We start from the raw sequence: 144,179 nt of genomic DNA, 5'->3' as shown, positions 1-144,179 counted from the left end.
GTACCACCCTTCATGTTGGAGCCTGCGAAGGACTGGAATGAGGCAACCCTCTGCCTTTCCCTGGGAGGGGCGGAGTGTGACCACAGGAGTCTACAGAGTTTGGCACACATGTGACCTTTTAGCTCCCAGGCTGGAGATCAGGGTGCTATTTTAATTTTAACCCTCTAAAGAGGTACAGAAAACCTTCAGGGAACAAAAGTCACACAGAGCAACCAGCTTACACTGAGCCCGACCCTCTGGCAAGGGGTAGTGCAACTCCACTCAGGCAAAGACATCTGAGAATCAGCGCAGCAGGCCCCACCTCCAGAAGACCAGCTGGAACAATAGGTAGACAGCAAGTTATGGACCAAACAGGACCGCAAAACTCCAGAGCTAGGAGAAACTGGTATATAGAACTCGAGGTTTTTTCTTATGATTCACTTATCTTTCAGTTTAAAATTTTCCATTTCATTTTTTTTCCTTTTCAACTGGTTTCTTATTTTATCAACTTTTTGTTTTTGTCTTTTTTTTAGCTTTCATAATTTTATATATACATTTTATAGATACATGCTTCATTTTTGGCTTCCTTTCACTGTATTCAATTTTATCTTTATATATATATATATATATATATATATAAAGATATGTATTGTTTTCTTTACAATTTTGGGGTTCAGTGACTTCTCACACAGACGAAAAGACACTTGAGACCATGTGCATCACCCTGTTTTGTTCAACCTGTGAGCTTGTATTCTCTTTACCCCTTCCATTCTTTGCTGAGTGAAATGACTAGAAGGAGGAATTAATAAAAAAAGAAAGAACCAGATGTAATAATCTGCCACAGATGTAATCGATATGGATATAAGTAAGATGTTCAGGATAGCAATTATAAACTTACTAGCTGGCTTGAAAAAAAAGCATTAAAGAGACTAGAGAATCTCTTAGTGCAGAAATGAAATCTCATCAGACAGAAATAAAAAATGCTCTGAGATACAGTCTAAATTGGATGATCTAACAGCAAGGGTAAATGAGGCAAAAGAGAGAATCAGTAACTTAGAAGACAAGTTGTTGGGAAGGAAACATGCTAAGGAAAAGAGAAAGACAACTAACAGACCATTAGGGGAGGCTTCAAGAAATCAGTGATGCCCTAAAACAAAACAATATTACAATTATTGGGACCCCAAGGAAGAAGAAAGAGAAAGGGCCAGAAGATATATTTGTACAAATCATAGCCAATAACTTCCCTAATCTGAAAACAGGCACTCAAGCCCAAGAGGTAGAAAAAGACCCCTCCCAAACTCAATAAAAATAGATCAACACTGGCATATAAGAGTGAAGCCTGAAGATTTCAGAGATAAAGAGAAAATCCTGAAAGCAGCTCGAGACAAGAGGTTCTTAACATATAGGGGTAAGAATATTAGACTAGCAACAGACCTATCAACAAGGAAACAAGGTCTTTGATTGACACACTGGACCAGATGGATGTCACAGATAGATTTGGAGCATTCCATCCTAACACAACAGAATACACGTTCTTCTCATGTGCACATGGAACATTCTCCAGAACGGATCACATACTGGGTCACAAATCAGGTCTCAACTGATACCAAAAGGGTATTAAAAGGGATTATTCTCTGCATATTTTCAGACCACAATGCTTTGAAATGGGAACTCAACCACATGAGGAAAGTTGGAAGGAACACAAACACTTGGAGAAATCCTTTCTTGAGTAAAACTCTCCACAGTGCAGGGATAGAGGGAACATTCCTCAATATCATAAAAGCCATATATGAAAAGCCCATAGTGAATATCATTCTCTAAAGAATGAATGGGTCAACCAGGAAATTATCAAAAATTTAAAATTCATGGTAATGAATAAAAATGAAAGTACAACTGTTCAAAACCTTTGGGATATTGCAGTACAAGCCTTTCTCAAAAATTTTTTTTTTAGAAATCTCAAATACACAAGCTAACCTTACACCTAAAGGAGCTGGAGAAAGAACAGCAAATAAAGCCCAAACCAAGCAGGAGAAGATAAATAATAAGGATTAGAGCAGAACTCAATGAAATGAAACCAGAAGAACAGAAGAACAGATCAACAAAACTAGAAGCTGGTTCTCTGAAAGAATTAATAAGATTGATAAACTCCTAGCCAGACTTATCAAAAAAGAAAAGAGAATGTTCCAAATTAATAAAATCATGAATGAAAGAAGAGAGATCACGACCAACACCAAGAAAATACAAATAATTTTAAGAACAAATTATGACTAACTATATGCTAACAAATTAGGTAATCTGGAAGAAATAGATGCATTCCTGGAAACATATAAGCTACCAACATGGAAACAGGAAGAAATAGAAAGTTCGAACAGACCCATAACCAGCAAGGAAATTGAAGCAGTAATCAAAAACTTGCCCCCCCCCCCCCCCACCAAAAAAAAGAGTCCAGGGCCAGATGGCTTCCTAGGATAATTCTATCAAACATTTAAAGAAGAAGTAATACCTATTCTTGTGAAACTGTTTAAAAAAATAGAAATGGAAAGAAAATTTCCAAACTCATTCTATGAAGCCAACATTACCATGATCCCAAAACCAGACAAAGACCCTATGAGAAAGAAGAGTTACAAATCAATATCCCTGATGAACACAGATGCCAAAATATTCATCAATAAACTAGCCAGTAGGATCCAACAGTATATTAAAAGGGTTATTCACCATGACCAAGTGGGATTTATTCTTGGGCTGCAAAGGTGGTTCAACATTCACAAATCAATCAGCGTCATACATCACATTAATAAAAGAAAGGACAAGAACCTTTTGATCCTTTCAGTTGATGCAGAGAAAGCATTTGACAAAATATGGAATCCTTTTTGAGTAGAACACTCCACAGTGTAGGGATAGAGGGAACATTCCTCAATATCATATAAGCCATATATGAAAAGCCCATAGTGAATATCATTCTCAATGAGAAAAAACAGAGCTTTTCCCCTAAGATCAGGAACACGACAGGGATGTCCACATTCACTGTTATTCAACTTAGTACTAGAAGTCCTAGTCTCAGCTATCAGACAACAAAAAGAAACAAAAGGCATTCAAATTGGCAAAGAAGTCAAACTCTCATTCTCCACAGGCAACATGATACTTTATGTGGAAAACCCAAAGACACCACCCCAAATTTCTAGAACTCACACAACAATTCAGCAACATCGTAGGATGTAAAATCAATGCACAGAAATCAGTTGTATTTCCATATACTAATGAGACAGAAAAAAGAAATTAAGGAATTGATCCCATTCACAATTATACCGAAAACGATTTTTTTAAAGAAAAAAAAACTAGGAAAAAAACCTAGGAATAAGCTTAACCAAGAGGTAAAGGATCTATACTCTAAAAACTACAGAACACTTCTGAAATTGAGGAAGACACAAAGCAATGGAAAAACATTCCATGCTCATGGATTGTAAGAATAAGTATGGTTAAAATGTCTATGCTTCCCAGAGCAATTTGTCCATTCAGTGCAAACTGTACCAAAATACCATCAACTTTTTTCAGCTAAGCAAATAATCCTTATATTTGTATGGAACCAGAAAAGACCCCAAATAGCCAGAGGAATGTTGAAAAAAACAAACAAACAAACAAACAAACAAACCTGGTGCATCACAATTCCAGACTTCAAGCTATATTACAAAGCTATAATCCAGACAGCATGGTACTGGCACAAAAACAGACACACAGATTAATGGAACAGAATAGGGAACCTAGAAATGGGCCCTCAACTCTATGGTCAACTAATCTTCCACAAAGCAGGAGAGAATATCCACTGGATAAAAGAATCTCTTCAATAAATGGTGCTGGGAAAATTGGACAGCCACATGTAGAAGAATGAAACTAGACCATTTCCCTACATCATACACAAAAATAGACTCAAAATGGATGAAAGACCTAAATCAAAATCCTAGAGGAGAACACAGGCAGCAACCTCTTTGACCTCAGCCGCAGCAACTTCTTGCTAGACATGCCTCCAAAGGCAAGAGAAACAAAAGCCAAAATGAACTACTGGGATTTTATCAAGATAAAAAGCTTCTGCACAGCAAAAGAAACAGTCAGCAAAACTAAAAGGAAACCTACAGAATGGGAGAAGATTTTTACAAATGACATATCAGATAAAGGGCTAGTATCCAAGATCTATAAAGAACTTGTCAAACTGAACACCCAAAAAACAAACAATCCAGTCAAAAAATGGACAGAAGACATGAGCAGACATTTTCCAAAGAAGACATACAAATGTCTACACACACATGAAAAAATGCTCCACATCACTTGGCATCAGGGAAATGCAAATCAAAACCAATATGAGATCCCACCTCACACCAGTGAGACTGGATACAATTAACAACTCCGGAAACAACAGAGGTAGGCGAGGATGTGGAGAAAGAACCTTCTTACACTGTTGGTGGGAATGAAAGCTGGTGCAGCCACTCTGGAAGATGATAGGGAGGTTCCTCAAGAATTTAATAATAGAGCTTCCCTACAACCCACCAATTGCACGAGGTATTTACTCCAAAATATAAATGTAGTGATCTGAAGGAGTACCTGCACCCCAATGTTTATAGCAGCAATGTTCACAACAGCCAAACTGTGGAAAGAGCTGAGATGTCCATATGTCCATCGACAGATAAATGGATAAAGAAGATGTGGTCTATATACACAATGGAATATTACTCAGCCATCAGAAGGATAGATATTTATCATTTACATTGACCTGCTTGGAACCAAAGGATATTATGCTGAGTGAAATAAGTCAGTCATGGTTTCACTCATATGTGAAATATAAGAAATGGTGCAGAGGATCATAGGGTAAGGGAGAGAAAACGGAATGAGAAGTCATCAGAGAGGGAGAAAAACCATGAGAGACTCTTAACTATAGGAAAGAAACTGAGGGTTGCTTGGAGGGAAGGTGGGTGGGGAGGATCGGGTATTTGGGTGATGGGACTTAAGAAGGGCATGTGATATGGTAAGTACTGGGTGTTATATGCAACTGATAAATTATTGAACACTACACCTGCAACAAAGTATGTACTATATGCTAGCTAATTGAATTTAAAGAAAAAAAAGAATGTGAAAAAAAATTAAGGATGACACCATAAGTAAATCAGGTGTATTCAATTAAGAATATTATTACTATCTTAGGATATTCCTTTTTTTCTATTCCCTTCATTTGGTTCCATATATATGTATCGATAGCTCACCCTGTCAGTGTTAGTTTTGGTCAATGTTTCAGGGGGGAAAAAAAGAAAACACCTGCTCAGTCTCAATATAGGTATTTCCGACTAAAATGACTAAAGTATTTACAGTCTAGGTTAAGGCCAAAATAGGAAGGAAGTGCACTTTGTTTTCCTGTAAGTAAATGATCTCCCTCTACCTCCTTGATCTTCATGCTCAGCTCACTTATTAATTAGATTGCCCAGGTCTCTTGGTTTGCCGCTTTAGTTCACCCATCTTTAGATACTAATCACAAAAACCTTTGTATAAGCCACAAAACCAAATAAATATGACATACATCAGCCACCTCTGCTGAAAGAGCAAAGGAGCATTTCCCAATAGATATATTGCAATACAGATGACACACTGTTGTATACCTGTGCCCTTAAACATTTGAGGGTAATCTTGTGGGTTAGGGTGCTTTGATTTTACCTTTTTCTGTGCTTTAAATTACTCTTAGCTTTTGGATTGGAGAGGCTTCAGCTAACAAGGAGTAGATATCAAAAAACGACTCCGGAGGCTCCGGGTGACTCAGTTGGTTAAGCTTCTGACTCTTGATTTCAGCTCAGGTCATGATCTCAGGGTTGTGGGATTGAGCCTTGGGTGGGGCTCCACACTAAGTAGGGTCTGCTTGTCTCTTTCCCTCTCCCCCCCTGCGTTCTCTCTCTCTCTCCATCTCTAAAATAAATAAATAAAATCTCCTCTAGACCATAAATTCTTCAAGAGCAATGGGGAGGCCTTGATAATTTCTATGATCACTGGATAAACATATAAGCTTGATATTTCCTTATGGGGACTGCTCAGCCTTAAGGATTAAGGATTTCCTTCTATCAGAAAATTATTACAGAATATGCAATAACAATAAATATCTAATCAATTAATAAAAATCAAGGCCATCCATCATATCATATTTATATCTTCTCTCCCAGGGAGTGTCTGAACATCAGATATTCATAAATATATATATATATATATATATATATATATATATATATATATATTTAAATATATATATAAATTTTCCAATCCAAGCTTGGGGACTCTCTCTTGAATTCTGGGTTTAGTGAAGTTACTGGATTCATATGCCAAGTTGATTTATGCCACCATATGTAGATGCTAATGGACATTTGTGTTAAATGCCCCAGGTTATATTCACTTGATAAAAGGATTTTTAATATATTAACTGAGAAGAATGAATGATCCAGAACTTTCAGATACTTTTCAAAAAAAAAGAGAGCATGTTGTGGATGAAGGAGGATTTTAGTCTTTCAAAACACAGAATAGAGATTATAAGAAAATATAACTATCATTAAAGGGATTTACAGAGAATAGAGATTATAAGGGAATATAATATAACTAAATTAAAGGGATTCATGGATTAATAAATTGAAATAAGGATTAACATTTATATGTTTAGAATATTAAAACCCAGAAAATTCAAAGAGAAGGAAAGAAAGAAAGAAAGAAAGAAAGAAAGAAAGAAAGAAGAAAGAAAGAAAGAAAGAAAGAAAGAAAGAAAGAAAGAGGAAGGAAGGAAGGAAGGAAGGAAGGAAGGAAGGAAGGAAGAAAGAAAGAAAGAAAGAAAGAAAGAAAGAAAGAAAGAAAGAAAGGAGAAACAAACCCAGAAATACAGAGAACAAACTGAGGGTGCCAGAGGGGAGGTGGTTGGGAGATGAGCAAGTGGGTAAAGGGGTTAGGGAGATAAAGGTTTCCAGTTATAGAATGAATAAGTCACAGAGGATGAAAGATACAGGATAGGAAATATATTCAATGTTATCGTAATAGCTTCGTCTGGTGACAGATGGTAGCTACACTTGGGGTAAACACAGAACAGACTTGTAGAATCACTATGTCGTACAACTGAAACTAATGTAACATTTATGTCAACTATACTTCAATAAAAAAAGAATTGGACATTGTCAAAGAACAAAAAATATTAAAGCTAAAAGAATTGCTAAAGACTCCCTATGAAATCACCTATCCGTTCATTAATTAATTCATCTTCACATTCAATAAACTTTGTTTTGTGGTGGGTAAATGCAAGAAATATAGCTGCAGAGATTAACTATAAACAAATAAAATTAATTCTTAAAAACAACGAAGTAGTACTCTATAGAAAGTCTTCTGGAAGCCTAGAGAAGGGAAGTGTTCACACACAGGAATACCTGAATATTCACAAGGAAATGTTTACACCTTGCCAATACTTGAACGAGATCAAGGTTATTTAAGATCGTTAGGAATATTTGTGTCTGGAATTTAGAGATGAGGTCTGAATGGTAGGGGATGAGACCGTAAAACCTGCCTGCTACTAGATAATGAACTAGACAAGAGGCAATATGTAGCCACTGTCGGTTTGTAAAAATGGCATAGTGGCATCCTCTAAGGTGGCTCCCAGGATCCTCATCTCCTGATATTCACCCTCACCCCCCGCCGCCCCGTGTATGATCCCCTCCCTTGGAGTGTGGGAGGAGCTGGTGACTTGCTTCTAAATAGAAAATGGAGAGGGTGACAGGATGTCAGTAATGTCCCATAAGGTTACAATGCCTGTCTTGCCAGGAGATTCTTCCTCAGGGGACTGAAGATGCAAGGTGCCATGCAGCTAGCCGCCTGGAGAACAGGACCGCCTGGCAAAGGGCTGAGGGCACCTGCAGCTTCCAGCCAACGAGAAACTCGAGCATTCAGTCCAACAAGCCACAAAGAACTGAATATAGCCAACAACCATGTTGCTGAACTTGGAAGCAAAACCACCCCCCCAGGTGAGCCGTTAGATAAGAAGTCAGCTCTAGCCAACACCTTGATTGATGCCTTGCAGGGAACAAAACTAAGCTGTGATTCCTCACCCACAGACATTGTCAGATACTAAAGTATGTTGGTTTAAGCCCTTAGGTTTGTGGTAATTTGTTACACAGTCATAGGTAACTGTGCAAGGATATCAGTCTATTTAGATTTATTATAAAATATTTATTTAATATTTTAAATAAACATTTATTTATTAAAATATTAAATTATTCATTATATATTATAATAATATATAATAAATATTATAATATATAATAAATACATAATAAATGCATACTATGTTATAATTATATATTTATTTATTATAAAATAATTAATTATTTATAAAATATAAAAAAATATATGATTTATTATTTAGATTTATTATACATGGTAGCAGTAAAGAAGATGTCCTAGTGTTCTCAAATTTGAACCCATCAGTTCCCCTTTCATAGCTGGTGTCTGTTCTTGAGTTCAGACTGAAATATCCTCCAGTGAACTATGTATAATTCAGATCAAATAAAGTCAAATAACATTTTAATTGTTAGCCATACAACTGAGAAATATCACTAAGTAATTTAATGGGAAATAATATATTGGTGAGATAATATTTCTACTAAATGTCAGTGACTTCTGAAAAATATGAAGCATATTGGCCGTTAGCGATCATAAATAATATTATCATGTGCCATTGTACTCTCTATTTACGGGGACTTCTAGTATAACATTCAAAGCAAAAAGCTTTTTGTTTACACCTGAGCATTTATTCAATTAGTCTTTCTTTCTCAGAAAATGTTTGATTTATGCTTAACACTGTTCTGAGATGCTGGCAAGAAAAGCAGATATTTGTGACAATGTATTGTGAACAAAACGTGTTTGACAGCAGGCATCATGCATCATCTGAAAGGAAAGTTATTAGATTCCTGTAGTCAGTTATCAAAGTTCAATCGCGTTTTCCATAGTAAAAAGTTCCAGTAATAATAACAATTGTTTAGAAATAAATATATCAAAGAAATAAATGCACTATTTAAACCTATTTCTTCAATGCCATCCACACAATGATAACACTATTAAATTCTGAAGTTTAGGCACTCCGTGTCCATGCTGATAACCTTCCCTCTTGGAATTATATTGATCTATATCTATATCTATATCTATCTTTCCACCTTAGGAAAATGATATTTAAAAAAACACAGCAAAGGAAACAAGGACATTTTCTAGAATAATACATGTTTTGAATGAAGCCAATTTTAATCGTCTCCATAATTGTCATAGAAAACAGTTCTCTCACCTTCCACGCGGGAGGCTTAATTCCAAAGGTTCTATTTGATCCTCCTCCTTAAAAGAATTCTATGTGCCAATCCTCAGCAACACAAAGATATTCCTTACTGAAATAATGTTTAATGCTGAATAAACGTGCTATAGGTCTTTAATGATATAATTTTAAATACTTAATCCTCAAAATTAAATACTTGCGATTCTGAATATGTTGTTGTAATGAAAGCATTATAATGATCCTAGGTCATGCATTTTTAGAAAAATTGGACAATTTAAAAGCTTTCTTTCTTTTTTTTTCAATTTAAAAGCTTTCTTATCAAATGAATAAATAGTCTTGGAAAACTTATTTCATGAACTTATTTCATAACAACTGAGGTGTGCTGTTAGCTGAATTGGGTTTTTCCTCCCTTTGTTACTCATAACTTTCATCCCCTCCCTTTTCACTCCAGATTCCATTGCTTCTAAAACCCTGTTCTTAGGAAAGGATCTGAATTGCTTTCCCTTTCTTGGAGAAAACCTCTAAGTATTTTCCTGCCTTTTCCAAACTGCTCTTTTCTAGCTGTGGTAATTATTCTCCAGGGCAAACTTGGTTTTAGGGCATTGAAACAGAAATTTATCTCACTCCATTTAAGAGCAAATGACAACTCCTCAAAGCAAACCATAACATATGAGAAGCTTAAGGCTTTCTCTTCACTTTAATTTCTTGAGTAACACTCGTTTTAGTAAAAGGCATTTTATGTGTATATATGTATATGTATATATTCAATATATATGTTCACCATATGCATATGTATTTTTTTGGTGAAGAAGATAACCGATTGTCTTTAGTTTTAGTAAATTTTTCTGCAAATCTTCGGTCTCTTTATTCACACCTTTAAATATGTGATAATTTATGTACAAAATTCTTCCCTAACCCTAACCCTCCCCCCCTTTTTTAAATTAGGCTCCATGCTCAGTATGGAGCCCAGTGCAGGGCTTGAACTCATGACCTTGAGATCAAGACCTGAGCTGAAATCAAGAGTTGGACACTCAACTGACTGAGCTACCAGGCACTTCCCCAACTCTTTTTCCATAGGTATAGAGAAGTAATTTTATAGACTGTATTCTAAATATATAAATATGTCAGCTAGTGGCATCAGACTTGTAATAAAAATGTTCACACAAAATGTAAAAGGATGAGAGGAATCTCACAAACAAAAAATTATTCTCTTAATATAATCTGTGGAAAATCAAATATAAATAAAAGAAAAAAAGTCTTTTTTGTTTTGTTTTATTTTGTTTTGTTTTTACCACCTAAAACTAAATACCATATTCTGGTTCCCCCCACCACGTTCCTTTTCCACATGAAGAATAAGCTACATGTAAATGTGTGATAGTTGGAAGTTTCCACTTCTAAAACTCTAATTTTCTTGACAGAGATGTCCTATAGTCAGAAATTTGCTTGCAATACATTTAATAAATTGAAATAGCAATTGGTTTTTCTTGAGTTCTGCCTGAAGCTCAACATGTAGGTATACATAATTCACTCCTAGCAGGAGCTAAATTTTGGAACTATAAAAACAAGATGAGCAAACCTCAAATTTCTAACTGTAGTGAATAGGAAGATTGTTTTGGAAGAAAATATTGTAAAGAGAAATGAAAATCACACAGGTACACTGAAGAAAATACATACATACTGACAAAGTTTTGATGAATTGCTTTTTCACTATAGAGATTTTATCCTCCCTCCTCACCACCAAATAAGGCAATAGTTTAAAATATTTAAATTTCCTTATTTACTGAGAAATGACTTTTTCTTTTCATCTTTTCTTTGCCTCTTAATGTCCTTGAAATAGCTTCACTTTTCATATACACTTATCACCCAAGAAACCTCATATGTCTCCTCTTTATCCATGTTAAACTTTAAACTTTTTTGGTTATTTCTCTCTTCTCATACAGGCACATGCATATGTACAGAAACACATGTATATATATTCATAGTTTAAAGGAAGAGCGTTATCAATATAACGTCTGTTGAATGTGTTCATAAGGGAGGATAAAGATCTTCGAATTCTTCAAGGATCTATGATCCTCCAGAATTGTTGTAATAAGAATAATAATGCACTTCCCAGAATTTTTAGACAGTTTCTAGTCTTGTCCTATTAACCCTTATGACAAGACCTACCGAGATGATTGAGTACTCAAATGACCACAGACAAGGCTACAAACTAATATAAGGGGTCATACCAGAAACCTTTTCTATTTTTTTACTTAAAGTTAAAAAAATATAAAAGCAAGGTGTTAGAAAGGAAGCCTAGACTAAAATCATAATGGGAAAAATAGGAAATAGGAAAATGTATTTCCCAGGTTTTGTTCTTTTTTTATCATATTATTACATAAGCTTCCTCTAAGTTGTAAACCTTGCTCATGTCAGGTAATTAAACATACAAATCTATAAATGGCCCATCAGAAGCTGGGAAGCAAGTTTAAGCTTACAGCTATGGGATCATACTAAAGCTTTCATAGCTTTGTTATCAATACCACGGGCCACATGTAGTTACTTAAATCTAAATTTAATCAAATGAACAAAAATTCATTTCTTCAATCACACAAGCCAAATTTCAAGGGCTTAATAATAGTCCATGTGGCTACTGGCTATTCTATTGGAAGATGCAGATACAGAAATTTTCATCCATGCATGAATCCTATTAATCAATATTGCTTTATAGACATAATCTGTGTATAACTGGATGCAAACAGTGGTGATTTATAAATGCATGCAGGGAAACCAAGCTATCGCCTTACGGATTGTAGGTAGTACAGTAGAAACTGCTAGCTGTTCCTGATATCTATTTTTCCTTTTCCCACAATTTTTAGCTAGGCATATAATTGTCCAGAAAAAAAGCTACACCCTCCAACCTCATTGACAGCTAGGTCAAACATATATAGAAATGGAAGAGTTATGTGTCAAATTCCTGGAGTTTTCCATTAAAGACAATGGGCTCTAATTTTTGTTCCATTTTCCTGGGCCCTTTCTTCTAATCAGCAACCTGAAAGTGAATATGTGTTCCAAACCCTAATAGCCATATTCAACCATTAGAACAATACTACCTGGGTTGTTGAAACAATTAAGTGGAGAAAAGCCTGTATTCTTGGGGCCTCATGGAGCAAAGCCATCAATACCAACCTAGAACTGCCTATATCCTTTAATATAAAAAAAGAAATACATTTCGTTTGATTTAAGCCTTTGTACTTGTAAGTCTCTACCAGTGAAATATAAATCTAAAATTAACTAATTGTACTGCCTAATAACCACTTTTGTTTTGGGGATTTTTTGTTTGTTTGTTTTCGTATTTTTGGCAAGATGGGAAATATATTTTGCTTTGGTCTTATTGCAAAGTTAATAGAAATAGACAAAACTACCGGATTTCTATCTTACATATATCAGCCTTTGTGGATACGCTTAAATAATTCCCTCTTGTATACTGGAAGAACTACAGCAAATGCGTGTGGGCTGCCTTTTTTCTATCACTGTGCTTTTGATTTTAACGTCTGTTTTCCCTTAACGGTTTATAAGCTCCAAAAGGATAGGTCTAATATTGATTTGTCTTGTCTTCTACCATAAGGTAGCCACTTGTTGCACACAGTTGGGCAAAAAGGGAGGAGGGAATAAAAGAAGGAAGGAATGACTAGATGTGAGAGAGTGGGCATGATCTCCACAAGGTGATATGGTTATAAATGAATAGGAAGATTATGAGGTCTGAAATGAAGTAGAAATCAGAACTAACCAGATAGTTTCTTAGATAGAAACTACACAAGGGATCCTAAAAATAGGCTGATCCTTCAGAATCACAGTTTGATAAAGTCACATAGGAGAACTATTTCCTTTGGCTTACGCACACAGCTTCCAGGAAGAAAACAGTCTTAGAGCTGAGGGTTTTAAATAACATAATGAAAACGCTTGGCCCTTTGCATTCGTGCATATACCTCTTTGAATACCAGTCTACATGAGTTCAAAGGAAGCACAAGTCATGTAATTGAAAGCTCAGAGAGCTCCCAGGAGGACTTGGAACAAATACAGGAATAATGAAGTAATTTAAATATATATGCATATGTATATTTATGGATATATATATGTATGGAGGATTTATGGGTATTTAAAATTATCCATAAATTTTAAATTAGCCATTATTTATGGATCTTTAAAATTATTTATTTTATATTTTGGAGGTCTAATTATTTCTATTTACATACTGTTTTGTTCATATTTTTCCAGGTTTGGACATTGAAGCCCTTTCAGTTGGCTCCTATGGCTCTTCAACATACCACCATCATTGTGGCTTTTCCTTTTCTTTCTGAGCGCTCCCTTAGCTTCTGGCATGACAAGGGGCCTGTCTTATATGCGTGCTATATATTTTCTGTCCCAGTCCCAGAAGTAGGCATGTTTTAGTGTTCTTTTTTTTTTAAGTAGAAACCAAGGTATGAGTGCTAAGCGTAACCATTGCTACCATGGTAGACTTGTTTCTAGGCCCTCCCTGCTGACAGAGCAAGGCGATATATGCACATATATTAACCTGCGTATGTATACACATAACTATGACTATTGCCATAGGTAAACCTTTCTATGCATATTGCATCAAACATGAGTTGGAGACTCATGTCTTCATCTTGAATCCATGGTTATCATAGCCTGTTCCTCTTGCTCATCTCTATCCGCCCCCACTACCTGCCATCCAGTCTCTTAACTGTTTAATTCCTGTGTTTTCCTGTTTAAGACTATGCACAGCAGTATCAAAACTGTTAATATATTCTGTATTGGGAAACAATTTTGCCAACTAAAGTAAGGTGCTTCTGTACAATTCTTTTTGCCTTTAGTCTTCTAGACTCCATTCATTTCCAGCAGTACTTTTGTCACCAGCTTTTCCTCTACATCACATCAGTGAGGATAGCCCATATATTTTTAAAACACTTTAATTATTTGTCACATTCTTCATTCCATCCTGGGATTCCCCAATCTCCTAAATATTTTTAAATTTGCATACGTTAAGCTTCTCTATTGTGTCATAACATTCTATGGGTTTTGATAAGACAGTGTCATGTGTACACAATTACAGTATCAAATAGATTAGTTCCACTGTCCTAAAAACGGCCCCGTGTTTCAATGTACTCAACCCTCACCCTCCTTCTGAACCCCTGGCAGCCACTAATTTACTGTAGGTATAGCAATACCTTTTCCAAATGTCCAATAATTGGAATTCTACAATATGTGGTCTTTTCACTCACATTTCTTTCAGTTAGTAATATGCATACAGTATTCATCAGTATCTTTCCCCGGCTTAATAGTCCATCTTCTTTCAACATTGAATAGTATTCTGTTCATTTGTTCACCCATCGAAGGACTACTCATTACTTCCATTTTTTTTATACATAATGAATAAAGCTACTTTAAAACATCTGAGTGAAAACTTTAATGTCCACATCCTTTTCAGATCAGTTGGGTAAATACTTAGAATCGTAATTGCTGGATCTTATGGTAACACTGCTGTTAGCTTGCTAGTAAATTCCCAACCTGTGTTCCCAAATGGCTATGCTCTTTTGCCTTCCCACCAGTCGTGAATGAGAGCTCATATTGCGCTTCACCTTCATCAAGAGTTGGTACTGTTATGTTGTTATTTTTAAAAATTTAGCCATTCTAATTGGTGTGTAGTGGTATTTAATTGTGATTTTAATTTATAATTCACTAGTGAAGAGTAATTTTAAGCATCAGCATTTATTTTCTATCTGTAATATAACATCTTTGGTGAAGTATATAGTTTTTTTGCTCATTTTTAAATTGAACTGTTTGGTTTTTTTTATTATTCAGCTTTAAGAATTAAATATTTTGAACATTAACTCCATTAGTAGATACATGTTTACAAATATTTTCTTCTAGCCTGTGCTAGTTCTTTCACTCCATTAATTTTTTTTTTTCCCAGAGCAAATTCAGTAAGTTCAATTTGTCAATATTTTCTTCCTTGGATTGTGTTTTTGAGTCTGTATCTGAAAACTCATCACAAAACTCCAAATCAAATATATATTCTCCTAGAAATCAAATTCTAGAAACTTTAGAGTTTTGCATTTATCATTTAGGCCTGTAATCACATTAATTTTTGTAGGTAGGAAGGTATCTCATATACTTATTATTCATTGCCTAGGAATGCCCAATTCCATTACCATTTTTAAGAAAGACTATTTTTTCTCCATTGAATTATCTTTGCTCCTTTATCAAAGATTACTTGAATATATTTGTGTTGGTCTATTTCTGGGGTGCCTGCCATATTCCATTGAACTGTGTGTCTAATCTTTTTATCAATAACACACTGTCAGTATAACTATACCTTTATAGCAAATCTTAGGGTATTATCTTTTTTGTAAATTTTATACATGTAGAATTCATTTGCTAATATTTGAGAATTTTTGCATCTATGTTCACAGGCCTTATTTGTCTGTGTTTTTCCTTCCTTCTAATGGTCTCCTTCTGTTTTTCATGGTAGGGAAATGCTTGCCTCAAAGAATGAAATGCTATTATTTTAAGCAGGACATTTGATAAGCATTATCTTCTCATAAGAACTTTTGGGTCATCTCTCAGATATGTTCTTCTCAAATTGCTTTTTAGACCTGTTGCTCTTCATTCAAGATACAAATACCCCAAGGGAAAATCTGATTGGACTTCTTTCGGTTATGTTTACACTCCTTTAATGAGGTAATCGAGTTGCTCTGGTCCCTGCTGCACAAGAAGTGGACTAAACATTAAAAACTAGGCAAAAATAAGAGACGATCCCCTCAACATTTATTTAAATATTCATTTGAATAAGTCAATGGACTACCAGGTTCAAAGGCACAGATTCATAAAACTAAATTCATATATTCTGAACTATAAATGATTCACTATGATTGGAAAGAAAGATAAAAGAGAAAAATTACTGGATATAAAAGAGCAGAGGTAGACAGGAACCAGATCTCAATGACCTATTAGCCCACATTAGTAATAGATTTAATTCTAAAACACTAGGAAATCACTGAAGCATTTAAAGCAGAAGGGACATGAACTAATGTGTGCTTTAGTCAAGAAAGAGTATGCTGGTGTCCGTGACAAGTATAAATATAAGAAAAAGGAACCTCAAGCACAGAGATTAGTTGTAATAATCCAGGTGAGAAATGAAGCGGACCTGAATTAATTGGTAATGGAATGAAGGGAAAGGGATAGATTTAATTGCAATTTATATAAGGTAACTTTCATAAGGCTTAGTATCTAGCTGATTACATAGAAGTAAGGGCGGATGAAGAATCAAGGCTGAAGTGTGACGGACTGGAGGGTGAGTGTAATTACAACAGAGGGGATATAAGAGAAGAATGGGTAAATGGGAAAAGGTTAAGATAATGAATCCATTCAATCTACTTTAAGTTACCTATTGGTCAGTGCACAGAAGATGTTCAATAGGCATCTGGATATACAGATCTGTTTTGACTTCAGTTATGAACTATCAGAAAGTGGCAAACAACTATTTAAAGTGTTATTTAGTTTGGGACTTCTTTACCTAATCTTTTCCCACTTGAATACATTTATTTTTTTTCTTAAATAATAGGTTTAAGAATCACTTCTGAGAAGCTTCACCTGTCATAACTCCCCACACCATAAGAAACATGAAGGGTTTCTTTCTATTCTTTTCTATTGTGCTTTTTTTGGTATATCAGAGCTGTCCATATTTGACTCTAACAAGGAACTTAGCACAATGATTTATATTCATCCAAAGTTCAAACTCTATAAGGCCAAGAATTTGGTACATCTTCTCTAGACTTTATTTTTAAGGCCTAGTACTCTTCTTCTTAGTTGATGGGATATGATAAATTCTTGGTGAAACAAATAATGAAACAATGAGTGAATACATCTGTGAGCATAAACAGAAACTCATAGCAGCCCATTATCCTTAGGACTTCTAGCACCTGACACATAATAGATATACAACAACTAATTTTAATTATGAAAGGCCAAATAACTATAAAATTCCTTACTTTCCATAAAAAATTCATAAATATATGTGAACTGCATGCATGTTCCTTTATTATAATTCCCAACATTGTCTCTCTTTTGCTAGAAACACTACATATATTTATATTGTAGCTGGAGTAATGTACTGAGCTTTATGCATATTTTAATAATATACATCATATCAGGAATGTGCTTTATAGTCTTCCTGCCCTTAGGTGTCATTTGCCCATCATTTCAGGGCACTAGATTTTTGCAACATTCTTTTGTACTCTCTCGCAATCCCGGCCACTAATAGATGCTCTACTCTTTTCTTCATTATTTTACACTTTAGCTATCAATAATTTTGAGAAATAATGACAAGTAAAAAGCTAAATGGCATTCTAATTCACTCTGGAAGTGGCTCTTTAAACACTCATCGTCTGGCTAATGCACCATAAGGGGAAGTGTACAGCAGGTGCTTCATTTCCTAGATATTGGCTAGCCATTTAATCTTGCTACATTTACATTACAATTCTGATTTTATCTTTCTACATTCAACTTGTGGAGGGAGACTGCTCATATATGGGATTATATGAGAGAATGGGTGTATTTGCAGGTTTAACATTCCTGGAGAAAAATATACTGAACATAATGAACTTTCCAAGAAAAATGTGGCTTAGTTCTATTAGTGTTACTTTTGAAATGGGAACTCATAGTGATCCTTATCAAATGCATTATAAATATAATGGACTTTAACAGCAAAAAAACACTACCTTCACATTTTTTTTCATGTCTCAGCTTCTAATTTTGAAGATCATGTTTGTACCACATGTTTATGAAATTTTATTTCTTAAATTCATCTCATGTTCTTTGTGTCAAACATTGAAAATGCAACGGTAATGATGCTTTTTTCAAATAGCCTTTATATCTTTTCTGTTGCTTTTAATCTCTTGGTGGCTAGTAAAATATATATCAAAGCTTCTTCTGAGTTATATTTTATATAAGAATCAATATAGCTCAAAATGAAGCCATATGAGTTGAATTCAAGGCTTTAGTTGAGAAGCTTTGAAATAAAGATTTTTATTCCTAAACCTTTTTTTTTCTTTATATATATATAGAATCATATCATTTGTTCTGTGGGCCTGAATTTGCAGGAATCACATCACTGAAAGTGTGGTGTTTCTCTATTAAAAAAAGAAAAAAAAAAGATTGTCAGGGGAGTAATTATTTCCAAATTTTTCTGTGGCTGAAATTGTTATTTTTTCTTAAATAGAAGGTAGAACTATCTTGTGAAATTAGTACCTGCTCTATAATCAAAAATATGAATTTATAAGACAGAACCGATGATTAATTAATTATGTTAACTAATGGAAGTTAATTAATCTTTGAACCTCAATTACTTACCTATAAAATGGCACAGTTATATCACATTGTAAAAATTAAGTGAAATGTCATTAAAAAATTCTACCATAGTGCCAGTTATGTTCCAGGGTAGGTTCTAAAATCTTTATATATACTAATTTATGTAAATCATGTATATTTTATACTTATATAATTTTTAGGTTAGGGTCTGGAATACATAAGCAAAACCAAGTAGCTGATAGGAAAGTTTATGACATTTTGAGCCTACAAATCACATGAGAAGAAAATAATATGATCAATGCTGTTTGGAGAATGAAATACCAAACTTAATTTTTTTTCAATATTACATAGATATAAACACATCGTTCTTGTTATTCATGAGTGATCCTTAGGATTGATGAAAATTGACAATTATTGATTCTTTGGAGCCTAAAAACCCCAGAGTGGCTCAGAATGCCCAAGACTGAAGAACAAAATGAACAGCAGGATGAAGCCCGCGAGTCATTTTAACACAAATTTCCTGAAAACCTCTAAAACTCACTCTGCATAGCTGTGAGGACCAGAACTGGGCTGCAAGCAAACAAAAGGCCTCAGCCTGATTAGTAGATGTGTGAATAACACCTAGAAAGAGCAAGGCTCTAGTCAGCATTCCTGAATGGGACTAGCAAAGATATAGATTGAAATGTGAAAAGTTCAGAACTTTTCTTTGTTTTGTTTTGTTTTTGTCTTTTTGGTTGCTTGTTTTTTTGTTTTTTTTTTGAAATGGACCCAGAGAATATACATGAAACTTTTAAGATATCACACCCAATTATTTTAAAACAAGATTCGGTTATCAAAATGTCGGAATTATAAGGATTAGAAATCACCTTTCTCTCTTCTATTCCTGAGGAATTCCAAAAACATCCAAAGCAATAAGAATTGCTCTAATATCGTTTTTATACAGCCTGTACCTTATTATTCATTATTAGGGATTTATATCTACCCTTGGCTCCTGTCTGAGAATTTCTTTGGTTACTTGCTGAGGAATTATCTTCTTTAGCAATAAAAAAGGAATGATAAGGATGAGAAGTGTAACTCAAGTATTTTTCTTTTTCACTAATGTAAACACTTTCAGCAACTTCTGTGGCTAATTTACCCACTTGATTGTATGCACTTCAAATGCACAGTAATCTCTTTGCAAAATGTCTTATTACAGCCAACACAAAAGAGACCATGAGTTGATAGGATAAAAGCAATAATCTTAGGAAGCAATGAGAAAAAAAAAATAATCCTAGGTTGAATCAGAACCGAATTGTGGTCAAGAACTTTAACTAGAGAAATGTGATACAAAGGAAAACAAACGAACAAAGCTATAGCTGTGGGTCATCTGATGCACCAAGTTTCTGCCTTTTGGTAGGAAGGTGTCAACTCTCTAAGTATCTGTAAATAAGAATGAAGCATAATGTGTAGGTGACAGAAAGTAAGAGAAAATCTGCCACAATTCCAAGGGGAGAGAACGTCCCTAAAATTGTGAGGTAGGTGAATGTTTAAGGAGTACAGAGATAGCACCCCTGAATAAACTGGATAATTTGGGTAGACATTATTTGTCTGGTCCATACATTCTAAATTTCTTTTTAAAGATTTTACTTATTCATTCATGAGACACACACACACACACACACACACACACAGAGAGAGAGAGAGAGAGAGGCAGAGGCACAGGCAGAGGGAGAAGCAGGCTCCATGCAGGGAGCCAGACGTGGGACTCGATCCCGGGTCTCCAGGATCACACCCTGGGCCGAAGGCGACGCTAAACCACTGGGCCACCAGGGCTGCCCCCATACATTCTAATTTTTTGAACCTCAATTTATTCATCTGCAGAGTAGTATAGATAACAACATATATTCTCTTAAAATTATTGTGTGATGGGCAACTGAGATAATGCGTAAGAAACAGCACCAAAAAAATAGAAGGCAGTAATTATGGATGCAGATGTATCATGTCTATGTTTTAGTGAGGATGATGCGATGTAGAATACAATTGAGTCCCAATACAACTAAATCTGTAATAAAATATTATTCCCTAAATTTTGTTTTTAATTGACCAGGATCATAAACAAAATCTGATAATTAAATCTGTACTATTTTATTGGTGTGTAAGTAAATATGTTTTCATATCTCAAATTTTTACTGAAATATGGAACTACTATGACTTTTTTTATTTTTTCCTTTTCTTTAAAAAAAAGCAATAAGTGGTAAAGTCAGGACTACCATTATTTAAAGACATCACATTAATTTCAAAAAGGAACAAATATGGATAAATGAACAACTTTGAAATAAACTGCCCATTAAATATCTAAAATCACCACATAATCAGGAATTTCACAATCCTCTTTTGTATTGAACAGTCTAGTGTGTGTGAGAGAGAGAGACAGAGACAGGGAGAGAAAGGGGCAGAGAGACAGAAGGGAAAAGCAGGTTTGGCTTCCTTATTCAGTTGCAACGGATCGCTTTCCATCTGTCATGCCGCACATTTTTTTTTTTATCAGCTGAATCAATTAGTTCATACAACAGAATTTATTGCCTAACTTAGTTTTATTTCTTTACACACCCTCTTGAAAGGAATACTGTTTTACATGAATAAACCCCTTTCCTGAGCAAAAACCAAAGCGTATACTTCTGTTTTTTTTTGTTTGTTTTTGTTTTGTTTTTTTTTTTTTTTTTTTGCATTGAGAGGAAAAGCCCATACACAGCACACCATTATTTATTTGTGTTTGGTGTTTTGTTTGCCACAAAGCAACAATCATAAATAACAGCCAGTAGAGGACAGAGACTCAGCCTTTAATAATATTGTTTTGGGAATACATCACCTAGCATTGAAAATGTCATAGAAAATTCATATCCATAGCTGTTTACGGAGGGAAAAAAAGAACAGTTGCTCTTTGCAATGCTAGCACAATCCCCCAAAACACTGAGAAAGATGCCGCATGCTCTGTCTTTTTTTCACACTTATTTTTGGTATCCGGAGCTATGTTTCAGGGTTCTATTGATTTTCATTCTGGCTGTGGTTGATTAATGTTTCAGGAAGGAGTCTGGTGCATTAGTACAGAGCTGAATAGAAATATCCGTGCATTTTCTCAAGTCAGAGTGGGGTAGGGGTTCAACAAAATGAACCCTCCTACTGGTTTTATCTGGTAATGTGTTCACACAATAAAATGAATCTTTAAAATTGACAACCACATGGACTGGTTAACAGGAAGCTTAACATTCTTTTCAACACTTGCTATTGTTATTAACGACCTGTCAGCAACTTCTGGCAACCAATAATATGTTAGTGTTTTGTGAGAACCTCAGTGATCTTTTTTTTTTTAAAAAGATTTAATCTCTAGGTTAAGTGTGTTCACCTTATAAATTTGCTTCCCAGAAGGTACATTCTTCAGTAATTGCTTTTCCTTGATAAGGATTTCTCACTCATTACAGGAAAACTGCAAATGTAATAGTTAGGGGACTATTCCATTGTAGTAACATTTTTCATCCTGACCCTATTCCCAAGGTTGAGAAATTGCTCGTCAGTTTAATGTTTTCTATTTGCTTCTTTGCCAGCTGCGTTTTTCTATTTTAATAGCTCATTTTCTACCATTCACAACTCCCTTCCTCATATCAGCTTGGCTTTTTCATTCTATGACTATTACATGATGCTCACAGATTTCTCTAAACCTATTAAAATGTCCAACATATTGTCATCCAGATAAACAATCACACCTAATTGATGTGACTTGCAAATTCCCATTCATGTCTTAGAAGGAAATGCATTCTGTAGAAATCACAGATAACCATTTTGGCCCACTAGTTATTACCGGGTTCGAAATATTACATTTTACTTAAAGAAATGTTAATAATTATAGTGAATAAAAATACTTTTAATAAAAATCACTAATTCAGTTCAGACACAATCAAAGATTATTTTAATCAGAACTCTGAAAGAAATAAACACTTTATCTTTGTTCCCACATTTACTAAAAGTATACAGCTTACGGGGAACATGATTAAAAATTCAACTTAAAGATGTTTTTAATACTGTCAAAGACTAATAAACTTCAGAAAGTCTAGCAGCTTTAAAATGAAAAACTGATTTGGAATGAACTCTCCATAGAATAGATATAAAATGTCCCTAGAACAAGGCCAAATGCAGGTGTTTACTAGACCCTACAGTTCTGTGAAATAATGCCACATGCTAGTTTGCTTCAAATGTAAACCAAGGTTTTTGTCTTACTGAAATTACCAAAAAGCTTTCATTTCTTAATGCTGACACCCAAAACCACAAGTAAGGTAACTTCTTTATTCAACTCATGCTTATCTAGCCTTAAAACCAGATTTCCTATTGAATGAGGTCCATTCACTGTCTCAGATCTCTTCTGGAGACCTGAAGTTTTGATCTGGACTAATTCCTTTCTAGACATGTTCCAAAATTCTTCATATGAGTATCTTTTGGCTTTACTGGAACCTCAATCATCCTTTTTTTTTGGGGGGGGGGCATGGTTTTCTTGTGTTTTATTGTCAGCTATCTTCAAAAGGGATATAAGAAAAAAATCTGTATGTTTTATACATGTCTGAAAATATATTTATTTTGACTTCACACTTTATTAAACTTTAGTGAGACTAAATAAGTAACATTACTAAAAAGTCATTTAATCTAAGAGATTTGAGTGGCACTCTTCTTTTCCATTGGTGTGTTTTCTTAGGGGTTCTGAATTTTCTGTTACTATTTTTTTTTTTGAGATACTTGTAGATTCACATGAGGTTGTAAGAAATAATTCGGAAATACCCTTTACCTAGTTTCCACAATTGTAACATTTTCCAAAACTATGCTGTAATATCACAACCATAATATGGATATTGATATAATCCACCAGTCATATTCAGATTTCTCCTGTTTCACTCATACTCCTTGCATTAAATTCTGTACAATTTTATCACCTGTGTAGGTTCCTGCTTCCACTCCCACAGTCAAGACACTGAACAGTCCCAATGCTACAAGTATCCTTCCTGCAGTGATTCTATAACCACAACCAAATACTTTTAATAAAAATCACTAATTCAGTAGTAGTAGTAGGAATCCTACCTCGTGTTCCTCCTAGCACCATGACTTCCCCAACATTCCCGGAAAAAGCCTTCCACTGGTGAGGAAGATCGCTGCCGAGTACTACGACAACCTCCCCCACTACAACTCATGGATCAGAGTACTGCATGACTTTGTGACAGATGACACCATAAGTCCCTACTCAAGAATGAAGCGCCATCAAAAAGGCAAGGTGGTCCTGGAGTGAAGGTCCTTAGAGTTGAAACCATTCCTCTGTGGCGCTTCACGGTGGCTGGAAAGTGGGATTGGAGCATGATTGATCTCAGCCTGGTGAAACAGAGAAGCTCCTCTCATGGTTCCGGAGCGTGAGCTCGGAGGCCCCCAAGCTTCCCTGGCTTCCCACGGTCAGCCTGCCTAGCCCGCCTTCAGCTTTGCTCACGGGGAGCGTGTGCATTGTGTCATCACTGTTGAGGACAGTCTCCCTGGCGTCTGACATTTTGTAAGCGTATCATAAAGAAAGCTATTTCTAGTACATTATTTTCACTATAAAGTTGTACTTTAGTAAAACAGCTAATAAACTGAGCTATTAATCACAGTAAAAAAAAAAAAAAATTTCCAGACACCGCTAATCTGTCCTCCATCTATAAAACTTTATCATTACAAAAATGTTATATAAATAGAATCATACACTATGTAATCATTTAGGATTGACTTTTTTGTCAAGCATAATTGACTGAAAATTCACCCAGCTTAGATGTATCAATAGGTTGTTCCTTTATGTTGTTGTGATTAACCATTCATTTGCCCAATAATATCGGGACTAATTCCTTTTTTAACTATTGCAAATAAACCTGCTTTTAACATTTGCATATAGATATTTTGTGTAAGCACAAGTTTTTATTTCTCTGGGATAAATGCCCCTGGATACAAGTGCTGGGTCACTTGGTAGCAACGTGTTTAGTTTTTTTGTTTTGTTTTGTTTTGTTTTTTAAGAATCTATTAAAATGAGCTCAAGATTGGTTGGTTGTACCACCTTACCTTGCCACCGGCAATGTAAGAACAATCCAGTATCCACATCATCATTCAGTGGTGTCATTATTTTCTTACTTTAGTTATCTCAGTAGATACACCATGTCTCATCATGGTTTTAAATTTCCATTTCCATAATAAACTTTTGAATTAGAACACTTCTTCACATGCTATTTGTTCTGTATATTGTCCTCAATGATAAGTGTGTTCATTTCTTTTATCCATCTTCATACTAGAGTTTTTATGTTGAGTTTTGTGGTTTTTATATATTCTAGATACTAGTGCTGTGTTGGATACATGGTTTGCAGATATTCTTCCCCAGTCTGCAGCTTTTCTTTTCATTCTCTTCCCATGGGCACTCAGAGCAATTTTTGTTTTAATTTTAATCAGCTTCAAATTTTTATTAAACTTTTCCTGTTATGAATTATCCTATTATTATAAACTCAAGAACTCTTTGCCAAGCCCAAATCACAAAGATAATTCCATTATTTTTAAGTCTCTATTTTTATGTTTTACAATTAATTATGCATTCCATTTTGAGAAGCTTTTTTGTATAAGATATGGGGTTTAAGTCGAGGTTTATTCTTTTGTTTGAATAATATCGAGCCGGATGTCAAATTGCTCCAGGAACATTTGTTGAAAAAGCTATCTTTCCTCAATTAAATTGCCTTTCACTTTTGTTAAAAAATGAACTGAGTATATTATGTGGATATAATTCTGCTCCACTGATCTATGTGACCATCCCTCTATCAATAATATACTCTTAATTATTACTGCTATATATTAAACTTTATTATTATGGCAAGTAATCCTTCCAACTTTCTTCTTCATCACAAGATGTTAGGCTATTCTGGAGCCTATGACTTTTTTATTTAAATTTAAGAATGAAATCATCTGTATCCACAAAACTCTTGCTAGCATTTTGATAGGATTCACATGACACCAAAATCCTGTAAGGAAAGAATTGACATCTTTAATGTGTTGAGTTTTTCAATTCATGAACACCACTTTTTGTTCATTGGATCTTCTTTGATTTCATTTTTCAGATTTTGTAATTTTCTGCACGTGTATCTTGTAATGTTTGTTTTCTTAAGTGTGAATCTAAGTATTAAATTTTCTTTAGAGTGGTTATAAATGGCATAGTGTTTTCAATTTGTTTCCACAAATTCATTGTGAGTATATAGAATTGCCATTGATATTTGTATGTTTATCTTACTTTCTACAGCCTTATTAAACTGACTTCTCGGTGTATGAATTATTTATAGACTCCTTAGGATCTTCCATGTAGATTATCATGTCATTCACAAATAGAGATAGATTTCTTCCTTAATTTAAGTCTGTTTTCTCTTCTATAACTAAAAATTCCAGTACTGTATTGAATAAGAGTGGTTAGAGAGGATATTCTCGCCTTGGCTTCAAATTTTGGGGAAAACATTTAGCCTTTCACCATTAAGTATGACAATAAATGTGAAATTTTGTACATGCTTTTTTTCTTTCCAATTGAGTTAAGTCCCTTGTATTTTTCTCATCAGCTGAGAATTTGTCAAATTGCTGCTATAAAATATCTATAAACTTTTTTGCTTAAAGCAACACACATTTATTACCTTATAGTTCTAAAATTCAGGGGTGCTAGACAATTTGTTGGCAGGGCTGTGCTCATTTCAGAGACATTAAAAAACAACAACAAAAAAGAAGATGTTGCCTTGCATTTCTAGTTTTAGAGATCTCTTGTATTTCTTAGCTCATGACCTCTTCCTCTATCTTCAAGATCAACAGAACAACATATTCAAATCTTTTTTTAAAGATTTTATTTATTCATGAGAGACATAGAGAGAGAGAGGCAGAGACATAGGCCGAGGGGGAAGTAGGCTCCCTGCAGTGAGCCTGATGTGGGACTTGATCCCAAGACCCCAGGATCATGACCGGAGCCTAAGGCAGATGCTCAACCACTGAACCACCTGGAGCTCTTAAATCTCTCTTTCAACCTCTCCCTGTCTCTGTCTCTGCTTTTCCTACTTTGCTTCCATTACCACATCTCATTCTCCAACTCTCATCTTCCTGCTTCCATTTCATAAAGACTTATGTGATTCCATTGGGTCTACTCAATAATACAGAATAATTTCCCCACCAAAATCCTTACCTTAATCACACCTTCAAAGCTCCTTTTAACATATAAATTAATATATTCATAAGTTTGGGAATTAGGACATAAGATACATCTTTGGGAAAGAGGCATTATTTTGTCTACTATAGATCATATGATTTCTCACCCTTAGTATGTTAATGGATTATGCTGATTAATTTTCAAATGTTGAGCCAGCCTTGAATATCTGGAATAAATATCACTTAGTCATTTTCTATAATTATTTTCATATAGATTAGATTATATTTGCTAATATTTTGTTGAGGTTTTTTTTAAGTCTAAGTTCACAAGACATGTGGGTGTATGTGTGTGTGTTTTGTCTTGGTCTGGTTTTGATATTAGGATAATAATACCTTGTAAAATGTAGGGAAATGATACCTCCTTTTCTATATTTTTAAACTATTGTGTAAAATTGGTATTAATTCTTTTAAAGTTTGGTAGAATGCTCCTGTGATACCAAACTCAAATTAGAAATTCAATTTTTTTTTTTTATGGGTACAGGCTACTCAGAGTTCTAATGTATCTTTCTTGAGGCTTGTGGTTTTTGAGGAACTGGTCTATTTTGGGGAGAAAGGTTTTAAATTATGAATTCAATTTAGTTCATAGTTTTAGGGTAATCTATACTATCTATCAGTATTAGGAGAGTTGTGGTAGTTTGTGGGTTTTTTAAGGAATCGGTCAATTCATCTATGTTTCCAAATATATTTAAAGCTATTTTCATTATTTCCTTACCATCCTTTTGATGATTGCAGGTTCTCTAGAGATAGCCCTTATTTCATTCCTAATATTTGTAATTTGTATCTTCCCCTATTTCTTTGTTTTGTAAGAGGTTTGCCAATTTCACTGATCTTTTCAAAGAATCTACCTTTGTTCCACTGATTTTACTATTTTAATGTTTTCATGTCATTTATTTTTGCTTCTCATTATTTGTTTCTTTCTCCTTCCAATCCCTCCCAAACTCTTCCAAACACTGGAGAGGATATTCCAAATTCATCTTACAAGGTCAGCATTATCCTGATACCAAAAAGGATACTATAAGAAAAATTACAGGCCAATATCCTTGGCAAATATAGATGCAACAATCCTCAACGAAATACTAGCAAACTGAATTCAACAGCACATAAAAAGGATCACACATCATGATCAAGTGGGATTTATCCCTGGTATGCAAATGTACTTCAACATACACAAATCAATAAATATAATATACCATATATTTTTTTAAGATTTTTATTTATTTATTCATGAGAGACACAAAGAGAGAGCGTGCGGCAGAGACATAGGCAGAAGGAGAAGCAGGCTCCATGTAGGGAGCCCGACATGGGACTCAGTCCTGGTACTCCAGGATCACACCCTGGGCCAAATGCAGGCACTCAACCGCTGAACTACCCAGGCTTCCCTGATATACCATATTAACAGAATGAGAGAAAAAGTCATAAGATCATCTCAATAGATGCGGAAACCACTTTTGACAAATTCAACATTGTTTCATGATAAAAACTCCCAAACATGGGAGGATTGTATCTTAACATAATAAAGATCTTATATGACAAGTGCCCAGCTATCATCATACTCAGTGATAAAAAGCTAACAGTTTTTCCTCTAAGATCAGTAACAAGACAAAGATGTTCACTCTCACCACTTCTATTCACCATAGTATTGGAAGTCTGAGCCAGACAAATAAGGTAAGAAAAGATAATTTGATAGCATCCAGATTGGAAAGGAAGTAGCACTATCTTGAGGCTTAGTCTATTTCTGTGGGTTGTGGTTCCAATGAAAATTTGATTTTCAGTTATTTTGGATTACTTTATTTATCTGGTGCTACTGGACTACCCACTGGTCCTTACTGGTAATGCCTGAGAGGAAAGAACGGTTTACCCCAGACCAAGCTTCCAGATATCTCTTCAGTAGGGAGGAACATGAGATCCTCTTTCCATTCTCTCCCACAACCCCTGCCACCACCCCATATCTGTCTTGTAGTCTCTGGGCAGGAGAAGAGAATTTCTGGCTCAAGGAGACAAAGACATTCATGGTCATTGGTAGATCCACCGATGTAGAATTTCTCTCGTGTGGGCTTTGCCCACCTTCCTTGATATCTCTTAGTAGAAAAGGGCAGTCTCAAGCCTGGTAGAGGAGAGTATCTCCCTTGGTTGGTTATTTCTGCTGGAGCTCTCAACTTATCCCCTTTACAGTTGGTATCAGGAGAACACTCATTCCACCAAAGGGAAGAGTGAGTCTACCTGGACGGTTTTCTGTTGCTAGGTAGAGGGTAGGAAAATATCAGGTCTGGGTGGTATTCTGTTGAGTGGGAGCATGCAAGATTTCCAGCTGCTGTGCTGTCCTACCAGTTCAAAGGTCCCAAACCAGCCTTTCAGAATTCTCCATTGGTTGTCTTTTGTGCCTTTTCCAGAGATTACATAGTTGTGCTTAGTGAAGAAGTTTAGGGAACAAGTCTATACCCTCTTGTCCAAGTTGAAATTCTTCAAGTTTCTTTTAATTTTTTTAAAGATTTTATTTATTTACTCATTAGAGACACACACAGAGAGAGGCAGAGATACAAGCAGAGGAGAAGAGGCTCCACGCAGAGAGCCCGATGCGGGACTCCATCCCAGGTCTCCAAGATCATGCCTTGGGCTGAAGGCAGGCGCTAAACCACTGAGCCACCCAGGGATCCCAGTTTCTTTTACTTTTTCTTCTCGTTACTTTGAAATTTTACTAGGGCATATCTAAGCGTCAATTTCAAAATTTCTCTTCATCTATAATGAATAGATACTCAAAATTAAGACTTATGTTTTTGTCTCTTGTTTTGTTTTGTTTTTCAGCAGTGGAAATTTTCCTTCCATCACTTGTTAACTTTGTCCCATACATTTTACCTATTCTTTCAGTCCAGAATTGTTATTATTTGAATATAGGCCCATCTGCATTAATTATTTGTAGCATTTTAATCTTTTTTCCTGAGGCTTACTATATCTTTATCACTTTATTGTATGTTCTAGGAATGTTACCATTCTATTCATAAAATACTCGTATACCTTTTTTTCAATTCATAACCAAATTTTTTTATCTCTAAGAATACTTTCCCTCATTTTTTGTAACATCATTATATTGTTTCTATAAATCATTGGCTTTGAAAAGCTCTATAAACCAATTATAGGTTTTGTTTTTAAGTTCTTTTCTGTTCCCTGAATTATCTCTTATTCCTCCATGATTTAATTTTTTGTTCATTTTCCTTTGTATTTTATTTTTATTGCTGTTTTGAGTCTCTTCTGCTAAATGGATAATACATGACTATTTTCCATGAAGCTTGCTGATTGTTAACTTGATATATGAGAGGGACATTTTCTTCCATTTACAGTGAGTTAGGTTTGCTGTCTATTGCTGTGGTTTTTCAAATGCTGTAATGATGAGAACAATAGCAACTCCTCACAGGTTTACCCAATTCTTCAGAGACTACATCTACCATTTTAAATCCTGGGGCTGAATGCTGGGCTGAATGATATATTTCACTTATATAGTGTCCGAAAAGATACACTTGTTTTCTTTATTAAACTTCAATCGATTTCCCTGTTTTCAGCACTCCTTCACACTGTGGCACTACAACAAACCGCCAAGGAGAAGCTCAGAGCCTTTTCTGGATTTGGCCAGGAAATCTGCATTCATGGCATACCAACATCTTATTCTTTGCTTCATCCATTAACATTCTCCAGAGTTCAGCTTCAGAAAAATTAAAAAACTCGCATATACTTATGAAGATGAGATGTTTCTCTTTGCTGTTGTTGCTCTATTCTTTTTCTATTATTTCTATGGAGCACTGGGGGTGCAGTTGAGGGATAACGGGATGTAAATGCTTGGGTTCAGTCCTCCATCTTAAATTGCAAGCCTATATATAATGTTTAAGTGCTAAAAAACATTTATTATAAAGACACATTTGCCAGCAGAGAAAAATCTCTTGAGTATGATATTTACCAATAAATCCTAGAAAAGAGAACAAAAAGGCTGTCATATTATTCTTTCCATGACAACTGAATTACAGCAACAATTTCCCCAAAGGGTTAAAAGGGAAAGTACATAGTGGATTATCCTAAGGTTCTATCAGATATTATATCTTTAAAAATCTATTTTTGAAAAAAATAAAAAAGAATCTACTTTTGCTCTACCTTGCATCCATACAGAATAAAATATTCTTTAATTTATAAATATTGCTTTTTTTCCGACTTTAATATGCTACTTACATATTTGTTATTTAAAAAACATGTAAAAGAGTGCTACATTAAATAATTTAAATAATATTTGCTTGAAAACCATGCCAATCCATATGTGCAACATTATGCATAAGAAAATTATATCATCTTCTATATTTACATACACACATGTATGTATATATAATGTATGTGTGTGTATATATATATGTGTGTGTGTGTGTATATTTTTTTAATTTGATTCAGAATGTTTCTACTATTTGATTTGTCATTGACTTAGAAGTGTGACTACAGAAAGTCATTTTATCTTCCTGGGTTCAATTTTCTACCCAAGAAAAGAATGGGCTATTCTAGGTAAGTATGCATTTTCTTAGGATTTTACATTTCATAAAGTTTTAGTTTTGGTCTGTATGTGCAATCTACATTCAGAACATAAGCAGTTAAAGCGAGGAATTTTTAGTTTCAGTGTTCTACTTCATTTGCTAACAATTACAGAAAGAAAATATTTTGGACATTCTGGAATTTTTTTTTAAATGTTACTCAAATATTTAATTAACTTCAATAAATGTTATTGAATCTTTACATTTACCAAGCCACTGAACTTATTTTACCAACAATGCCAAAGGCAGATTAGAGTTCAACACAATATATAGATCAAATATACACTGGGAAATTCATATATTGAGAAAGTACATGAATGTGCTGAAATCATTTTGAAATTTATACACAAAGAAATATTAAAATCAGTGTATTTATTTTATAAGACTATATATGATAGATACTTCAAGGCACCTATTACATACCCATTCTCATTTTTTCCCCAATTGAACTCCAATATTTTTCAGGATGATAATCCAACAAGAAAAAATTATTCAATCTTCTAGATTCCCATGCTGGTAAATTTATATAAATGACCCATACCTGACCAAATAGATGTAAACTCAGTCTACTGGGTAGCACTTCCAAAAAGCTGTTTATATCTACAAAAAATATCCAACTTGGTACTTTTTTTTTTTTTTTTTTTGCCTTTTATGTCCTCCCTCTTTCCTTCCTTCTTAAAAATAGATACAGCAATTATCTTCCAAGCATAAGGCAACAAGCAACAGAGTAAGGATACTGGAAAACAAAGACAAGACCACCATTGGAAACTGACTATATCATATCAGCTTTGTTCTCCTTTTTGTCTGAGGCTTCCTGATACATGAGAAAAATAGATCTCCATTTAGTTACATCTTAGCTATATCTCTGTCATGTGAAGCTGAGCATTTTAATTATGCAGTTTTTTCATTTTCCAATTAAACACATGCTGATTAAATGACATATAAGTATTATAATATTAAAGTGATCTGTTTCTATTATGAATAAGGACAGTCAGATGACTGTCCACATATGGTACGCAAATTCAAGTAACACCATATTTTAAACCTTCTCAGAGAAGTGGCATATGCTTGCTAGGAGGTGTCGTTTCTAAATATAGGTAGCAGTATTACCAAATCAGTGTAAATCACAGCTTTAGAAAAAAATAGAACTAGATATCTAATCACTATACAACTTGACCCTAAAGATAAAGAGCAGTTCTTAGATCGTCCAAATGTGGAAGGGCACTTACAGTAGGAAGAACAACATGTTCAAACATACAGACATAGAATTGTACCAATATGTTTAAAGAATGGCAAATCATTTAATAATTGTCCTTACTAGTAATATATAAACTCTGAGCACAGTGGATATCTAGTAAATTGAGTTCTCTTAGCACCTAGTACTGTGCCTGGTATATAGTAAGTGACCAAAATATTGGTCACTTACTCAATATGAGGTGAGTGGATAAATGCATTTATGAAAAATTCCATACAGTTTGGAGGTGGTAGGGGAGAGAAAGACAGGGAAAATATTAATTCTTGTTTAATTATTAATTTTTTTCTTTTTTTTTTATTTATTTATGATAGTCACGGAGAGAGAGAGAAAGGCAGAGACACAGGCGGAGGAAGAAGCAGGCTCCATGCACCGGGAGCCTGATGTGGGATTTGATCCCGGGTCTCCAGGATCACGCCCTGGGCCAAAGGCAGGCGCCAAACCGCTGCGCCACCCAGGGATCCCTAATTATTAATTTTTTTCTTGATTGTGTCTCTCACAACCAGGTTCTTATTCAACATGATGAGAATAATCATCTTAGGAAGGCTATCTTTCTGTGAAAGATAAAGCTATATGCATAAATGCATCCAACATTAATGAATAAATGTAAATCATTGGGGTTTACTAAACATAGTATCAACCACATTAGACATCACAGAATTAAAATAACAAATGTCAGGTAATAGCTACTTAATTCACTGAATTACATCACTAAGATTACAGTGTTTCATGCAATTTTTTAATAGTTTGATAATAGAAATAAGAGATATAAATTCAAAATGTTTCAAAAAGAGGTTGCTTAATAAAGTCATATTTAAGAAATATATGTGAATAGCACTAGGTCAGATAAATTATTTAAACTAAATAACTTAGAGATTTGACTTTCTTAATTTATATAAATATTTCTTGCAAGATAACATATATTTAAAAAAATTAAATCTGTCTGTCTAGCCAATCTCCATTTCATCCTGAATTATAGCTTACTTTTACATAAAGTCATAAAAATTGTGTTCTTCCAATTTCTATTGGTAATCAACTGTGACATTAAATGGCATAAATCTTTGTTCAATTCATTTCCTGCTTCTTCAAAGAAATGAAAATAAAATACATCTAAAAATGGTGATTATAGCAAGCACAAGAGATTCTAACTTTTTTGCTAAGTTCTTAGAAGTTTTGATTTAAATTTAAACCTTCCCTGCCATTCATCTGTAGCAATAAAAGAAAAATTGCTTCATTCTTGAACTAAAAATGACAGTTTAAGACTTAAACTTTTTTATTATTTCAGATTAGTTTGAAAAGCATCATTCATAGTCCCGTATTTTCTAGTTCAAAGCTCACACAATACAAATGAATACAGTAACCTAATCTAAGGGTACTGGGCAGCCAGAGAAAATGAGTCCAGACCAATAACTCTCTTGAGACTAATTCATTATTTGCATTGAGTGCATTTCTAGCACAATCATACCTAAAGTTTTTCTTACTTATAAAAATTAAATTATGCATAATATCTATAATAGGGGAGATAATTTGTATATTTGTGACTTACTGTGTAGAGTACTCTAGAATCTGAAAGATGTTTATGAGAAATTATGGAGTATTTTTTTAAAGCAAAATTTTAAAACATTAAAATTCTTAAAGAAGTATAATTAAATCTTCAACACATCAAATGTCCAAAATTATTAAAATTTCTTTTTCTACATTGTTATTAAAATTTATTAACTACAGTTTTACGGGAAATCTCAGAACTTATGTACCTTCCCTCTTACATGTTTCAATTAGTATTTTTTTAAAGGCAACTTGTTACAAAACCACTCTGCTCATATGACATAGATCCAACAAAAAAATCTTTGGAATCATTAAATATTCAGTCCTCTAAGACAGTCACTAAAAAATTTTTTAAAAAATAACAGATGTGTTAATGAAATTATTATTCTAAAAACTGAATAATAAAAAATGCTCAAATAAAACCAAACAGTCACAAGAATGGAAGACAAAATAAGAACCAATAAAAAAGATAACAAATAGAAAAGAGCAACACGTATTTCAGATATTAACCCAATTGTGTCAATAAACACTTTGAATATGAAAAATCTAAATGCACCAATTGAAGGGGAGATTGTGAGTGGACCAAAACAAAAACAAAACAAAACACAACTATGTGTTGTCTATAAGTGTCTCAATTTAAATCAAGACACATATAGATTTGAAGTGAAATAGCTGGAGAAAAAATATACTATACTGACACTAACCAAAAGAAAGCAGGAGTAGCTATATTAATTTCAGACAAAACAAACTTCAAACCATGGATAGTGATCAAAGAAGATAAAAGGCATTACACAATGGTAAAGTCAATTCGCTAAGACATATAAATCTGAACATGGATGAGCCTAATACTGGAGCATCAAAATATGTGAAGCAAAAACCGACAGAATTCCAAGGAGAAAGAAATAGGTCCACTAACATAACCAAAACTTCAACACCTTTTCTCAGAAATGAACAAGTCCACCGTCAGTCAACTGGATATATTTGACATCTAAGGACTATTTTATCCAACAATAGCAGAGTTCACATTCTTCTCAAGCTCACATGGAACGTTCACCAAGACAGACCACATTCTGGGCCATAAAAGTATTGTGACAAATCTAAAGGAATAGAAGTCATACAATGTGTTCTCTCCATGTATTTTTGTATTTCCCAAAATACATGGAGAATAAACAACACACTTCTAAATAACACATGATTCAAAGAAGAAATTTCAATAGACATTTTTAAATATTTTGAACTAGATATAAATGAAAACAAAAATTATCAAAATTTGTGAGGTGCATGGAAACAGTGCTTAAAGAGAAGTTTATAGCACTGAATACACATATTAAGAAAGAAAAAAAACCCTAAAATCAATAATGTATGCTTCTCTCTTGAGAAACTGTTAAGAGCAAATTAAATCCAAAGTAAGAAGAAGAAAATAAATAAGAATCAGAGTAGAAATCAATGGAATTGAAATAAGTCAATAAGGAAAATCAACAAAGCCAAAAGGCAATTCTTTGAAAAGAACAATAAAGTCAATAAGTTTTAGGGTATCTGGCTGGCTCAGTTGGTTAAGCCTCCAACTCTTGACTTCAGCTCAGGTCATGATCTCAGAGTCCTGGGATTGAACCCCACCTTGGGCTCTGTGCTCAGCAGGAAGTCTGCTTGAGGATTCTCTCCCTCTCCTTCTGCCCTCCTCCACCCCCACTTTCACTCTCTCTCTCTCAAATAGATAAATAGATAAACCTTATAGATAGACCTTTAAACCTTATAGATAAACCTTAAAAAAATCAGTAAGTCTTTATTTATAAGCTCCCTGAAGAAAAAAAGAAAGGACACAAATTACTAATATTTGAAATGAAAGAAAGGACATAACTACAGGTCGTATGGACACCAAAAGGATAATAAAGAATGTTATGAACAGCTATATCATCACAACTTTGATAACTTAGGTTAAACAGATTAATTCCTTGGAGAATACAATCAGCCTAAATCTACACAAGAATAAATAGACAATCTGAATAGGCCTATATCAATCAGAGAAATCAAACCAATAATTAATAACTTTACATAACAGAAAGTACTAGGCCCAGATGTGCTAACTGGTGAATTTACCATATATTTAATGAAAAAATTATGCCAATTCTCTACAATCTCTTTCAGAGGATAGAGACAGAAGGAATCCTTCCTAACTCATTCTATAAAGTCAGTATTACACTAGCATCAAAACTAGAAAAAAGGCATAAGAATAAATATTAGAGACCAATATGTCTTATAAACATAGATGTAAAAATCCTCCACAAAATATTAGCAAGTCGAATCCAATACATCATGAACAAATGGAATTTATCCCAGGTATGCAATGTTGGTTCAACATCCAAAAATCAATTAATGTAATCCATCATATTAACAGGCAAAAGAAGAAAATCACATGATCATATCAATAGATGCAGAAAAAGCATTTCACAAAATTCAAAAACTATCCATGACAAAAACTCTTAACAAACTAGTATTAGAGGGCAACTTTCTCAACTTGATAAAAAAATTTAGAAAAACCTACAGCTAACATTTGCTCCATCCTAGTCTATTTCCTCATTTCCTATGCCCTTATATTAGTTCCCTCTTCCCCAAAAATGAAAGAAAGAAGAGAAACTTTCCTTCCCTCATCTTAAAAAGCTCCCATTTATAAAATATCTTAGGGATCACTGGCTCCTCACTTTAGATATCAGATTTTGTTTGGGCTCAGCTACAATATCCTAGTAATGAACACTAGGTGGTATTGATGAAAAAAAAAGGACCATATTATATTATATAATAAATATTATATATAATAAAATAAACAACATAACAAAAATATATTCATAATTTGGATTGGCTAAAATGATATTTCAAATCAATGGAAAAATAAGTATGGGAAAAACTTGGTAGTCATATGTTTAAAAAATAATGACAGGTATAAACTTTGCTCTTTACATTAGAATTAATTTCAAGTGCAAGAAAAATTTGGTTCTAAGAATGAAACCATATATTTTGCATTACAATAAAATATTGATAAATTCTGATCCATAACAAAAGTTATAAAAGACCGAACATACATGCCACTCATTCCACATACAGAGTCTTTTTTCTAATATGTAAAGGATTTCTAAATATTAATAGGAGAAAAATCAATAATAGAAGAATGACCACATGCTATAATGAGATTTCTCAGAGAAGAAAATACAAAGGAATTTTCAAGGATGAGAAATGTTCATTCTCAATCATAATAAATATACATTAAAATTATACTGACACCATTTTTTCTCTCTCAATATTGGTAAAGATTAAAAAGCTTGAGAACACGTTGTATTGACAAAGTTTAGGTAAAACAGACTCTCTTTTAGCTTATTGTGGGATGAGAAATAACAAAAAAAATACAAAACAATCTATCAGTAACAGAATGATTACATAAATTGTGGTGCTTAATGCAATAAAATTTTACGTACTTGTTTAAAAATATATAAGGAAGTTTTGAGCATAATGAAATAAAACAATTTCTAAACCATAATGTAAAGTAGTTAAGCTGTAGAATAGTGTTATAGTATGGTCAGTTGTGTGAAAGAAAAGGAGGAACATATATATATATATATATATGTATATATACACATTTGGTTCTATAAACATAAAATATGTGTGGAAAGTAGCTATCAAAAATAATAGTACAGTTTGTATTCAAGGAAAGAAAGTACATAATTGGAGATCAGTTATGTCAAATGGAATTTTACACTGTTATTTTATATATTTAAAATTTGAACATGTATGTATTACATCAATAAAAATACTAGTTATATATTTACATGTTTCAAGGTTGATATTTGGAAAATGCAATATACTAGCAGTCATAAATGCCTACATTTATTCAAACTGGTATATTCATTTGCTTTTCTGTCTTCCTCTTCTGCATTTAAAGGATCTTTGTTATTATATCAAGTTCACCCACAAAATCCAGGATAATCTCCTGATTTTATGTTAGCTGATTAGCACTCTTAATTCCATTTACAACCATAATTCTCCTTTACCGTGTAACATAACATTTTCACAGGTTCTGTGAATTAAGATGTAGACATCTTGGTAGGGCCAACATTCTGCCTCCCACGATAGGCAACTTCTGGGAAATATCTATTCTTTGCTAATGTGTAAAATGGACATACCACAACCTCAAGAACAACTTGGCCTTGAGCTCCTTCTGCTCTTTGAAATTATGAATTACGCTATATTAAACATTACAGGATTAGGAATCAGAGAGGTGCTGCTACCAATCACAGGTAGGTCTGTCACCTTTCTGAGATGTGACCTTGAGATATTTCCTTCAATTTTCTTAGCTTTAATTACTTACACTCTAATATGGAAATAAAAATATACACCTCATGGAGCTATTATGAGAATTGAGTGAAATAATGTATATAAAGCTAGACACACAGTAATGAAACTATTTCAATTTAATAACATGAATAAATCTTAAAACTTCATGTCAGATGAAAAATTATGGAATACATAAATTGCATAGAAGAACAATTCTTGGAAAAGCATATAAACACTTTCCTGTTACTGGAAATATTCTAAACCTTTTCTTTTTCAAGATTTATTTATTCATTTGAAAGAGGCAGAGAGAATGAGGGATGGAGTGGGGGGAGGGACAGAGGGAGAGAATCTTCAAACAGACTCCACTGAGCATTGAGCCCATGCTGGGCTTGATCCCAAGACCCATGAGATCACAACCTGAGCCAAAGCCAAGTGTCAGACCCTTCACCAATTGAGCCACTCAGGTGCCCCAAAAATATTCTAATTTTTAAGTCAGGGAATGAACTCACAAATGATTAATTTATAGTTTTATTATGATACATCTAAACTTATAGACTATCAACATCTATCTATCCTTCTGTGTTTACCAAATGCTATATAAGATTTTTTAGAAGATTTTTATTTTTTTTTTTGAAGATTTTATTTATTTTTCCATGAGAGACACACATAGAATGGCAGAGACACAGGCAGAGGGAGCAGCAGGCTCCCTGCAGGGAGTCTGATTCAGGACTCAATCTCAGGACCCCGGGATCACGCCCTGAGCCGAAGGCAGATGCTTAACCACTGAGCCACCCAGGTATTCCAGAAATTTTAATTTACTAGACTATCAACACCTATGTATCCTTCTATGTTTACCAAATGCTATATAAAAAAAAAATTAGTAAAAGTTTTTAAAAATTCAAGTACAATTATTCGAATGAATAATTATAAAGTGGTAGTGGAAAAATGTTCATTTATTATGCAAAAATAATCACTATACCATCTTCTTAATGCATACATTATCCTATTATTTAAATATAATGAAAAGAAGATTCCTCTGATATAATAGTAATAGGAAATTGGAAAAAGGCAAATAGTCTCAGAGAAATGTTGATTCCATTTATTTAAATCTTTTCAATTAAAGCATTCTTCATTAAATTATCAATACTTCTCTGGATCCTAATTTCCTCTTTTGGATTAGATCCTACAGTCCAGTTCACTCTGGTAAATTTTATTGAGTTTACCCTATAGTAAATCCTTGTGAGTGAACTCAGCATACACTTCAAATGAGGAAAAGAAAAATGAACCCGAAGAAAATTGACCTGCATCCTTCAGTTGACTTTGAAACAACCACAGAGCATTTTAAAAATCAAGTTTAGAACTATTTATCCCAGTGAGAAACCTAGAAAGAAAATGCTCTTTACACTAAAAGAAAAAAAAAAGCTGGCTCCAAAAAAACATACAGATTAAAAGCTTTTTATCAATAAAAAAGATCTAATTACTATTGTCAGGATCATCTTTTATTGTAGCACCTCAACACTCAAGAGAGGATACCATCTGGGCGGATTTCAGTCAGATGGTGAAGGTAACCTACCAGAAATGTCAGCAATAAAAACTGCTTTCTCAAATGTTTCTGATTAAATACTCTAGCATAAATTCACTCAGAGTTGTTAGGGAAACCACTGAAGTTCATTTGTTAATCCTTAAAAAATTTCATCTGGAAATCCACAAATTGTTTGAAGTCTTCTATAATCTGATTCATGTTATACACCCTTAATTGAACTATAATTTTCTTTTTCAGTGATGTAATTAAATCAGAGTGACTCAATTCTCTCTGATCATTGAAAGAGCATGTGGCGTTAGTTCCTCCTCCCTTTTTATAAGGTGGATTGTCAATGAACTGAAATCTATGGGACTGGGTTAAGACGCCTAAATAGATGCACCTTCCAAATAAAAATATTTTGTGGGATAAATCGATTGTCCTTGATAAATCTTTCAATAATATTAAAATACTCTAAGATAGTTCTATCATCTGAAGTTTACTGCTATTATTACCAATATCAAAATTACATCTCCTTTTCTTCCGGAATCAGAGTTTGATTTGAAAGTATGTCAGTGATGGGCACTTGGGTGGTTCAGCTGGTTAAGCATCCAACGTTTGATTTTGACTCAGGTCATGATCTCCGGGTCATGAGGTTGAGCCTTGTGTCAGGCCCTGTGCTGGCCATGGAGCTTACTTAATATTCTCTCTCTCTCTCTCCCCCTCTATCCCTTTCCATTCTCTCTCTCATTCTCTCTGTCTAAAAAAAAAAAAAAAAAAAAAAAAAAAAAAAAGAAAGAAAGAAAGAAGGAAAGAAAGAAAAGAAAAGAAGAAAGAAGAAAGAAAAACAAAAACAAAAAGAAAAACAAAAACAAAACAAAAGAAACTATGCCAGTGAAGATTTGTAAACTCACATTGGGATTCAAATAAGATTTGTGAACATGCAGAAATGCCTACCAGATATCTTTAGCAATAATGTTCTAACTTAACTCATGTGCCCTGAAAAGATGACAGATTTTCCCCTTTTCAGTCCATTTGGGAAAGACCATTTTTCAAATTTTGGCTTCTTATTTTCTATTGAAAAAAAGTTCCATACCTATCTATATTAATACATTGTTGTTTGAAAAGATGAACTTTTCCTAAATTTAATTATCTTCCCATTGAGCAGGCTGCCATTGAACTTGATTGTGGTCCTTAAGGTGTGTTCATCAAGAGAAATAACCTAAACACAGATTCTAAAAATTATCTCTATACGAAATTATTTATTACCTTTCTTAAACAAAAATTGCAACAGTCAGTCTGACTCTTTTAGCTTCTTTTTTGTTGTTATTATTATTATTATTATTAATAGTAGGGGAGAGAGAGGGGAATGAAGGAGAGTGGCAGAGAGAAACGGAAAGAGAGAATCTCAAGCAGACTCCATGAGCATGGAGTGGTTCCCAATGCAGGGCTCAAGCTCACAACCCTGAGATCATGACCTGAGCCAAAATCAAGAGTCAGATGCTCAACTGAGTCACTCAGGTGCCCCTCCTTTACTCTTATTCAGCCATTTCCTCTTCCTTTTGCCTTCGTGTGGAGTTTCATCATGTCTTTGGATCAACTGTGTTCTTAGTACATGTAAGGAGATCTTTTTTATATTGACCAGGCCTAAGATATAAAAATTAACATATGTCATCTCTTAATACCAGGAAGCAGACTTTTGCCTTGCCCTTGCCTTGTACAAACCTGGGAAACAGGGTCCTCACCTTACCAGTCCTGCCCTAAAACTCCATCTGTAGCCAGGGGCCCATTCCTTGTCCCATTTCTTTCTAGAATTAGATGCTCTTGGCACTGCGTGTACCTCCTGCTCATAAGCTGTTTTGTCTTTGTTGTGCTTTTTTTGCCTTCTGGGACATATACCTGTTCCTCCTTATTAAAAACCCTAACATTCAACTGTTGGTATGAATCACCAAGTCATCGGTCATATCCCTCTGGATATCAGTAGCTAACTTGGACTTCATACCTGGCTCACCCTAGTAAACATCACCACTTTCTTAATACCTGACTCCACTTACCTGACCTCTCCCAGCCCTTACAGAGCTTTAAAACACATTTCTAAAAAACACTGAATCAAGTATTTTTATTGAACTCTCCAGATAATGACTAATTTTTCCATTTTAATATTCAAATTTACCAATGACAACATGGATGTTATGAACAACCTGTAGAATGTACATTAAGGGATGGGTTTCATCCAATATTTATTTAGAAATACTTAATGAATATCACCATGTACTAGCTATGAGAGTTAGACAAGAGATGTGACAATGTCCCTGCTTTTAGGGAAATTTGTATAGTAATACAGATAATATGCTATCAAAGTAAATGAACATATGTGGAATTTAAGAAACAAAGCAAATGAATATAGTGGGGAAAGAGAGAAGCAAACCATAAAACATAACTGACTATAGAGAATAAACTAAGCTTTGCTGGAGGGGAAGTAGGTGGGGAATGTGCTGAATGGGTGATGGATATTAAGGAGGGCATTTGATGTGATGAGCACTGGGTGTGTGATATAAGTGATGAATCACTAAATTCTACTCCTAAAACTAATATTATGCTATATGTTAACTAACTGGAATTTAAATAAAAACTTCAAACTGCAAAAAAAAAAAAAAAAACTTTAAGTGCACAATGATTCTTAAGAAAAAATAAATTAACATGATGTTCTTTGATGTTCTCTAAAATAAATATTTTTCTATTACTTCATTTATTTTTATGAAAATAAAAATTTTTATGATTATTATGAAACAATAAATCAGAGAAATATGAGAGCAACCATTAAATATTAGCAAGCAACAAAGGCCTGAATGATGAGAAGTCACTAGCTCCAGGACAATTTAGGAAGAGTGTTCTAAGAGAAAGAATAGCAGATGCAACATTTTAGAAGGAAAATTTAAAAAGTTAGGTCACAGGGTGCCTGGGTGGCATAGTCAGTTGAGCATCTGACTCTTGGTTTCAGCTCAGGTTGGTCTCAGGGTCCTGAGATCAAGCCCTTTGTTGGGCTCCATGCTAGTGTGGAGTCTGCTTGAGTTTCTCTCTCCTTCTCCTTCTGTTTCCACCCCACCCCCCAAATAAATAAATCCATCGTTAAAAAAGTTAGATCCCATGTTACACGAAAAAGTTATATTTTAGAATGAGGATATTGACATTAAAATAGATTCTTTGATAGAGCATAAACCTGGAAAATAGCATAAGGTTACATCAATATGAAATATCATTAATAACATTAAATATACTTTCTTCTAATAACAGCAAAGAAATGTAGAAATTTATAGACTCAATCAGAATAATTATTGTTCTCCAGATTACATTCAGACTTCTAAAGGTCCTTGGAAAAAGTTTATTGCTGTTATTGTTTTTCATTTATGTTTTCTCTTCTTTTTACTCTATAATTAATTCTTTCCAGAAAAGTGTGCACCTCCTCCAAAGCATAGGCTGGGATAGTATAGTATAGATGGAATAGGCTTCCATTTCAACGATTCCACATTGCAGTTTCTTGCATAAAGGTAAACACGACTAAAGAGAAAGCATCTGATCCAAACTATAGAGGCCTTCTGTTTTCTTTGATCCGAATAACCACAAAAGTGTGGAAAGAAATGACTTAAGTTTGTAGTGATGAAACACGGTCTACATCTGTCAACTCTCACTTACTACCTTGAAGCTATCATACACTTATACCAATGAACAAGATATTCCAATATGGACTTGAAAGGTCCCTGAGAAAAACGTTTAAATCTAAATTGAACACTAGGTAATGGGGAAAAGAGTTGTAAACTGTGGTGGCAGCTAGAATGTTTTAAAATACGGACTGCAAACAACAAATTGTTCTTTGTCTTTGATCATGGTTAACTTAAATTTAGGAATAGCATTAAAAGGCGTTATACTAGTTTTTAGCACAATGGGTTAGGTGCACAAATTGAAGTTCAATTTCAGTGGTGGGACGCCTGGGTGGCTCAGCAGTTGAGCATCTGCCTTTGGCTCAGGGCGTGATCCTGGAGTCCTGGGATCAAGTCCCACATGAGGTTCCTTGCAGGGAGCCTGCTTCCCCCTCTGCTGGTGTCTCTGCCTCTCTCTCTGTGTCTCTCATAAATAAATTAATGAAATCTTTTAAAAATTTTTCAACCTTTGCCACTTCTTTCTAACCATCTATCATATTTCATTCTACTGTAAATGTTCAATGCTGATCATGATCAAGAAAATCAAATTTAAACCTTTTATTTCACAAATGAGAAGAATCCAATGACTGGACCAAGGTCACAGACCTAGTATAAAGATGGCAATCCATAACTGTATTTGCCCTGTCCAAGTCTATCAAACAAAATGATGCCTGCCCCCATTAATCCATCAAGAACATGCTAGGAAATAAATATTTTTCTATTACTTCATTTCTTTTTTGATACCACTTTTAAAAGATCTGCCTTATTAATGATGACTGATTATAAAACAAGAGTCCTCTTTTTAATATTATCACTATTCTCTGGGAATTGGGAGAACTGTTGTTATTTCATCAACTTTAAAATGAGTTGTTCCTTAGCAACCTCCAAAGACAAAACTGAGGTTTGGGCTAGATATGTATAGATTGTATGTATTTGCTTTTTTGTTATAATTATGAACTTATGGCTTAAAACTATTTTATTCATTTTAGCTCTTGGGTTATTTTCAGGAGTTCACAAATTGCTATCATAGTTTACTCCTCATTGGCACGTGAGTTCTTTTGTCGTAATTTAGTAATTTAAGAGTTTTCCTGCTTCATTGTATGACAAGATATTCTAAGTTCTCTCTCAGTATGTCTGGCCCCAGACACTTAATCAACCTTTTCTTCAGAGTGTCCTATTTTTGTTTAGTGAAAAATACTATTTAAAGCCCACAATTTATTTGCCATAATGTGCTCATTGCTACTGTGGTCATTGTTTCCAGGCTTTTTAGTAATGAAAGCTAGGAAATATGTGCTTTTGTTAAAATATAGTTTGGGACGCCTGGGTGGCTCAGTGGTTGAGCATCTGCCTTCAGCTCAGGTTGTGATCCTGGGGTCCCAGGATCGAGTCCCACATCGGGCTCCCCACAGGGAGCCTGCTTCTCCCTCTGCCTGTGTCTCTGCCTCTCTCTGTGTGTCTCTCATGAATAAATAAATAAAATCTTTAAAAATATATAAAAATATATATAGTTTGAGTTAACAACCATTCAAATTTTATAACAGGACTTCAGTATTTTGACATAGTGTGTATATTTTTTAAATTATACTTGATATCATAGTTTTCAACCATTTAAATATCCCTTTGACAGTTTTCTAAAAACTGTTTAGTGTTTACTTATCCTGCCTCGTTATAGAACTTAAAACTACTACCCACTTTGGAAGTTAAATTCTTCCTACCACTGCATGTACTTAAAAATCCCATGTGCTCACTTCTTATTAGGGAATAGCTGAAAATTCCCTAAGGTATGCCTAAGAGTGCTTATTGTAACAAATTCTAGTAAATCTTAATAGTTAAATCAGAGCTTGGATCTAGTCCAGCAGAATGCTTTCACTGAGGATTTTACTAAGTCTTCTTGGAATATCCTGGGTTAAAAATACTATGATTCCAAGACAGATGGAGTATTACCCAGAATATCTTAGTTGTACCTTGTATCCCAGTTACTTCATTTCCAATATGAAACAGCTTTTTCTGATATGGTTTACCTGAGGTTGTAGCCATGGAGCCATATGCATATGAAGAAATTTATTTATGAAACTTGTTGCTAAAATAATATCTTTTTATTTTTTATTCTTTGCTCTATAGAACACTTACACAGAGAGAGAAAGAGGATGGGAAAACTGAAGGAGAGGGAGCTCTCCTAGAAAGTATGGAAAATTAAATGTGTAAGAGACTCAAGTGATTATACAGTTGAGGGTTTCTATTGCCTTATTATACATAGAAGCACCCAAGGAGCTTACTAAATAAAAATCTATGCCTGGATTATACTTCATAGACTATCTGATTTATTTTATTTGGAGTAAGGTAGGGTATTTTTTTTTTAATTTTTTATTTATTTATGATAGTCACAGAGAGAGAGAGAGAGAGGCAGAGACACAGGCGGAGGGAGAAGCAGGCTCCATGCACCGGGAGCCCGATGTGGGATTCGATCCCGGGTCTCCAGGATCGTGCCCTGGGCCAAAGGCAGGTGCCAAACCGCTGCGCCACCCAGGGATCCCGGTAGGGTATTTTTTAATGTTCTTCAGATAAATCTAATGTGCATCCAGAGCTGAGAACCAATATGCTCTCACTCCAAGCTCCTCATAAGATAATTTAAGCCAAAAGAAGTATAATGTGAAGAAATACATCTGGTTAATAAGAGCCAGCTTTATGCACAGACCCATAAATATCATATATTTTGGGCCTGTGTAGCATGTCACCTTTTACTGTTATTTCAGTTTCTTTGCTGGTTAGGCTACTTTTTTTTTTTTTGTTCCTTTTGTATTATTGCTCATGTACAGTCATCATGTGTGCTAAATATCCATGCAAAAAGTAAGCAAACATTTCCAGTAGGAAACAATGGACTGAACTTGGTGACAGTTTTTTGGCTGATTTCCACTGGCAGCACTTCCTACCAGGCTCTGTGTTGGCAAGGTTGAGCATGGAGCAGCTTCAGAGATAACCAGCTTCTACTAAGCGGGCTGCTCCCTACAATTTACAGTGTAGGTGCATCACATTGATAAGAGGCTTTATACTTCTCAGTCTTCTTTGGATCTCCTAGAAATATATTAGCTTCTGTTAACTTACTGCAAGTAGTAATAACCAAAGTAAATGACAATCTGCAAGAAATTATGGCATTTTCTGGAGGGATTTTCACAGCTTACAAGAGCAAAAAATAGCCTAAATGTGCTCATTTCTTATGAGCTTTTTTGGTCTTTTTTATTCTTTCTTGCTCTACTTAAATACTTGAATACTGGATGTTATAAAGCACAAGGCATATATTTGTCATCTTGCTAAACTGAAATATATATGCTACAATCTACTGAAATACTTTTTACTCAGAAGTTATTTAATTTCACCAAACCTTTATCCTGATTGTTTTCCAGAATTATCCAGAGAATTATTAAACATATTATGTCTAACTGAATCGCCATAGCTTAAGTCCATGGCTATGATTTTCATTTAATTGGAATAAAGAGCTGGGAAGTCTCTTTTTTAAAACCAGAAGTGGTGTTTTCATTAAATGTTATGGTCTGGGAACAACAAAATTTCAATTTTATGGATAATTACATTAAAAATGATTATGACTTGAGATCAGTTTGTATAATAAGCAAGATAAACCATTTACTAAAACCAAGGTTATAATTTCTACCAAACTGAAGATTTATCTCAATCTTTTCTAGAAATCCCTGTGCTCTAGTGCAATAGTTCTTATAAAGTATAATTACCTCTAAATCTCCTGAGGATTGTAAAGTCTTCTAATTTAGTACTTAAGATTTACTCTCTAATCAACTTTCAAATATACAATACAGTTTTGTTAACCATAGTCACCACACTGTACATTACACTTCCAGGACTTACTTATTTTATAACTAAAGTTTGTACTTTTTGACCGCCTTCATCCATTTCACTTAACACCTACCCCCATCTGGCAACTACAAATCTGCTCTTTGTATCTTTGAAATTTTTGGTTTGTTTTTCAGATTCCACATACAAGTGAAATCTTAGAGTATTTGTATTTGTCTTTTTCTGTCTGAGATGGATCTTTCTCTGCCATGGTTTTTTAAAAGATAGGAAATAGCCTGCAGTAACTTTTCCTCCTTCACTTTTATAATTAGAATATTTTCTATGTTATAATAATCTACAAATTTGCTAACTGAAATCAAAGGGTTTATGTCAATATTTTACATGCATTTACAGTACATTAGAAAAGTTCAGGCCACATCTATCTATCTATCTATCTATCTATCTATCTAATTCAGGTACAAAAGATTAATCTACACTACTTTTCCTGTTAAGAAAGTGAAAATATTTGAAACCATTTTTTCATGACTATAAACCAGTATCTCTCCAAAACCATATCTATTTTCCCAAATCAGTACTGTTTCAGTGCATCTTAACCTCTCAAGATGTTTCTAGAAACAGATTATGTGCCAGAGAGTAGAATAATAAGAGATTTAAGTTTCTTTTCTCTAACATCCACCTTCCTATCTTCATCTTTCCCTCCTCCTCCTCCTCCTCCTACACACACACACACACACACACACACACACACTTTGAACATACATGGCTTGCTTCCTAGCTAAAGTTTCTGTTTACTTTAACTTCGTCTTTTCCTAAATAACTCTTCAATGTTTTAAAAGATGGGTATTTGGAAATGATTGAAATTTCCCTGGGGAAAGAAAGTTGTGCCAAATCTATTGTGGATGATGCTCTAGCTAATTATAAAGTATATCCAGTGAGGAAACTAGTAACAGCAAACATGTTCCAATTGTCTCATGAAAACATGTGATTATAAATTTAAGTCAAAAAAAGAAAACAACTCAATCCATATGCCAGTCCTTTATATAACACATAAATTCTAGAGAAGTAATTAGATTCTATGTTTTCTAATAAATAAAAAGAACATTAAACTTGAGATTATGCTCCAACTACATTTAGTTGGATCTAATTAGAGTAATGATCATCTATCAATGTGAAACTAAGAACTTTTTTATTAGATTAACAGGTTTATTTTCCAAACAAATAATACTGTGAGATTTCCTACAAACCAATATTATCTGTACCAATAAACCCCAAAGAAATTGATTTCCTAAAATAATGTTAAGTATCTTCTAGTTTACTTGAAAAAATAAATTATGAATGTATTTGCTATATTGGGAAAATCAAAAGAAAGAGAGAGAACAAAGAAAGTTATTCACATGTTTAATCTCTGAAAATATCTGCCAAATTTTTATAATGTGACATACTCTGCTTGACTGAAATACAAAATTTCAGGCTTCAGGTCTTAGGCTCCTCTATAGTGCAAAGTGTTAGGATTTATAATCTGCTAATGATAATCATGAATTTAAAAATAATCAATATATCTCAATAACTGTTCTTTGGCCTATCTTAATAAGTGAAGATATAATCCTTGTTTTAAAAAATAGATTTTTTTTCAGACCCATGGAAGTTTCTTGTCCAAATATATTAAAATGAAGAGATCTTTTTTTGTTTTGTTTTGTTTTTCCTCAATGGCAGAATGGTGGCTCCATTCTGCACTCTCATAGCATGAGATACATACTGATTTGCAGTGAATGGGAACTTGAAAGACTAAACACAAGGTAAATGAAAGAGATATACTTGTTTTACTAAAAATCTTCATTTTGAATAATTATCAAGAGTTTCACATTTAAGAACAGAATATATATGGAATGAGATTGCTTAAAACATTTAATATTTGAAAGTCATTATCTTTTATCACAAAAAAATGAATGCAAATAATATGATACAAAATAAAATCATAAGCAGACAAAAGACTTTTGTATCTTGATCATCATTGTACTTTTTTCAGTATTCCTTATTTTTTATTATTTTGTGACAAGGAAAACTGTCACAAAATATGCTAACAGTACAAATGCAGGACAGAAAAGAACACTATATTCCAAGTAAATAACTATGAACAAAAGAAGGTATTTACTTGGCTTTTTAAAGCTTCTGACTCACAATGGTAAGAATTATAGAGCCATAAACAAAAATTGAGAAGTATTTTGTTAAAACACACACACACACACACACACACACACACCCCATAACAACAAAATCTAGTGTAGTTATCCATGATACTAACTTCAATAATATATTTTTATTGGAATATACCTTTGAGCTAATACAATTTAATATTTGAAATAGGTTCTGATATGCCTGGATGGCTCAGTTGCTTAAGTGTTTGCCTTCAGCTCAGGTCATGCTCCCAGGGCTCCCTGTTCAGTAGGAAGCTTGCCTCTCCTTCCTCCGGCTCCTTTCTCCCTGATTCTCATGTTCTCTCTCTCTCTTTCTCTCTCTCAGGTAAATGAATAAAATCTTTAAAAAAATAGGTTCCATTCTTAATAATAAAGCATTGTAAAAGTACTGTGGAGTTTAAAACAAAATAACTATCTGATCTCTACTTTTTATTTGATATATAAAATGAAATAGAAAGGATGAACTGGATATGTTATTGTGTTCATGGATATTCAACTCATGTTTGCTACCCACAGGGGAATTGAAACTATAAGGTAAGGAGAATAATTCTTAAGCTACAGCGCTATAGCATTACGCATCTAAATTAGTGTTTCCTCTTTCAAAATAGTCATCTTGCTTTTCCAAAATATTTTTAATTATTCTATTAAAATTGTCTTCTGTGCCATAAAAACATTCTATGAATAGACTGAAAAACAGAAAACCTTTGAGCCTGAACTGAATTTTATGATAATAGTTGAACATAATGAAGATAATGCTAAGCTCAAGCACAGCATTATCAATGAGGGCCAAAGATTAGATGTAATGAAAGCCTAAGAAATTTTTATTTTCATTTTAAGATTTATTTATTTATTTTAGAGCAAGAGGGGAAGTACAAGTTGGTGTATGGGCAGAAAGAGATGGAAAAAGAGAATCTCCAACAGACTCCTACTGAGTGGGAAGGCTGAGGTAGGGCTCTATCCCCTGACCTTGAGATCATGACCTGAGCCAAAACCAAGAGTGGAGGCTTAACCAAGTGAGCCACTCAGGTGCTCCAAGGCTGAGGGATTTTTAAATGTGGAGAAGAAACTAGTTTTAAAGGTACTTTCAAAAGTGTTAGGAAACTTTCATCAGAGGAAGCACTACAAGAATATAAAATTGCTTCCCAAATATCTTCCCTAGTGGATATTACCAATGGAGATATAAATGTTTGGGACATCATATTTTAAAAGTGGGGACCATTGTATCGTTAAGAATCCCATAGAAGTATATGCATTTAGAATAACTAACACTTTAATTTCTCTTGGAGAGGCCAGAACTAACTTTCAATGCAAAATATTAAAGATGGCAAAAATGGAGTTAGACAATTATGATTAGCCTTACTACCCACCTCCTAATATTTCTTCTCAGGACAATATAAAAGAATGGAATAGAGGAGTAATTCTATGTGGAAAATATATTCTCAGTATGTATTGAAGAAAGAGAATAACACACTTCAAATTAACACTGAGCAAAAAAAGAGAAAAGAACACCAAATCCTGGCCTCAATTTTTTGGTTCACAAATTTGGCATTTCTCCTAAGTAAAATTCAGCACTGGTCCCTGAATAAGGGGGGGGGGGGGCGCAGGGAGAGACAGAAGAAAAAGGCAGGCCACCTCAGATTTGGTAGGTGGCAGGTTTAGTAAGCAAAGAAACTTACAAAGCTTGTCTTGGACAGAAGCAAGATAGTAGATCTCTACTGTCTACACCTACCCACCTGAATCTTAAAAAGTTATATGGAGGCCTTACTGTCATTCAAACACTTATATCCAGACAGTCTCAACATCATCTTGCTCTCTCAAGGCTCCCATCGCCTGAATCCGTTCACGAGTCAAGTGGGGGTCATGTCTTTTCCATGCCTTTTCCAATGCAACCTCATGCTGTCACAAGCTTTTATCCATCAACGGTATAGGGAAAAAAGTAGGGGAGAGAGGCAGATGAGAAATGATATGGAAAGGGCCCAAGTGTGATTAGCCACTGCCACCAGAAAGATTAAGTCCGTTCTAAATCTGAAAATACTAAATATGTATCCATGCACATTAGAATACCGGCTATAAGAAATAAACCTCAAAAAAAAAAAAAAAGAAAAAAAAAAAGAAATAAACCTCAAACTGCTGAATTCAAAGGGGGCAGTTATAGGATTTAAAGAGAAGGGGCATAATTTAAAGAGCCAGATGCAAGTTAAAGGTTAGTCTTCGAGATTCTAGGGAGGAAAAAGACAAAAAGAAAGAGAGAAGCATCCTTTCGAATTGGAATAGGAAAACAACAGGAAGAAATAGGGATAAATTTTAAGATTCTTCAAGATCAAATAAATCCATAAAATAAGATTTACAACCAAAACCATACCACCACCAAAACAAACAAACAAAAAAAAACCACTAAAATATCCGACTTGCTACTCTGACAGAAAGTTACCTGTCATTAAACTAAAAATTTGTGAAATGCTTGGAAATGTTGAAAATGAACATTAGGACAATAAATTCATACAAAGTAATTGCATAAATTTAGCAAACAAAATTTCATACAATTAAGGAATTTCACAGTTTCAATTGAAGAAAATCCACACCCCTCACCAAAAATCAATAAATGAATAAAAATCCAAGAAATAGGAAAATTGTAAGTCAATAGTACAAAGAGAATTAAGTGTACTTGAGCAAGCACTTAATGTCATGAGATCACCTTGCATCAGAAATTTACAAATTACAAAGAAAAATGGACAAAAATCCAGAAGAAAGGAAATGGTTAGAATGAACTCAGCAAAGAATTATAAAAAAGACAAAATTGGCTTAGAAATAAATAATAAATTAGAAGATACCCAAAGTAGAAAAGACACAAATGATATTTTAATAAAGGGCATCACCCCCCCACCCCCAGAAAACCAAGAAAACAAAGTGACATAACTAAGTAAAAATGATCAGAAAAAAAGGAGTGGGAAGAATTATATTTTTTAGTATTATATTTATAGCATTAGAGTCCCTTGAAGAAGTAAAATAAAACAATGGAATATAGTTTTTATATAAACTTATCATCTAAGAAAACTGATAACAGAAAAGACCTGAATCTACCACTAAAGTTTCACTGGGTACCTAAAAAAATGAACCTAAAATGATCAACTCTGAGACTTTCCAGAGTAAAACTTTGATTTCAAACGTAAAGAATAATTCTTCTAAACCTGCAGGAATAGAGTTGAAATCATTAACAAAAGCAAACTATTTTGTAGGCCTTTCAACTCACAAGATTTCTTGCTTCAGTACCAAAATGGAAAGGGCTTAAAATCATCTCTCCAATATTCACAATAAGAAAAAATGCTTAATAAACTTAAAATTAATGGCTGTTCTTAAACCCAACAGAGAACTGAAGTTTCAGGACAAAATATCATGCCCACAAATGGAGAGAGAGGCAAATCTAGAAAGAAACAAGCACAATCTACTTACTTGGAACAAAAGGTGATGGAGTCATAAATTGGTTGGAACACCTACATAGTAATTTCAATAAATCACTAGTGTCTCAGAGTAGATTAGTGTAACAATGAGAGACCTCAATGAGTCACATATGGGAACTTCCATAGTTTTGTGAGTGTTAAGAATCCCCATGAAGTTCTAATGGTAAAGATCATAAAGATCTTCTCCTGGTTCTGACCCCCATGTCAACAGAAATTCAGGATATCAACAGTGGATTATAGCTGAAAGTTTTTAAAATAATGACTTTCTGAGGAAGAATACTTTGTGGAACACAAAGTTGACAGTGAATGCAAATATAAATATACTACAAGAATACAAACCTATAGTATGGCATCCCCAGCTACAGCAAGGATTAAACACAACTCAAATACTATCCAGATAAACAGAGTTCCTATTACCCAATATAACACGTGGTTTTCAACAAAAATCACAAGGCATGCTAAAAGGCAAGGAAAAAAGGTCTGAAGAGAAAAAGCAAGCATCAGTACCAGATTCAGATTTGATACAGACATTGAATTTACTAGAAGGAAATTTCATATCACAATGATTAATATGCTAAGGATTCTAAAGGAAAACTAGGGATGCCTGGGTGGCTCAGTGGCTGAGCATCTGCCTTTGGCTTAGGGCTTAATCTGGGGTCCAGGGTATTAATCCTGTATCAGGCATCCTGCCAGAAGCCTGCTTCTTACTCTGCCTATGTCTCTGCCTCCCTCTCTGTGTCTCTCATGAATAAATAAATAAATAAATAAATAAATAAATAAATAAAATATTTTTTTAAAAAAGGAAAAACTAGACAACTTGAAAAACCAATAGGTAACTTAAGCAGAGACATAAAATCTACTATTCATACTATTATATTCATACTATTAATAGGAATAAAAAAGAACGATCACTCAAATCATGCGAATGCCTGAATATTGAGTCCATATTGCTAAATGAGAGAGCTAATCTGAAAATGCCATATACTGTTTGATTCCAGTTATACGATATTCTAGGAAAAGCAAAAATGTAGAGATGGTAAACAGATCTGATGTTGCCACTAGTATGGGAGAAGAAGAAACTGAACAGGTATGGTTCAGATTTTTTGGTTTTGTTTTTTGTTTTTAGTGTGATGAAACACTTTTTCCTGAAACTGTAGTGGTAGATACATGACACTATACATTGTCAAGACACATAGAAAGTTAAACCACCAAGAATGAACTTTAACTTGCACAAAGTTTTTAAAAGAATAATTTAGGAGCTTATAAGATCCTAGGATAAAATGCAGATTATGACAATGTAACTGTATTACATTTATAATGTGAAACAGCTTCATGTTTGTATGTATTACACTTGTATGTGAAACTGCCTCACTGAGAGATAAGGGGGAAATCTCTAACGTACATAACTTTGTAAGTTAAGAGGAGTCTGTAAGACTAAAGGCAAAATAAACTGTGCATAAGCACTGTTCTCTGCTTGATAAAATTGTTTTCCATATAGATACAGGTTAACAATTTTGTTATTGATCTTTGCAATTAAGTGTATATGGACTATAGTTTATGTTGATAGCCAAGACTGTTACTGTTGGAATGAGAATTTACAGATAAGCAGAGGAAAGATGCTAGAATTATCCTCATTGTAATGGATATAATGGGAAACAATATTATGAACTGATGTTTAGCTTAATATAGATACAGTTAGTTCATACAGAAATGTTTATAGATGTGTGTTTGCATATGAGTTAGTAGTTAGTATAAACACACACACACACACACACACACACACACACACACACGTTTCCTCTATCACTTGAGACAGCCTACAAGCCATGACAATACTTGGGATTGAAGGAGTATACCTAGCAGATCTTGGTTTCTATTACTTCTCTCCAATTAAAGGATACAAGCTACTTTTGGGAAATGACTGATCTAGGACTGGGCAGGAACTATACAGAATAAGTCTGCAGTATCTCATGCTTAAAGCAAGCAAACATACAAAGAAACCTTAAAATGATGGCAATATGTCAAAAGGAGACAAAAAGAGTTAACAAAGAACTAAGTTAGAGTATTTCAATCAACAAAATGAATAAAATAGTATTGGAATACTCCAAATATATACAAATTATATACTCCAAAGTATATAATCCACTCCCACGAATCTTTACAAATATATATAAAAGATTGGCTACATAAATATAGGAAAATAGATGAATCTATGCAGAATGATTACAAATAATTTATGTAGGTAGTCTCCCCATTAAATGGAGCTTTACTCCCCCCTTCTTAAGTATGGGCTGCACATAGTGAGTTCTTCAAAGGATACAGTATGGACGGTAAAAAAAATCCCCCCAAAATAGTTACTTTATGATAGAGAAGCCTGATAAACACCACCTCAGACCACTGATTAAGTTTCATATCACCAGGATACATCATGCTAATAGTAACTGTGATATGATATGCTGAAATCAGTATTTTACCTCTGTGGTGTTCCTCCTAAAAACACCTATAGTCTGAGCATGGAGAAAATATCAGAAAAATCTAAAATCTAGAGCTGTTAAATCACAGAAAACAAAGAAAGTATGAGAAACTTTTAAGAGCCAAGAAAAGCCTTAGTGATAGAACTACTAAGTGTGATGTGATATCTTAAATGGCATTCTGAACAGTAAAAGGACATTAGATAAAAACTAAGAAATGTGAATAATATATGAACTTTAGTTTATAATAATATATCAATATTGGATTATTAATTCGACCATACTAAAGTTAGATATTAATAGTAGAAATTGTATGGAGAACATAGGAACTCTCTGTACTTCAAAATCTTCTGTAAATCTCGTTAGTATCTTATTTGATAGTGAAACACTATATGCATTACAGCTGAGACCAAGAATAAGGAAAGGATGCCCTCTAACCTCACTACTATTCAACAGTGCACTTGAGATATCTGTCATTATAATTAGAAAAAAGTAACCTATTCCATACATAAGAATGTGTAAGATAACCCCCAAAACTATCTGTATTTTCACATACCCTATCTTAAAAACCCTACTGAATCAATGACAAAATAAAATGAGTGATTTCAGTAATACTACAAGCAGCAAATTAGCATTCATACAGAATTAATAGCCTTCACACACACAAAGAGTAAGGAGTTAAAGGACATATAGTAGAGAAAAAATCGCATTTATAATGGCAAAAAAGGATTGAATACTTAGGAATAAACAAAAATGTACAAACTGATATGAAGGAAATTTTACAAAACATCCTTCATTGTGTGTTTTTGGTGGTTTGGGGGGGTTGTTTATTTGAATATAAAAATTTATTTTTAAGTCAAAGTATGCAAAAGTAAATCCTACAGAAAACAGATTTTCCCATCACAACTTGTTGCTTACCAAACAATATTTTGAAAGGACATTCCTCAGTCATTATAAAGTTCTTAAAATACAAAAGAAATAAAATATCTAAGAAAGTCCGGTTGACCAGACGCTGCTGTCAGGACTTTTATGTTGGTGGTTATGCTTTTATATATGCCATGCCATCTACCTCTCCTCATGTCATCTTGCCCATAGTAACCACCACTGCCTTCACCACCATGGCCATAACCACCCAAGCCAGAGTACATATCCTCCAGTATAATTGTTACCCATTCCCATCCTTCCAACAGATCCATAACTTCCCTCATTACCCATTCCATCTCTGCCATAGCCTCCCATTCCAGAACCTCCCATTCCAGAGCCACTTACCATAGTAGAATTCAAGAAGAGCTCAATGTGTCATATTGCATGTTATTCTTATTTTTAGACATGGCAGCTACAGAATCTTTTTTCTTTTTTTACTAAAAAGCACAAGATTAAGTCAAACAAATTGAAAAGAAGTTCCTTGCTTTTGCATAGGATAACTCAGCATTATAGAATTTCAATTCTCCCTAATTTGCAAATACAATGCAATCCTACTAAAAACATCAAGTTTTTAAAGTAACTAGAGATGCTGTTACTAACATCTGCATAGAAAACTAAGAATGATTGTATAGCCAGAAAACCATGAAGAAAATAAACACTCAGTAAAACCAGTTCTTCCAAATATTAAAATGTACTATAAAGTTACCAATTAAGACAATGTGGTATTGACATATGAATAGACAGAAAGATCAGAATCACTGATTAGAAAGCCCAGTAGTAGACCAAAATATATGTGGAAATTCAATATAGGATAAAACTGGCTTATTAAGTCACTGGTCAGAGCCAAATATTTTCTAGGTGGTATGGGAAAACTGGGTGATTACTTGGAAACAAATCAAAGTAGATCTATATATCACACTATACACAAGAATAACCTGGAGATCTAAAGCTTAAAAGCCTACAAGTACTTAGCATAACATACAGACTTACTGAATTACTATGTTGTATACCTGAAACTAATGTCACATGCATCAACTACACTTCAATAAACAACAAAAACACAAATACTAGAAAAAATGAGTGAGTTCTTCTTTAACTTTGGGATTAGGGAAAGATTTTCTACCTATAACAAATATAATTGACAGAAATAATGTGTGTGTGTGTTATTCTGCATGGTTTAAAAAAATCATAAAACATTAAAAAGACAACTATCGACAATAATTAGGGAAAATATTTACTATATATATGTGTGTGTGTGTGTGTATATATGTATATAAAAATATTAGGTACATATATTATAGATAAGAGACCAAGAGTAATATCCTTTATATGTAAAGAACACTAAAAGTTGGGTCACAAAGACCAAAACTGCATCTTAAAAGTGGGAAAAACATAGGCGATTTAAATAAGAAATTAAAATGGTCTTTAGACAAATAAATTCACCCAGAATTAGAGAAATACAAATTAAAATAATATTAATAGTATCATTTCTTATCTATCAAATTGTCACAGATCAAAAAAATTCTGTGGAAACGGTGAAATAGGCACTCTCATACACTAATGTTTGAAATATAAACTGGTAAAACTCTTTTAGACAGGAATTTTTCAAGGCCTAACAAAACCGCATGCGTACTTACTGTTTCACCCAGATTCTCACTTCTAGAAACCTATCTTGAAGACACATCTCTATCTGTATGAAAATAAATGTGTACAAAGTTATTATTTCAGCATGGTCTGTGAGTACAAGGCATTAGAAATATCCTCTGGGATTATTGGGTGGCGCAGCGGTTTAGCGCCTGCCTTTGGCCCAGGGCGCGATCCTGGAGACCCCGGATCGAATCCCACGTCGGGCTCCCGGTGCATGGAGCCTGCTTCTCCCTCTGCCTGTGTCTCTGCCTCTCTCTCTCTCACTGTGTGATTATCATAAATAAATAAAAAAAAAGAAATATCCTGTCTGATCATGCAAAAGAAGGTGGGTGAATCAATATTGTCACACGTACAAAATGGAATTCTAAGAAGCTATTTAAAAAAAAAATAGGAATATTTGTCAATTTAAATATGAAGTGTTTTCCAGGATATACTGTTGTTATGTGCTGAATTCTGTCCCCCAAAATTCATATGTTGAATTCCCACTATTTTAGAATGTGACCATATTTGGAGATATTTTTAATTAATTAATTTATTTATTTATGATAGACACAGAGGAGAGAGAGAGAGAGAGAGAGAGAGAGAGAGAGAGGCAGAGGGAGAAGCAGGCTCCACACCAGGAGCCCGACGCGGGACTCGATCCCAGGTCTCCAGGATCGCACCCTAGGCCAAAGGCAGGCGCCAAACCGCTGAGCCACCCCGGGATCCCCGGAGATAGGGTCTTTAAAGAGTTAAGTTAAAATGAGATCATCAAAGTGGGCCCTAATCCAATATGATTAGTCCTAGTAAGAGGAGATTAGGACTCGAATACACACAGAAAGATGATCATGGGAAGTCACAGAGAAAATACAGTTATCTACAAATTAAGGAGAGAGGCCTCAGAAGAAACCAGCCCTGTCAACACCTTGATCTTGGACTTCTAGCCTCCAGAATTGTGAGAACATAAATTTCTGTTATTTAAGCCACCAGTGTGTGTACTTTGTTATGGCAGCCCCACAAATTAATATAACTGTTAAATGAAAAAGAACATGCCATCCTTCATTTAAGGAAGAAGAGGACATAAGAAAATGCACATTTATCTTCTTATCTTTGCAAGAAAAGTGTAGGAAAATGAGCCAGAAAATAAAAGAGTTGGTTTCCTAGAGGGTTTGAAGGGAAAGAACTGGAAAGAAGAATGAAATGGATGGAGTGGCGAGGATTGAGAAAAAGTGACACTTCTTTTAGTATACAATTTTTGTGTAGCCATGATTGTTAACATTTACAGAACTGTTTCACAAACCCTAAAAAAAAATTAAACAAACAAGTAAGACGAGAAGGCACAAAGTGGAATAACAGTAACAAATAAACTGAATTGTGTTGCAAATGAATAATATCACTACACTAAGAAAGGAACTAATATTTTATTTTGGAAAATACTGTTTTTATGAGATACTGTAAGGCTAAGACAAAAGGAAATGTCCAGAAATACTAAATTCTAGTTAGCAAATTGGTTTTTCACATAGGTACGGTTTAGCGATTCTGAAATGCCTTTATGTATATGTTAGAATTAATAAGATAGGGATATAATGTATATCCTTGTATATAATGAACTTAATTTTTCATGTTTAGAGAAAAATATTACTAAGGAAAGGGAGAAGGCTAGAACAAACTTATGTTATTGCATCAGGAACAAAGATACCAATATAAATTCATGTCTTAAAATATATAGATAAATAAAGAAGTAAATATTGATATACATATTTGGCTGGATTAATATAGGTATATTTCCTAGTTCTGTCCACTGACAGAGTGTAGCTGCAATGCTATTCTGGAAACCATGAATACTCACAGCAACCATACCTTGCTTTCTAAACACCATTCTCCAATAAAAAGAATCAGGGCTCTTAATAGTAGCATGTATCTATAGACCTTATCTGTAGCAATTATTACTATGATATATTCCTAAAGATGATTTTTTTAAATTTCCTTCTTTTATTCTACGTGTATTAATTGGACTTTTTTCTGTAAAAATGCATATCCTCATTCCAACTATAAGAAAGTAACAGACAAATCCAAAATGAGGGACATTTTACCAAATAACTAACCAGTATTCTTCCCAAAGTGCCAGTGTCATAAAAGGTAAGAAAAAATTGAAAAACTTTCACAGATTAAAGGAAGTAAAAGGACAAAACTACTAAATACAATGTGGGATCCTGGATCCAAGAACATAAAAAGAGAATTAGTGGAAAACTGGTGAAATTTGAATAAGGTATATAGTTTAACTAATAATATCGTGCTAATGTTACTTTTACATTTTGATCATTTTTCTATGGTTATGCAAGATGTTAATGTTAGGAGAAGCTAGTAATGGGTATACATGAATTCTCTGTACAGTTTTTGCAAACATTTCTCTAAGTCAAAAAGTATTTCGAAACAAGGAAAACAATTTGATATACAAATTAAGTGCTAAATTGGTCTCTGAGGACAGAGATTTAAGGTAATAGTTCATTTTTCACATGAACCCATTGAGATTCTTCAGTATTAACAAGAAGAGAAAAATTGTACAGTAGTAATTATGATGATTAGACTGTGGTGGAGTTAAAAGGTAGATTATAATTATCTTTAAATATTTGAAGTGCTGACCGGTGATAACTGTTTTGAACTCGTCTATGCAATAATGCCTCCAAGGAAGTGTTGGTAGTTTTAAAGCTCATAATTTCAATAAGAGTCTCACTATTCATTGATGTAGTCAATCGCTTTTATGAAACTTATGGGATGTTCTAGGAACACATGGCTTCCAGTCCTCATTCAATTTATGAGGCAGGCAACAAAATCCTTTACAGAAGCTCTGGAACCTATACTAACTCTAAATCCCTTTTAAAGGAAAAATTTTATAATAAGACTTTTCATCAACAGTGTACTGCTTTGTGAATTTTTTGTTGCCCAAAAATATATAGGGATTCCTGAATTATGGGGGAGATTGGACTCAATGACATTAAATCTCCTTCCAGCCAGATTTACTCACTAATCTCAGTGTATGTACTAAAGGGACAGGGATCTATAGGAAACTTCTCCAAATACAAAGGAGCTGGGCACCATTTCCCTCCTTCCCTCCTTCATCCTTCATCCTTCATCCACAGGGACATGTGTGGGAACCAGCACAGCACCAACACTCTCCACTTAACTCGCTAACATTGCATGATGCCCTGCCCCTGTATTCTCCTGTGGATCTGCACTCTCCAATACTCCCTTGGCTAAGCCATCCAAATGAGTGCCACCAACCTGAAGCATGTAAGGGTCCCAACAAGTCACCCTGTGGAAAGGGAAAGATAACCACACACAAAAATCTGTATCCCCACAGTAGGCTGGGAGCAGACACTGGTCTGACTGCAGGCCCCATCCACCAACAAAAGCTTCTCAGGGAACAAGCATAGGGAGAATGCCCTGCAGTTCAGTACTACTACATCTCTGGCAAAGGCATGGTCAGACTCAACTCAAGCCTAAGGTGGCCCCAGACTGGCCCACTAACAACAAAGGGACCAAATCCTGCTCTCAACAAGCAAAGACAGACATTGACGATGACTGAAATGAAGGCAAAAGTTGCTCAGCCACAACAGTAGGGTGCACACAATACACAATACACACAGGTTCTAGTGAACAGGGGACATTGTACTGCAGGACACTACAGAATATCTTCTTAATAAGGCTACTACTTTCAAGAGCAGGAGATATAGCTGACTCTTTTAACATCTAGAAAGAGACACAGAGAATTAGACAAAATGAGGAGACAGAGGAATACATCCCAATTAAAAGAGGAGGACAGCAAGAGAGCCAGAAGAAATGGAGATAAGTAACATGATGGATAGAGAATTTAGAGTAATAGTCATATAGATACTCACTGACTTCAGAAAAATAAAAAAGTAGATGACATCAGTGAGACCTTCAACAAAGAGACAAAACAAAAAAGACTTCTTGATAAAGAAGTCAATAACTGGATAAAAGAAAATCACTAGATGGAATAAACAATAGACTAGAGGAAGCAGAAGAACAGCCCAGAGACCTGAAGGACAGAATAATGGAAAGCAATTAAGTTGAACAGAAGAGAGGGAAAAAAATGAAAACAGACTCAGGGAACTCACTAACACCATCAAGTCTAATAATATTTACATTATAGAGATCCCAGAAAGAGAAGACAGATAAAAAGAGGCAGAAAATTTAGTGAAGAAATAATAGTTAAAAATTTCCCAAATCTGGGAAATGAAACAAAAATCTAGATTGAGAAGGCACAGAGAGCCCCAAACAAAACATACCCAAAGAAGCCGATACCAAGACATATAATAATTAAAAGAGCAAAAAGTAGTGATGAAGAGAGAGTTAAAAGCAGGAAAAGAAAACAGTTACATACAAGGGAAACACCATAAAGCTATTGGCTGAATTTTCAGCAGAAATGTGGCAGGCCAGAAGTGTTAAAAGAAAATAATTTCCAGGTAAGAATATCCAGCAAAGCTATCATTCAGGATAGAAGGAGAGATAAAGAGTTTCCTGGAAAAACAGAAGTTACAGGAACTCATGATCACTACCAACCCTGCAAGAAATATTAAAAGAGAGTCTTTGGGTGGAAAGGAAAGAACATAAATAGGAGTAAGAAAAGTAGGAAGCATAAAATCAGTAAAATTAAGCATATCTATACAAACCAGTCAAAGGACTCACAAAATAAAAGGATGTAAAGTATGACACCATATACCTAAAATGTGGTGGGGAGAGGAGTAAAGAATTGGTTCAAACTTACGCAACCATCAACTTACTATGGACTGCTATGTGCAGAAGATGTTATATATAAACTTAATGGTAATCACAAATAAAAAGCCAGTAATAGACATGTAAAAAAAATACATAAAATCCAAGTATATCAGTAAAGAAAGCCATAAAGCCATGGGAAAAGAGAGAAAACAAAGAAAGAACAGAGAAGAACTACAAAAGAAAAACATAAAACAAGTAATAAAAGGGCAATAAGTACCTATCTAGTAATAATTACTTTGAATATAAGTGGATTGAATGCTCTAATTAAAACACCCAGGATAATAGAATGGATTTAAAAAGTGAGACTCATCTATATCTTGCCTATAAGAGACTTATTTGAGACCTAAAGGCACATGCAGATTGAACGCAAAGGGATAGAAAAACATTTATCATGCAAATGGAAATGAAAAGAAAGCCAGCATAGCAATACATATAGTGGACAAAATAGACTTTAAAACAAAGATTCTAACAAAAAACAAAGAAGGACACTATGTGGGACACCTGGCTGGCTCAGTTGGATAAGTACTGGATTCTTGATTTCAACTCAAGTCATGGTTTTGGGGTCCTGGGATTGAGCCCTCATTGTGCTCCATGCTCAGCAGGGAGTCTGCTTGAGGGTTCTCTCATCTCTGTGCCCCTCCACCTGCTTGCACATGCATGCACACACTCTCTAAAATACATATACACATACGTACATACATACATAAATCTTTTTATAAAAAGAATATTATATAATCATTAACAGAACAAATCAACAAGAAGATATATCAATGCTATATGTTTATGCACCTAACATGGTGCATATACCAATATATAAATATATATACCAAGTATATGAAGCAGATAATAAAAAACAAAAAATATATACCAAATATATGAAGCAGATAATAAAAAACAAAAAGGAGGTTATCCATTGTAATACAATAATAGTAGGGGATTTAAATACCCCACTTAAATCAGATTATCCAAATAGAAAATAAACAAGGAAACTATAGATTTGAATGACACATCAGATGGAGCTAACAGATATATTAAAAACATTCCATCCTAAAACAGCAGAATACACACTCTGTTCCAGTGCACATGGAACATTCTCCACAATATATCACATTTTAGGCCACAAAACAAGTGTCAATAAGCTTAAAAAGATTGAAATATGCCATGCATCTTTTCTGACCACAGTGCTATGATGCCAGAAATCAACCACAAGAAAAAATCTGGAAAGAACACAAATGCATGGAGGTTAAATAACATTCTACTAAACGATGAATGGATCAACCAAGAAATCAAAGAGGAAATTAAAAAATGAATGGAGATAAATGAAAAAGAAGAAGCAAGAAAAATATTAAATAAATCATCTCACCTTACACTTGAAGGAGCTAGAAAAAGAACAAACAAAATACAAAACCAGTAGAAAGAGGGAAATAGTGAAGACTAGAACAGAAATAAATGAAATAGAAACTAAAAAAATAATAAAACAGAACAATGAAACCAGGAGCTGCTTTTTAAAAAAAAAATCAACAAAATTGATGAACTTTTAGTCAGATTCATCAAAACATAAAAAATAAAAACTCACATGAACAAAATCAGAAATGAAAGAGGAGAAATAACTGATACCCACAGAAATACAAAGAGTTATAAGAGAATATTATGAAGTTTCATGCTAACCTAGGAAAAAAATGGATGAATTACTACAAACATATAATCTACCAAAACTGAATCAGAAAGAGAAAATTTAAACAGACTGACTACCAGCAACAAATTGAAACAGTAATAAAAAAACTCCCAACCAACAAAAGTCCAGGACCAAACGTCTTCACAAGCGAATTCTACCAAAAATTTAAGGAGGAGTTAGTATCTTTCTTCTAAAATTATTCCAAAAAAGAGAAGAGGAAAGAAGGCTTCCAAATTCGCTCTGTGAGGTCAGCATTACTCTAATATCAAAAACAGAAAAAGACATTATAAAAACAAAACAAAACAAAACAAAAAACTATAGGCCAATATTTCTGCTGAACATAGAGGCAAATATCCTCAACAAAATATTAGCAAACTGAATCCAGTGATATATTTAAAAAATTATTCAACACAAACAAGTGGGATTTAATCCTAAAATGCAAGAGCCATTCAATATTTTCAAATCAATCCATGTGATACACAGATCTAGAAGTCCTAGCCACAGTAATCAGACATGAAAATGAAATAAAGGCATCCACAGTGGTAAGAAGAAGCAAAATTTCCACTGTTTCCAGATGATATGTTTTATATATATATATATATATATATATATATATATATATATTCATATATGAAACCTTAAAGACTCCAACAAAACACTATTTGAACTGATAAATTCAGTAAGGTTGCAGGACACCAAATCAATATACAGAATTCTGTTGCATTTCTATGTACTAATAATGAAGTAACAGAAAGAGAAATTGAGAAAAAAAATCCAACTTACAATTGCACCAAAAATATAAAATCCCTAGGAATAAACTTAACCAAGAGGTGAAAGACCTGTACCCTGAAAACAAAACATTCATGAATAAACCTGAAGATACAAACAAATGGAAAGATATTCTATGCACACACATTAGAACAAATATTGTTAAAATGTCCATACTACACAAAGCAATTACAATTCCTATCAAAATACCAAGCACAGAACGAGAACAAAAATCCTAAAATGTGTATGAAACCACACAAGACCCCAAATAGCCAAATTAATCTTGAAAAAAAAAAAAACAAAACAAAACTGGAGTATCAAAATCCCAGAGTTCCAATGGGGAAGCACTGGGAGCCTTTCCCCTAAGATCAGGAACAAGACAGGGATGTCCACTCTCACCACTGTTGTTCAACATAGTTCTGGAAGTCTTCGCCTCAGCAATCAGACAACAAAAAGACATTAAAGGCATTCAAATTGGCAAAGAAGAAGGCAAACTCTCCCTCTTCGCCGATGACATGATACTCTACATAGAAAACCCAAAAGCCTCCACCCCAAGATTGCTAGAACTCATACAGCAATTTGGTAGCGTGGCATGATACAAAATCAATGCCCAGAAATCAATGGCATTTCTATACACTAACAATGAGACTGAAGAAAGAGAAATTAAGGAGTCAATCCCATTTACAATTGCACCCAAAAGCATAAGATACCTAGGAATAAACCTAACCAAAGAGGTAAAGGATCTATACCTTAAAAACTATAGAACACTTCTGAAAGAAATTGAGGAAGACACAAAGAGATGGAAAAATATTCCATGCTCATGGATTGGCAGAATTAATATTGTGAAAATGTCAATGTTACCCAGGGCAATTTACACGTTTAATGCAATCCTTATCAAAATACCATGGACTTTCTTCAGAGAGTTAGAACAAATTATTTTAAGATTTGTGTGGAATCAGAAAAGACCCCGAATAGCCAGGGGAATTTTAAAAAAGAAAACCATAGCTGGGGGCATCACAATGCCAGATTTCAGGTTGTACTACAAAGCTGTGGTCATCAAGACAGTGTGGTACTGGCACAAAAACAGACACATAGATCAATGGAACAGAATAGAGAACCCAGAAGTGGACCCTGAAATGTATGATCATCTAATATCCGATAAAGGAGGAAAGACTATCCATTGGAAGAAAGACAGTCTCTTCAATAAATGGTGCTGGGAAAATTGGACATCACATGCAGAAGAATGAAACTGGACCACTCTCTTTCACCATACACAAAGATAAACTCAAAATGGATGAAAGATCTAAATGTGAGACAAGAGTCCCTCAAAATCATAGAAGAGAACACAGGCAACACCCTCTTTGAACTCGGCCACAGTAACTTCTTGCAAGATACATCCACGAAGGCAAAAGAAACAAAAGCAAAAATGAACTATTGGGACTTCATCAAGATAAGAAGCTTTTGCACAGCAAAGGATACAGTCAACAAAACTAAAAGACAACCTAGAGAATGGGAGAAGATATTTGCAAATGACATATCAGATAAAGGGCTAGTTTCCAAAATCTATAAAGAACTTATTAAACTCAACACCAAAGAAACAAACAATCCAATCATGAAATGGGCCAAAGACATGAAGAGAAATCTCACAGAGGAAGACATGGACATGGCCAACATGCACATGAGAAAATGCTCTGCATCACTTGCCATCAGGGAAATACAAATCAAAACCACAATGAGATACCACCTCACACCAGTGAGAATGGGGAAAATTAACAAGGCAGGAAACAACAAATGTTGGAGAGGATGCGGAGAAAAGGGAACCCTCTTACACTGTTGGTGGGACTGTGAACTGGTGCAGCCACTCTGGAAAACTGTGTGGAGGTTCCTCAAAGAGTTAAAAATAGACCTGCCCTACGACCCAGCAATTGCACTGTTGGGGATTTACCCCAAAGATTCAGATGCAATGAAACGTCGGGACACCTGCACCCCGATGTTTCTATCAGCAATGGCCACAATAGCCAAACTGTGGAAGGAGCCTCGGTGTCCATCGAAAGATGAATGGATAAAGAAGATGTGGTTCATGTATACAATGGAATATTACTCAGCAATTAGAAACGACAAATACCCACCATTTGCTTCAACGTGGATGGAACTGGAGGGTATTATGCTGAGTGAAATAAGTCAATCGGAGAAGGACAAACAGTGTATGTTCTCATTCATTTGGGGAATATGAATAAGAGTGAAAGGGAATATAAAGGAAGGGAAAAGAAATGTTGGGATATCAGGAAGGGAGACAGAACATAAAGACTCCTAACTCGGGGAAACGAACTAGGGGTGGTGGAAGGGGAGGAGGGCGGGTGTTGGAGGGGAATGGGTGACGGGCACTGAGGTGGACACTTGACGGGATGAGCACTGGGTGTTTTTCTGTATGTTGGTAAATTGAACACCAATAAAAATTAATTTAAAAAAATAAAAATAATAAAAATAAAAAAAAAATCCCAGAGTTCAAGATACACTACACAGCTATAGTAATCAAAACAATATGGTACTGGCACAAATACAGATATATAGATCAATGGAACAGAAGAGAGCCCAGAAATAAACCCATAACTATACAATCAATTAATCTTCAACAGGGGAGGCAAGAATATGCAGTGGGAAAGTGGAAATCTCTTCAACAAATGGTGTTTGGAAAACTGGACAGTTACTTGCAAAAGAATGAAACTGGGTCACTTATTTTACATCATCTAAAAAAATAAACTCAAAATGGGTTAAAGGCCAAAAAGTAAGGCCTGAAACCATAATAATCCTAGAAGAGAGGACAGACCGTAATTTCTCCAACATCAGCCATTGCCATATTTTTTCTAGATATGACTCCTGAGGTAAGGGAAACAAAAGCAAAAATAAATTATTGGAATTACACCAAAATCAAATGCTCCTGCACGGCCAGGGAAAGTACCAACAGAACTAAAAGTTACCCTACTGAATGGGATATGATATTTGCAAAATGACCTATCTGATAAAGAGTTAATATATAAAATAGGAAGAATTTCTCCAACTCAACACCCAAAAACCAATACAATAAAAAATGGACAGAACACATGAATAGATATTTCTCCAAAGAAGACATCCAGATGGCCAAAAGACACATGAAAAGATGCTCATTATCACTCATCATCAGGGAAATGCAAGTCAAAACCACAATGTGTTATCTTTTCACACCTGTCAGAATGGCTAAAATAAAAAACACAAAAGACAACAAGTGTTGGAAGGATGTGGAGAGTAAGGAACCCTTATGCACTGTTGGTGGGAATGCAAGCTGGTGAAGCACTGTGGAAAACAGTATGGAGGTTCTTCAAAAAATTAAAAATAGAATTACTATACGATCCAGTAATTCCACGGTGGGATTTTACCCACAAAATGCAAAAAACAATTTGAGGGGATACATACACCCCCATGTTCATTGCAGCATTATTACAATAGCTAAATTATGGAAGTAGCCCAAATGTCTATTGATAGGTGAGTGGATAAAGAAGTGGAGTGTATGTAGGTATGTGTATGCATATATACATGTAAATACATAGATGTGTAGATTGTATATACATATATATATATTTTTTTCTCACACAGAAAGCTATATTACTTGGCCATAAGAGTGAAATCTTGCCATTTGCAACAACGCGGATGAATCTAAAAAGTATAATGCTAAGGAAAGTAAATCCATCACAGAAAGACAAATACAACTATGATTTCACTTTTATGTGGAATTTAAGATAAAAAAAAAAAAACAAAGAAAAAGAAGACAAATAAAAAAAAACGGACTCTTAACTATAGAAAACAAACTGGCGGTTACCTTAGGTGAGGTGGGGGTGGGGGATGAGTGAAATGGGTGAAGGCGCCTGAGTACAGTTATCAAGATGAGCAATGAACAATGTACACAATTTTGAATCACTATATTGTATTTCTGGAAGTAATATAACCCTCTACGTCAACCATACTGGAATTTTAAAAACTAATAATAAATTAAAAATAAAATAAAAAAGTAGAAAAAATTCTAGGCTACATTTTGAAATTGTGTTTTTTTTTTTTTTTTGCACTTTAAGTGCAACTATAATGATGTAAAGAAACATACTGTTCAATAGAAAGGAGAACTTAGAATACACAGTTTTCCTAAATTTTATGTAAGAACTCTTTGTTTTAAATAATGAGAATTTATAACTCAAGTCTATCCAAGAGTTATGATTCAGTGATGATATATAATCAGGGAATATTCTTGACAACAGAAAATAATACGTTTTTATTATTACATAATATTACTTTTGGTTGAAGACATTTGAAGATTTGTAAAACCATTGGCATTAGTAATCTACATAAGGCATACTTTATAAATATTTATTTTTGACAGCATTTTTGACAATATAAACTATATTTCATCTTTAACAATAGTAGTAAATAGAGTGTTTTGCTTTTTTCACTTACTTGTAGTGAAAGAATTAGACCCCGGATGCTTCAAGAAGCCACTCTGGTCAGGTGCTCTACTATAATGTACCTTCTACTTCTCTGGTTCAAGACTGTCATACCTGGATTTGATCAATAGCATCTTTTTTCCTTTCCCACCCTAACATTTTACACTCAAATTCCACTAGTCTTTCATTATCCCTGTCTCTAGCATACCATTCCAAAATTTCTAGGGAAATAAAATAGAGCTATGCTCACAAAACTTTGAGAGATTAAGTTACAATTGTCAGCAATATAAATTAAACTCCAACATCTGAAGGAACAATATATATTTTTGTAGGTTATCCAATTATTTTATTTAGTTTTTCAAACTCCACTTCCATTCTCCAAAATATGAATGGGTCTTGGGTCAAGCAGAGACAGGCAGGTATACATAAAAGAAGCTTACCTCCCTGTTAGGATTCATGAGAGTTTAAGAGACATAGGCACTGGTTTCATGTCCCATGAGTAGACTCATTTTTGGTGTCTATTTTCAGATTTTGCATTGGACCCATAGTATGCTATAATGTTCAAATTATGTTTGAGTTATTAGTTGCTTTTGCCATTCAGGGTTCTTCTTGGCTAAATCTCAACAGGCAACCTAAACTGTGGTAAGATTTACTATGGCACCAGGAATATTAAATAAGGCTATGCTACACAAAGCAGAACGTAATTAGTGCCCAAGCCTAGTTCCGCATGCACATTTATAGTTTATTTGAACTCCTGAAAAGTGCTAGACTGGTTCAAATAATAAAGTCCCGCTTGAAATTTCAGTGACCTAATTTCATGGAACAGAATCGTGCTCCAACTGCAATCAGCAAAATGTCTTCAGCTGATTTACAAAATATTGATAGAGCAAATGTTATAACTGTTACCGGGAATGCTCTGGGACATTTTTCGGAATTTATCCATTCTTCATCTTGTCATTTGTATTCAGTGAGGACAGAAATAGACACAGTTTCAGGGATGCTATGGAGAAGCATATGATTTCCATGGCTTAGCCAACTTTGAAGCATTTAATTTAAACGAAGTTTGAATTTCTTTAGGATGGTTAACAATGATTCAAAATGCTGTTAAAAATTATAAGAAAATATATAATTATTTTGTGCCAACTGGTTTTCATTATTTTAAATTTTGCACAACTAATACAGGCTTATTTTATACAAATTCAGCAAATACAGATAGCAAAAAAGGAAAAATTCATTATTTCCTGAACCCTATGAAATAAAAAGTATGACTTTGATATATATCCAATCAGAATTTTCTAAAAATATATTGCTTAAAAATACTTATCATAGTTTTTTCATGGGCTACACATTGTTCTGATATTCATTTTTTCACTAAAATTGGCTTCCTTAAATATACTAAGCTCCCTTACATATACTTATATATGCTTCCTACATATGCTTATATACTTATTTGATTATTACCTTAGATTTATAAATTCAGAAAACTTATAACACAAGGAAAATATGTTTCTAAAATATGTTTTATTGTTGCAAACTAGTCAAACTTCTTAAAAAAGTATTTAATGTGAATTTTGCTATTCTCAAATATTCTTTATAAATATCTAAAAATCTTTTTGTTAATAAAATAGTTTGATAAGATTCTCCTCATTATTTAGCTGGGGAAAATGTTTTTTAGATATAGTTTAAAATAAACCAGTAAATTCCTAAATATACAATTTTTATAAATAGGAAAACATAAAAAATATATTTCATATATGGAGAAAATAAGGAAATAGCATTGATTGAATGACTTCTGGGAGATATGAATAAAAACACTGTTTTTATAAATATTATCCTATTTTATTTAATTACTGCATGAGTAATTTTTTTTTCTCTTCCAGAACATGGAACAGTGATTTTAAATAATGGCCGTTGTAGACTTAACAAGCTAGTAATAGAACAAAAATGCAAACTCATATTTCCAGTGCCCCCAATTTCCTGTTCCTTTATATTATTCCACAAATGTAATTTTAAGATGCTTTTCTTTTCTTTCACTATAATACTGAAGGATTTAAAAATCTTTTCATACAAACAAATTGGATTTGAAGCCTGGAGAAAAGAATATCTAACAAGAATAATAAAATTCCTTCCAAACATCTGAAGGGCTATTCTAAGTAAAGCTGAATAATTAAGACAGCCTTTCTCAAAGTGTGTTATGTAAGATGTGAAATCATATCCTACTACCAGTAAAAAAGAAATAAATGAATATGTGATTAAATATTTTTGGGAAGGTCTGAATTACACATCATAATCAGATTTGTTTGCAGTGGGAGATGGCAGAGACTTGATATTTCCAGTACGCTTTGAAGATTTCAAAGTGAGGGAAATAATATACAGAATTTCACGAATGAGCATTCATAAGGAAAGTTGTAGGTCTGGTGCTCCAATGGACATATGTTGCTAAAAGCTTTGGTTGTTTGGGTGAGTGGGGCTCTCCTAATATTATCAGGTCAATCTTGTAATCCAGAATGAAGGGAGACAGTGCAGAAGACTATGCAATGATAAGCACCAGACTAAAAGCAAATGAAAAGTACAGACCCACTCCAGCTCCTGCTAAGAACTCTTACAGAGTGCCCTTGCAGTTCTACTTATCTCCCTCTGCATCCATGAAGAGTAATTTGCCTTTACTCAGGTTGTATCTGCTGCTACTCGAAATGTCCTTTTTTTGCTCTATCCGTTAATTTGTATTAAGCTTGATATATCTGATAACATTTTGCTTACTCTGTTTATTCTTTTATTTCTGTCTCCCTCTGTCTCTGCTAAGATCCTGCCTTATAGAATAATCTATCTCTGAACCATAGGTAAGCTTACTGGTCCTTCTTAACTCTCCTATTGTCCTGAATTACTTCAGAATCATATACTCTCTCTTCCTGCTTTGGTAGACAATTCTTTAAAATTATGCCAAGAGCCCTGTGTGTTTTCATCTTCACAAATTAACAACATATTTACAGCCTTCTAGTTCCATTTTTAAGATATCCCAAATAGCATATAAAAGACTAAATCAGATCATATTAAATTCATCTAAAATGAGATTAAAATCATTAAATGTTAAAATAATTCTATCCTTTAAAATATAACACTACTTTTGTGAAAGTGAAAAGTGAAAGACTACTTTTGTCTTCTTTATCTTTAAGATGAAGACATCAGGCAAAAATATTGCACAAGATTGGCTATTGATACCTTGAAAATGTAAGACATGTTTCATTGCATTTTGCTTTAATTTAGATAAAATTGTTTATTTTTTAGGAAAAAAATGGAAAACAATGTTTTTTACCTAGAAAGATGTGTGTTCAGAAAAATTATATAGTGTCTCTTATTCATGAATCAGAAAGAGCTACAGTACACTATACTCTGAACACAGGAGTTAGGGACACCCACTTTCACACAGTGGAAAATCCACATATAACTTTTGGGTCCCCCAAAACTTAACTATTAATTAGCTTACTGTTGTCCAGAAGCCTTACCAACAACATAGTTGATTAACCTATTTTTTATGTTATATGTATTATATACTGTATTCTTACAATAAAGTAATCTAGAGAAAATAAAATGTTATTAAGAAAATCATAAGGAGAGAAGATACATTTACAATATTGTAGTGTATTTATATAAAAAAAAACTGCATATAAGTAGACCCAAGCAGTTCAAATCTGTTTTTCCAGGGTCAGCTGTATATAATTTAGCCATAAGGCTAAGTACTTTTCCACCCAATTAAGAAATCAACACACTATTGGAATATCAATGCTAGATACTTCAAAGTAGGAAGTGGTAAATTGTATGGATAATCTATGCTTATAAAGCTAAATTTCTTAAGAAAATAAACCATTTATACTCAGGAAAATAGTATATTACATTTTAAAAACTGCAATAGGAGCTATAGGCAACAAATCCTAATTTAGTGACCTAAGTAACTGTTACTAAAGTTAAATAAATGAATATACAGTGAGGAGGTAAAGCAATTAGCTTAATACCACATTCTCAACAGATCTCTAAGGGATTTTCAGCCTTGGACTACTCCAATTTTTATAACAATCAAACTTTCCAGTGAATAAAATAATGTTATGGCTTGAGACATGAGTACAGTCTTCATATAAAATATACAAAAATGTTAGATAATGGTAATAATCATATTATAAATAAATGCTTCCACTTTTTTTAATAGTTGGCAGATACATTCTCCAAAGTAATTTCACCAAGGGTTTCAAGAAAATTAGTGGAAAAAGAAGGTTTCAAATATGTAGATCCTGATGTTACACTATTGTTTACTGAGAAAATAATCTCTAAATGTTAAAGAAAATCATATTCATAATATATACCACTATGGAATGAAAAATGATTTCCCAAAATTATAAGTGTTTTAAAAGCCTATAACATTATATTAAAAAGTCCAATTTTCAACAATAAAAATAGGAGACATGTAAAAGTTTTAGTAAATATTATCCAAATGGAAAAAAATCAGTCAATAGAAACTGTCCCTGAAGAAGTTCAAAAGTTAAATTCACCAAAGACTTTAATCCAACTATTACAAATATGTTAAAGGAACTAAAAGAATGTATGAGAACAATGTCTCAGCAGATACAGAATATTAATAAAGATATAGATATTTTAAAAATAACTAAATAAAAAAAATAACTAAATAGAATTTTGGAAATTGAAAAGCATAATAACTGAAAAAAATATGACAGGGAGTTACCCAATTTCAGCTGACAGAAGAAAAAAATTGGTTAATTTGAAAAATATTCAATAGAGCTCATTTGGTCCATATAACAAAAAGAAAAAAATGAAGAAAAGTATACAAATCCTTAGGGATCTGTTGGAGACCACCGAACATAAACATACACATAAAAAAAGCCTAAGAAAACAGAAGAAAGAGAAAGAGACATAAAGAATATTTGGAGATATATTGGCAAAAAACATTTCAAATCATTGAAAAAAGATTAATATACACATCTAAGATGTTCACAAAGAATTCCAGGTGAGTTAAACAGATTCACACTTGAACACATCATATTCAAACTGTCAAAACAAAGGACAAAGGGTCATGGAAACAGTGAGAGATAAGCAACTCACCATGTGCAATCCTTAATACTACTAATAGCTTATTTCTCTTTAGAAACTATGGATGTTATATTCAAAGTATTGAAAGACAAAGACTGTCAATGAATAATTCTATATTTAGCAATAGCATCTTTCAGAGATTAAAGAGAAATTATACTTTGAGAAAAATAAAAACAGAATTTATGAATATTATACCTGGATTTATAATCTAATAACTGCATAAAAATGTTCAACATGTGTAGACACTAGGGAAATGCAACTTAAAACCATGATGAGGTATCATTACAGAAACACTAGGATGCCCGCAATCAAAATGATAGGCAAAAAAAGTGATGAGGATGTGGAAAAACTGGAACAGTCACATTTCTGGTGTGAATGTAAAATGGTACAGCTGCTTTGGAAAGCATTTTGGTGGTTCCTGAAAAATAAAACATGAAGTTACTATATGAATCAGCAGTTCCACTTTTAGGTATATACTCAAGAGAACTGAAACTGCACAAAAACTAATGAACAAATATTTATAGCAGGATTACTTATGATAGCCCCAAAATAGAAAACCCAAGGTCTATCAATTGATGAAGAGACAAACAAAATAATATACACACAACGGAATATGAGTCAGTCAAAAAAAAAAGGAATAAAATAATAGCTTATGCTACAATGTGTATGAAACTTGAGAAGATTACACTAAGTAAAAAAAAAACTGCATACAGGAAAGGTCACATACAAATATGATTCTATTTGCCTAAAATGTCTAAAATAGACAAGTCTTTGGAGAAGGAAAATATATTAGTATTTATGGAGGGACAGACAATGGGGAATGACTGCTAATGAGTATTGATTTCTTTCTGGGATAACAAAAATATTCTAGAAATAGATAGTAGTGATAGTTGTACAACTTTGTGAATGCAATAAAATCTATCTAATGTTCACTTCAAATGAAATAAAATAAATTCTGAAAAAGAAAGCTTAATAAAAACAATCCAATCAAATCCAGAGGTTGGTTAGAGACCTATCAGTAAAACTGATAAACTCTAGCCAAACTGACCAAGATAAAAAGGAGAAGTCTCAAATTGTCAGTATCAGGAAAGAACATCACTATGGAGTCTGCAGACATTAAATAGGAAGAAGAGGAATTATTACAAACAATTTTATTATACTCATAATCTAGACAAATTAAAAAGCACCAAATTCAAAAAACACAAACTCTTACTCAAAAATAAATAATAAAAGAGCTTTATATCTGTTAAATACAGTTAATTATGACTACAAATACTCCAAAAATATAAGTCCCAGATCTAGATTCTTTCATTAGTGGATACTCCCAAAGTTTCAGAATTCTATTAAACATCAATGAAAGAAAAATAATTCTAAAAAGTTTCTGAGAAAATAAAAGAAGTAGAAACACTTCTCAATTTATTTTTATGAAACTTTCATTACCCTATTACTAAACAACAGCCTATTACTAAAAACTTCTCTCCTGAATATTGATCCAAAATTCTTAACAAAATCTTATTAAATTGAATTCAAGAGCATATAAAAAGTATAATGTGTCACAACTAAATGGATTAATGCTAGGAATACAAGTCTGTGTAAATAAAATCAGTGAAATTAACCATCTTAGTAGATTAAAGCAAGAAAAATATGATTTTCTCAATAAATGCAAAAAATAAGAATATTTCAATATCTAGTCATGATAAAAAAGTTCTCAGCAAACTAGGAATAAGGAGGAAACTTCCTTTACCTAATAAAGGGTGTTTACAAAACTTGCAGCTAACAACTTAATGACAATAAAACTACATTCTTTCCCCCAGAGCTATTGAGGGGAAAGTCAAAGATGTTCTCTCTTATTGGTCCCCTGTCTCTATTCACAGATAAAATATTATCTATGTAGAAAAATCTTAAAAATTTGCAAAATAGTTCCCCAAAATAACAAGTTTAACAAGCAGCCAGAATATAACTCAATTATATTACGTACTACGTACCAGCAATCATCAATTTGAATTGGAAATTACCAAAACATTACCTTTTGTAATAGTTCCAAAAGAGCTAAATGCTTAGGAACACATTTAACAAAATATGTGAAGCATCTGTATGCTGAAAACCATAAAACATTTATGGAAGAAATCACAAAAGATCTAAAATAATGGAGAGATAGACTGTGTTCATGAATTGAAGACTCAGTATTATGATGTCATTTCTCCAAACAGATCTATTAATTTAATGCATTCGCAATCAAAATCCCAGAAAAAAATTGAAGATATTGAGAAAATTGATTATAAAATTTATAAGAGAAAGGAATAGAGTAGCACATTGAGAAAATAAACACACACTGCCAGTTTAAAGGACGCACTTTATAATGATACTCTGTATATTGGCTAATTGAATTTAAATTAAAAAAATTAAAGAATGTACTTTAAAGTAATAGTATAACATTCTCCCAGTTAGCCAGACACAGAAAGAAAAATATTGCCTGACAGATAGTGGCTAGGCTTATCATGGAGATTACTCCACAATATATAAAAATATCAAATCATTATGACGTGTGCCTGAAAGTAATAGGATATTAGATGTCATTTATATTTCAATAAAAAAGAAAAATACTGCATGACCTCAAGTATATGTGGAATCTAAAAAAGTTGAATACACAGAAGGAAAAAGTAGAAAGGTGTTTTTTGCCGGGGACTGAAAGATGGGGAAAATGGGGAGATGTTGGTCAAAGGCTACAAAGCTGCAGATATATAAGAGGAATACATCTAGAGACCTAATACACAGCAAGATGATTTATTATTATTATAGTTAATAATAATATATGTGTACTGGCAATTTGCCAAGAGAGTATTCAGGTGTTCTCATAGCATACACACACCTACAAAAGTTACCTTTTGGAGATGGATATGTTAATTAGCTTGACTGTAATGATAATTTCACTATGTACACGTATATCAAAATATCATGTTATTTACTTGAGATAGATACGATTTTTATATTTTTTTTACGATTTTTATTTTAAAAAGTAGTACCCAACAAAGTAATGTAATATTTACAGTAAACATACAGATCAATAGAACAGACTAGAGATAAATCCAGCAATAAATCCACAAATATAGAAACCTGATTTTTGACAGAGAAACTGAAACAATCAAATGGAAAAAGATAGTCGTTTCAGCAAGTACTGTTGGAACATTAAATAAACATCCATATATTTTTTAAAAATCTCAGAATATACCTCACACTTATATACAAATTAACCCAAAATGGATAATAAACCTAACTATAAAATCAAAATTCTAAAATTTTTAGAGAAAAATATAGAAGAAAGAATATGGGAGCTTGGTTTGGCAAAAGAGTTTTTAGATGCCACAACAAAAGCATCACCCATTAAAAATATTGACAAATGGCATTTTGGATATTAAAAATATTCACTTGTCAGGAGAATAAAAAGACAAGTCACAGTTTGGGAGGAAATAACTACATATCGCATAAATGATAAAGGATCGCTATCCCTAATAATATATGAAAAATTCACAGTAGGAAGAGAAATAACTAAATTTAAAAGAAGAAGGAAAAATACCCATGAAGACACATTACCAAAGAAGAGATACAGATGGAAAATATGCATATGAAAAGATGCTCAATTTCATTTGTTTTTATGGAAATGCAAATTAAAACAGATCTACTATTATTACATGCCTATTAAAATAACAGATATAAAAGATACCTACAACACTAAGTGGTGGGATGTGGAAGTGTCAGAACTCTCTTACATTTCTGGTGGTAATGTAAAATGGTACAAGCATTCTGGAAATCTGTTTGGCAGCAAACACAGTCAACATAAGACCTAGCAATCTCACTTCAGGCACTTACTAAAGTGGATTGAGAACTTATGCTCACACAGGAACACATAAAACCTACATGCAAAATTTCACAGTGGTCTTATTTATATCACCAAAATCTAAGCCAATCTAAATATTCTTCAATAGGCAAATCGATAAACAATCATGCAATGGCGTAATTCTCAGCAATAAAAAGGAATGAACTGTAAATCTATGCAAAAATATGGATGAAATTTACCTGCATTTAGCTAAGTGAGAGAAGCCAATCCCATGAGTTCCAATAATATATTATTTTTTTTTTTTTACGAATTAAAAGTAGACCCAGAAAATTGAGACCATTTAATGCCGGGAACACACATTCAAAAGTTTGCAAGAGATGCTAATTTACATGTATGAAGCATTCCACATAAAATGGGAGGCACTAAACTGATTCTATTATAATCCAATTCTTGTAAGTATTATGCCCTTTTAAAACACAAACTAGACATTAAAACAAAATGTTTTCCACAAAACAGCCCCCATACACAAATTGGTTTGACTTCTAATCTAGCCTAGAGGAGAAAAGACTTATCCATATCTCATGTATAAGAAGGGATGCTAACTTCAGAACATGGGTCTTTACCACTACTCAGGTCAAGATAAAAATCAAAACATGGGAATCTTATTTATTTATTTATTTATTTATTTATTTATTTATTTATTTATTTTAAAGATATTATTTATTTATTCATGACAGACACAGAGAGAGAGAGAAAGAGGCAGAGACATAGGCAGAAGGAGAAGCAGGCTCCATGCAGGGAGCCTGATGTGAGACTCGATCCCAGGTCTCCAGGATCACACCCCAGGCTGAAGGCCACACTAAACCGCTGGGCTGCCAGGGTTGCCCAAAGTGGGAATATTTAGAGGGAAACATTCTCAAAAACATTTTTGATAACCAGTATGATTTATCAAAGGAGACTAGAGAATACCTGCCCTGGAATGTTTGCAGCAGTATTAATACACGTTTCCTAAACCAGACCCTAAAAAATAACTATACGCTCACTTTAGCCTTCAAGTTCTTTTATTTGACAATTGAGATGGCCTAGTATATACGCATACTCGATTGCTTAATTCGGATATTGAATTCCTTTATAAGCAACATGCAAGCCAGTATCAAAATCTGTAAGACTGGCCCCTCATTTTCACCTGCCAAGAAAACATTGGCCAAGAAAACAGCACAACTCGTACCCACTCCTGAAGACCTTCACAGCACCACCATGCTGCCCAGAGCATTCACCTTAACCTTCTGAATAAATGACCACTATTCAAGTGATAAATTTTCAAATGTGAGATCAGTTTGGATTTGGCAATTAAAGGAATGTGCTATCCTTCAAGAAATAGAGTGATAAGGCCAAACTTTCCTCTTTTTTTTTTCTCCTATTTATCAACAAAATGATCCTGTAGTGAGGTATCGCAGATAAAGGAGCATCATTCCCAAGACGTAAATTTGATCCAAACTATGAAACTTTTTTTAATGCATTGCATCAAGAATATCAAAGTTACTAGTAATAGGTTAGGTTTCTGAAAATATTTAACTTTCAGGGAGGCCCTAGATATGTAGAATAATTATATACACACTGTAGCCATACACTATTAATTCTATGCTTATCCTCTCTTCATTGTGACTGCTGAAACAACTGGTGAAGGTATTCACCGTGCTGTAATCAGGTTCTTTGCACAGGCTGAAATAACCAGGTAAATAGTGCCCTGTGTAGTTAATTTAATTTAACTTATTTTTTATTTTTTTATTAATTTCAGTTAAAAGTTTAAATTACTGATTCTTTGAATAATGATGATTCATAGGCGAAATGGTCTTTCATTTTAAACATCATCAACATAAAATTGAGTAATTATTCTAAATAACATAAGTCAGGCTTCAGCCTTTTTGTTTTTCTTTTAAAACTTTCTATGACATTTCTTTTTCTCCTCCGGTTCAAGATAAACATCACACTTGAAGCCTGACATTGGAGTGTCACACTTGGTGACATTGGAGTGAATCTATACTATTTGAGAGTAAGTTCTTTCACAAAGAAGATTCAACGAAATTCAATAAAATACAATGCAATTCCTATATTAACTTTAATGATGTTCTCCTGGAGCTCAGATGCTTGGAGAGGTTTTAAAAACAGGTAGCTTGGATGCCAGCTGGGGTTTTCTCAGCTCAGTCAGATTAAGCAGAGAACACTTGTGCAGCTTTATTAGCACACACAATTTAGCAGAGTAGCAGTCAGGCTTCTCTATTTCATGGGTTGGTTGCTTACTGGTAATATCATTCCTGGGAGACTTCAGGACTTTTAATTATGCTGTGAATAGTTTACAGTATTGAGCTATGGAATGGAAATTAAACTGAGGACATTTTATTTGTGCACTGGTTAATTAAATAGCAGACAACAGCAAGCTAGACTTATAGAAACCTCAGCAGATTTGGTTTGCCAACCATGTGTGAAAATATTTTTTTCTCTTTTTAATTTCAATTAGCAGCCAGGGTGCCAAAATAAAACTGCGTCAAAAGTGGGTTTTGAAATTTTACCTAGCACACAAAATGACCCAAGGACTTTCAAGCATTCAGTAGATATTCATAACTCTCAGTTCTGAAACCACCTTTTCAAGTTTATATTAAATGGATAAATCACGACTCCTGGAAAGTACAACTCATTGCTAACTCATAATAGATCTAAAATACTATAAAAAGAAAAGAGTGTTTACATGAAGGAATACAATTCTACAGAGCTTATGAAAGAAGTATTAGAAAGTAATAATAAACTTCACCAAAACTTGATTATTAATAAGTAATGTAGTTCCGAATAATCTCACATATACAAAGGACAGTTTGGAACCTCTATTGTGTACCACATACCACGTGCTTTGCTAAATATTGGTGATAAGTATGATTCAATTTGTTTTCTCTTTTTTTTTTAAAGATTTTATTTATTTTTTTGAGAGAGAAAGAGAACAAGGGGGGAGAAGGGGCAGGGGGAGAGGGAGAAGCTGACTCCCTGCTGAACAGAGAGCCTCAGGCAGTACTTGATCCCAGGATGGGAGAGTATGAACTGAGCAGAAGGCAGAGGCTTAAGCAACTGAATCACCCAGGCATCCCTCAATTTGTTTTCTTAAGGACACTTTCCAAATTAAAATCTGGTCATTTAGTGCTTAATATCCTTCAATCCCCTCTCATTGTTATTAGGATAAAGATCAAAATCCCTAAGAAAGCCCTTTAGCTCAAAGAGATATGGAGGATTCTAGCTCTACCCATCTTTAGGGCCATATTTGCAACACTTTCCTGTAGTGTGCTCACAGACGACCACTCCTCCTCCTCCTCCTCCTCCTCCTCCTCCTCCTCCTCCTCCTCCTCCTCCTCCTCCTTCTTCTTCTTCTTCTTCTTCTTCTTCTTCTTCTTCTTCTTCTTCTTTCTTCTTCTTCTTCTTTTCTTCTTCTTCTTCTTCTTCTTCTTCTTCTTCTTCTTCTTCTTTCTTCTTCTTCTTCTTCTTCTTCTTCTTCTTCTTCTTCTTCTTCTTCTTCTTTCTTCTTTTCTTCTTCTTCTTCTTCTTCTTCTTCTTCTTCTTTTTCTTCTTTTCTTCTTCTTCTTCTTCTTCTTCTTCTTCTTCTTCTTCTTCTTTCTTCTTTCTCCTTCTCCTTCATTCTCCTTCTCCTTCTTCTCCTTCTCCCTCTCCCTCTCCCTCTCCCTCTCCCTCTCCCTCTCCCTCTTCTTCTTCTTCTTCTTCTTCTTCTTCTTCTTCTTCTTCTTCTTCTTTCTTTTTACATTGACACTTTTATTTAATCTACTGTGCTATGATAATTGTGTTGGTTAATCTAATAATAACCTTCATAGACTGTTTTCCTTTTCTCTAACAAGTATGGAATCAAATTTAGGGGCAGGTAGTGTATGTAATCATCATAGTGTTTCAATCTTCTTTAATCTCAACCATGTCCACAACTTCTCTTTTATGATATTGGCTTTTTTTTTAAGAACAGAGTCTCTCATTTCATTTTTTAAAAATAGAACTCTCTTCATTTTGAGAGTGTCTGATGATTTTGTGTGACTGGATTGAGATTATACATTGTCAGCCACATTGTGTCCTTCTCAAGTGTGTACAATATAGAAACATCTATTTATTTATTCATTTGAATATAGTTGACACACAATGTTACATTACTGTACAAATTACTGATTTGATAAGTTCATACATTATGCTATGTTCACCACAGAGGTTAGCTACATCTGTCCAGTTATATCTTACATCACTATTTGAGTATTGTTGACTATATTCCTATGCTGCACCTTTTAGTCCTGCGACTCATTCATTCCATAAATATTCCATAACTGGAAACCTGTATCTCCCACTCCTCTTGACCCATTTTGCCCATCTCCCTCCCCAATCTCTGTAGTAACCATCATCATAACAGCCTTTTTCAATTCCTCAGATATGTTGGGCTCCTTCCCGACTCAGAGTCTTTGATGAATCTGATCCTTTTCTCTTAAGTTCTCTGCTCTCTCCCAATTTAAACTTTTCCCCCATATTCATTCTTCAAATTTCATTATGAATACCACTATCTCACGGAAACCTTCATTGACCATCTCAGATTATAATCCCATTGCCTCTTCTAATAATGGATCATGTGATTTTTTTTTATTATTGTGGTTGTTGAGCAGGTAATTGGGTATATGTGTCTAGAGTCTTGGGGAGAAGTCCAGGTTTGAAATATAAATCTGGAGTCATGAGTATTTAAATGGTATGTAAAACCGTGAAGCTAAAGGATACCATTGCAAGGGAATGAATACAGACAAAAAAAAAAAAAAAAAATTCTGGTAGATTCCAAGTCTACATTATCACATTTGTCAATTCCTGTCTTTTAACTTGTGAGTTTAGTCCACTTCTATTAATTGTTAATATATTTAGATCTACTACAACAATAATTCATCATGTTTGTTGTGATTTTTTATATTTTGTTTCTTCTTTAAAAAATAGTATCTTTATTTTCAGTCTAAAAATAAAATGATTTCCTACATTCTTAAGACTCTTGATCTTCTCCCAACTTCATCATCCTGTTAGATTTCTAAGACTGAGTTATAATAGATACATGGATACATGAACATATAGGTAGATAGATCTAGATAAATATTCATGTATATAGATCTAGATACAGACATATATATTTTAAGAAAGTAAGAAATGTTACTAAGTATCTGTGCATCTTTTTTCAAAGATCTGCTGAATTGGAGCCTCCTATTACTTACATGCTTCACGCACAGCTGTGTTCAATGTAGTTTTGTGTAGCAGAACTTCTGCAGCTCTCGATAACCAAGAATATATTTTCATACTCTCTACTTAAATGACAATTTTCTGGAATAAAATTCTAAATTCTTTTCCCTCAAACTTTAGAAATACAATTCCATCTTCTTTTCTCATTCATGTCTTAAGCTATTATTCATCTTGTTTGTCTTGTTCTTTTATCTATAATCTCTTTTTCCTTATAATCTTCTGTCTTTGATGTTTTAAATTTCACTCTATATGAAGGACTGCAATGTTTCTTATCTCTCCTCTACTGATGCTTGTGCCTTTTCAATAGCATAAGGTGTTTTATTGTTTAATAAGTATCTTATCATTTTCTCATTTTATTTTTATTACATTTATCTCTGTTGTTTTTAAATTTTTTTCTCTTCATTTTTATCTTCCAGTCATTCTGAGACTCCTACAATCTGCATATTACGTTTCCATTTTTATAGTTCATATCTCTTATGTTTGATTTCTAATTCTGATTTTACAATTTTCTAATTTGCCTCTTGCTGTATCTATTCTATCTATTGAATTCTGTGTTTCAACTCTTGCATTTTTCAAAGCTAATATTTTACTTGGCTCTTTTTCTAACTTTTTAGAATAATATATTTCCTTATATAACTTAGTATGATTATTAAGTTACTATGAATAGGTCTTTATGAAATAGGTATCGATGTTTCTGCTCCTGATACAATTTGTAATGCAGTGTCATTTTTTTTTTGTTTTCCTGCTTTATTGAATTGACAAGTGAAATTGTATATACTTAAAGTGTGTACATAATTCAGTATATGTATACATTGTAAAATGATTATAATTAATTCACCCATCTACAGATTCAGTGCAATGTATATCATAATTCCAATGGCATTTTGGGCAGAAGTAAAAATAACAATCCTAAAATTTATATGGACTTACAAAGGACCCTAAATAACTAAAGAAATTCTGAGGAAGAACACATCCAAGGCTGCACACTTTCTAATTTCAAACTCCATTACAAAGCTATAGTAATCAAAATGAATATGGTACTAGCTTAAAAACAGACATGTAGACCAGTTGAACAGAATAGAGTCTAAAAATAAACCCATGCATATGCAGTCAGCTAATCTGTGATAAGGGTGACAAGAGCACACATTTGAAAAGGATATTCTCTTCAATAAATGGTGGTGGTAAAAGTGTAAGACTGGGGAGGAGACATTGGCACTTATTTAAATGAACCTGCACCTGAACCACTCTTACAGCAAGATCATAGTCAGGCCTGTCGGGCAACTCCCACCTTCCATCGGGTCTGCTGGATTCCAAAAGAAGAGTCAGACCCCTCTTTTATGTTCCTATATCCGTGGTCTTCAGCATTTATAGATCTCATTAAATATTTACGTAGTGATTACTTTTACTATGTGCCAATTACTGTTCTAAGGGCTTTACTTCAATCCCCAAAACATTCTAGGAGACAGGGACTACTATTACAATTCCCATTTCACAGAGAAGAAAACTGAGGCATAGAGAGGGTAAATCATGTGCCCAATGTCACTGATCTTACAAGAGGAAGAGACAGATTCACAACCTGGTCATTCTGGCTCTGGAGACCCCAGGTCCTTAACTGCCCTGTTATGCTGTGCCCCTATTGTAGCTGCCTGTTTTCTTGTCTGGTAAACTTTGTGTGAATAGGGCCTGTGTCAATTTCTTCATCTTTACCTCCTTAGTAATTGGCATAGTGTCCTGGTCCTCAATAAAGAAAAAATTAGGAAGACCTACAAATGGCCAGCCAGCAGGGACACAAAAAGGTATTCACTATGACCAATCATCAGGGAAACACAAATCAAAACCACAACGAGGTATCACCTCACATGTGTTAGGATGTCTATTAATAAAAAGACAAGGGATCCCTGGGTGGCGCAGCGGTTTGGCGCCTGCCTTTGGCCCAGGGCGCGATCCTGGAGACCCAGGATCGAATCCCACATCAGGCTCCCGGTGCATGGAGCCTGCTTCTCCCTCCGCCTGTGTCTCTGCCTCTCTCTCTCTCTCTCTGTGACTATCATAAATAAATAAAAAATTTAAAAAAATAATAATAATAAAAAGACAAGAGATAATAAATGTTGGCAAGTAGGTGGAGAAAAACAAACCCTTATGTCCGGTTGGAAATATAAACTGGCAGAGCCACAATGGAAAACATTATGGAAACTCTTCAAGAGAGTAAAAATAGAACTTGATATGATCCAGCAAACCCACTTCTGAGTATTCAAAGGAAACAAAATCATTATCTTGAGAAGGTATCTATACTCCCATGTTCTTAGCAGCATTATTCATAATAGCCAAAGTATGGAAACAATCTAAGCGTCCATCAACGAATGGATAAAGAAAATGTGGTGTGTGTGTGTGTGTGTGTGTGTCCTGTCATTTGCAACAGTTTGGTTGGACCTAGTAGCTAAGTAAGCTAAACAGAGAGAGACAAATTCTGCATGGTATCACTTATTTGTGGAATTAGAAGAATATATCAAACTCATAAATAGCAGAAAAGTGGTTTCCAAGGATGGAGAAAGTAAGGAGGGTTTGGTGAAAGGATACAAAATTTCATTTGTAAGATAAGTAAGATATAAGGATCTAAAGAACAATAACAAAAAAGAATGAAACTGGAGCCTTGCCCTCACAAATCAACTCAAAATGGATTAGACTTACATGTAAGATCTGAGACTGTACAACTCCTAGAAGAAAACATAGAGAAGAGTTCTTTTTTCCTTTTCTTTTGAAAGAGATACTCTGCAAGTGTTATTTTGTTTTGTGAGTTCATTTTCCTCTGAGATGAATGGCTTCTCTGTTAAATATTGTTCATGGGGAAGGCCAGGTACGGCTCTGGTCAGTTTGAGGTAATGGCAGATGAATTTCATTCTTTCCCTAGGGGAAGGAGCCAGCATCCAGGTTGGTTAGCCTGCTTTCCTATGGCACTCTGAGTTTTAGAGGGCTCAGAGATGTGGGGAAGACATCAAATCAAACTGTTGGGGAGCAACAATAGGGAAGAGGAGATTAAAGGACACAGTGTTCCAACTGAAGAAAGTGTTCCAAGAAGGTGACGCTCGTCAGAAAGATATAGACCAATAACTAGATAGAGAAGCGGGATACAAAGATGGTGTTTGTAAGTTTGGAGAACTAAAAGTATAATCTCTGTATGCCAATATCAAGGTTCTTCTTCAGAATAATGAGTCAGTCATGTTGAACTTCATTAATTAGCCATTTTAATTTTAATTTGTAGTCACAATATTCCCTATAAGTTAGCACTGAAGATATATTCTTTATTTCTGGAAAAATTATCCTATTATTTCTATTTCAAAAATATAAATTTCACTAAAGAATGTTAAGAAAGCTTAAAAATATATAATATTTTAATATATAATTTAATACATAATTTATAATATACTATAAATATATTAAATATATTAAAAATATATTACTTCACATTTATTTTTGACCACAGGTTTCTTATTAACCATCCATATTGATTTTGTAAATAATAATACCTTCTGAATCTTTATTCTTAGCACTGTTTCCAACTCATGGTTTTTAACAAACTGAGTAATTTCAGAAAGCAAATAGGAAAATATGTCAGTTCTTATTTAATTGCGATTCAACTTTAATACACGCTGATATATGCCTGTTTTGATTCTAGGTTAGCATGTCATTAGGAAATAATGTGCTTGTACATATTCATTGTTATAACTGTCCTGTTGCAACAACTGGCTAGCAGTAATGCCAAAACAAAGATTCATTACAAACAGGCTAATTTATTTAAGTAAGTATCTCACTGTGTGACCCTGTAATCATTCAATTTGACATACCAGCTAAAGTGTCAAATAATTCTCCCACTACATCATTTATTTTTTATAAATAAATAGTAAGTATGAGCAATCTTGCCTTCTGTGCCTTCATCCCACAATTCATTGTTATGGTGATGTCTAAACCCTTAAGTTGTTGGGCACACACTATGGGTAAGAGGGTGTTTGCATGTCTCCAGAATGGCTCTGAAGGCACGTATTGACAGAAGCACTAATTAGTCAAGCATATTTCAAAGCAAATAATTGGTGTGGAGACTTTCAGCAAGACTTGCTCATGAAACTAGACATATAATTGGTAATATAGATCATCAGCTGTTACTGCTCTCTCCTCAAAATCATATGGGCAATTCTAAGCAATCAATCCTGAACTGATACATACTTATTTCTTTGAAATAAGAAAAATTTACCAAACTAGATGCACACTTCTAAATGAAAGGGGGGAAAGGCAAATTTGGCGATAGAGTGAAGTTAAACTTTGCCTTTGGATTCATAAAGACTTGAGCCCAGACCTCAGGCAAATTATTTACCCTTCGTGAGCCTGATTTTTTATCTTTTTTTTAATTTTTTATCTTTTGAAATATAGTTGTATCCTTCAAAGAGTTGTGATGTTTTATGAACAGTCAAGAAAAAAAATCTCTACAAGAGGGCATGTGGTATAGTCCTTGTCACTTAAGAAATGTTAGTGTTTTAAAAAAATTATTATGTCTATGTTTGATGGGTTAAATGAAACAGGGACAAGGTATAACTTGTAAATTTATAAAATTGGTTAATCACTTCTCTTTGTCTCTCCCTTCTTCTCTTTCTCCTGCTTTTTCTTCCTACTCTTCTTGTTTTTTTCTTCCCTTTTCCCTATCACTCCCTCTCTCCTACATTTGTGGAATTCTCTTATTTTGGCGATATCCACTCTGCATAACTATCTCAAAATACACTGTCTAAACAACAACACATTATGAGTGTTCATGGTTTTGTGGATTTTGTGGGCTTCCTAGGTTCGGTTGACCAGTTCTTGCTTATGGTCTCTCAAAGGGTTGCAGTCTGTGTTAAGCGGGGACTGCAGTAGTCTTAAAAGTTTGACTGGGCTGGATATCTAAGACAGTGTACTCACATAACTGATGATGGAAACTGACTATCAGCTGGAAGTTCAATAGTGACTTTCAATCAGACCCATCTACACATGGCCTCTCATGTGTTCTGGATTTATCACTGTATGATAGACGAGTTTTATTTATTTTGAAATATTTTATTACTTATATATTTAATAGAGAGAATGCATGAGAGAGGAGGAGGGACAGAGGGAGAGGGAGAAAGACAAGCAGACTCCCCACTGTGTGCGGAGCCCTAGGCAGCACCCAACATGGAGCTTGATGCAGGGCTTGATCCTGAGACCCTGAGATCATGACCTGAGCTGAGGTCAGGCACCCTGACAGATGAGTTTTAAAGTAAGCAACCAAAAGCAAATATCCCTGAAGACTCAAGCAGAAGCCATAAGGATTTTTTTTAATCTCACTTCCATCACATCTTCTTGGTGAAAAACAAATTAGAGTCAACCAGATTCAAGGGGAAATACAGAAAGATAAACAGAAAGGGAAAGCAGTATCTTGTAGATTGACTACTAGATCTAATTTACCCATCCTGGGAGACATTAGCATCAGGAAGAAGCTGAATATTAAAAAATGAATAAATAAAAAAATAAAAAAAATTTTTAAAAAGAAGCTGAATATTCCAAATATAGGCAAACCTGCGAGATATTGCGAGTTTGGTTCAACTACACAACAAAGCAAGCCCAACGAAATTTTTTGGTTCCCTAGTACATATAAAAGTGACATTTACACTATGCTGGAGTCTAGTAAGTATTCAATAGCATTATGTCTAAAAAACAATGCACATGCCTTAATTAAAAATACTTTATTGCTAAAAATGCCAACAACTATTTGAGCTTTTGGGGAGTCAATATTTTTTGGTGGTACAGCATCTTGCCTCGATCTTGGTGGCCGCTGATTGATGAGGGTGGTGATTGCTGAAGGCTGGAGTGGTTGTGTCAATTTTATAAAATAAGACAACAATGACGTCTACTGTATTGATTGACTCTCCCTTTGAAAAACAATTTCTCCGTAGCATGCAATGTTGTTTGACAGCATTTTACCTATAGAACTTCTTTAAAAATTGATGTCAATCCTCTCAAGCCCTACCACTGCTTTACCAACCAAGTTTATGTACCATTCTAAATCCTCTGCTGTAATTTCAACAATCTTCACAGTATCTTTACTAGTAGATTCCCTCACAAGAAACTACTTTCTTTGCTCATCCATAAAAGGCAACTCCTCATTCATTAAAGTTTTATCATGAGATTGCAGCAGCTCAGTCTATCTTCAGGCTCTAGTTCTCATTCTATTTCCACCACATCTGTAGTCACTTCTCCCACTGATGTTTTGAACTCCTCAAAGTCATCATCCATGAGGGCTGGAGTCAACTTCTCCAAACTCATGTTCATGTTGATATTTTGACCTCTTCCCATGAATCATGCCCTTAATGGTATCTAGAATGGTGAATCCTTTCCAGAAATTTTTCAATTTACTTTGCCCAGATCCATCAGAGCAATCACTATCTATGGCAGCTCTAGCCTTCAAAATGTATTTTTAAAAAATATTTTATTTATTTATTCATGAAAGACACACAGAGAGAGGCAGAGACATAGACAGAGGGAGAAGCAGGCTCCCTTCAGGAACCCCAATGTGGGACTCGATCCCAGGACCCTGGTCATGCCCTGAGTCGAAGGCAGACGCTCAACCACTGAGCCACCCAGGTGCCCCTCAAAATGTATTTCTTAAATAATAAGACTTGAATGTTGAAATTACACCTTGTTCCTTCAAGACTTCAGAATGGATGTTGTGTTAGCAGGCATGAAAACAACATTAATCTCATTGTACATCTCCAACAGGGCTCTTGAGTGACCAGGTGCATTGTCAATGAGCAGTAATATTTCGAAAAGAACCTTTTTTTCTGAGAAGAAGTCTTAATAGCAGGCTTAAAATAGTCAATAAACCATATTGTTAACAGATGTATTATCATGCTGGCTTTCTTATTCCACTTATTAGACACAGGCATAATTTAGCATAATTCTTAAGGGCCCTAGGATTTTGAGAATGCTAAATGAGCATTGGCTTCTACTTCAGATCACCAGCTACATGAGCCCCTAACAAGAGTCATTCTGGGGGCAGCCCTGGTGGCTCAGCGGTTTAGTACCACTTTCCGTCCTGGGTGTGGTCCTGGGGACCCAGGATTGAGTCCCATATCGGGCTTCCTGCATGGAGCCTGCTTCTCCCACTGCCTGTGTCTCTGCCTTTCTCTATGTCTCTCATGAATAATTAAAAAAAAAAAAAAACTTTTTTTTTTTTTTTTTTTAAAAAAAGAGTCATTCTGCCCTTTCAAGTTTTGAAGCCAGGCATTAACTTCTCTTTAGCTATGAAACTCCTAGATGATATCTTCTTTCAATGAAAGGCTACTATATCTACATTGAAAATCCATTGTTCAGTGTAGCCACCTTCAGTGTCTTAGCTAGATCTTCTGCATGAGGTACTATAACTTCTACATCAACACCTGCTACTTCACCTCATACCTTCATATTATGGAAATAGCTTCTTTCCTTAAACCTCACGAACCAACTTCTGGTAGCTTCAGGCTTTCCTTCTGTACCTTCCTCATCCTCTCTCAGCCTTCATGAAATGAAAAGTTAAGGCCTTTCTCTGGGTTAGGCTTTGCCTTAAGGGAATATTGTGGCTAGTTTGATCTTCTATCTACACTCCTAAACCTTGTCCATATCAGCAATAAGACCATTTTACTTTCTTCTCATTCAAGTGTTCACTAGAGTAGCACTTTTAATTTCTTTCAAGGACTTTTCCATTCCGTTAACAATTTGGTTAACTGTTTGGCACAAGAGGCCTAGCTTTTAGCCCACCTTGACCTTCAACACACCTTCCTCACTAAGCATGGTCATTTCTAGCTGCCATGCTTCTAGTTGTTAAGTAAGAGACACGTGACTCTTTCACTTGAACACTTAGAGGCCATTATCGGGTTATTATCTGTCCTAATTTCAATATTGCTGTGTGTCAGGAAATAGGGAAGCTGGAGGAGAGGAAGAAAGATGTGGGAACAGGTGGCCAGTGGAGCAATCAGAACATACACAACATTTATCTATTAAGTTTGCCATCTTATGTGGGCATGATTTGTGACACCCAAAACAATGGCAATAGCAATGTCAGAGATTACTGGTCACAGATCACCATGACAAACATAAATAATAAAGAAAAAGTTCAAAATGCTGTTGAGAATTACCAAAATGTGATAAGGAGACATGAAGTGAGCAAATGCTGTTAGAAAAATGGCACCAATAGAGTCGCTTCAGGCAAGATTGCCACAAACCTTCAATTTGTAAGAGGTGCAATAGCTGCAAAGCGCAATAAAGTGAAGTGCCATAAAATGAGGTAAGCCTGTACTTTTTTTTTTTTTTGAGCACTTGCTTTTAGAGCATATGCTTTTATGACATATGCCTTAGGCTTAGCCAAAACATACAGCTGCCCTGGCCTGAGAGTCTGTAGCTAATGGCCCAAGAAAGTATTGCTGTTGAAAGTCATTTCTGGCAGTGGTTTCAACAGTGGACAGCATCCCTAGTTTTCAAGGGCAGCAGTGCCTGCATCAGGGGCAGTGCAGGTCTCCAATGAATAAATCGGAATGGTCAGAGTCAGGGCACAGGTGGTAGTAGCTAGTCCTCAGCCATGACAGAGCAGGCTTGACTTGTTTGTGTCTTGATACTGGACGTGAGACTGCCCTTATGTTTTCCAAGTTTCACCCATAGGCTTTTCAGTGTTTCTTCTTGCCACCCGTGATCTCTTAATATACTCAATTTTTTGCAAAGTTGTGCAACATATTTGTATAAGGTTAACTTTAGCTTTTTACTGTTTTGCCATCAAATTTTTTATTGTTAAAAAGATTTTAGAAGAATCTTGACAAAAAAACTTGCAGTGAGTCTGCTGAGTAAAATTCCGATAGCACTGAGTCATCTAACCCACCTACAGAAGCCGGAACACTAAATGTTGCCAGGAGTAAAGAGTGAAGGCACATACCGACCAAGGGAAGTAAAGCAAAAGGAGATACTACAGGAAAGATTCATCTTAAAGTATTTGTGGCAAGTTACTTAATGGTTGTACATCAGATTTTTCTCACAGTACAAAAGATGTGAGATAAACACCATATAGCAAAGTACCAATAGCAAAGGCATATTGTGATCTTAACTCCTGTTCTGATTTTTTTTAAGATTTTATTTATTTATTCATGAGAGACACAGAGAGAGGCAGAGACACAGACAGAGAAAGAAGCAGGAGCCCAACACAGGACTCAATCCCGGGACTCCAGGATCACACCCTGGGCCAAAGGCAGACGCTCAATCACTGAGCCACCCAGGTGTCCCCTGTTCTGATTTTCAAAGAAAAACTGTCAATAATATGAAGCCAATTTGGAAAGCAGAATGTATATGTAAAATAAAAGAGGGGGAAGCTTTTAATAAATACCACTTGAGTCCAATGGTCAATTGCCGCTAATTTACAACAAACATCATGCAAGCATTGAGCATGCCTCATGTGTGAAATTGATTCTAGAGTGCTGAATTTTTCTGACCTTACACTCTTACATGGCTTATCTCTCAAAGAATAGACCATTTAGATTCTTTGTTCAGAATACTTTGCATCAGATGAGTGTGTGTGTGTGTGTGTGTGTGTGTGTGTGTGTGTGTGTTCAGGAGAGAGAGGAAGAGAGAAGTAGAAAAAGAGAGTTAAGGGGGTAAAATGTTATGAAGAACCAAAATAAATAATGCAACTTTCATCCATGTTAATCCCTTTCTATTTTCAGCAGCAAGCCATTTACCAAAGCATGAATATCAAGGTATCAATTAAAGTTCCAATTAGACCATAGTATTCCCTGCCCCCCCCCCAAAAAAAAACAACAACACTTGCAAATTGATAGTTTTCCCCAAGGAGGCTGCTCACTAAATTTCATGAAGGAGTACCTCAGTTTTGGTAAGACATTTGAAAATTCATTGGTAAGTGAGAATAAATATTATAAAATATAACATTAATAATGTTAATTTAATTAACCTATGTCTGACTTCTGAAAAATAAATTGTATTTTGAAAAGTCTTTGATACCTTAGGGACCATGATTATGGCAAAAGCATTTCTTATGTCCTCCACCACTTCCTTCTGAGCACTTCTCTCATTATTAGGCATGATGTATGGCTAGTAAATATTTACAATGGTCATGTTAATATCACCATGTGAAATATGTTGAAGAGTAAAGGCCAGGATTTCTTATCAAGTCATCAGCAGAATATGGATAACTTATGACTCTAACACTGGTCATTTCTAGCTACCATGCTTCTAGTTGTTAAGTAAGAGACACGTGACTCTTTCACTTGAACACTTAGAAGCCATTATCGGGTTATCTGTCCTAATTTCAATATTGCTGTGTGTCAGGAAATAGGGAGGCTGGAGGAGAGGAAGAAAGATGTGGGAACAGGTGGCCAAAAATTGCCTCTTAGTAATGCTCATATAGGTATTTATTTTAATGAACAATTTATATAAAATATTTTTTTTGGTGCTGAAAACTGAGAATGAACCATTAATTAGAAATATTTCAAATTCAGTGGATAACATAAATGATCAAAATAACCTCAGATTCCCAAAATAATTGGAAAACTCTGTAAAGAAAAAAATAGCTTATTAAAAATATATCTATATATATACATATACATATATATTTTTGAAAATCCTTTCATATGCTGAGGCACCTGAGTGGCTTAGCTGGATGAGCATCCAACTCTTGATTTTAGCTCAGATCATGATCTTGGGATGAGGCTCTCATGAGGCTGGGTGTAGAACCTGCTTGAGATTCTCTCCTTCTCCCTCTGACGCCCCCCTCCACTCACTCTCTCAAAACAAAAAGAAAAACAAAACATTTCACAAGATTTAATGAGTCAGATGTTCTATTCAGTTCATTTTTAAAATAACCTCTATGTCTGGGTATTATTATCAATCCCTATCTTATTTAGAAGGGAATTAAGACCAGAGGGACTTAAGTAACTTGCCAAAGATCACACTCTTAGTGTGTGGTTGAGCTGAGATTTGAAAGTGGGTTGGCTGGTTCCAAAGTCAATCTCCTCAAACCTTAGTATCTTATCTTTAAACAGATCATGGCACCTTCTTCACAGGTCTCTGAACGCATTTATGAAGATTTACTGGCTTGACATTTTATATTCATTCATCATCAAAAGTTGTTCAATTATTTAACATTTCAAGCACTGACGAGTGCTTTAGTTATTGAAATGGAACTGGAACAAGAGATCACACTTTGAAACAAAAGCCCTATTTTGATTTGAGAATGTGGTGAATCAATGGAATAATGGTTATAATTGTATTTCTATACTTTGTATCCTCTAGGATACTATTACCTGTTATAGAAAGGTATGAGGGCTCTTTAGTCCAAGAGGATAGTCTCAAAGGCTTTGTTATTTATGAGCTATTCCCTCAGAGAGAAAATAGTACATGTTTTATTCTAAAGAAAGACCATAAAATATGAATATACAGGAGTAGCCATTTGGGCATTAGCATTTTTCAGTTTGTTTGCACAGCTCACACAATTTAACTGGAAGACAAAATAAGAAATCTTATTGGAGTGGCATCATCCAAAATGTAGCTATCTTATCCTTCAACTTGGGAAATGTCTGGTCATCAGATAATCCAAATAGTATTATAAATTAAGATTTAGTTCACGTAGAATGTCATTTTCTCCTTTATTTCTACATATGCTCATCTTCTTTAAAATAGGAACAAATCATTGTTTAGCTTTTAGAGTAATTTTAATTTTTGTTTTCGCTTTGATGCTTACACTGACCCTCCCTAGTAGCTCCATGATCCATTGATGATATCCAGCTCAATCCTACCCTTAGGCACAGTCTGTAAATATTAGAAAATTATATTAATAATACTGTGACTCATAAAGTATGTGTGTTTGATTGATGCTATCTGTAGAAGATACCAGTTTGCCTAGTTACCATGGACATAGTATCAAAATTTTTCTTACAGAAATTTCATGAGTTCAGTCATAATCATTCAGCTGCTTAACACGTATTAATTGACTAGTCTTTTTTTTAAAAAGACTTTATTTATTTATTCATGAGAGAGGATGAGAGAGAGGCAGAAACACAGGCAAAGGGAGATGCAGGCTCCATGCAGGGGAGCCCGATGTGGGACTCCATCTCGGATCCCGGGATCACATCCTGAGCCAAAGGCAGATGCTCAACTGATGAGCTACCCAGGCGTCCCTAATTGACTAGTCTTATATTCTAGGGGCAAGCAACATAAAGAGCCAACAGACAAAGCTCATACTTCAGTAGAATTGTACTCTAGTAGAGAAGACAGACATTCACATTTCAGTAGATATAATTTATGTTTATTATAAAAACAATTTTAAAAAATTCAAAAAAATACGAAATTGGAGTGATGAGATGGGAATGATAACTTTAGTAGATGCAGTTACTGGACCCTCTCTAGTAGGTAGCATTTATGCAGAATCTGTGCTTTAACCACTATACACACATGCCCATATATGCATAATAGGATATTACCTATACACGTATATATAATATATATTATCCCTAGAATACCACATTGAGTTGTGCACCATTCTTAATTATTTGTGATGATTCCAGAATTGCAAAAGTATTTTCTTCTTTTTCTTTCTTGCATAAAACTATCTTTACTGTCTCAGAACATTTTGAGTAGAGATTCTAAATAATGGGATTAAAGTGTCTAAAGACACACACACACTTAAATCTCTTGATATGTGTGCTGTTTACAATTTTTTTTGGCCTACCATTTATTATACGTAAAGGCAGATGATAATCGATAGCCATACTGCCTAAACATTTCAATAATATATTCTGTATGCTAAGGCTCATTCCCAGAAGCTGGGCCAATCTCTGAGTATTTTGCCATAGGAAAGCAGCAGTGCAGGTGGCAGCATGTAAAGTCAGCATTTAAGAAGGAGCGAAACATTAAGAGCTGGAAGGAGAGAAGCGAATGGTATTCCAAACTGAGAATTTGGTACCTCTCTTCTAATTGTTCTCACTTTAGAAAACATCCACATGAACACTATGTTCTTTGATCAGATACCTCTATTTTCAAACCAGCTAGATAAAAATTTAAAGATCAATGCATTTCAAAATCACTATGTTTTAAACAACCTTCTTTTTCTTGGAATGACCAACATAACAATTAACTGGAGCTATTTTATGTATTGCCAGAAATATTGTGCATCACTCAGACTAAATATATTGGTTTGCATTTTTCTGGCATGTGACAAAATGTGTGCTTCTCCAGAATGTCAAAGCAAGTTATCAGTCAGTCTTTCCATAATTTTTAATATTTAATGTCTAGTGACTCATGTTGACTGATTTTTGTCACGATATATTATTATATGTGTGAAAAATTAAGAGCGGTGCTGTCAGGAAACTTCATGAGGCATTTAACATATGAGCTAATGCTTTCCATAAATATATCCATGCATTCGCATTCACATCTTTACTTATCTCAGATGAAAGCCTATGGAAAGAACTTCATTAAAGCATTATGAAAAAGATATTTACTGAGAGAAAGACAAAATGATTAATACATAGCAGTCATGAAACACATTGGAGCTGATGGTCTTGCCCTTAAAAAGAGCTATAAACATCTCTGCTTGAAATGTTGATGTTCGTTAATGTCACAGCGCCCTCTAGGCTCGAGAGCATGCAATAGGGACAAGACGAATGCAATCTTTAAACAGCTGATGAAACCTGATTTTTCCATATAAATTTTTACACATAAAGGTACAATTAACTTCTCAACTTGTTTATCAGTCAATTTTATAGTCTGGCTCCATAAAGCCAACAGGATACCGTTAAGATTTTATAAGCAAAAAAAAATGAATTTTAAATCCATAGTTAATTTCTTTGGAGAACAGCCACTCACCTGATGTGTTTGAATATTAAAAGCAGAAATGATTTTGAGTGGGAAAATAAGACATTTTAAAGCTGAAAATGAACATTAAAGAGTCTTCAAAGTAATAGAAAAATATTTGACTTTGACATAAACCATAAGCATAAATTATAGGTTTCATTTATAAGGCATCTTGCAAATTATAAGGAAAGCCTGCTGAATTATATAGAAACCTTCTACAAGGCATATTTTATCATAGAACTAATACCAGAGGAACTGATGAAATGCACTCTTTTAGAAATTACTATCCAGAAGAAAAGACCTTTTTCCTTCCTACCCTTTAGTATCTATCTATGTGTATCCATCAATATCCTAAAGTAAAACTTCAGATTCTTTCACAAATTTTGCCCTCAACGTGTTAAAGGCAAGATGAAAATAGAATAGAGAAGCTCAACTTTGTGGAAAGCTTAAATAGGAATAGTTCTAAATGCTTGTTTGTATTAGTAATTTGAAATGTTTGATTTTTTATGGTACCTGTTAGCTTACATTAATTATTGTAGGCTTTAAGCAACTATACATATTGAATTATCTGGCACAAGATGAAATGCACAAAAATGGAAGTTTTGATTGAGGATTTTTATTCTAAATTTTCCATTTATCCAATATGGTGCCAAGAAGAAGAAGAAAAGAAAGTTGGAAAAAAGATTGGGTTAATAAGGTTGAAATTTTTCATAAACAAAGTGTTTATCAAACTGGAAAAGGGGAGTGGCTTTAGTGGCTTGAGATCTAAGAAATCTCAAATGTTTCTGTCATACACTTTAAATTTTACAACGGTTAAGACTTTTAAAGTACTATGATAATTTTGAGAAATTATTCTACCCTTTTTCCTCCAAAATTGCCAAACTTTTTCTACATCATCCATAACATAATGCTATTGAAATTTGAATATATAACATGTTAGAAAAATAGGCAGCCAAACTAAAACAAATAAACTTTAGCAGAAGAAAAGTTAAATACAAGTATGTTCAAACCCAACCTTGTGACTTCTACCAAATGTACTAATAAGCTATAACATGACTAATAAAAATTATACATAGACATATTTAAAATTGTCAAGGAGTTTTAAAAATAGAAATTATTCTGAAATTTCTTTCTCTCAGATCTAAATATAAAGTTGGAAACTTTCAATCCCTAAATACCGTTTTTCCCCAAAAAATGAAGACTTGAAAACAGAGAATATGAACAAAGGGCCCATTTTTTTGTTTCAAGAATGTGGAGGAAGAATGAACTGTTTTGCAAATGATAATTATATTCCAACTTTAATATTTAGAAAATTATTAAATAAATTATTGAACATATTTCCTTTTTCCAAACCAAAAACATAATTTTAAAAGCATGTACTTTATAAACTTAATATAGCTTTAAAAACTAAGAAAATCAGAAAAGGAGCCAATTTATTTAATTTCTCCTTCAAGGGTAGGGAAGAAAGCTCAAATAGCAATTTGAGCTTTTTGTTTTAAAAACTGTGAGTGCCAGCATTTACAAACGAAATATTATAGAGCAAACCTGTCAATACAAGAACAAATTGCACAGTAGAAAAAAAGTAAATGCACAAATAGTTTCTAAAGCAGGTTGTCAATTTGGGAAGTGACCATCTTATACATTTTTGAGTAGATTAGTAGATATTTGGGGTAGAGATTCACTAACCATTCATTAATATGCCATGCAGTATTTAATTGAATGTGACTCTATCCCTATAACGCTGAAAAGAAAAATGTCCAAAAAGTTAAGGTTCATTATTCAGAAAATTATACTTAACTGTGAATATTAAAAATGAGGAAAAAATATCCCAAACCCTCGAATTTAGTCCCATTTGTAGGTTAAGCAGATATACTGGGCACACTCTAAAATCATAAATGCTTGCAATCAATGATCTGGCAAAGATGATGATGGAGAGTCAAGGTTAAATTAGTAGAAAATGACAAGAAATACAGTGATAAAGACATACAGTCCCTGCCCTCTACCTCATTCTAACTTTACAAAAAGAAGTTGGGGTCTAAATGTCTCCTCCATCCAATATATCCCCATTTCTGCTACCAATGACTTCCCTGTTGCTAGGTCCTGAATCCTCAGCTCAGACAATCATCCCTGTTTGCTTTCTACTCCAGCTTCTTCTATCTGGTCTTCCCTTGCTACAGTTTATTATTTATGTTGCAGCGGAATGACCTTTCAAAACCATCAATCCAGATAATAAGCTCCATGAGGGAAAGGACCCTGACAATGACAAATTCACTGCAGTCTAGTTCCTAACCCATGAGCCAGCACCTGGCACACAGCGCACAAAGCAAGCCTTTAATGAATATTATTGAATGACTGAATGAACAAATAAAAAACCTACTCATTGCATTCCCTTCAGCAGTACCACATAAATTTCAACTGTATTAATGTGACCTAGAAGCCACTGCATACACATCCTTTTTAAATCTCTGCCTCTATGGGCTCCTATCGCACACAATGGACTCTAACATTCAACAACAGTGCACTTCTTTCAGTTAAAAAAAAAAAAAAAGCAAGTTCTGCTTAATTTTCAGTCCTTATTATTTACTTTCTCTCATCTAGAATATTCCCACACTTTTGCTCTCTTTTTTCCCTCTAAACGGCCCTTCTTAAGGCTAACACCTACTCATCTTTCAGCTTCAGGTCTCTGACAATATATCACCTCAAATCCCTCTGTCAAAGCTCCCAAAATACCAAGGACAAATGTCATGCTGAATTTAGCATAGAGTACAATGCCAAGCACACGATGTACTCTCAACAAATGTGTACGGAAAGAAAGAAAAAGAAATGTCAAGTGACTGATAATGGGTTGCTTCAAGATTATTTAGTCTATTTGTTGATCAAACTTAACTCGTTTTTCAACTTGTTTTGCAGATTTGACTATTGCTCTCATGACAAAAGTTCATGCAATCCAGGACTTCTAACAAAGTTTCCAAGGTAAAATCAGTATCTAGGAAAATTATGATCATTTCTTGTTAATATTCAATAAATTGGTTACAAACACAGTGCAAATATTCAGACATGGATGTAAATTCATATATATTCACAATAATTATTGATGCATTGGGGATCCCTGTGTGGCGTAGCGGTTTAGCGCCTGCCTTTGGCCCAGGGCACGATCCTGGAGACTCGGGATCGAATCCCACATAGGGCTCCCGGTGCATGGAGCCTGCTTCTCCCTCTGCCTGTGTCTCTGCGCCTCTCTCTCTCTCTGTGACTAAAATAAATTTAAAAAAAATTATTGATGCATTTAATAAAACATAACTGATTGACAGTGTGTCAGAATAGGACAAACATGGAACCTCAGTTATGTGTCTACCTGGGCTGGAATCTTAGGCAACTTTTCTGACCTTAAGCTAGTTACCTGATATCTCTGAAGCCCATTTTCCTCATGTATAGAGACAAAAGCACCCTGTATTGTGATTGGAAGGAATATAGACATTAGAGGTGTTCAGAAATGGGTGTCACTATTTCAAGGTTCATCTGTTAAAATATATATCATAGAATATCTTTTTATTATTTTAGTGAAAAGGGTTATTAACAAATAAGAGAGAGTACTACTCAAGAATACCACAGTAGATATCTTGATAAGCCTGTTTTCCTATTTAAGGAGATAATTAAGATTTGACCATGACTAATTACCTTATAGATAGGTTTCCTGCCTCTATTGCAAATTAATTTGTGTCACATAAAGTGCACCAAACATGCATTAAATCAAGTATTCAGTGTCTGATAATCAATTCATCCTAAAAAAAATAAACACTTGTAAGTGTATCACTGATGCCTTTTATAATTTTTTTAAATGTTACCAGAGACCATGTAAGATTTTTCGATGGACTACTCTTCAAACATTTAACCTTTAATCCTTTACTCGCCTGGATTTACAGCTAAATATCTAAAGTGAATCTACAGATTAAAATAGTCTCAAACTATTCACAGTGTTTGGTTTAGCAGGTTACTTGAAATTATTTCTGAGGTGTTTCTTATATGCCAGGCACAGTTCTAGGCACTAACAATATAACAATGAATAAAATGGGGGGAAATAGCTCTATTTTCATAACAGCTGAAAACATCACCCATTTATTATTTTGGTTCTGTAGGTCACAAGTCTGACTGGTATTGGCTGGGACCTCTACTTAGGTTCTTACAACATTGGAAAAACGAGATGTTGGCAGAGGTTGGCTCTTATCTGTACTCTCTGGGAAATAATCTACATCCAAGATCATTCATGCCATTAGCGGAGTTCATCTTGCAGTTGTGGGACTGGGGTCCTCCTTTCTTTATTGACTATCAGCTAAGGATCATGCTTAGCTTCTTGTGGCTGCTCCTGGATCATGACCCAGTCCACCTCCAAAAGCAGCAACAGCCCTTCAAATTCTTCTCTCAATTTCAATATCTCTGTCTCCTTTCTGAAGCCAGAGAAAACTGCTTTTAAAGGGCTTACCTGACTGAGTCCATTCCACCTAGAAAGATGGATAATCTCTTTTATCTTAAGGCCAATTGATTTGAGATTTTATTACAGCTGTAAAATCTGTTCACAGCAGTACCTACATTAGTGTTTGAATGAATAATCAACAACAGAAATCTTGGGAATAGGACATGTGCCCTAGCCCCTGCTACCAAAACAGGGGGTACCAACTTTAAAAAGAAATAAGTAAAATGAGTTGGCACTTAGGCTGTAAGAAATGATCATGTGGAAAAGTATTGTGAACTCACGTTCTATAGGCTGAAACATAATACATACCTAGGGAGACCTGGGCTTCTGGAGGCAACAGGCTAAATAAAAAGAACAATGAAAATCTCCCTGGAGTTTAAAGCAGAGCAGTAGTGGTATAATGTTGAATATGTCAGGGGTGGGGAAGACAGAGGGAGAGATCATAGCAGGAGCATTTAGTGTTTGGTAACTCCACTCAACTCTCATCAGTGTTTGTTCACAGGCCACAGGAGGAAAGGCATCTTACAAAAAATATAAACTAAGCTGTACCAATTTAAGAAAAGCACAAATAGAAGCTGTACCTATACTCAATTATATATTTTCCTACAAACCTGAGTGTGGTGATTATTACTCCAATGCATGTTCTTATACTGAACCTTAAATGAAACCATATTTCCAAAACTGTAGGAGGACTGTACACAAGCATGACGTGCAAGATGAGCTAAGCCCAAGCCCTTTAACATCAGTTTATTTAGATACAAACACCCGAAGCTAACACACAGACCAACTACTCTCAGAGTAACTACATAGAGACAGAAATATTTTAAAGGGAACACCACTCATCTTCCAGGAGCTCCTTATTTTATAAAATCCATTCACTCCCCGTGAATATCATCCTATGGCTTATTTCAGCTTCCAACATGCTATAAAATAATCTTCCCTGACTCCCCATTTTAAGAATCCTCGTGGTTTTCATCTTCCTTTGCTTTATCAAGCTAATTAACTTAACAGTAGAGTGTCCCTAATGGTCTTAGGCTGGGAAAGCCTAGCAAGCAGAGTACCCAGTAAGATTTGGCCAATCCTTCAATGATGCTAACAGGAAGCTCAACCCCATGGAAGTGTGCACATCTGAGATACTTGGCGTTTCCCTCTGCTGAGGGCCAGTGTCTCCATGAGCATGAAGTTTTATTTTTAACATGAGCTCCAATTATTTTACAGAGTTCTCAATATTTAGTTTTCTTCTTTTGTGAGAAAAGTATCTCTCTGGACTTCCTGGTCATCAGTCAAATTTGTAGACATTTTCACTTGTGTGGATCTTCCCACACCACCCATTCTCCTACTTGTCTATTATCTATAAGGTTATATCTCTTAACAAGTTTCAACAAATGGCTTTCTGTAAAAGGTCAGATAGTAAATATTTTAGACTCTGTGAGTCAGGCAGCCTTTGCTGCAAATCAAATCTGTATTGCAACGTGAAAACAGTCATAGACAATATGTAATAAATGCACGAGGCTGTGCTCCAATAAAACTTTATCTATACAAACAGATGTTGGTCTGGACTTAGCCTGCTGCTCACAGTAAGTTGCTGACCCCTGGTTTTATAAGTTGAAGTTCAAAGGACAGAAGACAGAGTTCAGGAAAACTGGCCTCTCAAGTGAATTAGAAGCTGACAGTTTCCAAATCTCATGTCACAGGGTGTGTCACACTAGTATCCTTCAGACAAATGTTACATCAATTTACCTTTCAAAACAATATAAGGACATTCCTCAGTATTTTCTTTATGTTTCTGAAAATATTTTACTTAATTCCCTCAGCCAGGACTAGACACGTCTTCGAGCTGCTAGTCTTTAGCCAGGTTCTGATTTCGTGATTTCACGACTATGTCCTTATTGACTATTGCTGTTATGTGCTTTTTTTTTTTTAATCTGTGTTCTTTCTACACTAAAAATCTGCTTTCTTCATGTTTCATATTACAATCCTAACTAACATGCAAATCTCTCTAGCTGGCATAATTTCAATAAGGGCAATTTGGAATTGTAGTGACAGAGGAACTTTTGATATGAACAAATTTGTTCATTTGAGAGGCTCCATAAAAAAAGCATTCAATGAATCAGATTTTAAGGTCTCTTACAATCTGTTGGAGCTTAAATTTGAATTGATACATTTTTTAAGATTTATATAAATTTAAAATAAAAAGATAAGGAAATTTAAAAAATAAGTTTAACTTTGAATGCTTCACATATTTTGACTCTTCTAAGTAAAGCTTTTTTCCCCCTTCCTAAAACAGCTCTGTAAAAGGCTAGATAGTAAATTTGTTTTTTTGTAAAAATATATTCTAGGTTCACCTGGGTGGCTTAGTGGGTTAGTCGTCCAATTCTTGATTTCAGCTCAGGTTATGATCTCAAGGTTGTAAGATTGTGCTGGGCATGGATTCTCTCTCCCTTTCCCACTTCCCCTCCCTCCCTCAAAAAAATATTCTAGAGTTCAGTGAATTAAGCTAATAGCCTTAGTCTTGGTTAGACATAAGGAGAAAAGTATGATACTCAGAACATATAAACGTAATTTAAAGAGTCTTTTAAAATACAATTTGTGAATACAGGGATTTATAATATGTGTTAACAAAAGTTAATTTAATATTTTTGATAAGTAGAAGGCCCTTTTTAAAAATAAGAGTTATTAATATATTTTAAAACAACTCTTTGTCTTCTTCCTAATTTTATCACAGTGTAAATAATATTCTACTTTATATAAAACTAATAATTGTAAGAATTCTTTATATATTCTAGATACTAACCTCTTATCAGATATATGCTTCCATAAATATTTTCTTCCATTACACAGGTTGCCTTTTCATTTTGTTGATCATAGCTATTGCTATGCAGAAGCTTTCAGTTTGATATAGTCCACTTGTTTAGTTTTGCTTTTGTTGCTTATGCTTTTGCTCTTAGATCCATTAAATGCTTGCCAAGAACGGTGTCAAAGAGCTTTTTCCTTTCATTTTATCCTAGGGTTTCAGGTTTTACATTTAATGGTTTTGTGTCTTACATTTAAGTCTTTAATCCATTTTGAGGAATTTTGTGAGTGGTGCAAGATATGGGTCAGTTTCATATTTTTGCATGTGAATATCCAGTTCTTCCAACACCACTTATTGACTGGACTCAATCTTTTATCCACTGAGTATTGTCAAATATTAGTCAAAGATCAGTTAACCATATATACATGAGTTTATTTCCAGGTTCTTAGATCTGTTCTGTTGGTCTATATCTGTTTTTATGCCAGTATCATACTTTTTTGATTACTATAACTTTGTAATGTAGTTTAAAATCAGGAAGTGTGATATCTCTAGCTTTATTCTCAGGATTTCATTGACTATTAGGGGTCTTTTGTGTTACCACGCAAATTTTAGAATTATTTTTTTCCATTTCTGTAAAAATATAATTACACTCAATGGCAAAAATCAGGCAAATTGTTTAAAAAATGGGCAAAGGACCAGAATAGACATTTTTCCAAAGATAATCAAATGGTCAACAGATATATGAAAAGGTTCTCAACATTATTAATCATCGGGAAAATGCAAAGCAAAATCATAATATCGCCTCACATCTATTAGAATAGTTATTATCAAAAAGACAAGAGATGACAAGGGCTGGTAAGGATGTGAAGCAAAGGGAACACTTGTACAGAGTTGGTAGGAACATAATGGGTACAGCCACTATGGAAAATAGTACAGATGTCTCTCAAAAAAATAAAAATAGAATTGCCATATGGTCTAGCAATCCCACTTCTGGGTATATATCTAAAAGAAAATGAATCATTATTTTTGAAGAGATATCTGCACTCCTTTGTTTACTGCAGCCTTCTTTACAAGCCAAAACATGAGAACAATCTAAGAGTCTATCAATTCACGAAGGATTTCTGATACACACACACACACACACACACACACACACATAATGGAATACTATTCAGCCCTACAAAGAAGGTTCTCCTGCCATTTGTGACAACTGGATGGACCTGGATGGCCCCTTGAGGGCATTATGCTAAGTAAAATAAACCAGAAAGAGAAAGAGATACTATAGATTTCACCTATATGTGTCATCTAAATAAATAGATCTCCTAGAAGGAGAGTGCAGATTGGTGGTTGCCAGTGGCAGGGGTATAAGGCAAAGGTTGTCAAAGATACAAATGTCCAGTTATAAGATGAATAAATTCTGAGGATTTAATGTACAGCATGGTGACTATGGTTAACAATCCTGTATTTTATACTCAAAAGTTGCTGAGAGTAGATCTTAAAAAATAAAAATTAAGTTTAAAAAATTATTTTATTATTTTAATTCTAAATTTCCATATTTATGTATGAATCGAAATATTTTGTTTCTAAAAATGTTTTATAAACCACCAAATTCTGTGTTCATCTAAGAAAAACTGCCATAAAGAAAGCCTTCTAGGGATCCCTGGGTGGCGCAGCGGTTTGGTGCCTGCGTTTGGCCCAGGGCGCGATCCTGGAGACCTGGGATCGAATCCCACGTCAGGCTCCGGTGCATGGGGCCTGCTTCTCTCTCTGCCTGTGTCTCTGTCTCTGTGTGTGTGTGTGTGTGACTATCATAAATTTAAAAAAAATTTTAAAAAAAAAGAAAGCCTTCTAAATTTTTTATAATAAATTTATTTTTATTGGTTTTCAATTTGTCAACATACAGAATAACACCCAGTGCTCATCCCGTGAAGTGCCCACCTCAGTGCCTGCCACCCAGTCACCCCACCCACCCCCTGCCGACCTCCCCTTCCACCACTCCTAGTTCGTTTCCCAGAGTGAGGAGTCAATAAAGCCTTTTAAAGGAGTTCATTCTTATAAAGTTCTTACCTTGTTTAAGCCATAAGGATAAACACAATCATGTAAACTTAATAAGTTCAAGATTCTTATTAACCGTAAGATCTAAGCTAAAATTAATGATAAATTATATTCATAGAAAATATAATCTGTGCTCGTATGTAACACATTATAGAGTAACCTTCAACTAAAAAGACATATAAATGTGTTTGGGTCATGTTATATATCTGTTCATTTTGAAGAAATGTAAAAAAAAAATTATGTAAGATATCAGGGTACATATGTAGAAAAATGGATATTTATTGCTTATCTAAGACAAGAAGAGAGATAAAAAGAAAATATTTTCTTTTAAAGGAAGACAGGTGTGGTTGTTTCTAAATATAAGAGTAAACAATGAAATATTGTTGAAGCTGTACAATAAGCACAGAGGGCATGAATGAAATGAATTTTGTGAAGTAAAAATAATGAGATGGAAGCAATGAAATATATTTAATATTTAAGAAAATTGGCTAATTATATATAATAGGTTCATTCATAAGGGGTAAAAAAGGATTGTAACTCTTTTACCACAAACTGTTAAATGTACAATATGCAAATAAAAATGAAGCAGAATTTGAGCATTCTCTTTGTTAAATACTGGTTGTTCCATGCCCAAGTAATGGAATTATTTTTATAATAAATATATTTTTAATTCTCTGTGCTTTTTGACATATTTGTAAATTACCTTTTATAATTGTCATCGATTTCTGTAAAAGTTAGAAGTGCATAATATTATAGTCACTTATTGCTGAGTGCATATGTGCATGTGTGTTTTGTGTTTTACAATATTATGTATACTATTCCTTACATATTGAATGTTATAACTTATATTTGGAGACCTGTGGCTTATGTTTATATCTTTTTCCTCTGAAAATCTTTTTTAGGGATCCCTGGGTGGCGCAGCGGTTTGGCGCCTGCCTTTGGCCCAGGGCGCGATCCTGGAGACCCGGGATCGAATCCCACATCGGGCTCCCAGTGCATGGAGCCTGCTCCTCCCTCTGCCTGTGTCTCTGCGCCTCTCTCTCTCTCTCTCTCTCTCTGTGACTATCATAAATAAAAAAAAATTAAAAAAAAAATCTTTTTTAATCTTTACCTTTCCCAAATTTAGGTCTCAAATTCAAAATAATAAAACTTATCTTCTATGCCTAAAACGTTTGTTACCTAAATGATCATTGATAACACAAAGCTATACTACTTTACATTATTAAAGGATGAGAAATAAGAATAATTAGGTTTATCTATCATGCTTTAAATTTTAATTAACTAAAAATTAAGCTGAGGCTTTAGACAAGCTGAGAAATACTTCTGGAGCTTCCAAATACATGGCTAGGACTTTATTCTGGACATTGTCAAAATGAGAAAACCAATGGGCAATAGCCGACCAATGGAATGAGTGGTAGCAACCAAAGAAACTGCATAAGCTGTCAGCGGCTCTGGGATACAGTAATACTGTATGGAGGAAATCCAGTATTTTGTGCTGTTGATTTGGTCATCCTGGATGTACTTGTACATGAAGACCTTCAAGGAAATGTTACAGGAGAGGGAATTATCTTACTGATAACTTACTGAGATACTGAATAAACAGAAGGCGACACAGACTTTGATAGGAGATATCAGGCTTGTTAGACTTTTATTAAAATTGACTTAGGGACTATCAGAAAAAGACTCAGGCCATAGCCAAAACTCAACAAATCATCTACAAGATGAAAGAAAAACAAGTGGTTCTCAGTGCTGACGGACCTTATAGAAATGCTTGAAACTACCTTGCACTTCATTGAAAAAGATGCAAAGTTTATGGTGAACCAACCTGGTGGAATTTTAATAGCTTCAGGAGAAGCCGTGGGAGCCAAAAGTCCAAGTGTGATCTCTGAAAATACTCCATGCAGAACAAAGATACCTAATGAAGCACATTCAGAATTGTTCAGTGATGGCACCATTGACTCTAAAAGAAAATCTCAGCAGGAAGAGAAATGGATTGTGCACAGATAAACATTCACTGCTCAGTAAGAGGTTCAAGGCACAAAAGACTAGCATTTAAAGCAAGATAAATGTCCAGAGATATAGCAAATGTTGGATCTATCTCTTCCATTAATAGCTCTATTTTACCATCTAAAAGTAGAATTTTGTTTATTTTTTTTAAAGATTTTATTTATTTATTCATGAGAGACACACAGAGAGAGGCAGAGACATAGGCAGGGGAAGAGGCAGGCTCCCCTGTAGGGACCCTGATGTGGGACTCGATCCCAGGACCCCAGGATCACAACCTGAGCCAAAGGCAGATGCTCAATCACTGAGCCACCCAGGTGCCCCTTAATCTGTTTACATTTGTAAATAAAAAGGTAAATGAGTAATAAGAATAAACCAAATGATGATCAAACCATGTCAGATTATTAGTTCAACCCCTAGCCTGTTAATTTCTGACGAGATATCTGAAAGTACTTAATTTATTGTACAAATTTAAGCCTCAAATTCAATATGAAATTGGGAATTTTACTTATTATATTTTAATGCTTGAAATTAGAGAGCAAAGTGCAATAGGGACCTTAATCTGGGAGACTTGAGTGCCATAAAATATGGATTCTGCAAAGATTTAATGTATGTAAGTACAGTCATAGACTGTAATAAAATATGATATAAATGAAAAAATAATAATATAAGAGTTCCTTAACTAAGTTTGGTTCCTTAACTTAGGACAAACAAACAAAACAAATCTGACTGGTCAAAAAGCACTTCAGTCTCTTATTTTTTTAATCACCTACTACTTATCAGTAGTTTGCAAAACTAGCCATAGTATTTGCCCTTTATGTCAAACATAGTTGATAAACATTACTCATATAATCAGACAAGTATAAAACTGGCACTATGATAAATGCTTTAAAAATGTAAATAGCAATAGTCTCAGAAAACTACATAATTAAAAATACTTGATTTATTTGGAAATAAAAAGATAAAAAAGTAAAAAAGAAGAAATAAAAAGATACTTGACTTATTTTGGGGAAGTGTATTTGGGGAACTTTGAGGAAATAGCATTTGAACTGGTGTTTCCAGGGAGTAGAGAGAAAGTGTTCCAGGTAAGAAAATAGCGCTTATAGAGACCCAGTGTTAGGAGGAAATGTGGCACATTCAAATCACTGAAAAGTAACTGATGGGGACAGGCCTTAGAAAGTAAAAGAGTGCTTTATACTAGAGGTGTGGGTGAAGAGATATGTAGCTCTGAGATTGCATTATGGACTTTATTTATTCCTTTTCACCAGAAAGAGAAGATCCAGGGATTTTAAGTAGGGGTGTTCATAACAAAAAACATAACAATAGTAAAACTGGATAACATTGGTTGTGCCTTGCTGTATGCCAGGGATTGTCTTAAGGGTTCCTACCTCATTTAAGAACCACTGATAAGCTCAGATTAGTTCTTCAAAACTTAGTAATAGAGTTACTAGAAGCTAAGTAATTTTCTTGTTTGAGTCAAGATTTATGTATGTAAGTCACTCATGATGACGACATTTTAAAAATAGTAATGTATTCCTAGTTCCTAGAGCTTCCCATTCAGTAAGTCTGCAAATAGGGCCCAGGAATTTGAATTTTAATAAGCTTTATCAATAATCCTGACAGACTGCCAGAGGGTCATAGTTGGACAAACAATGAGTACCTATTATATGATGCTTTTTATTCCCCACATATAGCAATGATCTGATCCCTTAGGGAAAGTCCCAGAGTTTATGTAGTCTGATCTTTCACTACCGAATTCCTATACCTTTCCTTCAAAGATTGGAATATGCAGAAGACAGCTATTTATAGATCTTCAAAAAATTACATACATCAAGCTAAAATAATGTCACTAGAATCTTAGCGAGTATTATATAAGAAGATTAAGATGGTAAACAAAATTCATAATCTGATAACCGCACCAGTTATAAGATATTCCTTTCAGAGGTATTGAACTTTCTGAACTTTCCCTATGACAGAAAAATTCACCTAAGTGCTGAACAAAATCAGAAGAATGGTTACCCGACATGGGGTGGGGCTGGGGGTTGAGACTGTTAGAGAAGTGGAGCGAGCAAACTTTTACAGGTGATGGTAATGGAAATCTTGAGAAAGGCTTTAGTTACACCATATACACACTTCAACTCATTGAACTTAAACTTAAGATCTATACATTTCACTGTATCTAAGTTATACATTAATGAAACCAATCAATCAATATAAAAATACTTGTGACATAATGACCCATCATGCCCCATCCTTACAACACCTCTTGACTCCAGTTGTCCCTGCATTTTCTATTCCTATGACCTTCCTGTGAAGAGGTCCTTGGGCACATAGTAATTCTAGAAACACTATGCCTCTAACCATTCTACACAAACTTGTCCACATCAAAATACATAATTTCAACATACATATTTTGAGTGAGAACAGCTAACAACATAACATTACAATGTTGAGATGCTGAAAAAGATTTTTTTTTTCTTAAAAAAAGATTTATATATTTGAGAGAGAGAGCACGAACAAAGGGGAGGTGTAGAGGGAGAAGCAGATTCCCTGTTGAGTAGGGAGCCTGATGTGGGGCTCCATCCCATGACCCTGAGATCATGACCTGAACTGAAGGCAGACATTTAACTGAGACATCCAGGTGCCCTGAAACAGGTTTATATGCATTTTTTTCTTTTAAAATTTTTTAAAATTTAAAGTCAATTTAATTAACATATATTGTATTATTAGTTTCAGAGGTAGAATTTAGTGTTTTATCAATTGCATGCAACACCCAGTGCTCATTATTTCAAGTGCCCTCCTTAATGCCCATCCCCCAGTTACCCCACTGCCCACCCACCTCCCCTCCAGCAACCCTCAATTTGTTTCCAATAGCTAAGATTTGCTAATGGTTTGCCTCCTTGTTTTTACCTTATTTTTCACTCTCTTCCCCTATGTTTATCTGTTTTGTTTTTTGAATTCCACTTATACGCGAAATCATATGGTATTTGTCTTTCTCTTTTTTTTTTTTATTTGTCTTTCTCTAACTGATTTATTTTGCTTAACATCATACCCTCTAGTTCCATCCATGTCATTGCAAATGGCAAGATTTCATTCTTTTTGATGGCTGATATTTCATTGTATATATAGAACACTTGTGAAAGAAATTGAAGAAGACACAAAGAAATGGAAAAACATTCCATGCTCATGCATTCTTTTTTAATGAGTTGTAGTTTAATAACTTTGTGAGAAGCAGATAAAGATAGAATGGTACTTCAGCAGCAAAAGGGCTAGGCTAAGAGTGAACAGCGCCGGTGTGAGTGAATAAGGCTGACAGTGGACAGGGGTTTCTGATCATTTCTGTTGTTTTTGATGGAGAGAATAAATAATATACATATAAATTAGCTTTTCCCTAGAAAAATTTCAAGTCACTTTTTTTTTTAGATTTTTTTTATTTATTTATTTTTATTTTTATTTTTTTTATCAAGTCACTTTTATTGTAGAATTCAACCTGAGGACAAGGCACTATACATATACAGCATGAACTGAGTCAGTGATGGAAAATGTACTCACTATAAAGAGAAACACAAATTATGATCAAACTGTATCCAATTTAACTGTTTGAGGATCAACTCTTCATTCTAATCTTTGAATTATAGAAATTTTCACTTTTCCACTTATTAAATATAAAATAGGAACTGAGCATATATTATTTATTTAAAGGTCACATAAAATGCAAGGTAATGTAAAAAATGTAATAACTATAAAGTTATAGAATTGATGAGAATTTTCATTTTAAACCCTTTCTGTTTTGGAAGAAGCACACTATTTTCATTTTCAAATTTCCCAACCACAATAAAACAGGGTAGGTAACAACACAAAAAATACTCGTCTATTAATCTTATTAAAGTTCCCTTCCCTGCAATCAGTGCTGACCACATTAAGTCCAGTGACTTCAAAATAGTGGCAATCAATCAATAGTAATGTCCTTTGAAATTAAAATTTTATCCTTATTTATTCTTAAAGAATAAAAATTCATTTTTATAAAAAATAAACAGAAAGGAGTGTGACTGGAATCCATATATACAGAAGAACAAGCATGGCATAATAGGATTTTGAGGTTTGTTTACAGATGAAATAACTTATAAGTTGATTATCAGATGCTAAGACAAAGAGTTTGAAAACATAAGAGCAAAATCTCCACATGTTTGATATAAATGTTACTGTGGTAGCACATTTCAAATGATGAGCAAATATGATATCTGTTACAGAAGGGAAACAACACATCAAAGGATGAATGAAAAAGAGCATAAATAAACCAGAATGTAGCTCTTATAAAAAAAAAAAAAGTGATACAGGGAAACTACAAAAGTAGAATGGTAGGAAATGGTAGGAAACCAGAAAAGTAGAAGTGAGAATAATTTTACAAAACTTAAATTTGAAGTAACAATTTCACTAACATGGGCTATAAACAACACGAAGAAAGTAAGTACACATGTATAGTAAAAAGAGAAGAAAAAGAAAAAGAATATATAAGAAAAAGCTTTAATATATGCATTGTATTCACAATTCTTTTAAATAAGAAAGAATGAATAAGATCACTGAAATAGTGTCCTCCTGATTTACAAAGAAGCTCCAATGATACTTTGTCATATTTCCTACCTAAAACTGCTAAAAACGTGACCTGCAGCATTACACTAATTTTTCTTTCAATATACCTTGAGTATTTCATATACAGTTTATTTGAATCCTATACTTCATAGAAAACTTCTTACTTCACATAACCAAGGCGGTCACATGGCTCATGAGGCTGCTTGTCTACAGAAGCAGGACACATCCCCACCAAAAATTTGGTTAAAATGTCCAGATTATTGATGCACTGCATACACTAAGAGTATGAGAAGCTGTTTGTTTAAAGATTTTATTTATTAATTCATAATAGACACAGAGAGAGAGAGGCAGAGACTTAGGCCGAGGGATAAGCAGGCTCCGTGCAGGGAGCCTGATGTGGGACTCGATCCCAAGACCCAGGGGTCACGACCTGAGCCAAAGGCAGACTCTCAACTACTGAACCACCCAGGAGTCCCTGTTTATTTGTTTGATTGTTTTGTTCACATAAAGTCTGAAAAGAGAAAGGCAGACTTAGTAAGTTGTTCTGAAAATTGTTTAAGAAAGCAGAGAAAGAGGGTTGGTTTGCTGTTTGCATCGTGAGTAGGGAGTGGGGTCAGGGTGAGGGTTCCTGTACAGGTTTTGAACTTTGAACTCCATGCCGATGCTAAAGGGAGTAACACCAGGGCTTTCTTATCAGCTTGCCCAGTTGTGGGGCAGAAAGGGAACAGGGAGGGGGAGGGCTTCAAAGGCGCTAGCAGTCAAAAATCAAAAATGAGTCAGAGTATGAAAGTGACAATAAGAGCAAATTTTTATGAATAATGAACACTTCTCAGGTCTTATGATAATATTATCACCTTTGTTTTCTCATTTGAATATCCCTAAAATCCTTTTTTTTAAATTTTTTTATTTGAGAATGAGAGAGAGCAAGCAGGGGGCAGGCAGAGGGTGAGTGGGAGGGAGAGACTCTCAAGCAGACTCCACGCTGGTCCCCAAGCCTAACTCAAGGTTCAGCTCAGGACCCCCCTCCCCAATCGGAGGCTTAACCGACTGAGCCACCCACACATTTTCATACAAACAAACTAACTTTAAAATTGTCCAAGGTGACCTCAGGAATTCTAACCCAGTTTTACATGATGCTGTTTTCTGTTATTTCACATTCATACTGAAGTTTCCCACAAGTGCTCCATGCAAAGGGACAGAAGCCTTTGCATGGAGAGCTATTATTTTAAATGTTCATTTATTTGCACTGATGCAGCCCATGATAAGAATATTAACTGACATTTTCCTGAGCATTGGTGTGTACTCAGGTATTGGGAATTTTCTTATTCCGTCAACAACAAATCTATGAGGGGCAAACTTCGTAATCCTCATTTTACAAAAGGTGAAGCTGAAGCACCCAGTAGTTAAGTTAGTAACAGGTGGATCAGAAGAGAACCCCACAGAGGGTCCTGCTCCGGAATGCAAGTTCCTAACCACACCCTATGCTGCTCCTTGGCAGGCATTTCCAGTTCTAGACTACTTCCTCTTTGGGGGGGTCAGGGAGGTGTCATACAAACAAGGTCCACTTCAGTCATGTGACCCTGTGTCTAAATCCTTCCAGTTCATGCTCTGTTTTTGTGTCAGCTCCACTGACTTCTAATCTCCAGGAGAGGTTGAACGTGTCTGTTCGCCAACTACACCCATGAGAGACAGTCCCACTTAAAAATGGCTTAAAAGTTTAATTCCTATATAATAAACCTAAGAATAGACAGCTATGATAGAGTAACCACAGGAAATGTCTTGTCACTTAAAAATGAGAGAACACACACACACACACAAAATAAAAAATAAAAAATAAATGAGAGAACATTCTGAAGGTCAGAGTATTTTATTTCTTTGCTCTAATTCAAGGAGTGAATTAGAATTTCTGATACATCCTCAGAGCACAGATTTTTAACAGGCAGAAGAAAGGAAGTGGTGTGTATCCCTGTCTTTCCTGACAACGAATAAGCAGTCAGAGAAGGCAATTAACCCGGCTCCCCCACTTGGCCCCTTTCCTTAGCACATTTTACTTAAACAATGATTGCTAAAAAAAAAAAAAAAAAAAAGCAATGATTGCTAAACAAAAGACTTGTTCCTTGCGATCACTCCATATATCAGCAGAAAGGTAAGGGTAAGCATGTACATACCTCCTACGTGGGAGCTTCCTGTTTGTCTCCTTATTTACACGTTTACCCGAACTATAATCATGAAGTAGTCTTAATTTCACAGTCATTATTTTTCAGGAAAACTTAAGAGAGTTTTTCTTCCCCCTTATGCTTTAATTCCTTAGATCAGCACCTTAATCCATCCTCCTCTCCTCCCTCCCTCTTTTCTTTCCTCCTTTCTTTCCTTTGGCCTTCTTTTCCTTCTATTTCTCTCTTTTTTTTCTCTCTCCCTCTCCTCTCCTCTCCTTCTCCCCTTCTTTATTATTTCTCCTGAGGAAACTTTTTTTTTTTTCCCAAATAAAATGTTTTGCCAACAACTCCAATATATTTAATAAATTTACACTTGTATTAACCGGGGGGGGGGGGGTCCTGGAGCCTTCTCCTGCAGCACCCCCGTTCCTTATGCATCACACTAGGTCCTCTGACTCTATAGCAATAATTTGAAAATCACTATTCTAGAGGATTGGCAAAAGCAATCAGTAGACAATCTACATAAATATTCTAATCAGAGATTTAAGCATTTCTAAAGCACTCAATATTTTGGTGCATGAGGTATTAATAATCCAGTAGAAAAAAATATGTCTATTAAATGGCTTTTCTGCTTGCTTCACAAAGCTGTCATGAAGATCAAGCTATAGAATATTAGGGGTGATGTCTTAGAAGTTAATCAGTTCAATTCTCCACCTGATGATTGGATTCTATATGCACACCATTTTAGATGCAGATCATAACAGCTTGAAAAGCTCTAATTTTGATAAAATCATTCTTTATATTATCAAGAATTTTTGGGAAATATCCAATAACCTGCTAAGGGCCCTACAAATACAAGACATTATTATGCCAGGCAACACAGTCCCTACAAAGACTGATAAGACATAATTCCCAGGTCTAGAAGCTTGTAATGTTTTTTGGGAGAGGAAGCATATGAACATGGAAATAACTAAAGGGAAAATAGGGTTTGATTTGTGCTATCAAATAATAAAAAATTCATTCTGAGTATTCAAAAAGATATTTCACATCTGACAGAAAAAAATCAGGAATGACCTTCAAAAACCAAGATGGATATTATTTGCTGTGTAAGGTTCTTTTAGAGACTGAAATGCCTAGAGGTGCAAGGCATCATTTCAGTAAGGGTATGGAGATGAGGAATGGTAAGATCGTTGAATAATTATAGGTCCAATATACCCAAATTAAAGCCTACTAATAAATCAGATGTAAGGTACTCAGTGTAAGTCAGCATTAATCATGTTCTGCACATCTAATACCACAGGCATTGGACCCAAGTCCATACCACATAAGGACTTGGGTTCAAATCCCAGCATAGCTAATCACCATGTAACACTGGCAAAGAACCTACCACTATATTTTTCTTCTAAAAGCAGAGAATAGGCTATAACTAACCATTTGGGAAACAAGGAAATCAGCATGAGCAAACTGTTAGTTATTACCATTAACTTTGTGATTAACAATGACATGAACAGTTGTTAGTAATATTCCATCTTTGAGTAGATGAAAATTTAGTGAAATTTTTTCTGTTTATTTTGTCTACATAACTAGTATTAATTTTACTATTAAAGCTTTATGAAACAATAGCAGCTAATTCCTCTTTAAATTTATCTGAGAACCACTTATTAGAATAAAGATGAGTTTTTACTCCGCATCTGTAAAACCAAATCATTACTATAATAACCTTATAAATACTTATGACCTTTTATACTTTTAGTCATGTCTTCAAAGGTTAAATTAATATATTGACAATATTGTTTTTTCCATTTACAATACATGTATAGCTTTTTAAAGCCACATGTAATGGCAAAATTTATTGGAGTAGCATGAGTCCTAAAATTGCAAGTGGAAGTCTTACAATTCAAATAAGACTATACATTTAATCTATAAATATGTACTGAGTATATAGAATTGACCATGAGTTGTGTTAGGTACTGGAAGCTAAGGGACAAAGACATTCTTTATCACTGAGGATCTCAGAAAAAATAAACTGGAAATAATGATGAGGTTTTAATAGTAATATTGATGTGAGATGTGGGACATAAATAGATACAATTAACTTTCCTAGGTCTAATAATAGCTAATGCTTATTTGCATCTATAACAATTATCTATTATTTTTCAGACAAGATGACAATAGTATTGAGCCTTATAAAAACTTTCCTTCAGGGGATCCCTGGGTGGCGCAGCGGTTTGGCGCCTGCCTTTGGCCCAGGGCGCGATCCTGGAGACCCGGGATCGAGTCCCACGTCGGGCTCCCGGTGCATGGAGCCTGCTTCTCCCTCTGCCTGTCTCTCTCTCTCTCTCTCTCTGTGACTATCATAAATAAATGAAAATTAAAAAAAAAAAAACTTTCCTTCAGTTTAGAATAAGAAGCTAAAATATATGCAGATTGTATCGTAACTGCTCTCACCTCCTACCATCTACCATTTTTTCCCTAACCAATGAAGATAAACCAATGAAGCAAAATACATTATGTTTATGAGAGTCCCTATTTGAAATTGAAATGCAATTGCAATGATCCTTTCTACAGAAATGCTGGTTACCCTTATTCAATTTTAAGACAATCTTAAAACATTTGTCCCATTAGCCCTGATTTCAACTCAACTATTAGGAATTGTGTACTATAGGCAGTGAACTAGTATATTGATTAATGTGAGGACTTCAAAGCTGAGCAAACCATAGTCCATGGTTCACAGTATGATTTATAGGCATGTCCACAACAAGATAACTAGAAAGAACACAATATTCTGATCTTGGGGAAACTTTCACAGAGGAACAGACATTGAAATAGAATGAGTAGAGATAGGCTATGCACACAGCATGAATGAAGGCACAAATACTAAAATCCTAATAGAATTCTATCTGAAATAATAAATAGAAAAACTTTGGCAATGCTATTTTATTTTACTCAGAATATACATTTTCACTAGATGTAGATTTATAATTTTATAGGTAAAAGTATAAATGCACAAAATGCATATATGTATATTTGTAATATTTATAATGCTAAGTGTGTTACCAAAAAGATATGCCAAAATGTGTAACACTTTATTTCATCTGATCATAATAACAAAAATTTTATTTTCTAAGAATGCAGAAATAAGTTAAATACAGAGTAGATATTAGATATAAGTAACAAAGAAACACAGGCCATATTTGGAAATATTTCATCAAGTATTTTTTTCTGATCAACTTTGCCTTGCATACTAAACTATCTAATACCAATATTTTCTGTGGGTGTGGCTGTTAATTATAATCTTAAACTTCTAGGGTATTAAAAATATACTAGTTTCTAATATATCCATAATCATAGCTATAGAACAATGGTGTTACTGACTACACGGTAATTCTAATTCTAATTTACAGTGGTATGTTTGACTAAAAGGTCAGATTTTTCTTTTCAGTCACCTCACACAACAACAATTGTTAAACAGGATTACTAAAAGTATTTTACTTTGAAAAAGTCTGAAAGAGTCTGTATAATACGCATGTAAGTTAAACAGTTAAAGCCAGCTGATATAACTTAAACAGAAAAAAATGACTTTAACTGGATATTTTTCATTGAATTCAACTTTGTTGACTGTCTTAACACATGTAGGTGATGTAGACTTTTTATTATATTTATTTCTACCAAAAAAGACAAATTAATTTTTCTGCAAGTGTCATACAGTCTATAATATTGGTTTTATGGAAATTAATTTTACTCCTAGCCTGGAATCTAGACAATTTGTAGGTAACTAAGAATGTTTAGAAATTTTGCAAATAAATCCCCATTTCCTGGAAAATATAACCATAAAAAATAAGAAAAATATTTTTATTTACTTCATAAATGTTAAAAACTGAATAACAAAATGGCATCTTTAGAAGTCAAAAATATATGTTAATAATTTCACTTTATAGACAATATCCTTTATTGCCTACTTTTGAGGCATTCTATAATATGCTTGGAAAGTAGAATCTAGTTTAATTGATTATGTTATTTTTTAAAAAAAGGTTTATTATTTGAGAGAGACAGAGAGAGAAGGCGGGGCAGAGAGAGAGAGAGAGAGAGAGAGAGAGAAAGAATCTTAAGCAGATTCCCTGCTAAATGTGGAGCACAACACAGACCTTGGTCCCTTGACCTGGAGATTATGACTGGAACTGAAATCAAGAGTCAGACACTTCATCTTATCACTGAACCACCCAGGGACTCTGAATTTATGGTGTTTAAATGTCTATTCATTGAAAGAACTAATAATAGTTCTTTTTTTTTTTTACATTTTTGATTAAAGGAGATCAAAATGTCTTGGGTATACATGGAGTATTCTGAAGAGACAAGCGGTCTCCTTGGAATTGACCATATCTTCTCACCATTTCTTCTTGAAATTCTAAGTTATTGCAATCCTGTTATGGTAGGAAAGATAATAGACCTGTATAATTAAGAAAACAAATCATTCTGGGAGGAGAAAGAGATGGGAAAGGCAAGATTGCTATGGCACTCTGAAAATGCAGCAGTGTGAACAAATCCAGGTTTGTTTTGTTTTTTTAATACTAGGACTTAAAGTCAGTGTGGGTACCAACTGGCTTAGCATTATCCTGAGGTGAGGGAATTTTTATTATTCCACAGCTTGAAAAACTCTTGTAGTCTGAGCAACATTCCACCTGAGGTGGAGGTACTGGTCTGAGTGGGAAGCCTGTCCAAGGACTTCAACTTGTATAATGGTCTAAGTTTCAACTGCTGTGACAGGTGTAAGAGCATGATCAACAGTGCAGCAGCAAACAAGTTTCTTAAGTTCTTATGGGATTCAGCTCTAGAACTTCAACTGTAGTATAAGAAGTTCAATAACTCTTTGAAGAAGGGGTTCATTCCAAAATAAGAAGCTTCTAGGAAAAACTGAGGAATCCTCTTAGTTCATCTGAGTTCCTTTCTCACCATGGTTAGACAAAAAAAAAAAAAAAAAAAAAAAAAAAACCAGCAGGGTTACCTTTGGGGATACTATGAAGTATCCATACCATCCTGGACATATTAGGAAAAGAGATAAAGAACTGGAAAATGGCATTGATCACTGTATTCTGAGACTCCTTGAGTGGGGTTGGAGGCATTATTCTTACCCCAATTTGTGCATCAAATATTCTAGTTACCGCTAAAACATGGTTTTAACTTTACAGGCTTCATTGTTATCTCTCCATTGGTAAAAACAAATTCCATTTGACTTTTTTTTTTTTTTTCTTTTCTCTTTTGCTGTCAGGCTCTAATGGGTACCGGCTGATTAACGATTAGCTGGTGGATGGAAATGTTTCTAAAGATAGGCATGCAAACAATATGCTTACTTCTAAGGATCAGAAATATATTAATAGACGTGATTGTTGTACAAGTATCACTATTTGTACTCGTTACAATAATTGGAGAGGGAAAAATGAATGCTTCCAAACTTTTTTTCTAATGCACTTAGAACCAAAGTAAGCATTAAAAGTCAACCATTTTAATAATGTAGGCAAGGCACCAGCAAACTTTCTTGCCTATTAAGCATATTTTTTGTGGATCGGCCGAAGAACAATAAAACTCTTTTGCTGCTGCTCCTGCTGTTGTTGTTGCTGCTGCTGCTGTTGTTGTTAAACAACTTGTATTGCCTCTTTGGGCAAAAATATTCATTCATAACAGCAATCAGTGTTTCAGTAATGTCGACTCTTAGCAATTGTGATGACTAGATAACCATTATGGTTCCTACCTTAGATATTTTTGAGGAAGCCAATTTTGTTTTTTTCTCTGCACAAATAGAATGACATTTGATGCACAGTATTTCTATTGTAGCCACTCCATAACAGCAGGATAGATCACCCTAACAAAAATTTAGTTGAATGTCAAGATGCCACATAAACACCAATAGGGAGTAAAAAACATTATTAATGACGTATGAAGTCTTTCTGAGAAAAGCAGTGTGGCATCCAAAGATGGCCCAAAATGACTGTGGGGAGTGGAAAAAGGAGATGGGCTCCTTTTTCATGGTGGTTAGGGTAGGCCCAGAGTGAGGTTTCTCACAAACCTTGCATGACTTGTATGGTTTAAACTTGCCATTGGTGCCAAAGAAGAGAGCACCTAGGCTTTCTTAGAAGATTACTCAGATGTGGAGGAGAAGGTGAACGGGAAGTGGTAGGGCTTTAAAGCTGTCAGCCATAAAACATCAAAAAAGGAGTTACACTCTATACTACAATTCACCTGGATATTTAATGACTAACATGTGCAAAATTTTCACTTAATTGAATTTGAAACTGTTTAACACATGTTTTTACCTCATGAGACCTGTAGCCCAATGCTGATAGGGAGGTAAAAGTTCCATTACATGTCCTGTTTAAGATCCCAACAACACATATTCTGAGAAGTAAAATGAGTACCCTCTTCACAGTCAATAATGTCTAAACTTAGAAGGGATTGAAGAGCATAATGATGAGGCTTTGCACAATGACTTTAGTATGGGTTAAAGACAACTGGACCTTGAAATTTATTCTGAGAATCTGTGAGTCAAGAGTTTCGAAGAACGTTTTCCTGAAAGGCAGAAATGTTGGATAAAGAATTGTTGTGGCCACTGACTGGACCAGATAGCCGGACCACTGACAATGGCCAAAGAGTCCATAAAAAAATACGGATGGGGCCAATCTAGAGTTAAGATCACTGTCTGAAATACAGTCAATGTGCCAGCCTTTGGGTTTCATTGTTGATCAGATATATTCTTGTTAAGGGATGAAAACCAGCAGCTCTCCAGCAAGCTCCATTATGTAGGAGAATGTTGCTGCTATACATAAAGTATAAAAATTGCCTTTCCTGTGCTATTCATTCATTCATTCAATCCCAAAAGGCTATCCAGGCAGAGGGGTGGGAGAGAGAGACCTCCTCTGGCACCATGTATCTGACAATGGACTAGAGACAAGAAGGGCATTCCCCATGCATCCAGAATACGTCAGAAGACCCGGATCTTGTAGGTACATTTTTCATCTTATCAGGGAGTTCTTGATCCTTGAATCAAGCTTGTAGGGTGCTACTTTTATGACCTAAGACATAATGAGAAGCAAGTTATGAGCTTAGAACTTCGGTAAACTCAGTATGCAGCCGACAACTAATGCTCTAATGGTATGTGCCACACAAGTGCATGGGAAATTTATGTTTCAGAAGTCCAAAGGAAATTGGTCGCCGTCCTGGTTGATCTAGAGGAGGCATTAGAGGAGCTTGCCAAAGCTTCTACAGTGAAGGAGTGCCTGGGAGACATTACAAGGACTGCCTATTGTATTGCAATTTGGACTGATTCTAGAGACTTTTATAGTAAGGTGCCTCATTAAAAAAGGACTGTTTCGCAAGTAACACCATAAATGGATTTTTAAGTAAGATTCATAAATTGAGAAGGTCTAAAAGATGTTTGGCTCATGTTAACATTGCTGTACTGAACAGATAAATATTTGTTTCTTGATAGTGTCAATGACGAAGCAACTCTTGACTGATCAATAATTTTTAGGAATTTAACCAAGATGGTGGTACCTTGTACTAGGGGTAGGTAAATGGCTCACACCCTTTTGGTAAAACTCTTTTGTGATTTTTTTGTATTCCTTGAGTGAGTTTATCAAATGACTCCTTAGAGAATGATGCCTTTGATGTGATGTCATACCTGTACTCCTGGAGAAAGATGAATAGGGTTAATTTGTTTTTTCCTACAAATATTGTGTGAAGGCAGCCTGGGTGGCTCAGTGGTTTAGCGCCACCTTCAGTCCAGGGTGTGATCCTGGAGTCCGAGGATCGAGTCCCACGTCGGGCTCCCGGCATGGAGCCTGTTTCTCCCTCTGTCTGTGTCTCTGCCTCTCTTTCTCTCTCTCTCTATTTCTCATGAATAAATAAGTAAAATCTTGATAAATAAATAAATTAATTAATTAATAATAAATAAATAAATAAATAAATAGTGTGTGAGATGGCAGGCTGTTGAGGTACCATGTGCAGTCAGATAAAATTATGTTTCTTTGAACTTAAAGGCAACCTGTAGCTGAAAGACTACTGAAATAGGAGTTAACAGAAAATATTAGCCAAGTCTGTAATTGCAAAGTGTTTACCAGTTTCTGATTGGACGGAGTTGGTATATTCAATAATATTGGACATGAGTATCTTAATGGGGGAAATCACAGGATAAAAGTTGCTATAATCCATAATGAGTCTCCATTCATTCATTCCAAGTTTAAGATCAGGCCAAATGATGCTGTTAATTGAAGAAATGGTCAGGAAAACCATCCCTGGTCCCAAATAGGCTTTGTATAATGGGTTTCAACACTTAAAGGCCTGTTTTAATTTATATTGAATCATAGTAACTATTTTAACTGGGTAGGGGTAGCAGGGGAAGGTCTGTGGCAGATCCCACTTTGTCAAGCCAATTGATAGGTATCAAGATTCTATTTAAATGTACTACTCATTGGGTCAGAATGGTCATGCTCACTATGGGATATTTCAGGACTCTAGGTGTTATGACTATGGAGAATTTTAGGTGGAACAATAGTTCCAATGGTTAAGGAGAAACTTTATATTGATAACTCCTCCAAAAGAAGAAGAGCACCTTATTTAAATTTTGTGGAATATCAGGTATAAATGTAACTTGAACCCCAGTACCAGTTAAGACTCTTAAGGTTTGCCAGTTGGTACATTTCAGCCAATGTTGAAGTTAATTCAGAACCTACATTGTAGAGGCATTAAAGTCAATAAGTACAGTTTTATCTTTTTGTTGTTGTTATAAATTACTTTAGTAAATTCTGGATTTCCAAATAGGTCAAATTTTGGACCTCTATTTTAGTTTTTTGTTTCCTTCCTCTATATCCAGGCAATGATTACAACTTTTTCCTCATCTCCTCCTCCATCTTCCTGTTGTTCTCCTCCTCCTCCTTCATTGTCATCATCACCATAGTTGAATGGACTACCTTCATAGTACTGGATTTATTGCAGGGGAGATTCTCTCTCACCTTCCCATGTTTAGAAATTCCTTCTTCCAGAGAGTGTTAAATCAATATCATCAGGGTTAGGAGTTTCTCTCATGGCAATAGTTGCTTTATAGAAGTTAAGGACCTGGAGTTCAAATCGAGTTTGAATGAGCCCTGTGATTGTGCCACAGGGGTGCCATGGATATTTTCCCTAAAACCCTGAGGGTCAAAATATCTTCTTTAGCCATAAAAGTATGGGCAGCAGCAGAAGCATTCTGTAGGGTTCTAATAAGGCATTTGTTCTTAGGAATATGACCTCAGCAAGCCACGTGGTGACTATTCCTTTGCACAAGTGACCATCCAATGTGCCCACATACTCTAGAGAATATCAGTTTTTCCTCTAAGTACTCTACCAATTGGGGGTCTATGTCTGGCTTAGACATATAATCAGTAGTAAAAAGATAAGAGTTGTTCTCATAACTCTAGCATCAGTCATGGCTTATACTGAATTGAGACACGTTTCAATATAAGACACAAAGATAGTCCGGGCCAGGACACTCAATCCAGGGCCACTTTAAAGAAAGCCAAGTCCCATACTCCTGTCCTTAAATGTCACAGTCTGGGCCAGGACATTCAACTCAGGGCCACTTTAAGGAGGGTCAAATTCCATACCTGTCCTTAAATGCCATGGTCTGGTCAGGACACTCAACCCAGGGCCAGTTTAAGGAGGGCTAAGGCCCATACTCCTGTCCTCAAATGCCACGGTCTGGGCCAGGACACTCAACTCTGGGCCACTTTAAGGAGGGCCAAGGCCCAGACTCCTGTCCTTAAATGTCAAATATAGAAACTTCCAACATTGATGTGTTAAGCTAGGAGAGGCTCAGTAGGACTCAACTACAGAGAAGCACAACTTAATGATCATGTTTGCCAGTGGGCAGTGAATCAAAGCAAAAGAATAATGATGACTAGCAGTAGTGATCATTGCCTAGACATACCATTTATAGCGCCAAATGCTGTAACCAACTCACAAAGACAGGATGGACACCCCATTCAGCATTTGGTTCAGGTATTGAAATTAATGATGCCACATATACCTGTGAGAAAGTTTATCACTTACATACTGAGGCTTTCTTGGATAAGCATGGTAATTTCCCAAGATGGTCCAAAAGGAGACTGGCTATACTTTTACAGGGCGCAGAGCTGGGGTGAGGATAATTATACGTGGGCCAAGGATTGCATGCTTTGAACTTCCCTTAAACATAGAAAGCAAAGCATCCAGGATTACTTTATCAACTTTACCAACATAAAGGGGAAGGGGCTCAATCATTAAGAATAAAGTCAGTTTCATACCACAGTTCCAAATGATTCCTCTGGTCTCTGATTATTATTAAATTTCCTTGTGAAAGGACATTATGGTAACATGAAATACCTTTGAGGAATAAGGTAGGTAAAAATAAATATGTACTTATATAACATTAATACTAATGTATGACAAAGAACCAAATTTAAAATTGAGGAACACTAGAAAATGAATATTGGAAACATTTAATGAGACTGAAACTAAATTAGAATTGTATGTGAAGGAGAGTATAACAATTTAGATAATATGAAATGATATACACATGTAATTAAAGTTTCAGTTACTTTGTAAAGAATTATTTTATGGGTTGTAGCAAGCTGCATACGATATTACCTTTCAATGATCATGTAATCAGATTTAATTCTGAATAGCCTAATTTGTCTGCTCAAATTATCAAGCATTAAAATTGAATTTAAATAATTTAGTTCTGAATATGTATAAACATTAAGAGAGGAAAGAGTAGCTATTTATTTCACCACCAAGAAATGAAAGCCAGCTGAAATTCTAAATATCCAACATATTCTACATTGACCAAAATGACAATATTCAAGCTAGAAATAGAAACGTTTTTTCCTAAGATTTAGATATCAGTTTCATAAACAGCCTGTTAGTCCCTTATAAGCATCTCAGATGTGCATGAGCCATGCTTTGCACTGAATAGCCTAAATAATGTGATCACTCCTAACTGTTACCAGGAACCTTATGTTCCAAATGCCATTTAGTGCACATAATGGCACTACTGCATTATTTTCAGAGATCCCTCTTTTTTAAGAGGAAAGAAAGTACTTAAGTTAACTAAATGTTTGTATGTGTAAGTCTTTTGGGGGTACTTGAGGACAGTAGAGAAAACTCATAATTTGCATAAATTCTGTAATGTCTCTTTACTGTCACTCACACTGCCATCCATATATAATTTTAAATAATTTTTATAACATCCATTGCAATTTAATCTTTTTCCTCTTTAGTAGGTACTCTTTTAAGTGTTTTTTGTTGTTGTTGTTTTCTTTGGTTTTGTTTTGTTTTGTTTTTTGCCTCCAAAAGGGAAAGTTATAGAGGCAAGAGTTTAAAAAATCTATGAGAAACAAAATATTGTAAACTATTTATTGAAATAGGATGCTTTTATCTTGAGGGAAGCCTAAGATATTGCAATGCTAGAGATGCTTCAGCATATACTTAGAAAGTCAAATACCCAAGGTATCATTTACAATATAGACTCATAAAGCCCTAGTCAAATAACTTGCTTAAGATCAACAGCTCAGGGATCCCTGGGTGGCGCAGCGGTTTGGCGCCTGCCTTTGGCCCAGGGCGCGATCCTGGAGACCCGGGATCGAATCCCACATCGGGCTCCCGGTGCATGGAGCCTGCTTCTCCCTCCGCCTGTGTCTCTGCCTCTCTCTCTCTCTCTCTGTCCTTCGTGGATAAATAAATAAAATCTTTAAAAAAAAAAAAATATTAAAAAAAAAAAAAAGATCAACAGCTCATTAACGGCAAAATCCAGACGTCGACCCTCAAAGTAGGAACTCTAAGATGCCATTATAATCAGAGACTAATGAATATCAATCCTTGAAGATAAAAGATACAATGTCTATAACAAAAACATTAATAATTTAATTAGAAATGTGAAATTTTCCATGCAACTGGTGATCAGCATGAAATTACGGAAAATAAGTTTATAGAGACAAAAGCCACAGTACATTAAATACTGTCTGCTCAAGATATATACTGGTAATAAAGCTATAGGAGAAATTTCATCTCTAAAATATTCTTAATTTTGTGTAATAGGATTATTTCACTGAGTTTCCCAAAGTTTATGTCAAAAATCTCTTCTAATAAAATAATAAACATTTTATTTTATTTCATATGGTTTCATACTTACCATGTGTATCAAAAAGGAATACTTTTGGGTTTGATTAGCAAAATATCTAACCAATAGTGGCTTGAAATATAAAGAAATGTATTTTTAAATTAAGGAGTATCACGGAAGTAGATGGTAGTTGCCCAGTTGTTATATACAAACAACATATACCATCCTTAACGTATTGGTTTTTCTTCTTTATTGTATCCTTCACGTTTACCAAATGGTGGCCACAGCTCCACGTGTGGATTAAAAGCAATAATAAAAGGAAAGGAGTACTTCCAGGCTTATTATGAGGTCTTTTATCAATAAAACAAAAGCTTTCTCAGAATCCTGTGACCCTCAGACTTTTTATTTTTTGTGACCCTCAGACTTTAGATGATTATTTATTGATTTTATCATGGAAACTTGGCCACCTATAACTCAAGAGAGGCTAAGAAAGCCACTCTAGTTGGGATTAGCAAGAGAGGACTGGTTTGCAAGTAGAAGTTGTGCTACCCAACTAATGGGGTGAGACACATCAAGTAATCCTTAATCACAAATAGTTTCCTAAGGAACTGTGACAAGAGAGAAAATACTCATGATTCTCAGAAAGGCAAGTCTTTCAGTTAACACACTGGCATTTTGTTTCATGTATATTATCTTGTATAAATTTTGTTTATCTAAATCTTCCTCTGATAGAAATAAACATATACTAAAACAGAAAAATTCCATTTCTACACTGCAGAGCCATGCACCATTGTACGGAATAGCGACTCTAAAGGGGACTGCCTCTATGTATTCTCTCTCAAGTTAAAAGCTAGAATCCTTGACGTCATTGTTCAAACATTAGATGTGCTATGCTAGTTTTGACATTTGCTAATTATCATTACTCTTTCTTTCATACAAAGTCTGAATAAAGTGAGAAATAGATATACTTTTCAACTTAAGGTATTTGTTTCAGCTTTGTTGATGGTACATCTGGACTGAACAATGTAACTTTCATCAGGGTCTGAATTTTGGTCTTCCTCCTATTTCTCTTCTCCTGTTCTAATCCATTCATATTCATGGAGAATCATGGCTTTATTAAAGCTCATTGCAATGAAAGAGATAGAGTTAGGGTCAGAGAGAGGAAGGGACAGAGGGGAAAGGTAGAGAGGAAAGGGGGTGGGACTCAATCTGCTTTGAGATTTTTGATATCTGGGAAGTTCTAATGCATGTGAAGATATCTCCCTTTGTTATTTGAGAAATTCCTCAGGGTGCATGTTGATGAGAAGAGCCTTTCACTTACCATAAAACCTGAAAAACCCAGATATTTACTTTCCTAGATAACCTCGTGACTGAGGCAAAATACTAGCCATAAACTCCAGTAATCAGATGCCTCTCTCCTAGACACTGAATCAGGAACTGAAGAAACATGAACCATGTAAAATCAATGACTGCTGTGGCAACAGCAAATCCTGTTTCCGGGACAATGATGACAGTGGTGCCAAGACCGGGATTTAGTGTGGAATCATAACAGTGGCAGCAGTACCAGCCTTTGAATTCATTTTCTCTTATAGAAAAGAAATATCGTTCTCATCGAATGCACACGGTCACATCATTTTGGACATGGTTCTGTTTGCTACTGAGTGCCCCTAAATGAGCCAGTTTAAACTAAATTATGCTGCTTAACAGACAAACCATAAGCGGGTGAAACACAATAAGCATGTATTTCTGGGATTTGCACCTTAGGAATAGTCCCTGTGTGGGACATGCTGAGCTTATGAGAGAAAAAAGAGACTGGAATCATGCAATGCCTTTTAAAGCTGCTTCTCAGAAGTGGTGTGAAAATATTCCATGGATATTCCATCGTCCAATGAAAGTCACAGAAAAAAAGCTTGATGTTAGCAGGATGGAGCATCATATTGCTTGTTTTTATCTCCTTGTGTAACTTTTAAAAGCTTGGTTCTTAACATATTTTTTGGCAATACTGTGAACTATGCAATATCTTTCCAGTAAACTGCTTTTCTGTAAGAGTGTTTTGTTTGCTTGCAACTTGATTGATGAATACCCCTAGTAGACAGGGACCAAGCACTGACTCTGGTGCTCTGGCTACATGCAAATAGGGGCAGAGATAGAATCATTAAGAGGAGAGAGCAATGGGCACCTGGGGGGTCTCAGGGTGTGATCCTGGGGACCTGGGATTGAGTCCCGCATCAGGCTTCCCCCCAGGGAGCCTGCTTCTCCCTCGGCTTGCTTCTAAAGAAGCTTCCCTGCTTCTCTCCTCGGTCTCTGTCTCTCTCATGAATAAATAAATAAAATCTTTAAAAAAAAGACAGAGAGAGAAGAGAACAAGTTGGTAGAATCACTGGCCTAAAATGTTTCCCCACAGTAGAGCATGGTGGTTAAGAGCTGGCCTTTGGAACCCTGGGGCTTTGGTTAAGATCTCAACTTTTGTGCATATTAGTTCTATGACCTGGAACAAGATATTAAACTGTGTCCAGGTTTCATTTTCTCCAGAAAGAGAATAAGTTAACCACTCCCTAGGGCTGTTGTGGGGATTAAATGAATTAACATACGGCCATGGAATAGTGTGTGAACCATAATAAGACATTTAGTTTTAGACATTATTGCAATTCTTATTGTCATCATTACTCCAAGAACATGGCTGAAGATTTTTAGCCTCTAGTTTATGAGATGCGGTCATAACCCAGGAAAATGCAGAAAATAGTTCTCCTCTTCAGAGTGAAACAAGAAGTCAGAGCAGGATGAGGTCACTGTGAGTCTCGGTAATTATTTTAAGGCACATCTCATAGAAGTTAATCTTGAGTGTACAGCATGGCCAGCTGTATTTGCTTATCAGCCCCTCCAGTGGTTTGGGAAGCCAACCAAGCAGAAACACAACATGGCGCTCATGATAAGTTTCCCTATAAATGTTATTGCTTAGAAATATCCTCCGACTAGAGTAGATTTGTTACAAAAATATTTCACTGGACAGAACTTAGTGCCACTTCATTTTAAAGGAGTGGCTGATAATACAGTGCCTCCAATCTTGGCTGAAATATTGCCTTGCCACTGTATATATATATGAGCTTAATGACAATAAGTGAAGAAAAATTTATATTCTGAACCTTTCCACAGCCCATTGTGTTGACTGCACTAAGCACCAGGTAATGACACTTGCATAGGGATTGACTGTTGTCAGTTGGGTCTAACATATTAAATTTCATTCAACACAGATGCTCCAGTTACAGAGAGAAAATAGGAAGGAAGGAAATTTGCTATCATTAGGGATCCATTTGATAGCTCTTTCTGCAGTTTAACAATGGAATTTGGAATGGAGAGCTTCTGGGGGTTAAAGGACAAAGATGTCTGGTGGTCAGTACTTAAAACTACTAAATAGAAACACCTCTGCTGCTTGCATCTTTTAGAAAACAAAATAAGGACATAAAAGGGAGAAATAAGTATATGTGTTTTTATTTTTCTTCACTTTCACTGGGAATAAAAAGGAATTTCATTATCCAATAAAAAAGGGAAAGCTAATGGTCAAATAAGTTAGATGCTTTAAAATCAGAGGTTGTAGAGATATGGGAATTATGAATGTAATACATTTATTCAAACACAGCACATAGCTATTATTATAAATGGTTATACTGCAAATGAACTATTGAGTAATACTAAGAATTTCCTCTTAGAATTGAGAATACTTTTTTCCTAACCTGTTACTTGTCTTAAATGCCCTGCCTTTTGTTAAAGTAGTATTGAATTGAGCTTACTTGGCCCATTACCTGCAGAGTTGATAGCAAAGGCACTTTTCCTTAAGTCTATTTCAGATGTTCCTGGCTAGTATGCATCTCTACATTCTATCTATATTAATAAGTAACTTATTTATACTAGATTTTCAAATCAAGCAATAGAAAATTCATTGCGTAGCTACATCTAAAAGACGACGTAAGTGTATTTTAACACTCTGGTTAAATCGTTCGGTAGCCTTCATCCTTCTAAAGCTTTCTCTCTGTGTGTGAGCTACAAGCTAATGCTTAAGGCCAGGTACCTTGATAGAAGATTCTGAGTCTCCAGCTGCTAAAGATCACTCCGAGTTACCTTTTTAATCTCAAAATTTATCTATAATTTCTTTCTCAACAACAGCCTATAAAGAGAATTTTCTTTTAATCTGACCAACAGGTGATAGAACAGGGGGAAATGCAGCCATGAAAGTACAACTTCACAGAACTATGTCAAATGAAAAGGAGTTTATTTTGTAATCTCCTTGCATCGTTTTAGACAAGGTTTCCAGGTTAACCTTCATGAATCACTGCTTTATGTTGTCCACTACTAAAATTCTAATTGTTCTCTGCTGCCTATAGGTCACTGGAAGACACGCTGAAATTCAAGGCTCTGCATAATCTGATCTTACTCTACCTGTCTCTTCTTATTTCTCATTTTTCACTCCCTCTTGACGCAGCAATGAATCCTGCATACCATCTAGGCTTGCAGTTTGGCTCTATGTGGACTAGCCATTTGAATTTTCAACTCTAAGATGTGAGCAAAAAGGTTGAAATAATACACCAAAATTGTTAAGGCTCAGACTTTATATTAAATGCAATGAGGGGATACTGAGCAGTTCACCTTCTCTTACCAAGAGGAGGATGACAAATTTTAAAAAGGTTAAATAGCACCTTTTATGTCTTTTCATTCTCCTTTAGGAGTGAATAAAACATAAATAGCTGATTTAAAAGGTTATGTTCAGTCGTTAACAATATTAAAAACTTTATTTTTATTAGATATCTGGATTCCAAACCAGAAAAGACAAAATACAAACAGGAACTTCTAAATCTTTTCTCAGCATGCTCTTTGTTCTGGACATTTATAGTTTAGTTGTCTAAATGAGATTCTAGCTTATAATTTATTGAATTGTAGTGTAACATAGCAAAAAAAAAAATTCATTGGCAATAATGAGAACTAGAGTTTTAAAGTCCAATTTAATATATGTGACCATTTTCAATAATTTTCTGAGTTCTTTATATTGAATTATAACAATATAGATAAAAATAAAATACAATAGCTTATTCAGATTAATTAAATTTTAATGTGCCTTAATATTCATGTGTACATAATGGATTTGGTTTATACTACTAGAATCCTGGTTTAGATGAATTACATTGAGCAATGCCTCTGTATACACATAAAATGCTCTATAAATGTCTGGGAAAAACTTGTATTTATATTTTATTTTATTAAGAATTGAAATATATGTTTTGAATGAATGGAGCACTATTCATTATTTTTTGTTTGTTTTTCTATTATGGCAATCAATTGGGTTCTAAATTTGGTTTGATCTTCACAACATCTTCAAATAAAATTTCAGGCCAAAAAAATTGAAATAGAAGTTTGGACACATATGAATAATTTTTAAGTGAATCTTCCACAGAGTTAAGTGTGTTGAGAGGACTAGACACAGTATTTGGAGAAAAGTAAAAATGATAGCCAAGACTACGACAGTGAGGTAAGTGTATAAGATATACAGATCATAAAATCCAACAAATATTCCCTTTGGTGAGGGACATGATCATGAGAAAAACAAAATGTTTAATTATCTTCCCAGTTCATTTTGAACTGGTCATAAAAATAACACAAAAGATAAGAAATAGAATTAAAAAGTTACAAACGATTTTATCCACTTGTCTTTGTACGTTCCCTTGCCTTGACAGTTGTGTAAGCACTTCATTTGAAGATTAAACTCCCTGAACAATGCCCTGGAACCCTCTTTTAGCAGCTGGTTCTCTGTTGCCCATGGGCAAACTACTCAACTTCTGATCATTCTGATTTTGAACACTGAGTTCCTTTTTTGCTGCCTTTCCTGCTGGATTCATAGCAAGCATAACAGATATTCATATAAACAAAACAATGAGATAATCATCCTCTCCTCAATTCTGGGTGTAATATACCTCCATATTTTCCTAACTAAAAACATAAAATTGCTCAATCTTGGTATTGTGTCTTGTCTTTCTCCATCTGAGCCTTGATTCCTCCATAGGCATCTCTCCCACTTTTTAAAAATTCTTACGTGTGGTCTAATGACAGCACCTACTCCGTCTTACTATTTACTCTTCATTAGGAATCTTGAGATACAAGTTTACATTTACTTTTGTATTTACTTTTTATTTTTTTAGACTTTTTAAAAAGATTTTATTTATTTATTCATGAGAGAGACGGAGAGAGAGAGGCAGAGGGAGAAACAGGCTCCATGAAGGAAGCCCAACGTGGGACTCGATCCTGGGTCCCCAGGATCATGCCCTGGGCTGAAGGCAGATGCTTAACTGCTGAGCCACTGGGCATCCCGATTCCTTTTTCTTTAAAACACCTATAAAAGAGACACATTTGTCTCAAGGTATCAGAAAATGAACACATAATAGTTAGTTAAAAATGATATTACTATCCACCCCAAAGAGTAAAAGATGACCTTCAGAATCTGAGAAGCTACTTACTGATTTTCTGAATTTTCAGGCATGACCTACAACTTATGAATTTAGCTCTTAGGAGATGTTATTCCACTCTATTAAGTTATCTATCTGCACTAAGAAAATATGACCATGAGAAAATATGTTAAAAATAATTATTATCATTACCTATGGTTTGTTTTTCAAGCCATTTATTTATGACAATGCTTTATATTCATATAAAAACAAAGGACACCATTTTTGTCAACAAGTGTCCTCTAGAATGGAGAGGCAGACATAAAAGTAAAAAAAAAAAACTTCATAAAAAATTGTGTTCCTTTCTTTCAAACAAATTATTTTAGAAAACATTATAATAAAATAATAATACTGCTAGCTTTGGGATATACATATACTACAAAAGAATATTATGTCATCCGTTATTCTTTTTTTTTAAAAGATTTTATTTATTTATTCATGAGACACAGAGAGAGAGAGAGACAGAGGCAGAGACACAGGCAGAGGGAGAAGCAGGCTCCATGCAGGGAGCCCGATGTGGGACTCGATCCCGGGTCTCCAGAATCTCGCCCCGGGCCAAAGGCAGGCGTTAAACTGCTGCACCACCCAGGGATCCCCTCATTCGTTATTCTTATTTTTAAATTTCATAATCTAATCGGAATTACACTATATCTATAAGTAAATCTGAAAAAACAATTACCTCCTCTGCAATAATGGTCCTTCACAATTATCTAAATCTACTTTTGATCTCAAACATGAGCACAACATAGATATCTTCAAACCTCATAGAGTCAAGAAATTTACCATCCATACCCATTTGCTGAAGACATTACTTGAGGATAAGCTCCAACAAAATGGGAATTCTGGAAGAAATTACAGGAGGATTCACATGAGAGAGGCATGTAGGCTAAGCAGGGCTGGGTACTGAAGATTGGCCTTGGAAGAATGGAAAGTTGAGATGCGTACATTCTAGACTAAGGAACTAGTATGTAAAGAACTACAACACAATAGCTTCAGCTGACACATTGGATAGAGATAGAATCAAAGGAGATGAGGCTCTGGATACCAGCTTTAGCCAAATCACAGAGGACCTTACATGCTGCACTAAGGAATTTCAATTTTATTCTATGGATTATGAAATTGGCTATCAAATAAAAGCACATGTTAGAGTATGTACATATTAGAGATGAGACAAGGAAATCTAAGTGAAAAATTGGGTAGACATATAAGTTAAAGAATTTGAATGATGTTCCTACTTCAATGTAAGATGTAGGAATAACGGGGAATTGCAGATTGGTCAAACACGTGGCTTGATACTAAATCCCAGGCACTAAAATAAGAAACTACTATGACTGACAATGTATATTTACACAGATCTCTGAGGATCTGGATAGATTTAGTTCTCTTCCTTCAAGCAGGGTACGATAGGAGGAAAGAAATGAAAGGTCTGAGAAATTAAACCAACGAAATAGTATAAAACCGAAAGACATTTGGTTGCAAAAGACAATATTATTCTCAGAATTTTAGTCAAACCAAGAAAATAAATATCATCTAATTAACATTAAAATTTGACCCCTTTATTTTTTGCTCAATGACTTATAAAAATCAGAATAAGTTCCTCTCGCCCTTATGGGTTATTATAAATTACCCAGTCAGTAAAAATAAGAGCCATAGCTAAATAGTACTAACAAGTAGCTCAGTAACACCAAAAATGAAATTTTAATGCATAAAGTAGACCAGTTTCAAACTTAAATCAGAGTTGATGCATAGTATTTTCCCACAAAACAGTTTCTCAGTCATAAAGATAACTATCTACAAAAATATGTATAGTAAGCATCACAAAGGCAAGGTTATTCATCCTTAATTTGATTTTCAGTAGCCTTGACACAAATATTGCTTTGTGTTGATTCACCTATTCTCGGTATTTAGTTTATCTTTCCTACTCAAAGCAGAAGGTTAACAAGGATGACAGCACAGATGGTGACTTTTTCTTCTTCACAAGTCAAAGTGATGAGCCTTATAAAAGACTGTCACATGCATCCTCTCACCTGTCTGGTCCCTTCTGTGCCCCCATCTGCACAGAGCTAATCTGATGACTTGTACTTCCTTGACCTCTTGAAAAGCAGGCTTTCAGGATCAGCTCAGAAAGTGATCAAATTACAGCATTAGGTTTTATTTTTAATTGTATATATATTAAAATAGCAAATCAGTGCTATGATACAAGGTCAAAGTATGCCAAATATTTTTTAAACGTAAATTTCAAACACTTTTAACTGTCATGATTAGTAACTACTTTAATGTAAAGTTTAATGCCCCTTATGAGTCAACATACATTATCTTTTACCCTCAGCTTTATTGAGATAAAATTGACATATAACGCTGTGTAGGTTGAAGGTGTACAACCTGTTGATCTGATACACTTTTATTCTTTTTTTTTATAAATTTATTTTTTATCGGTGTTCAATTTGCCAACATATAGAATAACACCCAGTGCTCATCCCATCAAGTGCCCCCCTCAGTGCCCATCACCCATTCACCCCCACCACCCGCCCACCTCCCCTTCCCCCACCCCTAGTTCGTTTCCCAGAGTTAGGAGTCTCTCATGTTCTGTCTCCCTTTCTGATATTATGGCAATATGGTCACCATCATAGTATTAGCTAACATCTCCATCACATCACATAATTATCATCTTTTTTGTGATGCCAACAAGATTTAAGATCTACTCTCTTGGCAACTTTCAAGTATATGATATATAATGGTTAACTAAAACCACCATGCTGTGCACGAGCTCTCCACAACTTACTCATCCTGTAAGTCTGTACCATTTGACCAATATCTCCTCATTTCTCCCCATCCCCCAGGCCTTGGTAACCATCATTCTACTCTCTGTTTCTACGGGTTTGGCTTTTTTAGATTTCACATATTAGTGATATCATATGGTATTTATCTTTCTCTTTCACTTAGCATATCCCCTCAAGATCTATCCATGTCATAAGTGGCAGGATTTCCTTCTTTCTCGGGGCTGAACAATATTCCAATGTATATGCGTGTATGTGTCATATATGTACCTATATGTATATGCATATTATATATATTGTATGGGATATATAGTATATATGCTATACATTATATGTGTACTCACATGTACCACATCTTTATTATCGAGCTAAGAAAATAAAAAACAAACCAATAAGGTATTATTTGAACTGAAAACAATCCTCCTTTTCCCTATACTGCTGAATAAATGCAGATACTATTAAATCAATGTCAATTCTATTCCTCCAAGTGAGTACTGTTTGTCATTTTTCCAAAAATTTGCTATAATATGGTATTTCTGTTGAGATTGAAGATGTGTGTGTGTGTGTGTGTGTGTTTTTTTTCACAGCTCCAATAGCCTGTTCTCATTTAAACCTGAAACAGGCTGACATTTTATTCTCTTCCTAACTCTGAATGGATTGCACATTCCCTTCTTTTTCAAAATTGCCAAACTTTCCTCCCCTTTATCCTTCTAGTAAACCTCTTCAAATATATGCTGGTCTGGCTTGGTCCTGGTTGTAAAAGCAAACACAAGTACGTGAATAAAAAACCTTCACTAGAACCCTAATTATGGTTTTCTTCTTTCCTCCCATTTTTTTTTTAAACAGCAGATTTCAAGAAGTTTGTCTACTAATGGTAGCCTCCAAATAGTTCTACCTCACTTTCTTTCTCTTGTGTTTCATTCTTACTACTACATTTACCATCTAGCTTAAGTTGTTTACTTCAGGCTATATTGGGCGTTGTCATTCAAGGCATCTTCCAAGTCCAAATTTTGATAGATATAATTATCCCCACACAGCCTCTGTTAAGCCAGAGTTCTCGACAAGTTTGACTGTTGATCGGACTATAATCAGGAAACTAAGCCAATTGAAGATTATTTTTAGATTAGGGAGGAGCTGATGAAGTTGCCAGAAGCAAAAGACCAGCCAGTCTATGAATCTGTCAACCGGGGTTAGACTAATTTGTGAGATCCTTATGACTGATTTTCTCCAAAACAATGGGCCCATTTTATGGTAAGAGAATGATCTTCATATAATTAATTTATAGACCCTAAGTGAAATTATTTTTGCCCATCAGTACATAGCCTCAGGAATCAAGGTGAACATGGACAATATTGAGAGATGCAGTCTTTAAGAAAAAAAGAAGCAAATGTGCTCCTTTTATGATTGTAATTTTGATTGTGACTAGAGGAAGGAACACAAAGTAGCAGGTACAGTGGGAAGTGACTTTGCCCCTAATCAGCACCTGAAAAGTTTTATCTTGCAGCAGCAACTGCGTTCCGATTAGGTTTACTAATAGGAGTAAGTTTTTATTTTGATTACTTGTGTGGTTACCTTCAATTTATGTTAAGTTAAACAACTGTCCTATTTATAGTAAGGTGACATTTCTTTAAGCCTGATGTAAGGGGCAAATTTTGAGGTTTGGAGGGCTTAAAATCGTTATAGGAATAGAAATAAGATTCACCTGTAAAGTGGAACTGGGCGGGGTACACAGGTTTCTTCCCATCTGCATGCAGCATGTTGAGTCATAGGGAGGTGGCCAGGCTCCTTGGACCATCTATAGGTTCCCCTACAAATGGTGAATATAAACAGCGATGACCACGTAGACCTTAGGAGCTAGGTTCCCTTCCCCATACTCTCAAGGTTGGTTAGTCTCACCAGCTGTGGTCACCAACTCTAAGTGGTAATGTCACGAGTCTGGGAGGCAGGGAAGAAGCTAGAAGACTAGGATACCCTAAGGCAGCAGCTTTTAAAGTGTGCTAATATAGGCAGACCTGGGGTGCCCCAAGACCTAGGCCCTGCGTGTCCCTAGAGCCAGCCATCCGGGAGCCGGCTGCGTACCTACAGCCCCAAGGACGCGGTGCCAAAACCCCTGCCCCCACCCTGAAGGGGGCCCAGATGCAAACCAGGGTTGGATGCAAACCAGGGTTGGACGCAAACCACGTCTCCTGATGCAACCCCGGGCCCCGAGGCAAAACTACGGCCCAGACACACGCCTGAGGGGCCAGCAGAGCCTCCAGGGTAAAAACCACCCGACACACAAACCGGGTGAGCCCCGGGGTTTGCAGCCCTGGAGGAGGTCCCAGCACCTGCAGCCCGCGAGTCCTCGGGCTCTGCGCTGGGGCATCAGGCGACCAGGGAGGGTTTGCAAGGTACAAGTTTGGGGGCTCCTCCCTCCACTGCACATCTTTTTTTTGTTGTTGTTGTTGTTTTAAGATTTTATTTATTTATTCATGAGAGAGAGAGAGAGAGAGAGAGAGAGAGAGAGAGAGAGAGAGAGAGATAGGCCGGGGGAGAAGCCGGCTCCCTGCAAGGAGCCCCACGTGGGACTCGATCCTGGGTCCCCAGGATCACACGCTGGGCTGAAGGCAGAGCTAAACCTCTGAGCCACCCGGGATGCCTTCCACTGCAAGTCCTAAAAGTTGGGGTGCCCGACTAGGGCCTCCCTCCCCTCCCCGCAGCCTGGGGCTCTCCCACCTGCTTCCAGGCGCTGCAGGTGCACGTGCTCCAGAGGACATGTGTCCCGGAGGGGGGCTGAGGTGCCCTGGGGTCTCTCCACCTAGAGCAGGGCCTCTGGCCGATGCAGGAGGCGGCCTGGGGGCAGGGGTGCTGGCCTTGTCTCGACCCCATTAGATGAGACAGCTCGGGCCTGTGCTTGCAGAGGACGAGCCGGGAGCCCTGTGTGCCCGGGAAACAAGGGCAAGCACCGTGCACCTGTGGGGGGGGTGGGGGGTGGGGGTGAGAGTGAAGGCCTAACCCCAGGTCTCTATTTCAGGGCAATCCGCTGGAATCCTTATTAGCTCTCTTCTGCGGGCTGTAGGTTTCATTGGCTGTTCTTTCTCCAATTCCTTTAGGGACCACATTAGCTTGTGTATTTGAGTTTTTTCCCAATTTTTTGAAGGAGGCTTGTACTGCGATGTATTTCCCCCTCAGGACTGCTTTTGCTGTATCCCAAGTATTTTGAACGGTTGTATCTTCATTCTCATTAGTTTCCGTGAATCTTTTTAATTCTTCTCTCATTTCCCGGTTGACCCTTTCGTCTTTTAGCAGGATGGTCCTTAACCTCCACGTGTTTGAGTTTCTTCCAAATTTCTTCTTGTGATTGCATTCTAGTTTCAAAGCATTGTGGTGTGAAAATATGCAGGGGACAATCCCAATCTTTTGGTCTCGGTTGAGACCTGATTTGTGGCCCAGTATGTGGTCTATTCTGGAGAAAGTTCCATGTGCACTTGAGAAGAATGTGTATCCCATTGCATTCAGATGGAATGTTCTGCATATATCTGTCAAATCTATTTGGTCCAGAGAGAAAGATATCTCTGGGCGAAGTTGATTGACATGATTATAATACCATGGTTTCATCAAGGGAAAATGTATCTTGCAATAGAAGATGAGTCTTTTCCTGAAGAGTTTTGGATTATCCAAAGAATATTTTTAATCTATATTTATTACAGCAAGAACCACTATTTCTGTGAATTGGTAATAGAGCAATACTCCTGTGATAAAGGCCACTAGTATCCTAGCGGGTGGAGAGCAGAGATTTGGTGGCTTTTTCACAGCTGTATCTACAGCAGGAATACTGCCAATGAACACATCAGTGACTGATGTGGATACTGACTATGGGCCTGGACTTTAACACCCGACCCTGTACATCCTGACAGCTGCTGCCCTAGGAAATAGATGTTGGCCTGCATTAAAAATTATGAGGTGGGGGGGGACGTTTTTCATCTCTAGCATTTCTTTTGATTCTTTCTTAGAATTTCCATCTTTCTGCTTACATTGCCCATCTGTTCTTGTAAGCCTTCTTTATCCCTGAGAGCCCTTAATCATATTTGTCATTTTAACTTTCCACCTGATAATTCCAACATTCCTGCCATGTCTGGTGCGGATAGGTTTTCTGTCTTCAAATTGTGGGGGTTTTGTTTTCTTTTGGTTTGGTTTGGTTTTTTGCCCATTGGAAGGAATGTCATAATTTTTTCTTGACAGCCAACCTGATGCACTGAGTACAAGGAATTGCTATAAATGGATCTTTAAGGCATAGCAGGGAGAGGAAGCATCCAATAGCCCAATGATTAGGTCTCCAGTCTTCTAGTCAGGCTATGCCTCTGGATTGTGAATTTCACAAGTATTTCTCAGTTTTTTCTCCCCCCCCCCCTTAGGTATAAGATGACTCCAGTGGTCTAGATTTGGGTATTTCCATTCTTTTTAATAGTAGGCTAGAGCTGATTAGAGTTGGTATACCCCTTCCCCAGGTCACTAGGCTCTGATAATACCACAGCAAGTTAGCTCTGGTTAACTGATTTCTGTTGAGGTCAGACTCTGTTAAGAATAGAGTGCTCTGGTGGATTTCAAAATGTTTCCTTTCCCAGTCCCTGGCTGAAAGCAGGAAGGGATTTTCTCTGATATTTAACTGTGGGAATCTGGTTGAGTTCCTGAAGGTAAATCTCATGATGTTGTGGGTGAGCCCCTCCCCCTCCACAGAAGACTGGATTTCCCTGAGTTTTTAGTTCTCAGACTTATCCACACTGAGCTTTCAGCAATTCATTGATCATAGTTCAGGTTTTCCTACCCAGGCACTGAATCCTGAAGCAGTTTCTGCTTGTTTGTGAGTCAGCTTTTCTAAGCCTGGACTCTGTATTCACCTGTCCCTTCAATCTAGTGGTTTGCACTATGTCTTCTCCTCTCGTGAATCCAAGAGGAGTTGTTGATTTTTCAGTCTGTTCAGATTTTTGCTTGTTAGATTGAAATTGTGACTTCTAAGGCCCTTACCTGTACAGAATCAAAAACTCAGTCTCCACTTGTGTTTGGTCTTTTGTTTACAAAAACCACAGTCGTATTTTATTTGGATTGATTCATAGATTCAAGTATTGTCAACTGTGGTAGGCAGGATTCTAAAGATGTCCACCCAAGTTCCTGGGTTTAGTTATTCAATCAAACACAAATCTAGGTACTGCTGTGAAGGAATCTTGCCAATATAATTATGATGAAGAGATTATCTTGGATTATGTGACTAGATCCAATCTAACCAGATGAGTCCTTAAAAAAAATAGAATTTTCTCAGACGGGGGTCAGAGAGAAGAGGTAGCAGGAGAGATAATGGGAAGGGGAGTCAGAGATATCACAACATGAGAAGAACCAGACGTGCTGCTGCTCACTGTGCAAGTGAAGGAAGGGACCTCTGGAAGCTGGGAATGACTTCCAGCCAAAAGCCAGCAAGTAAGTGGGACCTCAGTCCTACAACCATATGGAACTGAATTGTGTCAACAACCTGAATGAACTTACAAGTAAATTCATCCCCAGAGCCTCCAGAGAAAAAACAAATAAAAAACAAACAAACAAAAAGACCCTGCAGCTCTTGCTGACAATCCTATTTTCTGATTTGTGAAATCCAGGTAAGAGAACTAAGCTGCACTGTACTTAGATTTCTGATCTACAGAACTATGAGATAATAAATTTGTGTTGTTTTAAGCCACTAAACTTGTGGTAATTTATGATGACAGCAATAGAAATCTAATATGTCAGATTTATTCCTCTTTTATAAATTTCCCCATCAGCCTTTCACCAAATGCTTTTAGCATCCACTATTGATCATTCCCCAGATCTGTTATTTCATTAGAAATTGCAAAATAGTAATATAAAAATTCTATCATTCTTCCTGCATTTATTACCTATAATGATTTTTATGAAGAAGACATTGTCTTATTAACTATTGGTTATCCAACAATACAAAACAGAGGAAAACCAATGTTCCTCCTTTCATTTTATCACTTTTAAGAATGAGTTAGTGTTTTAGTTGGTGCCTAAAGTTTATTTTATTTTTATTTATTTTTTTTTTTTTGGTGCCTAAAGTTTATTTGAGTATCATTATGAATTCTAGATTTCCATGTATTTGATAAGTTTGGTTCACTGCATTAAAAATTCTCCAGTCTTTGTCAACTTGCAAACCGCCTCTTGTTTCCTTAGACATGAGTCAATTCTTTTATATATTATCCTTTCTTTCTGGAACTGTGAGATAATAAGTTACTCTTGCATATTTTCTTCTCCAAGCCTAGAATCAACCATTTTCCCCCCAGAACTCCCTTATTTATTTGTAGGAAATAGTATTTAGAGATTATCCTCTGGATGATAGGTGAGCTCATTGCAACTGATTTGTTATTGCTTCTTGGACTTTACATTGCACAGAGCAAAGAAATGCTACTGTATTTTAAAAAGTCCTGAGTTCCTGTTGGTATTTTCATTTCAAATTTAAGACTACAGATATTTTATTAAATTTTTAAAATTTATTTTGACTTTTTAAAAAAATAATTATTTAGCATATCTTAAAATATATACATTATAGTTCCAAATACACACGCACACACACATATACAC

At 34.9% G+C, this 144,179-nt stretch overlaps 1 pseudogene; it reads left to right on the top strand.

Moving 5' to 3' along the window:
* The first annotated feature begins 38,414 nt into the window (after positions 1 to 38,414).
* LOC112922209 (ethanolamine-phosphate phospho-lyase pseudogene) lies at positions 38,415 to 109,490 on the top strand (annotated as a pseudogene).
* The last annotated feature ends 34,689 nt before the right edge of the window (positions 109,491 to 144,179 follow it).

Source organism: Vulpes vulpes, chromosome 16 (genome assembly GCF_048418805.1).
Source record: "Vulpes vulpes isolate BD-2025 chromosome 16, VulVul3, whole genome shotgun sequence".
In the NCBI taxonomy this organism is placed as follows: domain Eukaryota; kingdom Metazoa; phylum Chordata; class Mammalia; order Carnivora; family Canidae; genus Vulpes; species Vulpes vulpes.
The sequence above is the reverse complement of the archived record's forward strand: the minus strand, read 5'-3'. Positions and strand labels throughout refer to the sequence as shown.